This window comes from Dendropsophus ebraccatus, chromosome 1 (genome assembly GCF_027789765.1).
Source record: "Dendropsophus ebraccatus isolate aDenEbr1 chromosome 1, aDenEbr1.pat, whole genome shotgun sequence".
NCBI lineage: Eukaryota > Metazoa > Chordata > Amphibia > Anura > Hylidae > Dendropsophus > Dendropsophus ebraccatus.
The window spans coordinates 146380167-146505653 of NC_091454.1; the positions used below are offsets into that span (position 1 = coordinate 146380167).

The 125487-nt window shown below is 42.6% G+C and overlaps 1 protein-coding gene and 1 long non-coding RNA gene across 2 annotated transcripts; one reads left to right on the top strand and one right to left on the bottom strand.

The window, feature by feature from the left end:
* Window positions 1–42054: 42054 nt before the first annotated feature.
* LOC138778298 (uncharacterized) lies at window positions 42055–93871 on the bottom strand. Its single transcript, XR_011360887.1, has 3 exons — window positions 93782–93871; window positions 85863–85911; window positions 42055–42260 (listed from the first exon to the last, which is right to left on the bottom strand). It is a non-coding gene; the product is annotated as an uncharacterized lncRNA (long non-coding RNA).
* A 9081-nt stretch (window positions 93872–102952) lies between these two features.
* CYP1A1 (cytochrome P450 family 1 subfamily A member 1) lies at window positions 102953–110475 on the top strand. The gene is made up of 7 exons (XM_069981503.1): window positions 102953–103036; window positions 105642–106483; window positions 106698–106824; window positions 107870–107959; window positions 108320–108443; window positions 108672–108758; window positions 109190–110475. The coding sequence occupies exons 2-7, from the start codon at window positions 105647–105649 to the stop codon at window positions 109491–109493; spliced, it is 1569 nt and encodes a 522-aa protein (XP_069837604.1). The 5' UTR covers window positions 102953–103036; window positions 105642–105646; the 3' UTR covers window positions 109494–110475.
* Window positions 110476–125487: the final 15012 nt, after the last annotated feature.

The window sequence follows — 125487 nt, forward strand, 5'->3', positions numbered from 1 at the left end:
TCCTAGCGGTATCCGTATCTATGGAGCGGCTCGGGATGGAACCCGTTGCAGGCTCGGAGGAGAGGGCAGGCCTCTGTTCAGTTGTCTCTGCAGACGCGGCCCTGACAGAGGAAACGGTGCCAGATCCGACCACCGTACCGCGCCTGCGCGGCCAGAGCAGGGGCGCAGGGCGTGAACCGCCCCTCCTTTCTCCGCCACATTGTGGATGGCAAGGCCGCCCTAACGTCTGGTTGGAGGAGTGACGCAGTCAGAAGGCGACGCAGCTAGAAGGTCTAGTGACAACAAAGCAAGCGCTGAGTGATGGCTGGGGCCGCTATAACATCCTGTGTTGTGCAGACCGGTACTTGGAGTGTGTTGGGCCTTACCAGCCCTCAGTGTAGCGCCAATTTCATATAGAGATTATTGTTTTGCATCATGTCAGATCAGGCACTGTATGAATGAAGCTTCCCTCTAAGGGGCATATAGTTTTCTGATATATAGTTTGTCTAATTAGAGATAAGCAAACCTCGAACATGCTGGTGTCTGGCCGAACCCAAGTGTGGGGCGTTTGATTATCGGTGGGCGCAAACGTTGGATGCAGCCCTAAAGGGGTTATCCAGCGCTACAAAACATGGCCACTTTCCCCCTACTGTTGTCTCCAGTTTGGGCGGGGTTTTGAAACTCAGTTCCATTGAAGTAAATGGAGCTTAATTGCAAACTGCACCTGAACTGGAGACAACAGTAGGGGGAAAAGTGGCCATGTTTTTGTAGCACTGGATAACCCCTTAAAGGGGTATTCCCCCCAAAATTATTTTTGCATTAAGCCCACCCATAGCTTTCCATCTTTCCAATATACAGTTATTATGGATTCTGCACAGTTTTGCTGTTATCCAGCTGCATTCACCTCCACAGATTGCAGAGAATCATCAGACCTCAGTCCAACCCGACACGCTCCCTGCTCCTGGCCCCCACCCTCCGTGTCGGCATCACGTGTCCTCAGTCCCAGCACACTGCACAGTGAAGTGACTGAGAACACTGATGGGGTGGCTGCTGTTAGAGAGGGAGACAGTGATCAGCGCAGCTGTGACTGCATCCCTCTCTAACAGCAGCCACCCGGTCACCCCCAGCCCAGAGCTCACCCCCTGTGTCCAGAGCCTCCCGCAGCACACAGCCCCCCGCACCACAACCAACCGCCCCACCATCGCCCGTGGCATCGCCGCTGCACTCACCCGCGGCACCACGCCCCCATTGCCCGTGGCAAGCTCCGCCCCCCCACCAATCGTCCGCGGCTCTGCTACACCGTCCCCCCCCAACTCAGCTCTGCTACGCCGTCCCCCCCAACTCAGCTCTGCTACGCCGTCACCGCCAACTCAGCTCCGCTACGCCGTCACCGCCAACTCAGCTCCGCTACGCCGTCACCGCCAACTCAGCTCCGCTACGCCGTCACCCCCAAATCAGCTCCGCTACGCCGTCACCCCCAAATCAGCTCTGCTACATTGTCATCCCCAACTCAGCTCTGCTACATTGTCATCCCCAACTCAGCTCTGCTACAATGTCACCCCCAACTCAGCTCTGCTACAATGTCACTTTCAACTCAGCTCTGCTTACAACATCTCTTCCAACTCAGCTTTGCTACACCGACATCTCAGCTCTGCTACTCCGTCATCATCTCCTTCATTGTCTCAGCTCAGCTACTTCACCATCATCAGGCAGAAGCATTGCATGATGGGAAATGTAGTTTCCTATCTTGGATATAGATCGGCTTTTAGAAAAACTTGTAACTCAGGAACGGCAGCAGTTAGAAAGATGGGAGATGGCTCAAAATACTCAGGGGGACTTGGTGAGTAAGACCAGCTAGGTTTGGGAGCATTTCATTTTTTTTAGCTCTTGGGGGGAATACCCCCTTAAGTGTGTATCCATAGTTATGGAGAGAACTTAAGACTGGTGTATTTCAGTTGTCCGGCACGGATCACTATCTTCAATGCAGTGTTATGTAAATTGTGGAGCTCTACAGATGGACATCTATAGTGTGGTTCGCAATTACGGGCCGAACTACGTGTCATTGAGGGTCCAACCTCTTCAGCCCCCGGAAAAGTCACGTGGCGAGGTTCAAGATTTGTTCATCTCTACTTATAATACATAAAACGTGTGCACTCATTGTTTTTAGTGTGATACCACAGTAATTGTGTCACAGTGATGTCATTAATAAGGCTAGGTGATGTGATTTAACCTGCTTCCACCGTGACCTGTGGGACTACATATCTATAAAGATATATATATTAGAAGATGATCAGAATGTGACAAAAAGATGGTCTGGAAGGAAGAAAGGAAAGTGAACTCTCGCTCACAATGATATTTTGCAGGAACTCTGATGCATATGTTACATTTGCAATACTCGAATACACTGTGCATGAGTAATAACGCCCCATATTTTGTCTGTGAAAGCTAAAGGTGCGTTTACACGTAACGATTATCGTGCTAATTTGCGCGATAACGAATTCGAACAATAATCGTACATGTAAACGCAGCGAACGATCAAACGAGAAACGAGAAATCGTTCATTTTGATCTTTCAACATGTTCTCAAATCGTCGTTCACAAAAAATTAGCAGATCGTTCCGTGCAAACAGTCGTTCGCCGATTTAACCAATGTGTGAGATAGGCTTAAGCGATCGCAAAATGATTTTCCGTACGATATAATGTTGATCGTTATGAAAAAAAAAATCATTACTCCGACATCGTTAATCGTACGATTGGGCCAATTATCGTTTCGTGTAAACGCACCTTAACACAAAACAATAAAGGGGGCACTTCCCAAACTTATGTTACTGATACATACTGTCTGTGTGTGTCATTTTAAGTTGTAAGCAGAACTGCAGCTGCTAACTCTCAATTAGGAACCATCCTATCCAGGGGAAAGTCTGATTTTATATTAAAGTCAGTCAAAAGCAAAAGATAACCTTATCAGTCATCATCCTGAGTGTATCCCTCAAGCGTGTGCATTTGGGATGCAGAGTGCTAAGACAATTCATTGGTTGCATCTAAAAATGTATGAGGTGAAAGGGTGCAGTAGAAATCCATTGCTACCTTTGGAATTTTATGGCACTAAGGATAAACTTAGGAAAAATATGCCATCTGAACTTACCCTTAGAAGCATTGCTAAATGAGCAAATCTCAAGCACACTTGCATTCGTCTGAACCCAAACATTTGTATTTGATTGGGGGAAGAAATTGGATGCAGCCCTAGGGAGTCCTTGAAAACATAGATAAAGCCTACGGCTATGTTTTCCAGGTAGCCTTAGAGCTGCATCCAACTTCTTCAGCCACGAGTAATCAAATGCAGAGTGTTCAGGCTTGGATGAACCCCATCATGCTCGAGATTAGCTCATGCCAAGAACCTAATGCCATTGCATAGCACATCATTGTTATCTGCGGTCTTCCCCTACAGATCATTGTTATCTGCGGTCTTCCCATAGAGTCTGCTTGAGGCAGACTCTTTTAGAAGATCACCGATCAGACCACAGGGAGGTAGGTATTTTATCTCCAGCAGTCAGGGAAAACAATCGGGACCTCCACAGTCACCCTGACAGAGACATGATGCCTGAACTAACTGCTTTTCATGATGAGCCGGTACGTCATTTTGTGGCAAGGGATAAAGACACATCATGCTTACTTCTCTCTACTATTTGAAGAAGTCTGTCCAGAGGTGCTCTGTCTTCATGGAAGAATTGCAGCCAAAAAGCCATATCTTCGACAGGGATACTTGCACATAAACATAGGAACTGGGGAGAACAAAATTGGCAGCAGGTGCTCTGGATTAAAGAAGCCTAGTAAAACAAAAAAATTAACAGGCAGGATCGGGGAGGGGGGGACAATAAAATATACTTCCCCCCCCCCCTTAGGTCCCTCTGACAGCCACCAGATGTCATTTTTGGCCGGCGTCCGGGTATGTCATGTACCCAGCTCCTCCAGCTGCAACATCATGGCGCAGCGGTTTCCCGCCCCAGTCACTGATTGGCTGAGCAGACAATCCATCGGCTGGGTACATGATGTCTCACCTGGAGGAGCTGCAGGAGGCCAGCGGCTGTCACATATATGTAAAGTAGTGCTGCGGGGCTGGGTAAGTATATTTTGTTTATTATCTTCCCGCACCCCTCCTGCCTGTCTGCCTTTGATTTTTTTATTTTCTCAGGACTTCTCCTTTTCTCATAAGTTTGTTTGTCAAGGGGTTACAGTGTGCTACAATATTCAGTGTTTGCTGCCCACAGTGAAGTACGGTGGGGGTGCCATACAAGTCAAGGGCTGCATTTCAGCAAATAATGAGTGGAATTTAGTCAGGGTTAATGGTGTTCTTAATGCTGAGAAATACAGGCAGATACTTTTCGATCATGCAGTACCATCAGGGAGCCATCTGATTGGCTCCACATTTATGCTCCAGCAGGATAGTTACCCAAAAAACATAACCAATGTCTGCAGTGTAATGTAGAACAAGGAGTCCTGATCTAAGACTACATCCACAAAACACCTATGGTTGGTCTCCATGTTGTGTGGAAAAATCAGCAGAGAACATGAATAGGCAATTTATAACATGAGCCTGACAAATTAGGTGGTACAAAACTAATAACATGTACATGAGCTACTTTATTCTTATAATGCATAGAAAATGTTGGAAAAAATATAAAATAGTGACATCTAGTGGTATAAGAATAGTACTGGGTCAAACCAGAAAGAGGGCAAAATTGGTAAATTGATCTTAGACCCAAAGCTAGCTAGCTTGCATGAACCCCAGTCTGCAGTCCAGTGAGAGAGCTGAGCACTCTGTTAGGTGCACATAAAAGCTTACGGGGAGTCTTAAATGTCTAAAGTAAAGACTTTCCTCTGATTTCTTAAAAACATGGCAAAGATTGCATATTCATATCTCCAGCATACAACAGAGTCTCTCTTCACATGATGTACTGCACAAAACAGAAAAAACACTAATAGGTGCACCCACAAATGATCAAATAATGCACATAATGTCGCACCACTAGAGGGAGCTCTTTAGCAACTTGGTACAGTGCCTAAACATTGTAAAATGAAAGCCCAAAGGGATGAAAACATTTCGAAAAGACTTGATACAAAGGATTTCATAGAGAACATCTCAGTTTGGAACAGGACAGCTTACAGGTCGGTGCTAATAACTATAGATGAGATCTGAACAGAGAGAGCTGTCAGAAGCTGCCCCTCCTGTCATTTCACACTGCCATTGGTCCATCTGTAATGACAGACCAATCACTGCAAGATAATTCTAAGGCAGCAGACAACCAAGAACATGTGTAGTGTCCAACCACAGGTGTTGCTATTAGTTACACCCTTCGTAAAAGCCTTTACTTATTGTTAGTAAGTGGTGATGAAGGTAATGATAAAGTTTCGCCACCTGATGTCGCTATATGGAGTATGTGTACTCAGATGCTGCACGGCTGCGTGCATAAAGGGTTATTGTTTATTTGTATGTCACCTGATTCTGTGAACCTATAGGAGTCTTTTCGTCTTCTGTCCTATCATCTCTCTCTTCTTCTAATGCACTCTTCACCCACTCACGGCGCACCTTAGATACGCTGGGAAAGGATAGTCACATGGGTAGAGGAAGTGTGTAAGCTTTTCGTGTTGGACGTTGTAGGGAAAGGACGCACGCTAGAAAGCTCCCTACAGTGGTCCCTCTGGGCCCTGGCCCTCTGCCAGGTCCCCAACCTTGGTCAGCCTTAGTTAGAGCCCTGTATGGGTAGGAAGCAAGACAAGACACAGCTAACAGTTTCTTCTCAGTCTATTCTACACAACACTATGCAGTGTAAGAACCCTTGCAGGAGAGGACAACCTTAAGTCAGAGACAACCCCAACCCACGCCGTGGACAAGGAGAGTCACAGTGCAGGACAGTATCCACAGACAGCAGTAAGCTAGGAACTGATCCGGATAGAGCAAAGTTGGTAAGGTCTATGAACTCTATCGCAGTGCGATTGTCAGCAGGGAATCCTCAGCATTCTGCTCATCCCTGGTAACAAGGTCCGGGCCCTGTGTCACCCTCTAGGACGGGTCCCCCAAATCTAGTGAACATAAGGTGGTGCGAAGACTTAAAGGTCAAAACACGGCACAGGTATTCTCTTCTTCTTTAGTATTCTTCTACATCATCCTCCTACATCCCAGCAGAGCACAGTACTACGTGGGTTGGAACTGTCACGAGATCCTCCTCTCTGCTCCTCTTATTCTTTGTACCTCTTAGCTCGCAGCTTAGTCAGCATGACTGTACTCCTATCACAGAACTGGATCTTATATTGCCAAGTGTCCTACCGTGTATATTATCAAGTGTTCTACTTATCAAGTGTATTATTAAGTGCTTCCTCAAGGAAAACATATCCTGTCAAAGTGAAGTTGTATTACCTGCTGCATACAAGTACTTTTACAGTAAACAACAGATTATTTATGATGAAGAGACTCTGTGATTCTTCGCCCCACACCGACACAGTATACACCATATGCTTGGGACATTTCCCCTTTTTGTGGGTGGCGGTACTGATAGTCCGGGAGGGTCACTACACCACTCTGGTCAACTGTGATCACAGCCCAAGGGACCCTGTAGCAACCCGGCAGGTCACTGTCCACAGGGGAACAAGGTGTAACTGGCCCTTTAAACTAAAAGCAGGTGTGCCACCATACCTGTGTGCCCAGCCGGCACTGGTGTCACAACACAACATCTCAGGGACCAGCTACATCTCGGCCAACCACCACAGAAGTAACGTTACACCTCACCACCTAGCAAGTGACCAGACGATCCTCCGACATAACACCTCAGGGGGTCACCACACTTGGACTGGGATCATCCACTACCTGTCAAGACACCACGAAGGTGGGAAAATGGAAAAGGTCTTTCGAAGTATTGGGGTAACTCTAAGTTCCATGTTGTTATTCTCCCAGTTCTCTTCAGCTGCCATCAGCAAGGAAATCCACATCTTTTCAGATTCGTTTATGGAAGCCATAGCTGTAGTGGTCCATCTGAGGATCTTAGAAGCCAAAATAAGCTATACTGTAGATCGATCCTAGTTTTGCCACACTAACCCCAAAACCTACACATTCCATACCAATTCTTCAACTTTGCACACAATGCTACCAGAAGTCTCAAGAGTTGAAATGGGCATTGTAGTTGACTTATTTACATGCTACACAGACAGTAGTCATGCTTGGTTATATATACAACAACAACAAAAAATGTATGTTAGCAACCAAGTGGATGTTATCTGATGTTTCTCTACCCCTAAATAGTGGTATCACACAAGTCTTCATCCTCTGTTTACCTCTGAGGTACTGTATATAGTCAATCTGTGTAAGAGCAGTGCACCAAGTAAATGATCACCATATATTTCTGAGAGTATGCAGTCATATAGAATCATCTGATCTGTGCTGTAAGGAACAGACCCCATTATCATACAAGGGGGACCGTACATTTATATGTTGCACTGACGTATCTTTTGTCTGCAGTCTCTTTCACAAGTTTTGGATAAAGTAAGTTACTGCTTCAACTGTATAGCATGAATCTTGCAATAAAGGGGTCGTCCAGGCAAATGTTTTTTTCTAATACAGTGTCCTAGAAGGTGATAAGCAAAAAAAAAATCTATACTTTTACTGCCCTGGTCTGTATTGCAGCTGGTTTCTGGATTCAGGCCAGTGATTGCCTGCTCAGCTAATCAGTGACAGGGCGGGACACCACCCCAGTCACTGACTGGCTGAGCGAGCAATCACCCAGCTGGCCCCTGACATTGTAGCTGGAAGATCTGGGTATGTGACATATCGGGACTCCAACCCAAGATGACAGCTGACACTGGAACCCGGGTGTGGCGCAATGGAAGCACAAGGATGGGTAGGTTTACTTTGTTTACTATTTTACCGCACCCGGTCCTGCCTGCCTTGTTTCAGTTAAGACCCCAAACCTGTAAACCTGCTGCAACGGAGACTGTACCTGTATGAGCCCGGTGCTAACGGGGAAGTGGAAGAGGTAAGTGTATGGTTTGTTTTTTACTTACTACTTCTCTAACACTAAATAAAAAAATAAATTTGCCCAGACAACCCCTTTAAGAAATTAACCTTAAAGCCACCCTTGGATTGTTTTATTATTTAATATGAATTTTCTTATAGGGTAGCTTCACACACACTGTATCGCAGTGAATTTTCTGCTGTGATACGCAGCAGATACGCAGAAGATACACAGCAGATTTAATGTAAATAACTGAACACAGCATCAAATCTGCACCATCAAATCTGCTGCAGATCTGCTGCGCATTGGTTGTGTGTGTTATCACCCATACAATCATTTAGCTAATACTCTATATTGCACCATGTATTGTATTTTTTTATTGAGTTGGCTTGAAGAGAACCAGTCACACATTTTTTTCATTTATTTACTTAATTGATTTAAACATTTGTCTTTTTTTCTAAATAAAATTTGATTAATTAGTTTTTTTTGTCTGTTCTTTACACATATGTTGTTTTTTGTTTTGTTTTTCTATGGTCCTGGACTGGCTCTTTTAAAAAAAATCAGCGTGAGATCAGACCTCCCCGGCATGCTGATCGGCATTGGAGCAGCTTCCAGGATCCTTTGCCTGTCACTCTGTCTATACTCCTCCTTCGACACTGAGTGTGCAGGATAAACCCTGCTCATGCACCATCACATGTACATGTACTCAGAAGAGGAGGGGTCTTAGGGTCAACACGCACTGCTGGAATGCAGTGACGAAAAGAAGATTGCAGCACCCGACAGGACAGCACCAGAACAGTGGGATCAGGTAATGTATTAGATGCAGACTGAAAAGGTAGTCTGTGTCTTCGTAAATAGACTGAGGGATAGAGGTAATGTAGGAACCAAGTGAACAGTTCCTGTAATTCCTAAATGGTTAACATAATCTTTTTATAAAACCACTAGAATTAGGGTATGGGATGGCTCGTGCAACATGTCAAATATTTGAGCGGTGGAAGTGGAGGTGCGTGAGCCATCCTATTGACACACTGAGGCAGGCAGGATTCCGCGGCGGGCCCTTAAAGGACAACTCCGGCGCTGATAAAAAAAAAAAACTGAACTGAACCTCCAGTTGGTGTCTTCATTTTTTCTTTACTTCCTGGTTTGGGCTTTCCCATGATGCACTTTGTCTCCTGTGATGTCTAACTGACTCTGTAGAACTGTTAGATGGCTTACATCTTGTTCAGCCAATCAGAGCTGAGCAACCTGTGTAATCTGACAAAGGGAGGCTTGCCTAACAGGGCTTAGACCTGCCTCCCTCTTGATGATGTCATTGTCACAAAATGGCTGCCACAGAGCAGCCAGGGGTCAATAGTCATTAGGTAAGAATGAGTTTACTTCACTTCCTGGTGGGGGGTTGAGTAAGGAAAAGATAGGGAAGGGGGGCAGATAGGTGATTGAAGCATAATACAAAGTTATATAACTTTGTAATGTGTTTCAATTACTGGGAAAAAGATTTTCCCAGAGTATCCCTTTAAAGCTGAAAGTGTTCACTTCAGCTACATACTGATGGCTCTGTCTCTATCTCTATTGTGGTGGTGTAAAAGCTAAATTATGAAAACTGTTACTGTCCAAATACTTGTGGATTCAGATTTATGTGGTGGGAAGTTCTAGATGCCAAACTATCAGTTATACTCTGTTGATGTCATTGTGACCTCTGTGAATATAGAATTGAGGTGCTTACCCTTCACCATTTATAAACTACCAATAAAAGTGATGTTGTGAGACGCAGAGAGGTACCCTGTTCCATGTCTTTTGGGAATGCAAGAGGTTACAACACTACTGGAGGGAGGTAAAAGAGGTGGTCCGAGCTGTACTTGGGACAGACATCCAGTTTGACCCTTCGGTATATCACTTGAACATCCGCCCTAAGACCCTTGGTAAAAACTCCTCTCGGCTTCTGTTGCATATTTTGACTGCAGCTAAGTGTGTCATAGCAGCAGCCTGGAGGTCCATGGCATCCCCCCCCCCACGCCAGACATTTATAAATAAGCTGCTGGATGTCAGGAGAATGGAATACCTCTCTGCTCTCAAAAAAACACGGTCGAGAAATTTAACCAGATCTGGGATCCATGGGATGCTCTGTACACTAGACCCCTCCCCCCCCCCCCCTAATGTGTTACCCCAAGTTTTGGTTTTGTATGTTTGGTTACAGTTTAATGTTCATAGTTGTGGCCTACTCGAGACATGCCTTTTTGATACCATACTATACTTACTGTATGCTAGAACTTGATGTGCAGTCTTCCTACACAATGCCCCGAGTCTCTTCCAGTTTCGATCTTCTTGGAAACACTGAGGAACCCTATCACTGTGGAAGTTTTGCAGGTGGCTGTTTTAAATAGTAGTGAATGTATACTGCTGAATTGTATTGGTAAGTACTCGAGATACCCTGGTTGTCTTGTCATTGTTATAAAAATGGAAAAACCTTATAAATAAACAGTTTACAAAAAAAAAGTGAGGTTGTGCAATAATCAAATTAAAGATATTGTCTGATTTGAACAATGGGGACAATAAATGAACCTTTCACCAATTTTTGGGTATTCTTTGCATTTTTGATCTAACAAATGAAGCCAATTCCCTTATGAGTATGCTGGCAGCCTGCTATATTTCTCCTGCATGTAGCTAACAGCTCGTTTTCACCCTTTATTTGTTGAATGTTTACTTTCTGAGGCAATTTTAAAAACTTATCATGCGACAGTTCTACTCCAAAAAACTGGGTATACTTTTTAAAAATGTATCAGAACCCCCTCTAAAATTGCTAATACATTGCTTTAATAAAGTTATATTACTTTGTAATTTGCAAATAGTGATACATAATAAATAAGGATGGGTGCTGTATAAATATACAAAGTCTAAAGTGATATATATATATAGGGTAAAAAGCTGTAATATGCTTATAGTTATGAAAAGAATGAAAAAAGAATAATATATTACAGGGGGAGGACCTATAAACTGTTAGGAGGACGTCAACATGATAAATGGGGAACTGTGGTAGGTGGCATACTCACATTGTGGCGTTTGAAAAAGTTGCCTATGTAAAAAAAAAAACAAGAAATATTGAAGGATATGAAATGGATAGAACGGTAGCTATGATATGTACAGTGTATGGGCCCTATTAGACCAAGCGATTCCTTTGGTGTATTAGCTCATGCACAATGTCAGCTGAGCATTTCTTTCAACTGGCTGAATAAAAACGATAATGACAGCAACGGCCTGCAGCCTGTCGCTCCGCGCTCTCATCAATGGGCCACCTGGACTAACTAAAGGTAATCTGCACAGCCCCTCCTGCAGCTTCCCGCATTGCCATCTCACCACTCCTCCCGCTCGTTTTCTGGGCGTGTAATAGCACAGACAGCAAGCAGTGAATGAGGAGGAAGTGAGTGCTGAGCTGATAGGTCAGCGCTTGCTTCCTCCTCTTAATCTTGCTGTGTAAGGGTATGTGCACACTGAGGAAAACACGCTGAGGACTTGCTTCAGATTCCGCCACTTGCTTCACTCTCCGCCTGTGCCATAGACTCAATTCAATGGTCAGGCAGATTCCACCCAAAGAATGGACGGGTGCATTCTTTTGGTGGAGGGCAGAATCTGCCTGACCATAGAATCTGCCACAAGTCCTCCGCGTGTTTTCCTCAGTGTGCACATGCCCTAAGGGCCCTATTCCACCGGACGATTATCGTTCAGATTATCGTTAAATCGTTCTAATTTAAGCTATAATCGTTTGGTTGAAATGCAGTTAACGATTAACGACCGAATGAGAAATCATTGATCGCTTTATAAGACCTGGACCTATTTTTATCGTTGCTCGTTCGCAAAACGTTCGCATTGAATAAGACGTCGTTCGCAGTAGATACGAACGCAATAGCGAAGAAAAAACGATCGCAAATACGATCATAAGTAACAATTATCATTCCATGGAAATGAGTGAACGTTTTCAGGTCTTTTGCAATAGCGGTCGTTTGAAATCGTTAACGATTATGCCAATGATAATCGTCCGGTGGAATAGGGCCCTAAGAGATAGCTGACAGGAAGCTAGTATTGGCTAAAAATGAATAGAAGGGACTGGCAGTAGCAAAGAAGACAAAAGACTGCTGTTCTCCATTAATTGTGTGGGCTTACCAATATGTTTGCAATAGAATGGGTCTGAATGGCAGATGGGGCGGTGAGACACTCACTGTTGCTCCGTCTTATGTGGTGTCTGAATCCACCAAAATGAGGCTGTGCATGCACCATGCTGTTATGTGTCTGTGCTTGGACACATCTTGTGTTCTAAAGTGAATTTACGTACATGCACTGTGGGGCTCAGGTGTGGATGTTATACAGTATGTTAAAGCAGCCACATGAGGGCAGTGTGTATTAATGTGCTAAACTAATGTGTTAGAAATAGTTAACTCATAAAGAACAGAGTGGATTTTGGCCTTAATGACCGCGCTAATTTTCATAGTATTTTTAATTTTTCCTCCTCACCTTCTAAGAGCCATAGCGCTTTTGTTTTTCAACTTACATGGCTTATTGGGGGTCCTTTTTTTGCACCACGATCTTTAGTTTTTATTGATGTCATATTTATATAAATGGGACATTTTGTTCACTCTTTATACATTTTTTTCTGCTTTAAAAAAAAATCAGCAATCCTGTAACTTTTCCGTTCATGCCGTTCACCAAGCGGGAATAATATTGGTATATTTTAAACGGGTAGTGCGGCGTTTAACATTTATTTACTAAATAACACACATAACAAAGTTATACAACTTTGTAATGTGTGTTATTTAAGTGAATGGCCCCCTTCCCTGTGTTACCCCCCACCCCGGAAGTGTGATGCGGTGTACTTATTATTATTAGCGGTCGACCCTGGCCGCCATCTTGGGTCGACTACGTCATCATCGGGAGGCCGGACGGAACGCTCCAGACGTCCCTCATGCCCTCTTTTTTTTTACATTTTTTTTTTCTTCAAGGGGACTATTACTTGCAATCACTAGGCTGCATATACTGCTCAAAGCTATGCCGTTGCATAGCATTGATCAGTATTATTTGCAATCTTCACATAGAGCCTGCCTGTGGCAGACTCTATGTGAAGATTGCTGAGCTGACTGCACAGAGATAAGTGTTACTCCTCCAGCAGTCAGGGAGAACGATCGGCAACTGTGGGAGCCCCTATCAGACAGTGACAGGAGCACAGCTTCTATCACTGTCACTTAAATGCTTTGATCGGCGGCATTGAAGGAGTAAAGGGGTACTCTGGACAGGGCCGTTTCTACCATGAGGCGGAATGAGTATTCCGCCTCAGGCGGCAGATTCTGCGCCCCTGCAGGGGGCGGCAGACAGCAGCCCTGCAGCCGCTCACCTGTCCTGCGGCAGCCGTCCGTTCCCGTCACCAACGCTCACCGCTGTCCTCCGCCGCGCTCCCGCGCTGTCAAGTCAGCAGCTTTCATGGTCCTCCAGCAAGACGTGAGTGGCCGGGGTAGGCAGGGGCCGCAATGAGCCGGTTATCGTTGGTGGCGGGATGGCGGCGATGACAGTCGCTGACTGACAGCACGGGAGCGCGGCGGGGGACAGCGGTGAGCGTTGGTGGCGGGAGTCCTGCGGCAGGACAGGTGAGCGGCTGCACGGCTGGAGCGCACGGGGTTGGTGTTTGTATACGGGGGGGGGGGGGTGCCGGGTACGCGTTGTGGTCCGGGGGGGGGGGGGGGGGTGCTAGTGAGGGGGCGGCCGCCTGCGGTTTGCCTCAGGCGGCGGAGACCCCTGAATCGGCCCTGACTCTGGACAGGAGTGCTTTTTCCGCTATAGCCGGGGAGGAGGTGGATTAAGGCAACACTTACCTCCCCTCTTCCAGTGCTGGGTTCCACATCACACTGCTCCGGTCTGTGGTTCCTGGCTGCTTCCTGGTCTATTATGTAGCTTGAAACATGCCATTTAGCGGGATCCCACATCTGCCATTGAATGGCTGAGTGGGCTGGAATTATCACATCCCACGATGCAGGACCCAGCGCTGGAACCGGGGAGTTAAATGGACATCGTGGCCTTCATCCACACCCTCCTCAGCCATAGCGAAAAAACTCCTGCCTGTAGTACCCCTTTAATGACAGACAACAGCACAATCACTGCGGGACATCATTAATGATGAGGATAGCAGCCTGTCCTCACCTATATGAAGCAAGCTCAGCTCCTGAGCTCGCATCATAGAGCCCCTGGACCTTCTGGCATACGGGTACCTCATGGGTCACTAAGGGGTTAAATTGTGAAAGTAAGAGTGGGAAAAGAATTACAAGGGGAAATAAGGGTCCTGTCCCCCCTTACTGCTGCTAGTCAAAGGAGGTGAATATGTAATAAAAAAAATATATATTTACAAAGTAATATAACTTTATTAAAGCAGTGTGAAGGGTTGCTGGGATTTTTAGGGCATCACATTGAATTGTAAGATGATCAGGTCTTGTACGACTTTTTGATCCAGAAGTCACCACAGTTTTTATTTTTTTTCACAACAATTTTAATTTTTTCCCCAAATATCTTTTTTGTGTGAATATCCTGGAAATAACAACACGGAGAAGCATTCATGAAAGTTCCTGTCATCAGACAATATTGTGTCATAATCTATATAGTAGAAGATTATATTTTATATATGAAATCAACAAACTATTTCCTTACAAGAAGAGAGTGATGGATTTCTCCTGTCCTCCAGGACAGTTGAACAATTCATCTACCACACAGGATCAGTGAAAGGTGTCGTCCACAAGAGGGCAGTGTTGCTTGCAGAATATATCTAATTCCAGTGTCTCTTGTATTAGAAAAACTGTTCAAATCCAAACTTTCTGCATAAAATATAATTAATGGTTGGCATTACATGATTTATTTTTGTTAAATGTCTGCTATAAACATAGGTCCCTGTAGCATCTAATATTTATGTAGGAGTTGGTTCAAAATGGAATTTATTGGAATAGCTAAAATGTTTCTATCAGTGGTTTTTATTTAATAGAAAAAAAATACAATGGATAAGAAGCAGGGCTTTAAATGGTATTCCCATTTAAAAAAAAATATTGCCTATGCATACAGTATCCCATAACTGTCTGATCCTATCTCTGGGAGCTTCACTTATCTTAAGAACAAGTTCACTCCTGTCCATTTGGACCAAAAATGCGAATTGCTAACATGTCCTGTGTTGTACTATGTATATACCTAATAAAAAGCTTTTGGGGGAAAAAAAGAACAAGTGCACTCCAGTCCAGTCTGGTCCGCCTGTGGTAACTGAAGGTGGTTGAAATGCCAAAAACAGCCAAGTGGGAAGTTTTAAACAACTTTAATAACTCCCACAGATGTTATTAGAAGTTTATAAAACAGTGTAGCATCTTGAGTAGAGTAAATTTACAGTAAAAATGAAGCATACTTTTAAGACCTCAATTACAAAAACTGTTGTTTAAACCACTGCAGACTATGTGTGATATAGTTATATAGAACAGTTCATTGCTGCTTAAATATATTTATTTTAGATTTAAAGGGGTTATTCAGTGCTACAAAAACATGGCCACTTTCCCCCTACTGTTGTCTCCAGTTTGGGTGGGGTTTTGAAACTCAGTTCCATTGAAGTAAATGAGCTTAATTGTAAACCACACCTGAACTGGAGACAACAGTAGGGGGAAAAGTGGCCATGTTTTGTAGCACTGGATAACCGCTTTAATAATATTTCAAAGCTCCACACTCAAAATTCAAAGCAATGAGTAATAAGCAAAGTTTTGGTTAATTCATTTTTAGTTTATTTTGAGTAGATTCCTGGGGTTATCAGTAAAATCAGCAAGGTATCTACAATATGAACAACAATCCATGGGGTCAGACAGCAGTAATCTATACAGATGGATGCTTACTGTAGATTGAACTTACCCTCCTTGCTCCTGGCTGTATTGTCCAGCTTCCTCCTCCATCTTTCTCTGTTCTACAGCCTCTAGTGACCATCACATGATTACGCCTGGATGCAGCCCCTTCACCTCCTTGCACGTCCTTTGTTACACTGTAGTACAACATTGGCTATCCAGAGTTTAACAATTTTTTAGACATTGCTGCATTCTTGGTAAACATCATAAACATCTTATGCTTACCTCTCCACGCTCCCCTAGTGTTCCGAAGTCTCAGGAATGACAGTCCACTCAGCCAATCACGGGCTGAGACAGAACAGCACTGCGGCCAATTATTGGCTAACACTCCAGAGACAAGTTTTTCTCAGCAGTAGCAAAGCTGCAGTCAGCGGAAGACACTGAAGAGGCCGCATTGGGACACTGGGGGAGCGTGGAGAGGTAAGCAATATATAAAAACTTTTTAAATGCTGGATAATCCCTTTTATCGTATATAAAACAACTCAGGAAGTTTTTTTTCTTGCAAAAAGTAATATTTATTAGAAAGTTTATAGGTTAACAAACGTGCGTAACAAATGATAAATAAAAAGATCCATGGATATTTGGATAATAATCAGTAACATTTTCAAGATTCCAATGAATCCACTCTAAACAATAGTAGACTACAAAGGAATGTGCTAAAATTGTCAGATGAAGATATATTTAGAAAACAACACCAGTATCTTGTATAGAAAAAAGTAAATAATAAATGTTTAGGGCTAAAGATAGCAGAGAGATGGTATGTCAGTAAGTTGGTATCATCAACAGTTATTGTGTCAACCTTCAATGTGCATAGAAGGAATAGTCTTTCTGGTAATAGTATGGGTAATACTAAAGACTACAGTGAATGTATACATAACACTAAACCACTACGCAAAAGAGTGGGCTCAAGTAATATTATATTAAATTGGGGTGCTGTAGTTCATGTCAAAATACCATACAGAGCAAAAGGAAAAGAGTACAGTAAAAAATGTTGCGCATATCCCAAATCATACAAAAATTTACATTTTTATTAAACAAAAAATCCCCCAAAAAACCAGCAGTGTGCAAACTTCATTTGCAGTTCTTTAATGGTGTGTCGTATGATCTATAAATAGCGAGGCGAATCGCTTGATAATGCCTCTACCGGTTACTGTAATGCCTTGCCTCAATAAGTGATTTGCTGAATGGGCTGTCACTGCCAAGACAGGTCCATCTAGAAAGAAGAACAACTGACAGGGAGCTAGGAAACATCATGAAGGTAGGGTAGTATTTCATTTTTTTTAATTATTATTATTATTATTTTATTTATTTTTATTTATTTATCATTTTCCCCAGTGGCCCCAGCAATGTATTAAAAATGTATGTATCTGCAATACCCTTTTAACCCAAGTAATTGTGTTTTAGCTAAATACATATACCCTCTATGTATTACATTTTTAACATAATTATCATTCATTCAGTTATTGTCATTGTTTCTATAGTAAAAATTATTACATTTTTGTATTAAAGGGGTTATCTGGGTAAGAAAAACAATATTCTAAACAATCCCCCATCCCAATACTACCCTCCCTCTAATATACATGTATAACCTATCCTACGCCCTTTCCATTTTTTTCCTCATACTTACTCGCTCTGGACAACTAAAATCTTCTTCTCTGCATCCACTCTGACAACCTGCCGCTCCGTCTTCCCTCCTCCCTTTGTAGACAGAGTCCATGTGATCTCCTATCTGGGGGCTGGGTTAGCTGTCTATTGACTTGGTGACCCAGATGACAGCCTGTCACCTCCCTCCTGCACACCCCCAGTGTACATAGAGATGATAGAGCTTAAGAGCCTGTCATCTCCCTCCTGCATGTATCCCCCCCCCGCCATACACTTAGATGACAGCACTCCGGAGCCTGTCATCACCTTCCTGTGCTCCCGCTCATCTCTCCCAGGGCCGTTTCTAGTGGTGGGCGGGCGACCGCACGGGGGCGCCAACAGCTATGGGGCGCAGGTGGCACATCCACCCCTCTGGACCTCACCTAACGGTGCTCTCCCCCTCCTCGGCCACCCACCCCATCACCTGCCCAGATTGCTGCCCCCACGCTCGGTAGGGTCGGGTTGGGCCGGGGGGCGTGCGCCCCCGGGCCGGTCCCTCCAGGGGCGTTAAGAGGCTGCCGGATGTCTGGCAGGTACAGTGAGCTTCCGGCACAGGCAATCTGACACACCAGCCGACGCTGGGCGCCGCGGGGCTACAGCGGTGAGGCTAGGCTATACTTTGGGGGTCTACACAGGGGAGGGCATTACTATGGGGGGGGCTACACAGGGGGTCTATACTATGGGGGCTACACTATGGGGGGCTAGGCTATATTTTGGGGGTCTACACAGGGGAGGGCATTACTATGGGGGGCTACACAGGGGGTCTATACTATGGGGGGCTACACGGGGAGGGCTACACTATGGGGGGCTAGGCTATACTTTGGGGGTCTACACCAGGGGAAGGCATTATTATGGGGGGCTACACAGGGGGTCTATTTTATGGGGGGGCTACACGGGGGGAGGGCTATCCTATATAGGGATATTACTATCTGGACTAATACTATGGGGGGGGAAGCACAGGGGGATTATTACTATTGAGACTGCACGGGGGATTATAACTATGGGGGGAGCAAAGGAGGGATAATTACTTTGGGAACAGAGCACAGGGGGATTATTACTATGGGGACGAGCACAGGAGGATTATTACTATGGGGACAACACGGGGAATATTACTATGGGGACAGCACAGGGGGATTATTACTATGGGGACAGCACAGGGGGATTATTACTATGGGAACTGTACAGGGAGGATTATTACTATGGGGACAAAGCACAGGGGGATTATTACTATGGGAAGGAGCACAGGTGGGGTTATTATGGAGTGGAGCACAGAAGGATTATTACTATGAGGAGAGCACAGGGGGATTATTGCTATGGGAGGGAGCACAGGTGGGATATTACTATGGGGACGAGCACAGGGGGATTATTACTATGGGGGGAGCACAGGGGGATTATTACTATGGGGGGAGCACAGGGGGATTATTACTATAGAGTGGAGTACAGGGGGATTATTACTATGGGGACAGAGCACAGGGGGATTATTACTATAGAGTGGAGTACAGGTGGATTATTACTACGGGGACAGAGCACAGGGGGATTATTACTATATGGGGGCACAGAAGGGGATCCTATACACAGGGGGTAACCCACATACCTACTGACTTCACTGCACATGACTCAAAAAAGGGGAAGTTGTTGTAAAAGTGCGGAGCCTAAGATGTTTGGCAGGTTCTAAGGAGATGAATTGTACCTAGAAGAAATCATCATGGAGGTCTGGGCCAGAAGGAGAGGAAAAGGAAATTGACGCCTCAGATCAAAGAAGACGTCACCTGTAAGTCACTGAATTCCTTTATTTTTTTTTGGGGGGGGGGGCACTTTTAGCAAGATTCGCCCTGTATTCCAAATTACCTAGAAACGGCCCTGATCTCTCCTGTGCAGCCCCCCTGCACCTGCCGTACACAGATGACAGCACTCTGGAGCCTGTAATCTCCCTCACACGCTGCAAATCACAGCACCTGCTTGTCCACCCACATCCCCCCCATGTGATATACTGGTTCCCTCCTGACCCTCTACCTAGACTACACCCCAAACAAATTACCACTCCAGCTCCCTCCCTCACACACAACCTGCCGCACCCCCCACCCCCGCATCAGCTCTGCTGCATCATATAAATGCATCATATATATACAGCCCCTAATGCTGTGCATCCCCCATATTATATATATATATATATATATATATATACAGCCCCTAGTGCTGCGCATCCCATATATATATATATATATATATATATATATATATATATAAATATATTATATATTATATATATGGGGGATGTACAGCACTAGGGGCTGTATATATATATATATATATATATATATATATATATAATATGGGGGATGCACAGCACTAGGGGCTGTATATATATATATATATATATATATATATATATATATATGGGATGCACAGCACAGCACTAGGGGCTGTATATATATGGGGGATGCACAGCACTAGGGGCTGTATGTATATATATATATATATATAGAGAGAGAGAGAGAGAGAGAGAGGATGCACAGCACTAGGGGCTGTATATATATATATATATATATATATATATATATATATGGGGGATGCACAATACTGGGGGCTGTATATATATATGGGGGAGGCACAGCACTGGGGGTTGTATATATATATGGGAGAGACACAGCACTGGGGGCTATATATATGGGGAGGGACAGCACTGGGGGCTATATATATGGGGGAGGCACAGCACTGGGGGCTGTATATATATATGGGGGATGCACAATACTGGGGGCTGTATATATATGGGGAGGCACAGCACTGGGGGCTATATATATGGGGGAGGCACAGCACTGGGGGCTATATATATGGGGGAGGCACAGCACTGGGAGCTAGATATATGGGGGAGGCACAGCACTGGGGGCAATATATATGGGGGAGGCACAGCACTGGGGGTTATATATATGGGGGAGGAACAACACTGGGGGCTATATGGGGGAGGATCAACACTGGGGGCTGCATATATGGGGGAGGCACAACACTGGGGGCTATATATATATGGGGAGGCACAACACTTGGGGCTATATATATATATATATGGGGGAGGGACAACACTTGGGGCTATATATATGGGGGAGGGAAAACACTGGGGGCTATATATATGGGGAGGGACAACACTGGGGGCCATTTGTAAGGGGAACAACACAGGGGGCAATCTATAAGGAGGACGTCACAGAGGAGGCATCTATAAGGGTAACTACACTGCGGGATGTATATAATAGGGCATGCGCAGAGGGGGGGAGGTATTTATTTTAGTGGACTAAACAGAGGGGTCATCTATAAGGGGACTACACAGAGGGGGCCATATACTACAGGGCAGGGATAGGGAACCTTGGCTCTCCAGCTGTTTAAAAACTACAGCTTTAGCTTTGACTGTCTACACATGATGGGAGTTGTAGTTTTGCAACAGCTGGAGAGCCGAGGTTCCCTACCCCTGGTATAGGGGATGCACAGAGGTTGTCATGTACTATAAACACAGAGGGGCTCTCTACTATAGTAGATGCACACAGGGCCATCTATGTGGAAGACTGAACAAGGGACTATCTATAAGGAGCCAGGGCTACCCACTGAAAGAGGGCTTAAAGGGGCCAAAACAGATGTGCAGTGTGTATAGAGATGAGGATGGTGCCAGAGTGAGGAGACTAATATGTCTGTCTGGCAGATTCTGTGCATTCGTGGCTCAGAGAAGTTCTCATAATGGCCCAGGACAGATGGAGAAGAAGATGAAAAGGGAAGAACTCCGATCAGAGAAGACGTCCCCTGTGAGTCACTAAATATATTTGCACTGTAATTTATATGTAGTACAGACCCTGTGTAGAGCTGGGTGTGTTGACGGTGTGGTGGTCGGTTGAGGGGGGGGGGGCCCAATTAAAAGTTTGCTATGGGGCCCAGCCATTTCTAGTTACGCCCCTGATCAGCTCTGCTACATCATCAGCTAGTATGGAATACATATTGGGGTGATGTGATGTAAAGTCAGTGAAAACAACAGTCCTGTGTTTACTGTGCAATAGTAATGAGAGCTTTCTTCTCTGCCTGCTGCCAAGGGGACGGGTATGCAAATGGACCAATCAATGGGAAGCATTGCATGATAGGAAATGTAGTTTCCTGGCCATCACCATCTTGGATATAAACCAGCTTTAGAAAAAGTTGTAACGTCAGCGGCTAGAAAGACAGGAGATGGCTCAAAGTACTCAGGGGGACTTGGTGAGTGAGACATTTAGGTTTGGGAGGATTTAATTTTTTAGCCCTTTAACACTATGGGCGACATGTATCATCCGACGTACGGATAATTTTTGGCGGAAAGTGGCGATTTGCATATTTTTTTATTCGCAAATGGCCGATTTGCGAATAAAATATTCGCATATCGGCACTTCACGCCGAGTACGCCGGGGGGGAGAGTCCGCGCGATTTATCATTTTTTCTGCGCAAAGATACGCCGAAAACCTACTCCACCTTTCAGGGTGCGTAGGTTTTCGGCTGTGCGCACCGACGCGCACGGGATTTATGTAGAGGCGCTCCGCCTCTACATAAATCTCAGTAGCGCCGGAGATGCGGGGACATTTATAAGTCTGGCGTAAAAAACGCAGGACTTCATAAATGTCCCCCTATGGGTCAATAATATAACTGTGTGAGCTCAAGGAGCATGCTTTGGTTGGCGTAGCACTATATGCACCAATTTAGCAAGTTCAAAAAAAGTACTGGGGTTTTTTTGTGCAAACCCCTGCCAGCCCCAGCCACCTTTAAATATGTTAAAGGACTAAATATGTGTTTTTAATAACACAAGGATTAGGGGGCAAAATCTGAGATTGGGGGAAAAATCAAAAGCAACATGAGGAAATATTACTTTACAAAAAAAAGAGTAGTACATGCTTAGAACAAACTTCCCGCAGATGTGGTTGGTAAATCTACAATAACAGAATTTAACCCTTAGGCGACCCTGGACGTACCCGTACGTCCAGGGCTGCCCACAGGTGTTCAGAGCGGGGCCGCGCTCTGAACCGCCCCGGTCCCAGGCGCCGCATGTAGCCCGGGACCGCGGTTATTAGCGGCATGGTCCGATCGCCGTGCCCGCTAATTAGATAATCGGATGCAGCTGTCAAAGATGACAGCTGCATCCGATTACCTGATGCAGCCGTTCCGCGGTGTCTAGTGGCGGAGATCGCCCCTCCCCCCTCGGGAGTTTGTCCCGGAGGAGTGATCTCTGTGTCTGTTACCTGCCGGGGTCTCCTCCAAAATAACGCTGATCCCGGCTCGCCATTCGGTTGCTTCCGGCTGCAGCAGCCGGAAGCAATCGAGTGCCTATCTCATCGATCTGTATGAGAGATCAGTGTGTATATATTAGGAGTCTCCCAGGGTGGCTTCTAGTATAAGTGTAAAAGTAAAAAAAAGTGTTATTATTAGTAAAAAGCCCCCTCCCCTAATAAAAGTGTGAATCACCCCCCTTTTCCCATGTTATAAATAAAAATAAATAAATAAATAAAAATGTTTGGGATCGCCGCGTGCGTAATCGCCCCAACTATTAATTAATCATATTCCCAATCTCGTACGGTAAACCGCGTCAGCCCCAAAAAAATCCCAAAGTGCAAAATTGCACATTTTTGGTCGCATTAAATCCAGGAAAAATTGTAATAAAAAGCGATCAAAAAGTCGCATATGCGCAGTCAAGGTACCGATAGAAAGAACAGATCATGGCGCAAAAAATGACACCTCAGACAGCTCCATAGACCAAAGGATAAAAGCGCTATAAGCCTGGGAATGGAGCGATTTTAAGGAACATATATTTGTTAACAATGGTTTGAATTTTTTACAGGCCATCACATAATATAAAAGTTATACATGTTACATATTGTTGTAATCGTAACTTGAGGAACATATGTAACATGTCAGTTTTACCCCAGGGCAAATGGCATAAAAAAAAAATACCCTCCAAATAAAAGAAATGCGTTGTGTTTTTTTTTCAATTTCACCACACATTGAATTTTTTTCTGGTTTCGCAGTGTACTTTATGAAATAATTCAGCCTGTCATTGCAAAGTACAATTAGTGGCGCAAAAAATAAGGGCTCATGTGGGTTTCTATGTGAAAAATGCAAGTGCTATGGCCTTTTAAGCACAAGGAGGAAAAAACGAAAACGCTAAAATTTTTCTTGGCCCCGTCCTCTAAGGGTTAAACATGCCTGGGATAAACATATATCTATCCTAAGATAATAATAATAAGGCAAGTACTAAAAGGGCTGACTAGATGGACAATCTTCTGTGTTTTTATGATACCCCTCCCCTCTCCCTTCTAATAATTAGTAATCAGATCTTGTTCTGGAGGCAGAAATACATTTGACTTAACTTTAGCAAAGTTTTTTCCATATTTGCTGTAGTCTGTAATCAGTGTTTTTACATTTATTTATACAATTTTCTTTTAGCCCTTTATAGTCAGTGATGCAACCTGGGGATAGACAATTTTTACATGGCACACACTTCAGCTCTTGACATTTGGCCAAATGATGAATGATAAGATAAGTAAATTATATTTTCAAGATTGCGGTAGATGTATTCTAAGCAATGGTAGAAGGACAGAGGAATGTGCTAAAATTCTCAGATCAAGATGTTATTAGAAGTGAACACCAGCATCTTCTATGGGTAAAAGGTAAATATTGAATGTTTCAAGCTAAAGATAGCAGGGAGATGGTATGTCAGTAAGCTGGTATCATCAACAGTTATTATTGTGTCAACCTTCAAAATGAGTTCAGAAGGATATCACTTTAAAAGAGAAGTCCGGCGAAAATTTTTATTTAAGTATTGTATTGCCCCCCAGAAGTTATACAAATTACCAATATACACTTATTACGGGAAATGCTTATAAAGTGCTTTTTTTCCCTGCACTTTGTACTGCATCAAGGCTTCACTTCCTGGATAACATGGTGATGTCACTTCCTGGATAACATGGTGATGTCACTTCCTGGATAAAATGGTGATGTCACGACCCGACTCCCAGAGCTGTGCGTGCTGTGACTGCTGGAGAGGATGATGGCGCACTGGAGGTTTGCTCCTCTGTAAACTCCTCAAGTTTTATCCGTTTGCTTTATTTGAAAAACACATAATCATATCCTGTTCTGATGTTAAAGAGTCACTCTGGTTTTGTTTTTTTTTTGCAGAAATCAATAGTCCAGGCGATTTTAAGAAACTTTGTATTTGGGTTTATTAAGCAAATATGCCATTATCTGCATTCAAAAAGACTTCTCCCAGGTTCCCCCCTCCCTCCTCCTTTCCATTGACTGCAAAATATCAGGAAATTGTGACTTTTTGCATCAGACACAGCCCTGTCTGTTCTATAGAGAGGGGAGGGGGGAGGAGGGAGTTAGTCGGCAGCAGAGAGCAGAGAACAAAGGATTACACAACACAGAGGTGGGTGACAGCATATTCAGAGGCCTGGGAGGTAAGTGCTGACTGTCAGAGGAGATAGCCGGGTGATTAACTGTAAATTAACTCTTTGTTGTCCTGTTTTGGTGCCTCACCTCTCTTCACCCCTCCCCTCTCCATAAGCAAGCCATGAAGACAGGGGAAAGAGCTTCAAACTGTTTTTTCATGATAAAAATGCATTTTCCGGCTAATAAACTCAATGACAAAGTTTCTTCAAATTGCCTGTACTATTGATTTCTGGGGGGAAAAAATTAAACGACAGTGACACTTTAACTATTGCTGGAAAAACCATTTCCTATTTACCTGTTTGTGTCTGATGTGAACTTACCATAAGAAAAGGCATGTACTTCTAGAAGTACAAGCGGGGAGAAGGGAGGTTTAAGTTTCCCTCCAAGCACTTGTCAAGCTGCCATACAGGAGAGCAGTTTGGTGAGTCTTCTAACAACATTTAGCATGACGAGTTTATTAATTTGATCACATGGGAACACATCATAAATCTGAACACATTTGAGGGTTGTTTAAACTTGCTTCTTCCTCTCATTTGGGCAGCAATCGAGATCATGTAAACCTTCTATAGTGTAGGTGCTTTTACCTAGGATGCTATGCTGTGCGTGCAGATAGCAGCCACTAATATAAATTGTGTGAGCTTGAGGCTGTTCTAGTGATTTACAGTTCAATTACATGCACAGTTAGAGGAAGAGGAATGGTACAAAGAAGGGACAGGCACAACTTCTCTTGACTTGGCCGCAAGCTCTTCTCTTTGGAGGTTTGCGTGCAGGGAGGTTTGATCTGTCTGCAAAATTTCTTCTTTTATCCTGAGGACAGACTCCAGACAGATGTACGAACTTGTTCTTTTCCTTGTTAGAAAGCTGTAACTATTTTTGTTATCCTAATAGATAACATTAACAGACCATGTGCCAAACTTGGAAGCTAACACATTCAATGTGCTGTACTCTTTTTATTAGTCTGTGTATACTCCTATTTTATTGGTAAAAGAAATGAAAACAAGATGGGAGTTTGCATATATTAGAAAATAAGACAATGGAAGCATTAACTGACTGTACCAGAATATACATAATACATTTGAAACATGTAATAATAGATATGACTATGGACCAATATGATACTGTGAATGATGCAGACATAAAAACACATCTGTCACCCTACTGCTAAAATTTCAGGGAAGGAAGGAAGGAAGGAAGGAAGGAAGGAAGGAAGGAAGGAAGGAAGGAAGGAAGGAAGGAAGGAAGGAAGGAAGGAAGGAAGGAAGGAAGGAAGGAAGGAAGGAAGGAAGGAAGGAAGGAAGGAAGGAAGGAAGGAAGGAAGGAAGGAAGGAAGGAAGGAAGGAAGGAAGGAAGGAAGGAAGGAAGGAAGGAAGGAAGGAAGGAAGGAAGGAAGGAAGGAAGGAAGGAAGGAAGGAAGGAAGGAAGGAAGGAAGGAAGGAAGGAAGGAAGGAAGGAAGGAAGGAAGGAAGGAAGGAAGGAAGGAAGGAAGGAAGGAAGGAAGGAAGGAAGGAAGGAAGGAAGGAAGGAAGGAAGGAAGGAAGGAAGGAAGGAAGGAAGGAAGGAAGGAAGGAAGGAAGGAAGGAAGGAAGGAAGGAAGGAAGGAAGGAAGGAAGGAAGGAAGGAAGGAAGGAAGGAAGGAAGGAAGGAAGGAAGGAAGGAAGGAAGGAAGGAAGTAAGGAAGGAAGGAAGGAAGGAAGGAAGGAAGGAAGGAAGGAAGGAAGGAAGGAAGGAAGGAAGGAAGGAAGGAAGGAAGGAAGGAAGGAAGGTTACTTTTTATTAAAAAGTACATTGAAAGTTATATAGCTGTCTCTATACAATGTATTACCATATCTGTGCGGTTCTGCCACACTGGTAGTTGATTGACATCGAGAAAGTGAAGAAAACTGGCCTCTGTGCAATCCACTCTGTCTCCTGCTCCCACTGCTCTCCCCCCACAGGAGATGAAGATCATGTGACCTCCATCTCACATTGCGTTTGTTTGCTGAGTGAGAATGCAGACATGACAGGGGAAGGAGTGTGAGCGGGGTCGATTGAGCAGAAAGGGGCATGTGTGAGGGTGCAGGGTTATGGGTGGGAGAAGCAGGACGTTCTGAGCGTCTATCAGACTACTGGCAGATGTCTAATAGCAGTGCACAGGAACAGCAACAGTTAGAGAGATGGAGCAGGCAGAAAACTGCAGGACTACTGTACAACCACTTGAAGAGTGGTTAGGTAAGAACCTTGCACTATCTGTCTTTTTTTTAACAAGGCTACTTGGAGTTCCCCTTTAACAAAACAAACAAAAAAAAAAAACACTTTCTGGTCTAACCAAATATAAGTTAACCTCTGAATGTGGCCAAAGGGATATACCCTTCCCCAAGATTGGGGAATGTACAGGACAGCGTACATCTTTACATAATAGGGTGAACTAAAACGAGAACTTTATCCATCAGGCTCATCAATGGTTGACCTCAATGTGACTAAAAGGATATACCCTTTCCCCAGAATTGAGATATACAGATCAATGTGGCAACTGCATGCATAGGCTGCAACACCCATGTATCAAGCAAATGCTCACCACAAGATATTAAGAACAGCATTCCTCTTGGCATAATGTCAGGGTGAATCTGGAACATTCAACAAGCTTATCAGCAGTTGACCTCAATGATTCCAACCCCTTGCAGTCTGGCGGCGAAGGCAGAAAAGACCAGTCCGGTAGATGTTCTGGTAGACCCAAGACTGATATGGGCCCCATGCGTATGAGATGTACAACACTTCCGAAAGAGGTTGAATATGCAGCGATGAGAGAGCGTATATCTTGAAAGATCTTACAGTAGCATTAAAGAAATGCCATCAAGGTCAATAGTGGTTTCTGACCTTTCCTTGTACGTAACTTCCTCTTTTTATGGAATAATAATGCAGACTGGATATCACATCCCTTGGTCTGTCAGGGTCTGGATTAGGTGGACCCAGATCCCTTTGAACCCTATCTATTTCAAACTATGCAGAAATAGGGCATTGTAGAACTGAAGATCTCCTGCAATGTAGGAATTAGATCAGAGGTTTTGGTACTTCCTGTTTCACCTGCTTCTGTGTTCCTCATCATTGTGCAGACAATACAGCTGAGGGAGGTGGGACTCGAGAGTGTCCATTTTCATAGTTAAGTTTTCCACTTTAGCAGAAATGTCCATTTCTTCTATTCTAGTCTTGGTTATTTGCATCACAGCTTTAACCCCATAACAATCACAGCCGTAAATATACGCCTTGAGGTCGTTAAGGGAGTTTAGAGGGGCACCACGCGGCAACCCCGCTCTGAACCGCTGCGATTCCGGGTGCTTTCTGCACGTTCCGATCGCCGTGCCGGTAATTAGATTTTAAAATGCAGCTGTCAAAGTTGACAGCTGCATTTAAAAAGCTGTTTCTCCAATACCTGGTGGTCAAGTGGGGGGGGAATCGCCCCTACGCGAGTGGTCGCAGAGGAACGATCCCTACATCTGAGCCGGGCCAGGGTCTGCGCCGTAATGGTGCTGATCCCAGCTCGGCATTCTATTGCTTTCGGCTGCAGCAGCCAAAAGCAATAGAACACTGATCTCGTTGATCTATGCAGTATAGCTGTGCTGCATAGATCTCAATGAGAGATCAGTGTGGCTATACTAAAAGTCCCCCAGGGGGGCTTCTAGTATGTGTGTAAAAAAAAGAAAATGTTTTATTATTAATAAATAATCCCCTCCCCTAATAAAAGTTATAATCACCCCACTTTTCCCATTTAATAAATAAAAATAAATAAACATGTTTGATATCGCCGCGTGCGTAAACACCCAAACTATTAATTTATTAAATTCCTGATCTCGCACGGTAAATGGCATAAAGGCAAAAAAATTCCAAAGTGCAAAATTGCGCATTTTAGGTTGCATCAAATCCAGAAAAATTGTAATAAAAAGTGATCACATATATGCAAACAAGGCACCGATAGAAATTACAGATCATGGCGCAAAAAATGACACCTCACATGGCCCCATAGACCAAAGGATAAAAGCGCTATAAGCATGGTAATAGAGCAATTTTAAGGAACATGTATTTTTTTTAAAAAGGGTTTATTTTTTTAAAATCCATCAAATAAAATAAAAGTTACATATCATTGTAACCATAATAACTTGAACATATATACCAAGTCAGTTTTACCCTAGGGCAAACGGCAAACATGAAACCTCCCCAAATTTAAAGGACAACTCCGGCGGGACCCCCCCCCCCCCCCCGAAAAAAAAAACACAGACACACACAGACACCATACTCACCATCCCTCCGGTGACAATCGCCACTCTATTCGCCCGCCGTCTGCCGTCCAGCGATCTCTCTGACTTCCGGGTCCTGGGGATGGAAAAGGCTGCCAGTGCGCTTGCGCACCAGCAGCCTTTTCATTGGCTGGAGCGCATCACATGGCTTCCAGCAACCTCAGCCAATCAGGGCTGAGCAAGCTCGAAGCCATGTGATGCGCTCCAGCCAATGAAAAGGCTGCTGTTGCACATGTGCACCAGCAGCCTTTTCCGTCCCATTCACTCTCCATGAATACGCTGAGGAGGAAGAAGACCCGGACCGCCCCCCGTCTCTGACGTTGTCGTCACCAGATGCCGCCCGGGAGAAGAGGACCGTGACGACCGTAATAGGTAATGTATACATTCTTTAACTTCCGGGCGGTCGGGGGTCCGAAAGTGGGGGAAGGGGGCCAGACCGGGTATTTAACCACATTACAAAGTTATATAACTTTGTAATGTGTGTTAAATAAGCTAAAAAAAAATTTCGTCAGAGTTGTGTGTTTTTTCACCACACGTTTAATTTTTTTCTGGTTTCTCAGTGTACTTTATGCAAAAATTAAGCCTGTCATTGCAAAGTACAGTTAGTGGTGCAATAATAAGGGCTCATGTAGGTTTCTAGGTGAAAAAATGCAAGTGCTATGGCCTTTTAAAGTGACACTGTCACTTCCTTTTTGCATTCTGACATCTCTACACAGCTGTAAGGGTAAATTTAGCAGTTTTCATACCTTATTTCATATCACATGTCATGGTGCTTGTTCAAGTAAAAAGTCATCTTTTATCAACTGCAGATTGTGTGAAGTGGGCGGGGCCTCGCGGCATTAGTGCCACTTAGCCCCACCCACAACTCCACAGTTGGCCACGCCCCTCGCCGGCCATTGGAACAGGCTGGCCGAAAGGTCTAGACCCCACCCCTTTACGTTGACCAACCAATGGGTGGCAAGGGGCGGGGCCAACAGTACCGTTGTGGGTGGGGCTAAGTGGCGCTAATGTCACGAGGCCACGCCCACTTAATACAATCTGCAGTTGATAAAAGGACACTTTTTACTTGAACAAACACCATGATGTATGATATGAAATAAGGTATGAAAAATGCTAAATTTACCCTTTACACCTGTGTAGAGATGTCAGAATGCACAAAGGGGGTGACAGTGTCACTTTAAGGACAAGGAGGAAAAAACGAAAGCGCTAAACTAGAAATTGGCCCGGTCTTTAAGGGGTTAATGGAGTTCAGCTCCTGCTTATATGAGCTTTGTAGCCGTTACATGAAGCTTTCCATTTCCTGTCTTGTGGGTAGAGGTTCTCCTGCCAGACACAGTTTTGAGATACGTCCCTGTATACACTACGGCCATGGTTCTCTGCAGCCGCACAAAATAAGTGACTGTTCTATTTTGTGAGGCCGCTATTCAGTGAACAGTGGCTGCACAAGATAGCCTGTGCACACAATGTAACATACGGCTCCCGGACGTTCTTTTCACTGTGTGCTATGGCAAAGTGGAGTGTGGGCACACCCGAATGTTCCTGCATTCCAATTAAAATAAATTATTGTTATGTGAACATGTCCGATATCGGCAGTTATTTGACCTGGCAGGATCAAACAATGGCCCATGTTCATACATTGTGTGAACATGGCCTTAAGGGGTATTTGAGTATTTCTGACTCATTTAAAGGAATTTACTCCAACGTTATTAAAAAAAAAAAAACTATAGATTTTAAACTGCATTGTTCCCCAAACAACTGGAATATACTGGAAAATATGTGTAATAAATACTAAGAAAAGGCAAACTCCAGCATTCCAGAAATACAATGAGCTCAAATGTTTTTTAAGGCCATGTTTACACAATAAATATTGGCCGATGTCAGAGATGTTCAGTATCGGCCGGATGAACATCACTTTATTTTATTTGGAATGCGGGCACATTCGGGTGTGCCTGCACTCCAATTAACCATAGTACACAATGTAAAGTACAGCCGGGAGCTGAATCACTAAATAGCGGCCACACAAAATAGACCTGTCGATTATTTTGTGCTGGTGCAGAGAACCCCAGCCTTAGTGTATACAGGGTGTATGCACTACGGCCGTGGTTCCATAGACTGCTAAACAATTAAGCAGTGCTGTTAAACAGTGTCCGTTGTTGCACTCTACAACAATGGTCATTGTTTAGCGGCCAAACACAGTGTGTGAACGTGGCCTAAGACTAATAATATATTATGGCTCACGAAATTTACACTTTTCAAACTGGATTAATAGAAAGCAAAGGAATTAAGAAGAGCCCATGCACTACCTACTGCATTAACAAAACACATGAGAAAGTGCCTCAAACCAGGTACATGCCTATTATTTTCATGTCCTAGAAAGTGTGAATATTTTACTCGAAAAAATATAGTCCTAAATTCTTACGTAATGCTTCATGTTTCCCCTTTTTTGTCCTGTGCGTGTGTTCAGTGTTGGGACAGCAAAGCTTGTTTAGTTAATAAGTTAATGAACTACGGAGTGTCCTTGCAGATAGACAGGTTGATTAGGGAATTTCAGGAGGATAGCGTGCGGAGTCGGGGTGGTGAGGGGAGTGTAAACTTGGCAAACCTTTACTTACTGCATAATAATAGAACTGAATAATAGAGTAAAGGAATTAAGCAGAAAAGTTTAAAATACCATACATGATATTTATATTAGTATTTTATAGATATTAGGATAATTTCACATGTAGCATATTTGCAGCAGATTTTGTGTGCTGCAGAATATGGAAGCTATAAAGTGGATGTGAGGCTAAATCTCATCTACATGCAGCTTAAATTCTTTACATGGAAATCTATTTGTAGTGCAATTTTTTCAATCTACAGTGTATCAAATTAGATCATAGATTCGTTCTGGATTTTCCTCACTTCGTATTATGTGGTCACATGACTGCGGCGGCCGGTCACAGGCTGCAGCGGTCACATATGATGAAATGTCACAGCTGGAGGCCGGGTGTGCAGAGATTAAGCGATGGGCCAGGAGCACTGGGTTTTGTTTAGTAACAGAAGTTTTCTGCAGCAGAAGATGCCTGCACAATCCACACCAACATCAGCAGGATATGGTATGGATTTTTTGGAACCTTTCTCCATGGAATTATCCTTAGCAAATCCAAGCCACCATCATATGGCAGTATATGGGTTAGCATTTTACACTTGTATTTGTAAGCCAAGAATAGGAGTGGAAGCGACACAGAGAAAAAAAAAACAGGAGTGCAAAGCTTTTTATCTTTTCTGTGTTTAAGACCAATTTCTAGTTTTGGCTTACACATACTGATGTAAAATACCGCCATGTATAACTGGACTAGGCTTAAAGGAGAAGTCAGGCAAAAAATTTTATTAAAGTATTGTACTGCCCCCAAAAAGTTATACAAATCCCCAAAATACATTTATTACAGGAAGTGCTTGTAAAGTGCTTTTTTCCCTGCACTTACTACTGCATCAAGGCTTCACTTCCTGGATAAAATGGTGATGTCACAACCTGACTCCCAGAGCTGTGCGGGCTGTGGCTGCTGGAGAGGATGATGGCAGAGGGCACTGGAGGGACACAGGGCACTGGAGGGACACTGAGCATCCCTCTGCCATCATCCTCTTCAGCAGCCACGGCCCGCACAGCTCTGTCAGTCGGGTCGTGACATCACCATTTTATCCAGGAAGTGAAGCCTTGATGCAGTAGTAAGTGCAGGGAAAAAAGCACTTTATAAGCATTTCCCGTAATAAGTGTATATTGGTGATTTGTATAACTTTTGGGGGGCAATACAATACTTTAATAAAACTTTTCGCCAGACTTCTCCTTTAACATTGGGTGAATATAATGGGCACACAGAATAATAAATATGAAATAGCTTTAAATACTGCATATGAGATGCATATTTCAAAATGGGTCATATGTAGGGTCCTATGGTAAAAATACATATACTGATATACATTTTTAAGGGATCTAGCTCAGTTGCATGGTGCGGTGGTCCACGCCATTCCATCCAAAATGTTGGATATTGGTGGTGGGGGTCTGTTAAACACGCTGCTAAGCGCAGTGTGAAAAGAGGCCAATTGCTGCCAGCTTGTTTGACTGGAGTCATTTTGAAGTGATTTTTAAGTTACCTAATCCATTCCTATTGACAGTGATTTTTGTAGCAGTGAAATATAAACAGTCTAGGTGCAGATGTAGTCTAAACAGATAAAATAGAATTATCCCATGCTCTGGGGCACAGATGTGCTACACAGCTCCTGTCGTATGCCTGGACAAGTGGTTCTAATTGTAGAAGAGTCACCGCTTACATGTAAATAAATGACAGGCTGTCTGCTTCTGTTCTACAACTCAGCTCACTATCTACTATGACACATTGGTTCACATAAAAGAGTTAATACTTTGAACCTGATTGATTCGTGCACTTCACACCCTTAGCGTGATGCTGATACTACTATGTAGCACGCGTGTGACCTCCGACACTTCATCTGCATGTGTGTGTATGTGTGTGTGAGTGTGACAGGCATAGCGTGCGAGTCTGTGGATATCAGAGAATCTGCAACCAGAAAAAGGGTGGAGCAAGGTTTAGGAAAACATGATCTTGCTACACCCTGAAAAACAGCTTTCTGTCATTCACAGCTCCTTGCATGCAAGGAGGGACACTAAGATAAACAGCTGGGAAATCACACACTTCCGACACAACGGCTGTTCCTGTGCTAAAGTGTCACATAGCTGCTGCTGTCTACCAAATTGTTTAGCATTACAGGTGGCAGACTGGTCACAGAGGGTCATCAAGGCCTTTCTAAGCTAACCAAAGGGGAAATCTGCTCATTGGACATGTTTCAGTTGACTGCAACTTTTGCTCAATGCAACCCTTTGGTATTGAAACTTTGCTATATAGTAGACAATGGAAATTGACACAGTCACACAGTAGTAGAGTGGTAGAAAGGCTTCAGAGCTACAACACTACTGCATGGTCAAAACTTTATGCCAATACAACTGGGTTTGATCACAATACAGAGTCATTTATTTATTTATTTATTTTTTCATTCATAAATGGTTCAAGGAAATATCCCTATTGATGTTTTACACGTTTTATGCCATTTTCTGCCCAATGACATCATTTAAAGGGACTAAGGGAACTAGCGATAGTCCATGAAATGTTAGATTTTGTCTGGCCTATTCCAGTCTCTATTGACTGGATGAGGTAATCTGGATGACCCCCCCCAAAAAAAGACCTTCTGATACTGCTGGTCATTAGTGGTCCCAGCAATACCTAGAATAGGGTTGGACTACACGGCCAAAAAGGTTAGGCGGACACAACCAAAAATCCCCATGTTGCACTACATGACTCCTGCTGCATTGCAGTAAATGTGAGTAATTACTGATTAATTGTGACCGAACAATAAGCAGAAATCTGTCCAGGATGTATTTCTGGTTATGGCCACCTGTAGGTTTCAATGTAAACCCTTTGGGAGACATTTATTATGGTGCGGAGTTGCCATTTTTTTGGCATAGAGGGGCCAGATGTGAATAAAGTTATTTGCACACTCTTGTTCTGCGAATACATTTTTGCATTTGACCCCTCTATGCCGTTGCCCCAGAGGGGTCCGCTCAACTTAACATTTTTCATACTGAAAATGTTAAAGAAACCTACGCCAGCTCTGAACTGGTGTAGGTTTTACTATGTGCGCACACTGGTATTGGAATTTATGTAGAGGCATTGCGCCTCTACATGAATATGTGGAGCATCGGAGCTGCGGGGACATTTTTAGGCTATGTCTACACAGTGTAAAAGTACTGCCGTTATTGCCATCGGCAACAACGGATGTTCTTTGTGCGCTGTGAGACACTGCCTTATTTCCTATGGGATCCCGGCCGGAGCATATACACATGGTATACGCTCTGGCTGGGATCCCATGCGACGCCGCAAAGAACTGACATGTCACTTTTCTGTGGCCCCAATTCAGTGAATTGCGGCCGTAGAAACCCATGTCAGGGATGATCTTTGCAGAGACCGGGCGTTCCGTGAACCGGCCGGGTCACGGAACGGCTGGTCCAATACGTAGTGTGAACATAGCCTTAATCCCTGCGCAATTCTAAAGGGGCCATTAAGCCCTAGCCTAAAACCTGCATGATGTCAAAAGAGCAACAGTATGGAGAAGGCTGCTTTTGTTGGAAAAGACCTAGGTTGGCTTGTCCACTAGGTGAAGTTTTTGCATGTATGAAGCCTTAAGGCCCTTTTAGTCAGGCCGATATAGGGCTGTCTACAGAAGCAAACGAGTGACAATCAACATTTACATTGTACAAACAATCGAGTGACTGGGTCGCACAAACTATCTCTGTATCGTTCGTGCTGTTATTTAAATACATTGCTATAGGCCTAAAATCCCCTGTTTATAAAAGGAAATGTGCGGCCGCTATACAATGATTTATAGGCCTGCACAAAAGATGCGATCAACTGACCAGCAGGCGTTTTTCAGCTCCTTGGCACACCACAATACTGACTGAAATATACGTAGTGTGAACCCAGCCTGAGGGTCCATTTACACGGAAAGATTATCTGACAGATTATCTGCCAAAAATTTGAAGCAAAAGCCAGAAACAGACTATAAACAGAGATCAGGTCATAAATGAAAGCCTGAGATTTTTCCTCTTTTCAAATCCGTTTCTGGCTTTGGCTTCAAATCTTTGGCAGATAATCTGTCAGATAATCTTTCTGTGTAAATGGACTCTTATGCTAAGTTTAATCGAGGCGATTATTGGCCCGATCGTACGATTAACGATTTCAAAGTAACGATTTTTTTATAATGATCAGCGTTTAGACGGTACGATATATTGTACAGAAAAATCGTTTTGCGATTGTTTTGCGATCGCGCGCCAGCAGCCCAGCCCGCTCCCCCGCAGCCCCCTGCGCCGCCCCGATCGCCACCCCGGCCGCTCCGATCGCCCCCCGCCGCTGCTCCGATCGCCCCCCCCCCCGGCCGCCACTACGATGGGCCCCCCCCCCCCCGCCGCCGCTCCGATCGCCCATTTGAAATTCCTGGCTCATCTCTTCAGCCAATCAATGCGCTGAAGAGGGGAGCCGGGGATGTCGGAAGACCTGCTGCACGGAGCAGGTAATGTATGCTCTTGGACGCGGCAGTGGGGGCGATTGGAGCAACGGCGGCGATCGGAGCGCGGGGGGGGGGGCGGCGATCGGAGCGGCGGCGGTGGGGGTGCGATCAGAGCGGCGGCGGGGGGGGGGGGGCGATCGGAGCGGTGGCCGGGGGGCCATTGGAGCAGCGGGGGTGGCGATCGGAGCGGCGGGGGTGTTGATTGGGGCGGCGCAGGGGGCTGCGGTTGAGCGGGCTGCGGGCGGGCCGGGCTGCGGGCGCGTGATCGCAAAACGATCTCAAAACGATTTTTCCGTACGATATATCGTACCGTCTAAACGCTGATCGTTATAAAAAAAAATCGTTACTTCGAAATTGTTAATCGTACGATTGGGCCAATAATCGCCTTGTGTAAACTTAGCATTAGGGCCCTTTTACACGGAAAAATTATCTGACAGATTATCTGCCAAAGATTTAAAGCCAAAGCCAGGAATGGACTATAAACAGAGATCAGGTAATAAAGGAAAGCCTGAGATTTCTCCTCTTTTCAAATCCATTCCTGGTTTTGGCTTCAAATCTTTGGCAGATAATCTGTCAAATAATCTTTCCGTGTAAAAGGGCCCTTATGGTGCGTTTACACAGACAGATTTATCTGACAGATCTTTGAAGCCAAAACCAGGAACAGACTATAAACAGGGATCAGGTCATAAAGGAAAGACTGGGATCTATCCTCTTTTCAAATCCATTCCTGGCTTTGGCTTCCAAAATCTGTCAGATAAATCTTTCTGTGTAAACGCACCCTTACACAGACCAATTATCCAATTATTATTGTTGCCGGTAATTGGCCTGAGTACAAGGGCCCACACTTTATATCTGTTAGGAACCATCCCTGATTTTGCAAAGACTGCATGACAACTACACTTTTTTTGCATTGTAATCCACCGGAACATTCAGTTATTTAGAAGTGGAGGCACAGATAAGATTATTTGTTTTGTTTTATTACATCTCAAATACTGAACTTGATTGACTTAATTGTGTCAGATTATCTGATCATTTTATTTACCCTTTCATTTCCCTGTTAGCAGTTTGTGGCATCTTAGTTCATCTATATAGGTAATATGCAGGGGCTGGCTGGCAAATTTTAGCCTGGGGGCAAGCACACAGCACTGGCCCATGAGTAGCCGGCTAGCGGCCCATCCTTCAAGGACCACTCTAGGCCCTCACTTATTACGCTCCCCACATCAGTGCAGGGAAGGTAGATGCCACCCACTCCAATACTTTCTCCAGTAGCACTGTTTTCACACTTCGGATAACACATTCAGCCCTTCCAGTCATTTGTAAACAGGGAATTCCTACTGCCCGATGTGACGGGGTCGGGAATCTCTTTACTGTATAATTATATGGGACGGCTCAGCGCTGACACAAAACCATCCCATAGACTCACATTGACAAGGTGACTTCTGGCCCCTTCACACAGAGCAGTAGGAATTCCCTGTCACAAATGACCAGAAGGGAAGAAGACGTTACCCGAACTGTTTGAACATCGACGCTGGCAGAAGTACAGGTCTGGGGTGCCATCTACCGTCCCTGCACTGATGTGGGGAGGGTAATAATAAGTAAGGGCTGGAGTGCTCCTTAAAGGGAACCAATTAGCACAATTGTGATGATATGGTTTTCAGCTGCACAGTATAGATATACTATGCAGCTCCCCGAGGCTACCAGCCACTGATTATAAGATGGTGGGAAAGCTGGATGACCATAATATACTGAGCATAAAATGGTGGGAAAGCTGGGTGACCATAATATACTGAGTATAAAATGGTGGGAAAGCTGGGTGACCATAATATACTGAGTATAAAATGGTGGGAAAGCTGGCTGACCATAATATACTGAGTATAAAATGGTGGGAAAGCTGGGTGACCATATTATACTGAGTGAAAGATATTGGGGAAGCTGGGTGACCTCCATTTTACTGACTACAAGATGCTGGGAAAGCTGGGTGACCTCCAACATACTGACAACTATACAATATGCTCCAAAATACCCTACAAAATGTGTATATTGTTCTGTATGAGTGCGTATTGTTCTGTATGGGTGTATATTGCACTGTATGGTTCTGTATGGGTGTATATTGTTCTGTATGGGTGTATATTGTTCTGTATGGGTGCGTATTGTTCTGTATGTTTGTATATTGCACTGTATGGTTCTGTATGGGTGTATATTGTTCTGTATGGGTGTATATTGTTCTGTATGGGTGCGTATTGTTCTGTATAGTTCTGTATGGGTGTATATTTTTCTGTATGGGTGTATATTGTTCTGTATGGTTCTGTATGGGTGTATATTGCACTGTATTGTTCTGTATGGGTGCGTATTGTTCTGTATGGGTGTATATTGTTCTGTATGGGTGTATATTGTTCTGTATGGGTGTATATTGTTCTGTATGGGTGCGTGTTGTTCTGTATGGGTGTATATTGTTCTGTATGGGTGTATATTGCACTGTATGGTTCTGTATGGGTGTATATTTTTCTGTATGGGTGTATATTGTTCTGTATGGGTGCGTATTGTTCTGTATGTTTGTATATTGCACTGTATGGTTCTGTATGGGTGTATATTGTACTGTATGGTTCTGTATGGGTGTATATTGTTCTGTATGGGTGCGTATTGTTCTGTATAGTTCTGTATGGGTGTATATTTTTCTGTATGGGTGTATATTGTTCTGTATGGTTCTGTATGGGTGTATATTGCACTGTATTGTTCTGTATGGGTGCGTATTGTTCTGTATGGGTGTATATTGTTCTGTATGGGTGTATATTGTTCTGTATGGGTGTATATTGTTCTGTATGGGTGCGTGTTGTTCTGTATGGGTGTATATTGTTCTGTATGGGTGTATATTGCACTGTATGGTTCTGTATGGGTGTATATTTTTCTGTATGGGTGTATATTGTTCTGTATGGGTGCGTGTTGTTCTGTATGGGTGTATATTGCACTGTATGGTTCTGTATGGGTGTATATTGTTCTGTATGGGTGTATATTGTTCTGTATGGGTGCGTGTTGTTCTGTATGGGTGTATATTGTTCTGTATGGGTGCGTTTTGTTCTGTATGGTTCTGTATGACCATATATTGTTCTCTATGAGTGTGTATCATTCTGTGTGGGGGCACAGCAGTCTGAAGTGTGTGTGTGTGTGTGGGGGGGGGGGTCAAAGCAGCCTGAAGGGGGGGGGACCGCAGCCTGAAGGGGGGGCACAGCAGCCTGAAAGGGGGGGGGGAGAGGCAAAGCAGCCTGAAGGGGAGAACACAGCAGTCTGGGGGTAAGGCTCACACAGCAGCCTTAAGAGGTACATATCAACTACAGGTGCAGAGGGGCAATGCAGCATGTGGAAGAGGGTGCAGCTATAGGGGGTAAAGGGCAGCAGCTACAAGGGGTTGGGGGAACAGATGCTAGTGTGTGTTTGCCTCTGTCAGCCCAGCTCAGCAGACAGCCCTCTCCTCTCTGTCCCTACATCCCTCCTATCTACAACCGGAAGTACCTGCATTTATAGCTGCTGAGCAGAGAGCAGGACACGAGGGGGATGGTCAGGAAGCAGGAGCCTGTAGCTGGAGGTTAGCAGCCAGCCTCCTCCTCTCCACACTGTGTAATACAGGAAGTCCCGGGCCAGGAGGAACATGGGACGATCCACAGGGGGCGGGGCTTAACGGGGGCGGGGAGCAGCTTCAGCTGCCACTGGCATCACAGACCGGCCCTGCAGCACAGGCAGAGATGAGAGCGCTGGGGCGGTAAGCAGCCTCTGCACGGCCCTGTAATGTACTGGGGAAGGCCGGCCCGGGGGGCAGATGCCACCCTGCCCCCCGGCCCAGCCTGCCCCTGGTAATATGGCATGTCTACCATTTGGCTTCTGCATTTAAACAAGTTATATATGTATAGAAGACTATTGATACCTTGTAATATGCAAAACATTTTCTCCATTTTAATTAGAAAAAATTTTGCTTTTGATTTTTGTATATCTCTTCATCAAGGAAATGATTTAGAGGTCACTTTTTCCACTAGAAAACTAGATGCTGTTTTACTCCACTCTCATGGCTTTTCCGGATGTATTACCATGCATGCCAGATTTATGTAGAGACGCAATGCCTCAATATAAATCCCATGTGCACTGGAGCCCCACCGCGTGTGCACGCAGTGAAACCTACGCCAGCTCAACAATTTTCAGCTGGAAAAATTAAATGGGGTAAACACACCCCCATTATGCCCCTCTGGCACCACATAATAAATGGAAGTGTTCTTTTCTGGCACTGTAATGCCCAACTGAGTACTATCCACTATATGTGATGAAATTGCAGTTTTGTAAAATTGAAGTTTTGTATAAACAAATTGTGGCAGCACACAGGGGTCTATATACTACTGGGGGCAGCACACGGGTCTATATACTACTGGAGGAGCTCACAGGGGTCTTCTACTGTGGGTAGCACACAGAGGACACATATAAAACTGGGGGAGCACACAGTGGACATATATACAACTTGGGGTAGGACACAGAAGATACATATACAACCGGCGGCCGCACACGGGGTCTATATACTACTGAGAGCAGCACACAAGGGTCTATATAATACTGGGGGAGCACACAAAGGGGTCTATATACTAATGGGGAGCACACAGAGGTCTATATACTACTGGGGGCAGCACACAAGGGGTGTATATACTACTGGGGAAGCACACAGTGGTCTATATACTACTTAGGGCAGCACACAGGGGTCTATACTACATAGGGACTGCACAGAGGGGCCTTATTACTATACTGGGCACAGAGCATATCTAATTATTAAGTGGGGGCACAGGGACACCTTAAAACTATGGGGGACACAGAGTGGTGTAACTACTATATAGGGGTACAGGGGACCTAGCTACTGTATGTGTTGGAGCCTAAAATGTTTGCAGATTCTGGAGAGAAGATTCACAGCCGGGGGAGACTTCAAGGTGGCCCACGCTGGATGGAGAGAAAGAGAAAAAGTGATAGACTCTGATCACAGAAGATGCCACCTGTGAGCAACTAGATGTAACTGCACTCTGTTATAGGGTTGTAGTGATAGTGGTCATGGTGTGGCGGTATTATTCAATGGTATCATTGGTGATATTTTTCGGTTAGGCAATATGTAATCACTGTATGGTGGTAAGAATTTATAAGATAACTACCGACTGTACTGGGGCTCGTAATACAGTGTGGGGGCATATTCAGGGCATTATACTGTCTATGGAGCACCGATTCTGATAACAATGGGTTTGGGGGGGGGGGGGGAGCATTTGCCTTCTCTGCCTAGGCCACCAAAACTCCTTGAATGCCACTCATTTTAAACCCTGTGTCCCTAAAGTATCTAAAATGCATAATAAATGTGGAGAAATGTCCTGTGGGCTACATTTTGAACATAATTCTGGCAGAGATACACTAGTACAACTACGCAATTAAATGTTCTTGGGCATCCTGAATAATTCATTGTCCGGTACTCTTATTCTACAGGGGAGTCTGGCTTTGACTCCCACTTCACATACTTTTTAGGGGTAAAATCAGCACCACTAACTAGTGTCCATATTGCTGTAGAAAGAGAATGAAGCTAACTAGCGGATACCTCTATTGCACACTTGTAATTGTATGTTGCAAAGTATTTATTAGGTATTTATAGAATAGTTAAACAGTCCTTATTAAATTCCTACTAATAAAGCTATGTTGTAAAGCCTATATCATACAGCGGGAATATAATAGTAATGCTGGTGCTGTGACCTGGTTACCGCTCTAGCTATCAGACTGCTTGTCTACTGAAACCACAGCCATGAGTTTCATGCTTTCAGGCCAAGAAACTGTTTCTGGCGGTCGCCATAGAGACCAGTAAATGATGTACTGCCACATGTCAATCATCTAATCCACATCTCCGGCCATCAGTTGTCGCTGTAACAAAAGAATTGTCATTATGAGGATTTAAAGGCTGGAGAAGTATGCAGTATGAAATGTACACGCTTCTAGGAAAGTATTCACAACTAAACCTCCCTGGTAGAACCACTCTTTATGCACACACGTAAGCGTTTTTATCTGAACATCACGTACAGCTATAAGACAAGCTCACAGAGTTGCCAAAACTTAAGAGCATTTCTTAAGGAAGAAGACAAAAACGAATATAAGCAAGCTGTCATCTGGGCCATTAATTACTAACATTTATAGACCACTAGGCCTGCTGGGTATATAGACTTCATGTGCAGAAAGGAAGTGGGAGTATGAAGGGAAACAAGTCATTTCCTCTTTAGAGGTAGAAAAAAAAATGTCAAAAAAGAATACAGATTTGTAAATTACTTCTGTTTTAAAAAAAATCTTCCAGTACTTATGAGCTGCAGTATATCCTGCAGAAAGTGGTGTCTTCTTTTCAGTCTGACACTGTGCTCTCTTCTGCCATCTGTGGCCATGACAGGAACTATCCAGAGCAGTAACCAATCCCCATAAAAAAACCTCTACTGCTAACTCTTCCAAATCCCCCACCCCTACCCCTTTACAGGCCTACTTTTATTTGTAAACTCAATGTGTAAAAGTAACATAGTTGAGTATTTATATTTTTTTAATATTTGACGTATATTTATGTTACAATTTTGTATTTTCATTTTCGATCTATCTTACAACATCTTCTATTGTTATAACACAAAAAATTAAATATTTTAAAAAAGAAAGAAAACTTCTACTGCTCTGGACAGTTCCTGACATGGACAGAGGTAGCAGCAGAGAGTACCATGTCAAACTGGGAAGAGTACATCACTTACTACAGGACATACAGCAGCTGATAAGTAATAAACGACTGGCGAATCACGGCACTTGTGGTGGATGGCCAACTATCACTGACATTCAGGCCCTCCTGCGGATGACACATCCAACTGCAGGAACGCTATGCAGATTTGGACGTGCCAGTACGTCCATATGCAGAAAAGGGGTTAAACACTTTCTTTTACCTCTTAGGGACATATGCCATACCCGTACATCATATGTCCCCAAGAGGTTTTCAGAGGGGGGCCGCGCCGCAACCCCGCTCTGAACTGCCGCGATCCTGACTGCTATCTGAAGCATGGGACCGCGGCTATTAGCGGGAGCAGCCGATCGCCACTCCCACTAATTAACAATGTTAAATGCAACTGTCAAACATGACAGCTGCATCTAACAGTGTTAAATGCAGCCCATCCCTGGTGTCTAGTGGCGGGATTTCCCCCCCGCGATGCGATCGCAGAGGGGGGATCCCTTGGTCTTACCAGGCTGGGCCTCAGTGACATAATGACGCTGATCCCAACTCAGTACTCTATTAAAATGACACCTCAATCAGCCCCATAGACCAAAGGATAAAAGGGCTATAAGCCTGGGAATGGAGCGATTTTAGGGAAGGTTTTTTTGCTGTAGAAGGTTAAATCTTTTAAAAGCCATCAAATAATATAAAAGTTATGCAAGTCGCATATCATTTTAATTGTACCGACTTGAGGAACATATATAACATGTTAGTTTTTCCATAGGACAAACGCTGTAAAAATGAAAAAAAAAAAACAAAGAAAAAGAATTGCATTTTTTTATTCACTGCGCATATAATATTTTTCTGGTTTCGCAGCATAATTTATGCAAAAATTAGGCCAGCCATTGGAAAGTTCAATTAGTAACACAAAAAATAAGAGCTCATGTGGGTTTCTAGGTGAAAAAATGCAAGTGCTATGGCCTTTTAAACACAAGAAGGAAAAAACGAAAATTGGCTCCGTCCTTAAGATGTTAAACTTTACATATAGTTTTTTTAATATGATTATTTGGATCAACCTGACACATCTGTTATGCATAATGCTGGTTTCACACTGCATTGTTCCATCCATTTTACTGTTTCCATATCAGTTTGTGTAATTTTTGTGTATGTAAAAAGAAATTGATCCCTTTTTTTTTTATAATGTACAGTAAGTCAATGGAAAATGGATTCTGCAGTATGGCATATGGATTCTGCATCCGTTTTTACCATATGTTTTGGCATACATTTTTTTCCTGTTAACCTATATGGTAAATACAATGTGAACCAAGCCTAAAATGAAATGTAACCACTGATACTAGATGATATTTCACACACTACAGCCATAGATCCATTCGAACATCAGCTGTGTAGTAAAATGGATTAAGGGAGAAGGGTTCTCTTATTGTAATTAACTGCTATGGAATCATAAAGGAGTGGGTGGATCCTCTGGGTGCAGAGAGAAGCCTTCAAAAATATCTGCGCTTATTATGGCTTATTATTATCACAGTCCCTGAACCTCATGTTCATCAACCTCTATCCTGTAACTTATTGTACATATTTTGTAGGAATTTGGTGGAAACTGTTTTACTGCTTCAAAAGCACAGCAACCCATTGGTTTAGAAACAAAGGAAAATAATGTTCTCTTTATAAAAATTAAATATTAATTAGGAGAAACTTTATAGCTCCCATGCAGCAACCGAAGTAAAGCAGGTGGGGACAACAAAAGGGTGAATTTAGTTTCCTTATTTTCCTGAGCCAATGGCTGTAGTCCCACCTGTCCGCCTCTGATGGCAGCCTGGTCTTAGCTGGTCTTAGCTTAGCAGGTCTTAGCTGAGCAGGTAAGAAATTAGCCCTATGAAAAGCAAAGGAACAGATTTAAAAAACTGTCTTTGTTGCCCACAGTAACTTTCTAAGGTTGCTAAGAGTGAGGGCTTTTTTTTCTTTTCATAGATCTATTTGTGACAACAGGGGGATAAGGCAGCTGCATCCTTATTAGTTACATAGTGTGGTTGAAAAAAAGACAGTATGGTTGAAAATGTCCATCAAATGTAACCAAGGAAGGGATAGATGAGGGGAAGGGAGACGGTTCTATACATAAGCATTAATGTTATTTTGGTCTAAGAACTTGTCTAAGCCTGTTTTGAAGTGCTTCATTGTTTTTGCAGATCCTGTGGTAGACTGCTCCACAGATTCACAGCTCTCATGGTAAAGAAGACTTGTCGCCTCCGGAGATTGAACCTTTTTTTCTCCAGGTGGAGGCAATGCCCCCTTGTCCTATGGGGGGTTTTACCTGGAACATCTTTTCCCCATATTTCTTGTAGGGGTCATTTATATATTAAAATAAATAAATCATAGCTCCCCTTAAACGTCCCTTCTCCAGACTAAACAAAAGTAATTATTTTAATGTATCCTCATAACTAATGCTGCGTTTACACGGAACGATTATCGTTCAAAATGTCGCAATTAACGATTGAATTTGAGCGATAATCGTACCGTGTAATCACAGCAAACGATCAAGCGACGAGTGAGAAATCGTTCATGGAAGGGGTTCAGCTCAGAATTTCCACCCTGAAGACCTACAGAAAGGACACCTATTAAAGTACCACAGCCTTAAAAGTTCTTAAAAATAAAGTGTCTCATTCAACCCAAAATTACAGAAGCTGCCTTGTGTTCTTAAAAAAAAAAACTAAAGTAGAAAAAGTATGGAATTTAAAACACAAGAAAAGTTTACTTTACTGAAAGAGTAGTAGATGCTTGTAACAAACTTCCAGCTGATGTGGTTGGTAAATCTACAATAACAGAAAGTAGACAGTTCTTGCATAAACATATATCTATCCTAAAATAATAAGAAGGGTTATACTAAAAGGGCAGACTGGAGGGACCCAGTGGTCTTTTTCTGTCTCTGATCTTATATGTTTCTATGAAAATTGAGAGAAGAAATGCACATAGATTTAGAATAGTCAGGTTTAATTGTGATAATGTATGCTTATATATAGTGAGTAATAATAAACTTTATTGGAGAATAATAACAGTGCAGATTAGATATAGTATTATATGTGACAGTGTGTAATAAAAGAATGATCTGTTGCAGAACTGGATTCATAAGAGTCATTTTGTATTCCTTGGAATTTTCCTGGATGAGAGTTGTCACGCTACTTAAGACGATGTCTTCCCTTCCTGATACCTCTAGAAGTATATGGAATAATAGATGCCAAATAAGTCAGCTTAAGACTATGTTCACACTCGATTTCGATTGAACGGCTGTCATTTAATGATAAATAATGGCCATTATTTTATAACAATGGACGTTATTATACGGCCAGTGTTATAAAATAACAGCTGTTGATGTTGTTAAATAATGGCTGTCTATTTAAAACAGGCATCATTTTGATGGTGTGTGGACATAGCCTAAAGGGAAAGTGTCATGAGAATATGACCTATTGTTTAAACCCTAAATTTGGATGATCACTGGTGGAGGGGGTATGGGGTGGCTGCAGCATTTAGTCTATAGCCATTATTAGTGGGTCTCAGCAGAGATGGGCATGTGGTGGTCAGGGGGTTAGGGCCTCTGCTGAGACCCCCTCATAATGACAGTAGACTAAATGCCAGGGCCTTTGGTTGCTGCTCAGTGAGTTGTTACTTTATTATTTTCTTTACTTTACAGATATCACAAGTTCATTGAATCATTCTCATGTTTCATTTACAGTTTTTTTTACTTACTATATATAGTATTTAGTATATAGAACAGTATCGAGAAAATCAATTGCCTATCCCTGCCCTATACCCTGTCAATACCCTACCAGGAAAAGAGTATGATGACAGGATCAGAATTCAAATAGTTTGTAGAGTTAAAGCTATAATGGTGGTCAGAAAAAATGTATTAGGCAGAAAAGATGAATTTTTGTAGTTGTCTTTTCTTATGTGGATTTTATCTGACTAGGTTTTTTTTACATCAGACAAAAACAGCAGTGCACTGATAAAACGTTTGGCACTTCAATTGGGTTTAAATTTCCTTTAACAAAAAAATCAATTAAAATAAAAAAAATCCACAATAGGTTTTTCTACCTATACATTCCTGTTGGATTTTCCACTTTAAGGCCTCATTCACACGTTCGGTGATTTTTCAGATTTGCAATAGGTCCGCTATTTTTACTCAGTGATCCATGAGAAATGGTTCGTAATTGCATCCGTAGTGCATCTGCTAAACTTGTACATTTCTAGTTAATAACGTTAAACTGGTAAAAGAAAAAAATTAACTAGCTTGCCCATATTTGATTCGCATTTTTCAGGAATGTCAAGGATGTGACATCTGTGATGTCCACAAAAAAACATGGATCCCACAGACTTCGGATCCATGCGGATCTGTAAAATAGCTGAAAGTGTGAGTAGCACAATAAAAATCAATCGCCACGAAGTTGATGCGTGATTGTGGTTCCACAATCACGGACAACTTTGCGGACGTTTTTCACAAGCCAACACTTAACCGTTGAGATGGCAAATATCATTTGAGCCCATCAAATTGATCCAACGGTCATTTACATATGGCATTTTATTTAGTTAACCCCTTAACGACCGCGGGCGTAAGTGTACGCCCCCAAAACCCGTGCCTTAACGCAAATGGGCTTACATTTACGCCCGCGGTTTCCCCGATCGCTGCGTGTACACACGCAGCGATCGGGGAAGATGGCCTGCTATAATGTATAGCAGGCCATCCCTGCTTGTCGGCACGGGGGGTGATTAACCCTTCCCGTGCTGACGATCGCCGTTATTGGCTGATCAATTCAGATCAGCCAATGGCGGCGATCTGCAGTTTTCTGGGTCATCGGTGACCCGATGGCCCGGAAAGCAATGGCGGTCGGTGCTGTCCGAGGACGGCACCGACCGCCATTACTGTTAAAAGTAATGGTGGCCCGGCCAGCCGATCACGGCGATATAAGTACCCCATGAAAGGGTTAAATACCTGCTGTGAACACCTCAGCTAGGTAGCTGAGGTGTCCAGAGCAGGTATTGACCCATACTCACCGGATCCAGCGTCCCGATCGCGTCTTCCGGGTTCTGATCGCGTCCTCGTCTTCGTCTGCGTCTTTTTCCGGCGGTCCCCATCGGCAATCATCGGCTCCAGCGTCGTCAAACTTCAGCTTTTTCCGGAATTTGCGTTCTACTGCCCCCTAGCGGCTGATAAGTGTATATAATACACATATCAGTAGCTATAGGGTTGAAGAGAGGTTTTTGGGTTTTTTTCCGCACCCTATCGCCGCTGAGTGCTGATCAGCATCGCACGTAAGTGCGCCACTGATCAGCAACTCCTCCTTTTTGGCATAGGGTGTTTTTTTCCTATATCCTACAGCCACGATCTGCTTATAAGTGCGGCATTTATCGGCAACTCCTTTCTTGCCGTAGTTTTTTTTTTATACTTAATGTTAAAAAAACAAGTAAAAAACACCATTACACTACACGGAATAAAGTTTTACACTACACCACTACACATTTACATACCCCATATACCATTTCCCGTATAAAGATGGCCCCCAGGGTGTTTTCGGTGTCGGACGCATACGTTATTATTGCCTCCGACACCGAAACAGCCAGTGAGGATGAATGGGGGGATCCTTCTTTCCTCCATTCATCCTCATCATCCAGTGACGTGTCTGGGGGTAGCGTAGCGTACGCTGCACCCCAGACACGTCTTTTCCGCCAGTACTGTCCCAATAAGAGATGACGGTATGCCGTGAAATTCTACAAACTCTGTGAGAGTACCTCAGGGTACACTTACAGATTTAGGGTACGTGCACACTGCGGAATGGCGAAGGTTAACCCTTTGTGCATTCCGCAGCTGGCACCCACCGGCGGGCTGATGCAGGCGAGTGTCTCCACCCGTGTCATAGACTCCATTCTATGCATGGGCGGATTCCATCGTCCGTCTAAAGAATGAATACGTTGGACGGAGAGCGGAATCCGCCCGTGCATAGAATGGAGTCTATGACACGGACGGAGACGCGCGCCCGCATCAGTCCGCCGGTGGGTGCCAGCTGCAGAATGCACAAAGGGTTATCCTTCGCCATTCCGCAGTGTGCACGTACCCTTAGAGTGTATGAAGGAAGGGACACCCGAATCCAGCCCTCAGATGCCCCCCCCCCCCATCCTCGGAGTTAGTGGGAAGATCGTTCGGGAACTGATCTTCCCACTGCTGGATAAAGGTTACCACCTGTAAGGGGATAACTTTTATACCAGCACCCCCCTCTCCCGGTCCCTCGCTGCCCGAGCTACTGTAGCTTGCGGCACGATCCGAACATATCAGAAGCAGTAATACCAGCCCTAATATTTAGCAGCCATGGAGCGGACCCAGCGCTTCTGGATATGAGGGACCCCGTATTGCACCAGGAAAACATTCTCCAGGTGACGTCCCGCACACTGGAAAACAGGAGACCCCAGAAGAAGTGCAGAGTGTGGCGTAAAAGGGGGATCAGGAAGGACGCCATATTCCAGTGTGACGCCTGTCCTGATCACCCCGGCCTCTGCATACTGGATCGCTTCAAGGCGTACCACACGTCATTGGGGTTCTACATTTTCTAAAGTCTGTCCCTTATTCATATTTCAGGGGTCACGTTGAATCCGGGGATTATTCTGATCGCCATTATGGAGTCGGGAAGGAATTTTTTCCCAGTGATGAGGCTACTGTCGTCTGCCTTACAAGAGTTTTTTGCCTTCCTCTGGATCAACACAGGTTGAATTGGATGGACACCTGTCATTTTCAACCTTATAAACTAATAATTGGCCTAATACCCCCAAATAAATTAATAATTGTCCCTTTTCCTCAGCTAAATAGACATGGCCGCCATTCCCATTAGAGGATGCCATGATGCAATTACAAAGCCTCTGTGCGGCCAGGACAGTAGAAACCCCCCACAAGTGACCCCATTCTGGAAACTACACCCCATAAGGAATCTAACAAGGGGGGCAGCGGGGATATGGCCCCCTGGTGACGGCCACATTTTGGACGTGAAAATGAAAAAAAATGGTATTTTTTATTTTCACGGCACATGTTCTACATATGTGCCTGTTACCAGTGGGGTCCATATGCTCACTGCACCCCTTGTTAGATTCCTTATGGGGTGTAGTTTCCAGAATGGGGCACTTGTGGGGGGTTTCTACTGTCTTGGCAGAACAGGAGCTTTGTAATTGCTCCATTCCAGCCTCTAAATGGCGTTCTGTCCCTCTGGTGGCTTGCCCTGTGCCCATATGGCACATTATGTCCACATGTGGGGTATTTTCGTACTCAGGGGAAATTACCCTACACGCTTTGCGTTTATTTTCTTTTTTAACCCCTTGTGGAAATGGAAAAAAAATCAAGGCTAGACCAACATTTAGTGTAATTTGTTTTAAATTTTTACTCTAAATCATTGATCTTGTCTTGATTTTTTCATTTTCACAAGGGGCTAAAAAATAAAAAAAACACAAAATTTGTAGAGCAATTTCCCCTGAGTACGGAAATACCCCACATGTGGACATAAAGCGCCATGTGGGTGCAGGGTAAGCCTCCAAAGGGAAGGAGAGCCATCTGGTTTTTTGAGGCTGGATTTGGCTGGAATGGATTTCGAGGGGCCATGTTGCATTTAAAAGGCCCCTGTGTTGCCAAGACAGTTGAAACCCCCCACAAGAGACCCCATTATGGAAACTACACCCCTCAGGGAATGTAACAAGGGGTGTAGTGAGCTTATGGACCCCACTGGTGACGGGCACAAATGTGGAACAATGTGGCGTGAAAAGGGGTTAAAAGAGAAAAAAACACACAAAATGTTTAGAGCAATTTCCCCCGAGTCTGTAAATACCCCACATATGGACATAAAGCGCCATGTGGGTGCTGGGCAAGCCTTTCAAGGGAAGGAGCGCCATTTGGATTTTGGAGGTTGGATTTGGCTAGAGTGGATGATGAACGCCATGTCGCATTTACAGAGCCCTCGTGCTGCCAAGACAGTGGAAACCCACCACAAGTGACCCCATTCTGGAAAATACACCCTTTAAGGAATCTAACAAGGGGTGCAATGAGGATATGGACCCCTTGATGACGGGCACATTTGTGCCGTGAAAGTGAAAAAATGAAATTTTTCACTTTCACGTCACATTGTTCCACATTTGTGCCCGTCACCAGTGGGGTCCATATGCTCACTGCACCCCTTGTTAGATTCCTTGAGGGGTGTAGTTTCCAGAATGGGGTCACTTGTGGGGGGTTTCCAGTGTTTTGGCAGCACGAGGGCTCTGTAAATGCGACGTGGCCCTTGAAATCCATTCCAGTGAAATCCAGCTTCCAAAAGCCAATTGGCGCTCCTTCCCTTTGGAGGCTCGTGCTGCTCCCGCTTGGCACTTTATGTCCACATGTGGGGTATTTCAGTACTCGAGAGAAACTGCGCTACACATTTTGTGTTTTTTTTTTTCCTTTTATCCCTTTGTGAAAATGAAAAATTGCAGTCTAGAACAACGTTTTAGTGTAAAAAATACTTTTTACACGCCATATTGTTGGGACAATCTGTGAAGCACCTGTGGGGTCCAGATGCTCACAGCACCCCTAGTTACATTCCTTGAGGGGTGTAGTTTTCTGAATGGTGTCCCTTTAGTGGTGTTTTTTAGGTTTTGGCACCCCAGAGCCTCTGCCAAGCTGAAGTGGTACAGTCAGAAATGACCAAATATAACGGAGCCATTGAAATGCACTAGGCGCTCCTTTATATCTGAGGCTTGTGGTTGCGTCAAATAGCGCAATAGGGCCACATATGGGGTATTTTTATAAACTGCAGAAACGGGGCAATCAATATTGGGGTGCATTTCTCTGCTAATAGGTTTATAATTATGAAAAATATTGGATTACAATAAAATCTCTGCACAGAAAATTAAAATTTTCTAATTTCTTACACACTTAGCTTTTATTTCTGTGACTCCCCTAAAGGGTTGAAAAACTTTCTGGGTGTGCTTTTGCAGAGTTTGGGGGGTGCAGTTTCTGAAATGGGGTGCTTTGTGGGGCTTTCTAACATACAGTCCCCTCAAATACACTAAACCTGAACAGGTCCCTAAAAATATCTGATTTTGAAATTTTACAGAAAATTTGGAAATTTGCTGCTAATGTTTTACGCTTTCTATTGTCTAAAAAAAATGAAATATAGTTTAATAAATGCCACCAACATAAAGTAGACATGTTGCTAATGCTATTTAATATATAATTTATGTGGCGTAACCATTTTCTGTATAAGCAGAAAAGTTTTAAAGTTGGAAAAAATGCATTTTTTTACAATTGTTCACGTTATTTTGTTTTTTTTCATAAAGATTCGTTATAAGTATCGACTCCAATTTACAAGAAATGTAAAGTACAATATGTCACGAGAAAACAATCTCTGAATCAGCCGGATAGGTAAAAGCATCCCGAAGTTATTAATGAATAAAGTGACACAGGTCATATTCATAAAATTTGCTCCGGTCCTTAAGGCCATTTTAGGCCCGCTCCTTAGGGGTTAATGTCGGCAAGATGAGTAAACATTGTGTTTCTCTACCATATTCAATGTGTGCCCATCCCACCTCGTGGCCAGCAGTTCTCAGTGTACTATTTTTAAAGCCAGAGGTGTAGTCTCTCTTTGAGTATAACATGCTTTTAATATTTATAAGTAGCTGCAGGGAAAGTCCCAGTTCTCTATACATCCCAAAGATGTGTTTTTCTCTCACGCACATCTTAAATAAATCTCCGTCCCCTCCGGCTCTCCGCTATATGAGTTTTTGGAGGTGTGTCTGCTAAACTTACCAATATACCTGAAAAACGAGTTTGATTTGTATAATCCACTACTCTGACATTTTTTTTTTATCTTAATTCTTTGTAAAAATGTTTTAGAACTTTCAATACACTAAATAAGGACATAAAATATATCAAGAGCAGATTTTACTGGCTTTTGTATGCATATTGTTTAGATAACCATGGTTATCCTGTCCCAAACAATTTATAAATATAAAAGGCAGCCTGACGATTTTACGCCTTGCTTTGTAGATGTAGAAACTGAAAGTTACATTATACTTTTCCTGTATCATAACATTCCTGTACAGTGAAGTTTGTGATGAACATTTCCAGATAGAAGCGATTTGATTTACTTTGTGTCCCCTCATCTTTCTAGATATAATTGCATAGATTGGTTGTAAGGATCAAGTTATAAAGAAAGGGGCTACAACCAAGGAGCTGTAAGGGGGGAGATGCGTCCTTAAAACATGAAACATTAGGGTATCCATGTTTGAGAAATGGCACTGGCCTTATGGCCATCTGTCTCATAGACTGCTCCCCATGTTTCTCCCCAGAATCCTTTTCATGCCCTCTTTATCACTTTGTATCTCATACCCTCCCCTCACAAAACTTTTCCACATGTCCCCTCTCTGAGTCAGACTGCTCCCTATCCCTACCTCTCTCTCATAGACTGCTGTCCATGTTCCTTTTTTCTTAAAGTGACTGTACCACCAGGCCCAGGCTGAAACACTGGAGGCGGGCCAACCCACCCTTAGTGGGAGGAAACCCTAGCCCCTCTATGATAGGGTTCCATTGATTCTAATGGAGTCATGTCATGGAGGGGCTGGAGTTTCTTCCCACTAAGGGTGGGTCGGCCCGCCTCCAGTGCTTCAGCCTGGGCCTGGTGGTATAGTCACTTTAAAGATAGAGACTGCTCCCCATGTCCCCTCATTTATGTAGACTGTTCGACATGCCTCCAATTCTCACTCAGATTCCTGTTTCCTCTCACTTAAACCATTCCCTCTTCCATCTCTCACAGGGTGTCCCCAGCAGGGGCAGCCATAGTAGCATCTTCAGAGCCCATGGCATCCAGGGACCTAGGCCACCTGCCAGGCCTTGTAATGTGCTGGTGTGAGGGAAGTCACTTTCATCTCTATGCACATTGTGCTGAAAGATTTAAAACAGCAAAGAGCAAACGATTCCTCACCCCATCAGTCTTGTAGTCTGCTCTGTGCAGCTTATGTGGTGTCATGCACAGCTCAAGACCCCTGTGTCCTGGTGCATGATTCCTTCATTGCATCAACCTGCTTTAGAGCAAGGTGGAGCAAGGTGCTGCTTGGGAGCAGAGATAAGGGAAACATGATTTTTTTTAAATGTTGGCACAAATGATGGGGGAAGGCATCATAAATGGGTATAAGGGGCTACCTACCAAGGGCCCCACATCCTCAAAAGACCTACCCAATGGCATACCTCCCAACCGTCCAGGATCCAGCGGGACAGTCCCGATTTCGGGGTCCTGTCCCGCTGTCCCGGAACAGGCCCCAAGTGTCCCGCTTCCCAAAACATACCTGTCCCTTTAACTGCGATTGCTCTTGGTGAGCGCTCGCAGATGCTGGGCTGTGCACTGGTCGCTCTAGTGGCCGGAAGCTGCATTCTGCTTCCGGTCACAAGAGGACTCTCTCATCCCCTGCGTTCCGGCGCGGAGCAGGAGAGTGACGTCACCAGCAGAGCCGAGAGGAAGGAGACGTTGCCGGAGGGCTGAAGAACAGAACTGCAGTGAGTACGTCCTTATTCCAGGGATGGTGGGGGGAGGCTAGCTGACAGGGAAGGGGTTGGATATAGTGAGGGGTCCCTGGGGGGTGCCGCAGTTACATGTGGGAGGGGGTGCCGCTGCTGCCACACACTGACCACTGACTGACACTGAAGGCCATCTGACACTCAGCAGCTGCGGCCTTCAGTATCAGTCAGTGGCCACTGACAGGTCACATTCTCTGTCCCTTTCTACGTCCTGAGCAGGCAGCTCACATACCGCACAGCCCCCGAAGCTCTTATCTCCAGCCCCGCGGCACTGGCATTCATCTTCTCCCCTGCTTATCATCTCCTTGCTGCTGATGAGGTCACATGTCCGGGACAAGCAGGAGAGAAGAGAGTGCAGGGGCCGCGGGACTGGACATAGGAGCTGCGGGGGCTGGGAGTTGTGTGTGAGGTGTGCATATAGCCACTACTGGGGAGAAAGCCACTGCTGTGCTGCCATGTGAGTATGCTTTTCTATTTTTCTGGTACACAGGGGGGCTTTACTTAGGTAGGTAGATAGATAGACTATCTATCTACCTATCTATCTATCTCCTATCTATCTATCTATCTATCTATCTATCTCCTATCTATCTATCTATCTATCTATCTCCTATCTATCTATCTATCTATCTCCTATCTATCTCCTATCTATCTATCTATCTCCTATCTATCTATCTATCTATCTATCTATCTATCTATCTATCTATCTATCTCCTATCTATCTATCTATCTATCTATCTCCTATCTATCTATCTATCTATCTAATGCAATACTGAGCAGCACACTTAATCAGGTAGATGGTGCCAGCGGATGATCCCGACCAAGGATACAGGCAGCTAGTTCAATAGAATATATCCGCAGCACACAGAGTAAAGTGCAAAAAAACTGGTGTGTTTATTCCATAAGTGTTAAAACAAAACACAGCATATGGCAAGACGCGACGTTTCGATGAACTCCATCATCTTTTGAGTTCATCATCAGCACGCTTGAAAAAGATGATGGAGTTCATCGAAACGTCGCGTCTTGCCATATGCTGTGTTTTGTTTTAACACTTATGGAATAAACACACCAGTTTTTTTGCACTTTACTCTGTGTGCTGCGGATATATTCTATTGAACTATCTATCTATCTCCTATCTATCTCCTATCTATCTATCTATCTATCTATCTATCTATCTATCTATCTCCTATCTATCTATCTCCTATCTATCTATCTATCTATCTATCTATCTATCTATCTATCTATCTCCTATCTATCTATCTCCTATCTATCTATCTATCTATCTATCTATCTCCTATCTATCTCCTATCTATCTATCTATCTATCTATCTCCTATCTATCTATCTATCTATCTCCCATCTATCTATCTATCTATCTATCTATCTATCTATCTATCTATCTATCTTCTATCTATCTCCTATCTATCTATCTATCTACCTATCTATCTATCTATCTATCTATCTCCTATCTATCTATCTCCTATCTATTATCTATCTATCTCCTATCTATCTATCTATCTATCTATCTATCTATCTCCTATCTATCTATCTATCTATCTATCTCCTATCTATCTATCTATCTATCTATCTCCTATCTATCTATCTCCTATCTATCTATCTCCTATCTATTATCTATCTCCTATCTATCTATCTATCTATCTATCTATCTCCTATCTATCTATCTCCTATCTATCTATCTCCTATCTATTATCTATCTATCTCCTATCTATCTATCTATCTATCTATCTATCTATCTATCTATCTATCTATCTCCTATCTATCTATCTATCTATCTATCTCCTATCTATCTATCTATCTATCTATCTATCTATCTCCTATCTATCTATCTATCTATCTATCTCCTATCTATCTATCTATCTATCTGTCTGTCTGTCTGTCTATCTATCCATCTATCTATCTCCTATCTGTCTGTCTGTCTATCTCTATAGATAGGAGATAGATAGATAGACAGACAGACAGGACATAGATAATAGACAGACAGACAGATAGGTAGGAGATAGATAGATAGATAGGTAGATAGGAGATAGATAGATAGATAGATAGATAGATAGATAGATAGATAGGAGATAGATAGATAGATAGATAGATAGGAGATAGATAGATAGATAGAAAGATATATAGATAGATAGATAGGAGATAGATAGATAGGAGATAGATAGGAGATAGATAGACAGACAGACAGATAGGTAGGAGATAGATAGATAGATAGATAGATAGATAGATAGGAGATAGATAGATAGATAGATAGATAGATAAAGAAGTGTTTATTCCATCAACATGCAAAGCATTAACAAATAGTGCAGCACAGCAAACAGTCACAAACGCTACGTTTCGGCGAGTCAATCACCATGTTGAAGTGTGAAAATGGCGATCGACTCGCCAAAACGTTGCGTTTATGACTGATTTAGGGGCGTGTCTTTGGGTGGGTTAGGGGTGTGTCTTTGGGTGGGTTAGGGGCGTGTCTTTCCGTGGGTTAGGGGCGTGTCCATGTCCCTCTTTCCTCTCACCTAAAGTTGGGAGGTATGCAATGGGGAGGGGTAACCTGCCTACCTGCCGGCGTGCCATTCTTACTTACTTAGGAACTAACTAGAAGAGAACCTACTTATGTGGGAACCTAACTACTAGGACATACCTATCCCATACCTATCCTAACCACGCTTACTGTGTTGGGCACAAGAGGTTACCCTTTCATATACAGTTGGTCTCCTGACCCCTAATTTCTCACTCTCTATGTTTCCTGTTTTACCTTCCATCGCACTGTCAATTCTCCTCTCTGTGGGGCAGTGAAAGACCTTTGACATGACATTGGAGGCTTGCACCTCTGCTGGTTGCACTGATTTGTACACAAATATAGCCTTATAGTCTTGGGTATGGGTGGCATACAGTCACTCATGAGGAGTTTGTTCTGTCACATAAATGGATTATTGACATGGTATACTCATTGTACACGATTAAACCTTTAGTAAAAAAAAAACTGCTAAGAATTCTCACATTAGAAAAAAATTTTTTTGAGGACACCCATTTAATATGCACTGTATCATGACAGGACTTGCATGTACCCTAACTAGGTAGGACATCATCAAGGTTATTATGCATAAAGACATCAGTTATACTAAACCAGATCTAGAAACACTGCTTTCAGTTCATATTAGAGTCTTAGGGGGAGGATTTATGAAAGGGTGTAAATATACACCTGGTGTAAACTGCCCACAGCAACCAATCACTGCTCCTCTTATATTTTACCAGAGCTGAAAGCTGAGCTGTGATTGGTTGCTGTGGGCAGTTTACACCAGGTGTATATTTACACCCTTTCATAAATCCCCCCCTCAGAGTTTGTTTAATAAGTCATCTTATGAATCCAGCCCATTCATATAGCCAGAATCATAAGACAACCCCTTTAATTACCTTAGGAAAGTCTCTGCAGACAGCCAGATGAGTGCTTGCTGTTTTTCATTCATTTTTACATTTCAGAGTCCTATTAAACTGCTTAACAATCAGTTCTCTACAATGTACAATGTGAGTGATTCCCACATCTGTGCAGTAGATCTCTTTGGCATATTTTCCCACCCATCAGTTCTGCATCAGACTTCACCTGCTGCATGCGGAGAGAAAGCGGCACGTGAAATACTTCCTGTTTAATTAGTTTTTGGCTGGTGGGCTAACAACATAAGTGCACTGTCACTCTGGAATCTTTTCATCCCAGATGCACAAACTTCAAACACTTTCAGGACCAAAGACAGCAGCTTCATCAGACAGAAAGAGACCATGGAGCCAGGAGCCTGGAGCCTGTAATCCGTTTGGTTTTATTTAACATGCACCCCTCAGGCTGAAGCATTAAAAAATCCCCAGATCATCACTTTCTAGAAGGCAACCTTTTTATCTTCCAATCCATTGGCTTTCGGAAGTAGCTATTCACTATGAATCCCCTCCAGAGAGGGTTGCCTATTCCATGCCTTTTTGAGCATTAAAGTGAACCTATTAGGGAAAAGTAATAATCACATATGGCCTATACTTTGTATAGTGGGAAAGAAATTAAATACTTCAAATAATTACAATAATTACAAATAATATATAAACTAGATCCATTAGGAAATAAAACCCCTACGATCTGTACAGATATAAGAGGTAAATGAATAAGGATGGCCATAAACATATGACAGCTAACTTCCCAGACTCTCCCATTAATTTGCCTCTTAGACTGAGCCAAATAGGGCATCATATTTCCATAGAGGAACAAATCTGGCAACACTTATCTCTAGGGGAAGTAAAAACAGGTTACTCAAACTGACTGTTATATACTGTAAACCACTCTTCAGTGTATTTTTTTTTACAGGTCCTTCAAATTTCAACCTGATCGGATAACAATCTTATGTAATACCAGAACAACTTTCTCTGCAGGGGAAATGTAGCTTTACAGGAAAATGTCTCAGGAACAGTATAATGCTTGGGCAGGAAGAAGAGGAATTGATCTTACAAAGTCTTACAAAGAACAGGTTTTTTTTTTGTTTTGTTTTTCTTTTTGAGACAACCCCTTTAAATGTATCAGACATTTGCTTGATGGATAATTAATAATGGTCTAATATCATTTTGGGGAAGAGTTGTGTATTCCATTTCAGCAGCCTTTAATCTTTCTTTTATTGTGATCTCTGCAAATGTTCAAAAAATGTGGGCTTTGTGCCTTTCACCCATTTTTGGTCTAACTTCTATTTATGAACCATTATAAATGGGCAAATATTTTTTAGATGCAACTTTTTTATCTGCTTGTTTTCAGTATCCACCCAAAATTTGCATAATCTGGGATTTGCACCCAATTTATCATTTGCGACTTTTTAAAAAGTTGCACAAACAGGTGCAGGCCTCTGTCTGGTCAGTACCAGGTGAATTTGTTTGAGCAAGTTTTGGGAAAAATTCTGAGCCAGGCTGCGGGGGTCCCGGTCACTTGTACCAACAGGCGGGGTGGGGGGGAGGTGTAAGCCACTTACTTCTGACCTGTCAGATGGGCGATCTGTGCATAGAATCTGCTCTCAGGCAGATTCTATGTACAGGTTGCCAATAGTACTGATCTGTGTTATGCAATAGCATAGCATAGATCAGTATATCCAATCTAATGATTGCATGTTTACCAGTAAAATAAAAGTGTAAAAAAAAGTGTGATTAACCCTTAGGCGACCCTGGACGTACCCGTACGTCCAGGGCCGCCTCCCCGCGTTCAGAGCGGGGCCGCGTGGCGGCCGCGCTCTGAACCGCCGCGATCCCGGGTGCCGCATGTAGCGTGGGATCGCGGCTATTAGCGGGCACAGTCCGATCGCCATGCCTGCTTATCAGGTAATCGGAGGCAGCTGTCAAAGATGCCGATTACCGGCTGCAGCACTTCCCTGGTGTCTAGTGGGTGAGATCGCTCCTCCGGGATGTTGTCCCGGAGGAGCGATGTGTACCTGATGCCGGCCGAGGACCTCTCCAAGATGGCGCCGTCCCCTGCTCGGCACTCGTTTGTTTTGGGCTGCAGCAGCCGAAAGCAAATGAGTGCCGATCTCATTGATCTTTGCTGTATATCTATACAGCAAAGATCTCAATGAGAGATCTGAGTGCATATACTAGAAGTCCCCCAGGGGGGCTTCTAGTATATGTGTAAAAGTAAAAATAAAAGTAATGTTATAAGTAAAAAGCCCCCTCCCCTAATAAAAGTCAGAATCACCCCCCTTTTCACAGGTTATAAATAAAAATAAACGAATAAATAAATAAACATGTTTGCTATCGCCGCATCCGTAATCGCCCGAACTATTAAAGTGCAAAATTGCGCATTTTTGGTCGCATCAAATCCAGAAAAATTGTAATAAAAAGTGATCAAAAAGTCGCATATGCGCAATAGATACCGATAGAAAGAACACATCATGGCGCAAAAAATGACACCTCCCACAGCCCCATAGACAAAGGGATAAAAGCGTTATAAGCCTGGGAATGGAGTGATTTTAAGTGACATATATTTGTTAACAATGGTTTGAATTTTTTACAGGCCATCAGATAAAAGAAAAGTTATACATGTAACATATCGTTTTAATCATAACGACTTGAGGAACATGTAAAACAAGTCAGTTTTACCCCAGGGCGAACAGCGTAAAAACACAAACCCCCCAAATAAAAGAAATGCGTTTTTTTTTTTTCAATTTCACCACACTTTGAATTTTTTTCTGGTTTTGCAGTGTACTTTATGCAAAAATTCAGCCTGTCATTGCAAAGTACAATTAGTTGCACAAAAAAATAAAGGCTCATGTGGGTTTCTAGGTGAAAAAATGCAAAGGAGGAAAAAACGAAAATGCTAAAATTTAAATTGGCCGGGTCCTCTAAGGGTTAAAAAGGAAGTTTTTAAAAGTATTATAACTCCCCAATAAAAATTTAAAATACCTCCTTGCCCATTATAAAAATAAAAATATGCAAAATAAATAAACATATTATATATCATCTTGTGCAGAATTGTCTGATCTATTAAAATATAACAATATTCTACCCGCACGGTGAGCAGCATAAACAAAAAAAAAACACAAGGATTTATGATTTTATAGAAGGCAAGGAGGAACATTGCATTAATTTGACCCGGACATCTGGGCATCAATGATCTTGGCCATAAAGGGTTAAGAATCTTTGGTGATGATTTTTGTAGTTTTTCATTTTACTATCTATAGTATAAAATAATCCCCAAATCGTGCCTATTTCATTCTGTACAAATCACTTTCCTCCTTATCATCACACAGAGGAGTACAGTGAAAGATAACACCAATAGATAGATAAGACATCAATTCACAATATCTGTTGCTCAAAGCTCTCCCCCTTCCCCTTTAGAATGACTTCTGCATCAGTCACATTGCAAAATTTTAAATTTTTGTATTTCCATTTTTTCCTGCTATGCTTTAAAGGGACATAACTATTATTTTTTATCTACTGAGTTACATGAGGGCTTGTTTTCTGCAGCACCAATTGTACTTTGTAACAAAAAAACTGAAAAATATTTTGTGAGGAACTGAAAAAATGCAATCTGGCAAATTACACCCAATGTATTTATTAAGTCGGTACAATTACAATGATTCCAAATTTGTATAGTTTTCATTAGGTTTTACTACTCTAAAATATATAAAATTTTATTTATCACTTTTTTATGACCCCTGGATTTTCCTGTATATAAAGTTGTAGGAGGCTAATTTTTGCAAGATAACCTGCAGTTTTTAAGTGCCCATTGGGGACAATAAGCAACCATGCAATTGCTTGTTCAGTTCAATGTTATACTATTGGATTTCATTGAATTGATTTATCAGCAATCTGCTTGTACAGCCAGGGCTGTATTTGTCATTAGGGCCTGTGCCCAGGGCATCAGTATTACTTAGATACTTTTGATATAGCTGCTGCCACCTTGCTGTGGCCTGCAAAAAAAAGAAATCAACATTTCCATTTGTTGACTATACATGGATAAGAACTGAAGCAAAATTTACCTGCAGCTTTGCAATCTCAGCCTCTCATGTTGTGGATGTATGATTGATTTCACTACTTTCTGTGTAAGGTAATGAGATCTATGGTGAATCTGCCAAAAAATCCACACGTAACTCATGCTGCATGCTGCATATTTGTGAGATCTGCATGAGAGTTTGCATAGCATTGATGAGTGTAATCTTCAATCTTTCATAGAGTCTGCCTGAGGCATAACAGGCTCCCATGATGACTGGTACATCATGGGTCCTTAAGGGGTTAATCACTAAAGAAAAATTTCAGTAATACATTTACTTTAAGCTAAGCCATAAATATAAGATCTATGAGGGTCCATCTATTATTGGCCCATAAGGGTCTTCTTACATGAGAAGTGCAGTGCTTTTAGAAGGCATGAATAATCGCATGGCTGGGCCATGCAAATGATCACTATATTGTTTGTGTGGCCATTTAAAAGTATTGCTATCAGCCGAATATCCCATGTTTAGATGTGTGGCCGATAGCTATACATTTTGAAAAAAATGCCATCAGCTGACGTGCAGACATTTTCCCGCTCCTCGACTAAATGCTGACACTTTTACACAGGCTGAGTAAAGCCTTTCCAGCAATGCTCCTTAAGCGATAATTGTTCTGTATAAAAGGGGATTAACCCTCTCTGTTATCAACCAGTCAGGATATCGAAACACCTGATTATTACTACTATTCCTTTATCTTACATTAACATAATGTTCATTTCTGAAAACCCACAGAAATATTATGTGCTGTACCTAGATGGCTAGATGTGTGTGACTCAAGCAACTGTTTTATTTTACTAACTTATCTTTTGTGCTTTAAAGGGAACCAACTTGTAGCACTGTATAGATTTACTGTGCAGCTCCATGAGGCTACCAGCCGCGTCTGAAGAAGTAGTTTTATAAAGGTGAAAAAGATGTTTTATTATGTTGCGCGAGGCCAGGAGAGAGACAGAAACTAGTCATCTGGGCAGGGAGCCACCCGTGACTAGTCATGGTTCTCTGTCTGTCAACACACTTAGCAGGGGTGATTGACAGACAGAGAGGCCACTAATGGGTCTGTCTGTCTGCCTGTCAATCATCCCTGCACTGCACGCTTACAGACAGATAACTTGATGCTGCCCCTCTCCTAGCCTCATGTGGCTACTGCTACAGCCGTGGCTGGTATGTTCCACGAGCTGCATAGTAGATCTCTACTGTGCTGCAGGGAACCTTATCAGTAGAATTGTGCTGATTGGTTCCCTTTAAGTTTTCAATTGAAATGTAATTTTTATGTGTATAACATTTTTTACTCTCTGTTTCTTCCCGAAGACCATATACAAAAGTATTCTTTTGCCTATGCGCTTCCTTGTTAACATGGTCCTGTCCATTACAGGAAAATTGAAAGACTGCAGCAACACAAGACAAAGACCAAAGAGAATATAAAGGTCAATGTTTCAGTCCTTGGCCTTTTTGTCTAGAGAACTCCCCTGCTGTGTTTACTTTTTGCTCTTTTGTGCTTTTTCAGTGTGAAACAGAGAACCCTTTGTCAGAAGTCTTGGAATCTGAAAGGTTGAGATATGATCTTTTAGTCCTGTAAGTCCTTGCTGTTAAGGCCCTATTACACAAAGCAATTATCGGCCACATTTGGCCGATTAGCGGCCAATACAACCGATAATTGCTTCATGTAGTAAAAGCCAACGATCAGCTGACATGCACGATGTCGATTAATCGTTGTCTTTCGTTGTCTTTCAACATGTTGAAAGACAAATGATTAGGTTAGCAACAATCTGGTGCCGTTGTTCCATGGAATAGGAGCAGCGGCAGCAAACTCCCGCTATATCCATTGGGCTCCCCGGTCACAGCTCCCCACGGTGCCTTGCGTGCCGGCAGCGAGCAGGGAACACGGAGCAAACGAGCACTATTCTGACAGGTCAGTGCTCGCTTACTCACAGAGATCGCCCTGTGTAATAGGGGCTTTACTGTCCATCATAGACTTTAATGTTTAGTTTTATCTCTGATGAACATAAAAATAAAAAAAAAAAACATGGGTTGTACCACATTAGAGCATGTGTGCGCTAGAGATGAGCGGACTTTTCAGATTTCTGGTTCATGAGAACCAGAACAATAGGCGTCGGATTCCCACTGTCTGCTCGCTCCGTGCAGCGGGTGGATACCTCCTAAGAAACGCCTGGAAAACTGGGATACAGCCAATGCCAATGAGCCAGTGGCATATTATCCTGAAAGTCAGCAATCAGCCTATAAACTAGCTCATCTGCTGATCACTGGCTCTATTACCCTGGAAGTTACAGTATCTGCCTGGTTTGGCAGATAATCTCTCCTTGTAATAGGCCCTTTATCCTAAAGGGATTATCTAGAATTAGAAAAAGATGGCTCTATCAAATGCTCAATGTAAATCCATTTTGTTATTCGTTTTTGATTCATTTTTGTTCAATTTTTTTTGTTACCCATTGTTTTGCTGGTTTTGGTAAAACTGATTAAATATAAATAATAATAAAAAGAAAAAAAAAAAAAAAGAACAAGTTTTAAATTCAACCCACTAACATTTATGGGCTAAAAATGGTCACAATGCAGATCCAAATAAAAAAAAATTATATATATATATAATTAAAAAAGAGTAAACAGAATGTACTTTTTTTTTTAAATAATAAAAAAATCTGTTACTAATGTGGATCTTAAATACCGAAGGTTGAATGAGTTGCAGAATTGCATATAAAGCAGGAGTTGGAAGTTCACAGCCAGCATATCTTGGTGTGTCAGTCAACCCTGGACCTCACAAGCTGACATCACAAGTTCACAGTACTTGTTCCTACTCTGTATTGTTCATCTGCACGCCAACCCTAACAATGCAGGCCAACACACGAACATATCAGTGGGCTCAGGGTCACAGCTATTGTAGGCAGTTTTCTCAGTCTAACATGTGTTTAACTCAACATTCAACTACTGAGGGAAGTCAGTGACACTTTAAACACAGTAAAATAAAGCAAAATACAGCTGTAAAATAAGTTTTAAAAAATGGAGCTGTATCGTTGTCTTAAAAGGTACTGCGTTAAAGGTAACCTGTGACGCAGGAGACTGGCACAGAACCCACCCTACCCCTTAAAGGAGAAGTCTGGCTCAGACCTTTTTTCAAAACAGCCGGGGAGCAGGTTGGTGAACATAACAACATGCACTTACCTCCCCTGGGTCCTCTGTCCTTCTTTCTGGCTCCCGATCCTGGACGCTTCTAGGTCTGAGTGGGGATCTGGGATGTGACGGGTCAGGCCTGCTCAGCCAGTCAGCAGCCAAAGTGAAACCCTGATGACAGAGGACCCCAATGCTAGACGGGGATGTAAGTGCATGTTGTTATGTTCACTTCCTTCCTGGCTGTTTTGAAAAAAAAAAAAATTGACTTCTCCTTTAATAGGCTTCAAATACTTACCCTGTCCTTCTGATGATGCCTTAAATGCCGGTTCCATTGTGCCGGCCCCTTTGCACTATGGACGTTGTCATTTCCTATGGACATCGGACTCCTGTCCTTAGCTTAAAGAGCGCAAAGACGATTTCTCGGCAATGGGACTGGGGTCCAGAGCATCACCAGGAGGGCAGTAAGTATAAGAAGCTTTATTAAGGGGTAGGGTGGGTTCTGCCCCTTAAAAGCCTATGGAAACATGTCTGTATGTGTAAAAACAAAGATTTCCTGTCTAATGTAGCAAATTACTAGATAAGGAAAACAAATGAATTTTGTCCTTAATTTTGCTGCATTTTACATCTATTTATGGTGTGCGAACATACTCTTATTCTACTACATAATAGTTTGCAAATATAATATTTGTGTAATTTGACAACAGGTCTTTATGACAGTGAAAATTCTCCTTCTCAAAAACATAAGGATGTATTCATTTGATACACTGTTGGAAAATGTATCCAAAAAGTTTGGAAATTTGATCATTGTATTTAAAGGATAAACAATTGTATTGGGCAGGATTGCATCTTTTTTGAGAGGGTGAAATTAACTCACCTGAAAATCTATGATTGGGAAACTTGGGGTTGTGTTTATGGCTTTTTTATTACTTCGGCAGTATTAGTTTTTGTGTTGATCTTTGGTCTGATAAAGGGTTATAAACAAAACCTATTTGCAAATACCTTCTGTCTAAACATTGCTTTTTAGAACCTAGACTAATAGGGCATTACACAGATGACTCACTGTTTTAAGGAAACCTGTGTAATTGTACTGTGCAATGGTGCGTTTACACAGGCAGATTTATATGACCAATTTTGGAAACCAAAGTCAGGAATGTTCCTGGCTTTGGCTTCAAAAATCTGTCAGATAAATCTCTCTGTGTAAATGCACCATTACCCAGTAGTGGCACTGTAAGAGAATTAAACACTTGTTGACTATCAGCTTAGCATGCAGAGGCCAATATGACTTAAAACTTTGTTTATATTATGAGTAGGGTGTTTTAAAATTACTAAACTGTTCCTATATTAAAGAGGGTATCCAGTATTACAAAAAACTGCCTGCTTTCTTCCAAAAACAGCACCACACAAGTCCACCAATTATGTGTAGTATTGCAACTCAACTGCATTGAAGTGAATTTTAAGGGTGAGTCTAAGGGTTCTATTAGACAAATCAATATTTTAGAATTAACAATAAACGATCGCAAACAAGATTGTTTATCGTTAACCTGAAATCGTTCACCGTATGACGCAGAACGATAGTCGTTTGTAACGATTGTTACTACGAACGTTTACTCCATCTTAAGAAAGAACAATTTGGAATTACACTGAAAGATTAGTGAACAATTGTGGAATTACAACAAACGATTAGTGAACGATTAACAATGATTTTAGGGTCAGGTCTAAATGAACGATCAACGACACACAAATGACGAATAACAATTTTCAATCTTTGCGGCGCTTACACCAGAAGATTTTCACTTAAATTTAAACGGTTTAACAATTTTTTGCCTGTGTTAAAGGCCCTTAAATTGCAATACCCCACACAACCTGAAGACAGATGTCGCGCTATTTTTGGAAGGAAGCAGACACGTTTTTCAAATCCTGGACAAGCCCTTTAACATAAGCATATTCACAACAGTGTATAGTATTATGAGAGAATTCCAAGTAGCGGTCACAATATATGGCTATGTTCACACAACGGCTTTTTATTTGCCATTTCACAGGCTTTTTTTTTTGGACAGCTGTCATTTCAGCGCCAAAACATGAACCTTTATGCAAATTACGGCCATAATTTGCATTAACCCCCTGTCAGCCAAAAAACTGCTGTGAAATGGGAAAAATGTGTAAACATAGCCTTGAGCTGTACCCACAACATCTTTTTTTCAGCGAAAAAACATCCGTTGTTTGATAATGATGGCCATTATGATCATCTCTTACGGCCCAATAATAAAATATTTTTTTTTCTTTTTGTATTTCTTCCCCATACATAAAAAAAAATAATTAGGTGACACATTCCCTTTAAGTAAATTAATATGTTCTTGTGTGATCTTTCCCCCAACTTACTGTACAGAAGGCAATAAATAAATGTATAGTACCCAGTTTAGAAAACTAACATAGTGATGTTGAATCTTTAAAATATGTATATCACTATTTAGATGGACAGAGGTCCAGGTCTTTAAGATGTTGAGTCATTGGGAATCAAGCAAATAAATTACCTTTTCCTCTCCTGGGTCTAATCATTGTCAAAAATGATTTTCCAAATCAGAAGATATCTTGTTGGCTGCTGTAAGTATTCATATTTTCCTCCATTTTTTTTTTAGGTATGACTGCTGATCCATAGCACAGATGTTATATGAATGCAGTATGCAACTGTACCATGTGGCTTTTTTCTTTTTTTTTCTTCCAAGCATCACCAAGTTCGGCTGGTAGAATACAACCGTTACACAGCACCAAATGTATATTGAAAATAAATTGCAGTGTAGTGTTGAATAATTATATCTCGCCCATATATATATATATATATATATATATATATATATATATATATTTATACAAACATATATTATTGGGTAGGAAAAGGGCTGAACATTTCATGATACATTTCCTTATTCGTGTCGTTCTCTTAACAGATCTTTTTGACATTTTTATTTGTGTATAAGGTAGTGCAGGAGGTAAATTCCGCCTGTAATTTTAGCTTTGACAATGGGATATTTACTCGTATTTCCCAGTTTACCACTATAGTTAATCATCTAGCCCCCAGTGGTATATCCTTCTGGAGTCAGAGTGGGCCTTAGTCAGGGGAAGGCAATCTATGACATTGCAAAATAATGGGGGCTGTAATTACCAACATCTGGATAGCCTACATCTGACCTGTTTTTCGTAGATATTACTGCTTCAGATACACTGAAAAAAGCTGTACTTCTTTATCTGTGTATATATACAAAACTTAAATATAATGAATCATGAAAAGATAATTGAGTGCTGCTGTAGACCTCCCATTTGCTTGAAGCAAATGACACCCCCCTCTTCATGTACATGAGATCTAGTCACGCAAAGTCTTCATCAGTAAAACTCCTAATCGCAGCACATCCCCCAGTGTATCATTAACCTTAAACCTGAAGATCAGTCACTTCTGGCAGCTAGTAGTGAGAGAAGACACTAAACACTAGCCATTGTTTACTATGTCACCGTAGACACCCACCTAAGGGCTGAATTTTCTACTAAGCAAGAATCAGATTACAAAACAGAAGCACATAAGGTTAGATATGAACATTACTTCTCTGCTTTAAAATTCAAGACTTTAAACTTTAATTTTGCTTAAGTTAGACTAAAATCCCACTCGTCACGTGGATTTCCTTAAATATAGTATTTTATATGTATTACTCAATTATTCAGTTTATGATGACAAATCCTTTCATACATGAACATTAAGGCTATGTTCCCACACAATAAAATAAAAGCAAATCTACAGCTGTAAAATAGGTATGAAAAGCGATCATATTTTTAATCCTGTAATGTGATGCATTAAAGGGAAATGGACAGCATAGATAGACATATATCTGTGCTACCAGTTTCCAATTGCCGATCACAGGAGCAGTGCATACTCACCGCCCGCGCTGCTCTGTGATCCGTCATCTTAATGAAAATTGATCTTTAACTTGGGCTGTGTCTGTGATACTGTCTGTGCCTGCCCGGCACGGCCTCAGCCCACCCATGTCCCCATCCGATGTAGCTTCAAGCCGCCACCTGGCTCCTCCGGAATGATTGACAGCCAGATGAGGCGGGCAGGGGCCTGAGACGTGCAGGGCAAGTACAGACAATGTCACAGACTCACCACTATGAGTCTGGGAAAAAATATTGTTTTTCATGAAGACGCTGGATCACAGAGCAGCATGGACATCATGCACTGCTCCTGTGATGGGCAATGGGAAACAGGCAGCATAAATATTCATATCTGTGCTGTCAGTTTCCCTTTAAAGTCTATGAAAAAAAGCCTTCCGTGCACATATTGTGAAAAATCTCCTAGGGGGAATAATGCACTGTAAAAATAACTTTAAAGCACACCTGTCACGGTGCTGAGGTTGTAATGTTTGCATGCAGACAGAGCTGATGCCGGACATTTGGGTTGCCATGGAAATGTCCCACACCCTGGTGAGTTTCATTCATGAGGCCTATTAAGTTAAAATAGGGCTTGAGCATAGATCTCACCACGAAATGTTTGCATGGCAACCTGAACTTCTAACGTCAGCAGGTTTATGGTGTTCTATCTAAGGGTAGCATAAACTACTGACACAGAAGCCATACAGTGGTGCCTTGGATTACGAGCATAATTTGTTCCGGGACCGTGCTTGTAATCCAAATCCACTCTTAAACCAAAGCAAATTTTCCCATAAGAAATCATTCAAATGCAAACAATTGGTTCAACACCCCAAAAATAATGATTTATTATTCTGAATAACATGTAAAATAAATGAAACAAACATTCAGAAACAGCAGAATCTGTGATATTATAAGTTACTGTACAGTAATGGAGAGGATGGAAAACACAAGGGCTGACAGAGACTGCAGGGAGCATGAAGGAATGAGCAGGACATATGTGGGCACATACATGCAGCACTCTATGTCCAGGGAGAGAGGGGTTACAGCTATGAAGAGATTACCTCCACAGTCCTGTCCCCTGATGCAAGCCCCAGCCTGAAGTTGATCTGTTATGATTTGGAAGGTGAGGGAGACTTCCTGGGTCAGAGTACAGGGTTGTAGACCCCGCTATGCAGGCCATGCCCCTCCTCCATGCGCGCTCCCACCCAGTACAGGGAGCTCTTAAACCAAAGCAATGCTCCTAAACCAAGTCACAATTTTGAAAAACTGGGAGCTCTTAAACCAAAACGCTCTTAAACCAAGTTACTCTTAAACCAAGGTACCACTGTACTTACATTGTTTTGTGCAGCTGATTTGGAGATATCCTCCTGAATAACATGAACAATAAGCTTCACTCCTGTGGCTATCCGATTGGACCCCCCTCTATCTGACTGCTGGAGGTCTCTTACTTTGCTTCCGGGAGTCAGCTTGGCAATCAGTGTATAGAGTCTGCTACAGGCAGACTCTATGCAATGATCACATATAAGGGTGCGTTTACACAGGCAGATTTATCTGACAGATTTTGAAAGCCAAAGCCAGGAGTGGATTTGAAAAGAGGAGAAATCTCAGTCTTTCCTTTATGACCCATTCCATGTTTATGGTCTGTTCCTGGCTTTGGCTTCAAAAATCTGTTAGATAAATCTGCCTGTGTAAACGCACCATAACACTGATCAATGCTATGCTATGTCATGTAATCAAATGTAAAAATGTTAAAGTCCTCTAGGAGGACTTATAAAGTGTAAAATAAAAATCTTAATTTTTTTTAAAATGACATAGCCCCTCCCCCAATAAAAATTGAAATAACCCGAGCTTTCCCATTTTATAAATAAAGCATATAGAAATAATAAAACAAATAAACATAATATATACCGTAGCATGTGTAATTGTCCAATCTATTAAAATAAAATAATATTGTTTCTGCACAGTGAATGGCGTAAACAAAAAGCAGTAAAAAAAAAAAAAAAAAAGGCGGGATTAATGATTTTTTACATTTTATATAAAAAAAAATAATAAAAAGTGATCAATATGTCCAATTTACACAAATAGGTTATTACTAAAAATTTTAGATCCTGGTGCAAAAAATGACTTCCCATACAGCCCCGTAGGTAAAAAAAAAAATACTGTTAAAAAAATAGTAAAAGATTACAAAAGCTATATAAACTTCACATCTCTGTATTCAGACTGACCTATAGAATAAAGATATCAAGTTTTACCGTAAAGTGCATTGCGTAAACATGGAAATGTATTTTTTTTAATTATTCCCTTTTTACTTTCCTGTGTCGCGCCCGCTCTTTTCAAAAGAGCCAACGCGAGACAGGAAACTCCCGTCATGCAGAGCAGCAGCAAAGCTGAGCGCCGCCATCTTGATGACGTCATTTGCGTTTAACCGCTGGAACGCAAGTGACTAAATCAAGATGGCGGCGCCGGCCTTGCTGCACCGAACAAGAGGATTGGGTAAAGTAAAAGATACAGACTGCAAAGGCAGTCTGTATCTTCATAAATAGACAAAATGAAGATACAGACTGCCTTTGCAGTCTGTATCTTATATTTTACCTAATCCTGACGTCACTTGCGTTCCAGCGGTGTGTTCCAACGTGACGTCATCAAGATGGCAGCGGCCGGCATTACTGTACTGAAGAAAAGGACAGTGAGTTTTAGGTGATTGGTTCCCTTTAAAGAGAACCTATCACGCCGAAATTCCCCCCATTAATCACGCAGCACGCTTCCCAAACATCCCCCTGTACCCTCTGTCCCCTCCTTTATTACCCCGCAATCTTACATTTGTGAAGTCCCGCGCCGTATGCTAATCAGCCCCAAGTAGTCACGGTGGGCTGAACTAGTCATGGTCCTGGGCGTAGTTATCCGGGTCCTGGGGCGGCCTCCAGCGCTGTAATCATGCCCAGAGGGGCGTGATTCAAAGACCTGAGCTCCGCCAACGTCATCTTTGGCTTGCGTTCCACGGCGGCGGCGCTTGCATTCCACGGCGGCGGCGCACCGACGTCTTCCGCATGCTGCACACGTGCAGTACTTCAGCATCTTCTCCCGCTGTATTGTGCATGCGCGGCGTGCGAAAGACGCAACGTGCCGCCATCGTGGAGCGCAAGCCAGAGATGACGTTGGCGGAGCTCAGGTCTTTGAATCATGCCCCTCTGTGATGTTAGATGTTATGCTTATCTGCATATGGTGTCCTCCTGCCATGTCTCAGGGTACCCAGCTGACCGCAGCCAACACTGCAGATGAACTCATCTCTGCAGTGACAGCCCACTCAACCAATCACTGACTGTGGCGCTTTTCCATCTCAGTCAGTGATTGGCTGAGTTTGTTGTCACTGTAGAGAAAGGTAAGTCTGCAGAAGAGATGGTGGCTGACGTCAGCGGGGGACCCAGAACTAGGGATGAGCGAACCGAACTGTAACGAACCAGATTTGTTATGAACTTTACAAAAATCACAGAATAAACCAGGATACAAGGGATTATTACTCCTATAATTCCTCGTATCCTGGTTTTCTGTGAAAATCAAGATGTGTGACGTCACCCCTGTTAGGGTGAGACCTTTAATTAGTCTTCTCAGATATACCTGGGTGCTGCCTAATCAAAAATGTAATGTGACAGCTGTCTGTGAGTATCAACCCAGACACATGAAAGCAACTTCAGTGTTCAAGCTGATTTAATTTATTAAGTGAAAATCTCAGTTTATATTTTTACAATAAAGCTTTAAAAAAAAATAATAGGAGAACCCCTTTTAGCCGCAACCAAAAAAGTTAAAAAAAAAAAAACTGTAAAAAAAAAAAAGTCCCATCACTGTCCCAGAGAAAGAAAAAAAGTCCCATCAGCTGTTCCATCACTGCACAGTTGTGTAGAAAAATGTTGGCGACTCATTGGGATTCTTGGTGTCCAAGACCGTGCACCCCAGTGCTAATGTCTGGTCCTTTAATTATGGGCAAGGGCAGTACATGTCTGTTACTGCCCATTGGGTCAACATCCTCCCAGAAGACCATCAGAAAGTTAGCCCATTCTTGCCACTGTCACCTCCCCGGTGCTTTAGGGGGCCAGTTTGCACAAGTTCTGCCTCCACCACCTTGCAACCATCCACCGCTTTGACTGCAGTCCAACCTGCCCCGGTGTCTTACCAACGATGTCAGGCCCTGCGCTCTCAGGATGTCCTCCATTTTGTGAGCCTGGGTCAATGGAGCCACAGTGGGCAGGAGCTCCTTCAGACCATCAGGTAGGAGATATATGAATGGCTGACCCAAGGTCAACTAACGGTGGGAAGTGTTGTAGCCGACAATGGGAGGAACATTGACTCTGCAGTGCAGCAGGGAGGGCTGAGTCATACACCTTGTATGGCACATGTGATAAACCTCACAGTGCACAGGTTTCTTCGAACATGTCCTGCCAATTGTTGATCCCTTTTGAGGATGTGACTCTGTGAGCAGGCATGACTATGGGATCAATGACATTATCCCACTCGTCCGTGTTCTGGAAAGTGCGATGAACAACATCATCAGCGAGGATTTCCAAGCCATTACTCCAAGGCTGAACATCCTCCTCCTCCGTCAATAGTCTGTTCTCAACCATACTGGCCTGGGTGCAATCATGTGGTGCCACCTCCTCCAATAGTCTCTTCTCAACCATATTGGCCTGGGTGCAATCAAGTGCTGCTGCCTCCTCCTCCGTCAATTGTCTGTTCTCAACCATACTAGGTCTAATACAGTACTATTACTGCTGCTAGTTCCACTGTCAAATGTCTGTTTTCCACCCTACTGGGTCCAAGGAACTTTGTGTCCTATGTCCCTTGTAATCACTTACACCTTGGCTAATTTTTTTTCACTATTTTTGCACTTTGTTTTTTTCCACTTTTTTCATTGTAATAGCAACTGCAACTAAACAAAACTATACCCTATCAGACTCCCACTATTGTAGCTGTAATTATTCAGCCGTTATAGCAAAGTTCGTTTTAGGTTCGGTTCGAACTAATCCGAACTTCACAAAAGTTCGCCGGATCGAACCAAACAGAACTTTTCAAAAGTTTGCTCATTCCTACCCCAAATGATGGCAGGAGCATAATAGTGCCAACTTCCTCCTGACACATTATTTGACATTCTGAACTTTGGAGTTCATTTCTGAACCAAGCAGGGGAGGCTGCCCGATTGATAGCTGATCGTCCGGGCAGCCCATAGGATACAGCAGCGTCTGCTGCCGATGCTCCTATTCAACGGAGCAACGGCAGCAGATCGCTGCTATATCAGTCGCTTGTTTTTCAACATGTTGAAAAACAAGCGACTGCAACGATCAGCCGACATGAACGATGTTGGCTGATCATTGCACTCTATTCCACTGAAGATTATCGTCTGTAGCGGCCGATATCGGCCGAATACGGACGATAATCGTTCCGTGGAATAGGGCCTTATTAGTTTATGTATCCTTGTAGTAGACATGTACTGCATTGATCTATATGAGCAATCAAGGTATTACTCATATAAGACCCCTAAAGGGACTACAAAAGTGTACTTAAATTTCATTTCATTTCAATTTAATTTCATGATGAAACCACAATGGCTAGATTCCATCCACTCAGCTAAAACAGAAAGTTAGAGCTGAAGCCTTCATAGAAGAAATGTGAAAAATACCAACCTTAGTATCCATGTTATTTTATCCTACACGCATTTCTAGCCCCTTTCTCATTCCTGCTTTGTTGACTAGATGTTTTCTTCTTGTTCCCTTTATTGCTTTACTTATTTCTCAGTAAGAGTACATTACCTTCTGGACTGTTTATTCACGGAAACTATTCAGCAGGTTTGCAGATTTATTATGTTACAACGCTCAGGGACATAATCTATTGACTTAATTGTTCGAGCAAAACCATGGTTCTTTTTAGATGTCATGCGACTGCCAAATACAGTGGGAAATTTAGAACAGAAACTGTAAATACAATTACACTTAAAATGAAAACCAAGTGCTGGAACCCAGCCTCTTCTCACAGTCAGTGAGTCTATACAGTATGTCTTCATCCTGTGTCTTACAAAAACTAGAAATGTGAACTCCTTCAACCATGTGGGTCAATTGCTCTGCTGAAAAGTTGTCAGTTTTGGCCAGCGGCCAAGGAGCCCACACATCAGGAAGCCGCACACTTATGAAAACATGGCTTTATATAATATTATAGAAGCAGTGAGAAGCCTGGATTATCTACAGCATAATACCACAGAATACAGATAAATTGTTAAATAGGTAACAATAACAAAAAACACGCCTGAATAAAAGATAAACATCAGCCTGGATGTGACCATTATCCATAGGAGAAGGCCAGAGTCAATCGTGGGCTGCCTCAGATCTCATGTAGATGGGTCATATCATGTAACAAGATCATAATTTACTTTAATGCACCCCGCTGATGGTTTAAATGCTTATATAAATAATTACATTAACTTAAAGGGGTAGCCACTTAGTTCAGTGTACAGTATAAGCTGGGTTCACACACTGTATACTTCAGGCAGTATTTGGTCCTCAAGTCAGGTCCTCATAGCAACCAAAACCAGGAGTGGATTGAAAACACAGAAAGGCTCTGTTCACACAATGTTGAAATTGAGTGGATGGCCGTCATATAACGGTAAATAACTGCCATTATTTCAATATAACAGCCGTTGTTTTAAAATAACAGCAAAAATTTGCCATTAAATGACGGCCATCCACTCAATTACAACATTATGTGAACATAGCCTTTCTGTGTTTTCAATCCACTCCTGGTTTTGGTTGCTATACAGCCTCACAAATACAGCCTCAAATATACATAGTGTGAACCCAGCCTAAGGCTGCGTTTATACTAGGTATATTTCAGTCAGTATTGTGGTCCTCATATTGCAACCAAAACCAGGAGTGGATTAAAAACACAGAAAGGATCTGTTCACACAATGTTGAAATTGAGTAGATGGCCGCCATTTAACAGTAAATAACGGCCATTATTTCAATATAACAGCCGTTGTTTTAAAATAACAGCAAATATTTGCCATTAAATGGCGGCCATCCACTCAATTTCAACATTGTGTGAACAGATCCTTTCTCTGTTTTTAATCCACTCCTGGTTTTGGTTGCAATACTGACTGAAATATACTGACTAAAATATACATATACTGACTGAAATATACGTAGTGTGAACGCAGCCTTAGTAAGTGTACTCACTGTATATACTGACAGCAGCTCCCTGTGTACCTCATAGAGCTAAAATCAGACCCCCCTCCTCCAGGCTGTGCTGTCCTGCTCTGTGGTGTTTCTTCCATAAGATGGCCAACATAGAGGAGCATGTGACCATGCCCCCCCCCCCTGTCCACCACTGAAACTGTACATTTCTATGGTGGACACTTGGGGGCGGGGCATGGTCACATCCTCCTCCATATCGGCCATCTTATGGACAGACACCCCACAGAGCAGGACAGCACAGCCTGGAGGAAGGGAGTCTGATTTTAGCTCTATGAGGTACACAGAGAGCTGCTGTCAGTATATACAGTGAGTACACTTACTAATACTGTACTCTGAGAAATTTTACTATAAAGTGGCCAAGCCTTTTAAAGTACCTAACTCAAAATTTTACCCTGTTAAATCCCCACCCATAATCTAAGCTTGCTTGTAATAAGTTTCTATTACCTGAATTGGGCAATTTGTCTGCAGCACATCCTGAGTCACACCCTGAAGCTGCTCCTCTGTCCTTCCCCTCCATTCTGAGACCTAAGTCACATGATCTTTCTCTTCTATTGCCAGGCAAGCTGTAACACCTCACCCCTAACCCCACCCATCACTGACATCACACCAATCAGTGGGAGCATGAAAACAACAGCCTCCAGAGCAGTACAGGGGAAATTAAAGAGTTGTTTCATCTCTCTCTATTTAATCTATTTATGCAGGTGGATATGTGGCCCAGGGTACGCTTGGCTATCACTGTCAAAAGTTAAATAATTACCTCTGTCTGGCAGTGAGAGAATAGCAGCAGTGCCAGCAAACAACATTGCTAGTTGCCCAGCAGTGAGGGAAAGCTTCTGTGTGTGAGGTAGAAACAGTGACAGAGGAAGCCAGATTTGTGTGAAAACAGCAGCCAGATATATATAGGCAGGCACCACACAAAATAAATCCAGAGTGCTAGTCCTATCCAGACCCCCAAAAAACATACATGTGACACAACAAAGAAATGGTATGTAAAAACAAGGTCTACGCCTCCATAATGTAATCAATATCCTTTATTTAAATCAAATCAAAGACAAAAAGAGTTAAAAACCATTTAAAAACACAAATGTTCCTGCCACATGCCAAGATAAAGCACAATGAAAAACTGGTTCACCCCATATAATGATATAGAGATAGCAGAAATCAAGATATGTAAAAATAGTGCAAAATACAAAATGTATGTAATTTATCTGACCCTATCATTAAGTGCCACAAAGTGCAAGTGCATATGATGTGAAAAATTAGAACAAACAAAATCCTGAAACAGAAATAAAAAAACCTACAACAAACGTTAAAGGGGTTTACCACTTTATAGTAGAATTTCCCAGTGTACAGTATTAGTAAGTGTACTCACTGTATATACTGACAGCAGCTCCCTGTGTACCTCATAGAGCTAATATCAGACTCCCCTCCTCCAGGCTGTGCTGTCCTGCTCTGTGGTGTTTCTGTCCATAAAATGGCTGACATAGGCACATACAGGCTCAGTGGTGGACACTGGGGGGCGGGGCCTGGTCTCATGCTCCTCCATGTCAGCCACCTCATGGAAAGAAACACCACAGAGCAGGACAGCACAGCCTGGAGGAGGAGAGTCTGATATTAGCTCTATGAGGTACACAGGGAGCTGCTGTCAGTATATACAGTGAGTACAGTTACTAATACTGTACACTGAGAAATTTTACTATAAAGTGGCCAACCCCTTTAATAAGTGCAAAAGAAAAAATACAGTAGTAATCATGAAGAAATCACAAATGCTGTTTCATGGACGGACCAGGCAGATTAACCTCACGCGTTCCGTTACTAGGACTTTATCAGGGGTAAATGCCTTGTGTCATGGTAGTAGTATATATAGTACATATAAAGTCTTAATCCAATCAAAACATGGATACACTACCCACTATTCTATACACAGAACGGTTCCACATTCCTGTCGGCCACATCTCACATAAGACCTGGGAAACAACTGCACCATAACAACCTGTTAGGTCGCCTCTCTAGCACCCACAGCCCGCACAGCTCTGGGAGTCGGGTCGTGACATCACCATTTTATCCAGGAAGTGAAGCCTTGATGCAGTAGTACTGTAAGTGCAGGGAAAAAAGCACTTTATTAGCATTTCCCGTAATAAATGTATATTGGTAATTTGTATAACTTTTGGGGGACAATACAATACTTTAATGAAAATTTAGCTGGACTTCTCCTTTAACTTTATGAGGTGTGCTATAGAGAGGATACACTTAAGGGCACTCCCCCCCTCCCCAATTCCCTCAGAATCTAAAAGAACTTACAATACCCCACACAGCCATAACTTGGCTGTGGCTGTGCATAACAGACAGATTGATAGATATTTTGTTTACACTGTAAGGGCCCTATTACACGGGACGATTATTGTGCAAAAAATCGTTCGTATTTAAACGATAATCGTTCTGTGTAATTGCAGGCAACAATCGAAAAATCGTTCGTATGTCATTAATCGTTGATTTAGATCTGAACCTAAAACTATTGTTAACCGTTCGCTAATCGTTCACTGTAATTCCACATTCATTCGCTCAAATTCCGCATTTTTTTACTAATCGTTCAGTGTAATTGCCCATTGTTTTGCTGGGATCAGAAGGAATAAACGATCACAGTAACAATCGCAATAACGATCGTAGTAATGATCGTAACTAACTATTATCGTTCTGTGTAATATGGTGAACGATTTCAGGTTAACAATAAACAATCTCGTTTGCAATAGTTTATCGTTAGTCGTTAATCGTTAAAAATCGTTCCATTTAATAGGACCCTAAGGGTAGCTTCACATGTACCGTATCGCAGCTCATTTCTGCTGCGTATCCGCAGCAGATTTGACTAAATGAATGAACACAGCATCAAATCTGCACCATCAAATCTGCTGGGCCAGTGCCCAGGAATAGACCAGCGATGTGCGCGGGAATCGGGTTGCGGTTCTGGAAAAGGACTGCGGCACCAGAATCCATGTGCCGGTGCCAGTCTATTGATATAAAAAGGGCTTTATCACTAAAATGAGTGATGATATAATACTAGCACATGGTCCTAGTTCCAATCGGCAGTGATCCAATTTACTGAAATGGCGGTGTTATACAGTTCTCTGCATAGTCATCTTTGTGCCATGAAAAAGGGCATCTCCATGCCCATTAATTCTCTTAACTAGCAGGGGTCCCAGAAGTCAGATTCGTACAGTCAAAATGTTATGGCCTATTCTAGCACTACGCCAGGCTAGTGCATACTAAAGCAAAAGCATCAACCCTAATGAACATATTATAATATGAGCAATGGATAAATGTTATTTTGATTTGCTTCTTTTAATAAGGTTTGTTAAATATCATAGATAGTTGAATATAATTATGGGCTATATATATATAAAGGCTGGGACTATAATTTAAAAAATTAGCAAAACTAACAAAATGTGGCAACATGTACAATAGGGTAACTATGTTTCTTACTGCCATAGTGCTGTGCAGGAGAAATGTATATATACGTTTCTGCTGTGAAGGGTTTTAATGTGTACAGAGCTGCTTCAATGTGATTAGCCCCACACACATTAGTGGCCATGGAGCCACAAAGAATGGCAGGCAGCTGCAAGATCATATCTGGCAGATTATCTGCCAAAGATTTGAAGCCAAAGCCAGGAACAGACTATAAACAGAGATCAGGTCATAAAGGGAAGACTGAGATTTCTCCTCTTTCAAAATACATTCCTGGCTTTGGCTTCAAATCTTTGGCAGATAATCTGTCAGATAATCGTTCTGTGTAAATGGACCCTTAAATGCCACAATCTACAGCAAATGCAGCAATCACAGCATTTAAAGGGGCTATCCGGAGTTACAAAAACATTTACACTTTTGCACCACTCTTGTCTCCAGTTGAGGTGTGGTTTGTAATTAAGCTCCATTTACTTCAATGAAACTGAGTTTTAAAACCCCACCCAAACTGGAGACAAGAGTGGGGCAAAAGTGGCCATGTTTTTGTAGTGCTGGATAACCCATTTAAAGAAATAAGTGATAGGATAAGTAGCTGTCACTGACTGATCAGAACCCCCGTAGCATGACTATGGGGGTCCCGTTCTCTTTCCCTGACAGGTGGAGCAGAGATACTTATCTCCATCCTGTTAGATCAGTGCTTCTCAATTCCAGTCCTCAGGCCTCACCAACAGGTCATGTTTTGAGGATATCCCATACAAAGGACACCTGTGATAATACCTGATGCACTGAGTATAATTATCTCCCCTGTGACATACTAAGGAAATCCTCAAAACATGACCTGTTGGTGAGGCCTGAGGTCTGGAATTGAGAAGCACTGTGTTAGATCAGTGATCTTCTCATAGAGTCTGCCCTCAGGCAGAGCTCCAATAATAGTGATCAATGCTATGCAATGGCATAGAATCAATCAGTATATGCAATCTAATGATTGCTTATATAAGTTCCCTCAGTTACTGATATGAAAGAAAATACAAATCAAAAAAATAAACATATTTGGTATCACAACTTGCAGAATTATCCCATCTAGTAAGCATTGACAGTATTATTCCTGCAAAGTGAACAGCATGAAAAGAAAAAAAAAACACCAGGAATTCTGATTTTTTTTAATTATTATTATATATTAAGAAAATAATTAATATAAAGCAATAAAATTTCTTTCACACCAACAACAGTAAATTGAAAAAATGTTCAGCAGCACTAGAAAAACATATATGTGCGGGTGCACGTCTCACCAAACCGGACCCAGGTTCGTATAGAATATCCAAAGAGAAGATGGAGACCGCACTTCCAAAGAAGAATTCACACTTTATTCACACCAGATGCAACGTTTCGGCTCAATGTGCAGCCTTTCTCAAGCAGTGATACAAAATGCTCCAAGAGCTCAGTATATATACATGTGTACATGATTGTGGTTCATCAAACAATTAATTCATAGAGACATAAGTAAAGTAAAATAAAAGTGATCTAGTATCATGTGAAATTCAAAAATCAAAATGATAAACAGGTCTTTTCACTTTGCCTGTTTATCATTTTGATTTTTGAATTTCACATGATACTAGATCACTTTTATTTTACTTTACTTATGTCTCTATGAATTAATTGTTTGATGAACCACAATCATGTACACATGTATATATACTGAGCTCTTGGAGCATTTTGTATCACTGCTTGAGAAAGGCTGCACATTGAGCCGAAACGTTGCATCTGGTGTGAATAAAGTGTGAATTCTTCTTTGGAAGTGCGGTCTCCATCTTCTCTTTGGATTTTCACACCAACAAGATACCAATAAAAATGATAGATCATGATGCAAAAAATGATGCCCCTAACCAACCCTGTATGTGGAAAAAGAAAAGTGTTATGGCTTTTAGAAGGCAAGGAGGAACACTGCTTCAGTGTGACCTGGACATCTTTACATCAGTGACCTTTTGTCATGAAGGAGTTAAAGAGAAACATTACCTCCTCAACACCACAACGGGGGCTTCTTTACTAGCCAGTGAATACTCTACTCTGTAAGAACTTCAAAACTGGTGTCTACTGATGGGCAACATTTTTGAAAGATATTCTGACGTGGCTAATAATCTCCAATCATATTTTAATGCTCTTTAATGTGCTGACCATCAACCTGCAGAGACACTACCTCCAATAGCTGCCACCAGAGAGCTCTCTTTCCTCCGGAGAAGAAATACCTTGCACATATTTGTGCTCAGTTGGATTTCACTGGCGGATTTCAGAGGTAAGTCACAGCCAGATGAGTCTACTAGCTTTCACCGCCTTTTCCTCCACTGATAACACATACATGCCAAAAACTGGTATATACACTTACCGGCCACTTTATTAGGTACACCATGCTAGTAACGGGTGGTCTTCTGCTGCTGTAGCCCATCTGCCTCAAAGGTCGACGTACTGTGCGTTCAGAGATGCTCTTCTGCCTACCTTGGTTGTAACGGTTGGCTATTTGAGTCACTGTTGCCTTTCTATCAGCTTGAACCAGTCTGCCCATTCTCCTCTGACCTCTGGCATCAACAAGGCATTTCCGCCCACAGAACTGCCGCTCACTGGATGTTTTTTCTTTTTCGGACCATTCTCTGTAAACACTAGAGATGGTTGTGCGTGAAAATCCCAGTAGATCAGCAGTTTCTGAAATACTCAGACCAGCCTTTCTGGCACCAACAACCATGCCACGTTCAAAGGCACTCAAATTGCCTTTCTTCCCCATACTGATGCTCGGTTTGAACTGCAGGAGATTGTCTTGACCATGTCTACATGCCTAAATGCACTGAGTTGCCGCCATGTGATTGGCTGATTAGAAATGAAGTGGTAACGTGCAGTTGGACAGGTGTACCTAATAAAGTGGCCGGTGAGTGTATATTGTGTGCTATACTTATTTTATATATTCTACACCTAATTTTTTCAGCTTTGTTTTAATAAAAATTTCAATTTGACACTATTTTTTAGGATCTCTGCTTACTGACAGTGTTTACATCCATAGAGTCACAATTTGTATAGTCCGAGCCTGAACTCCAGGCTTATATAACATAGTCTGCAGCACATTATAATAAGGCTGGGTTCACACTACGTTTTTGCAAAACGTGAAAAAACTGATCCGTTAAACGGATTGTAAAAACGTAGTGTGAACCCAGCCTAAGTAACACACAAAAAGTAAAATGGTAAATAAAAGCAAATGAACAAACGATTACCAAAAAGGAGAGATCTCACTGCCCATAAGATATTACAATTGTGCAACAGCTTACAATACAATTGAAACAGTGACACCAAAAGTGTAGATACCCAGGGGGCAAGGGGGGTAGCTGGTCTCAGGCCCCCATCCTTGGGCCCTCATGGTTGTGCAGCATTCTCAGCTGCAGGGCCCTGTCAGGAATCTAGGACACATGTCCCAGATTCCCAGGCAAACATAGCGGTCAACTGTGTGTGCGTTCTTAAGACACACACACAATTGGAAGGACAGAGGCTGCTGTGCGACGGAGTAAAGAGGATCAAAGTGGCATGTCATGAGGACATAGAGGAGCTGCAGGGGAGAGATAAGTATATTTATTTTTATTTTCCATTCTTTCCAGCCTGCTTTTAATACAAGTGATCGGAGCAGGACCTGTCCGCTCAGCCAATCGCTGGCCACAGCAGAGTCAAGTCGTGGCCAGTTATTGACTAAGCAGGCAAGTCCTGCTCTGACCTCTTATCCTGGAACCAGGAAAAACAGAGGAACAGTGGGGAACCAGAAAAAAGAGGCCACAACAAAAGCTGCAGGAGAACTGCAGGGTAGGCAAGTATTATTAATACTATTTTTATTTTTTTCACTTGCCCTTGTTATACAGCAATGATTTTACTTTTAATAAAATAAATGGCAAAATGTTTCATTACTAAGTGATTTAAGGCCCGTTTCACTATGCCATACTATAACATATGCCTGTCATAAAGAGGAGTCCCCTGCTTATCATTAAAAAAAAAGCAAAAAAAAAAAACATGATTTGCATTTCTTCCATTTCATTGGGATAGATTGTATTGATTTTTACAGCTCTGTATATCATACTCAGCTTTAGTAAGACAGTACTATTCTCTGTTCTTGAAAGCCAAAAATATCATTGCAGAGCTTGATAAAGGCTTTCCTGGGAAATATCTGTGTGCTGCTTTCCAATGTGTCCGTCCTGCAATGATAAGGTCCTTGCGTGTCAAGCAGTGAGTTGTGTCACTGCCCCTATCACATAGCATGCTGCAGTGTCATTTTAAAAGGTGCGTGTGTATGTGTGCGTTCTGAGGATAATAGTATCCTTGTCAACAGGATATTATTTAATCTTATTGCCTGTAAAATGTATCCACCCTAGTCTTTTGATTTACAGCTTCTTCTTCATTGTGTCTGTAAGGTTCCTTCTTAACCCTTTAATTAACTACTACGCTAGTCTTGACCATCCGCCTATCAAATATCAAGGACATAGTTTGTATGTTATACAAGAAATAACAGATTTGCACTTGATGTTACTTCTATTAAAAAAAATCTCCAGTCGTCCAGTATTTATCAGCTGCTGTATGTCCTGCAGGAAAAAAAATTGTGAACTAACCCTTTAACAGCTGAGACTGGTGGAGTGCTCTAATAATGTGGATGGACATTTAACTTGGGCTTGTCTAATGGTCTGTTTACACAGATTGTGATATTTTTGAAGCCAAAGCCAGGAACAGACTATAAACAGGGAAAAAGTCATAAAGGAAAGACTGAGTGTTGGCCCAGTTCATCCTTTCATGGCAGCTGTTAACCCTATGACAGAGATATTTAAAAAAAAAAAAATTCAAAAAGACACCATAGCACTCCTATTAGTCTCTACCAGACTCACAGCATGTAAAAGAGTCTCTCAATAAATAGGGATGAAACAAAGTTACCAATCCTGTAGTCCAGCAGGATAAAGTCCATGTAAAAATATACAAAAGGTAACAGCATCCAGACGTTGTAAAGTGCAAAAAATAAAGTGCTTTATTCCATCATGGCAGTAACATAGCAGCAACGTTTCGACCTATAGGCTTGAGAAAGACCCCATAGGTCGAAACGTTGCTGCTATGTTACTGCCATGATGGAATAAAGCACTTTATTTTTTGCACTTTACAACGCCTGGATGCTGTTACCTTTTGTATATATATATATATAGAGAGATATTTTTTTTAGCAGAACAATGCACTATGTCAAAAGAGTCGTATAGCCATGCAATGGTTCCAAAACCATAGAAGCAAGTTTTCCGTGCTTAGCTAGTCTTTAAAGCAGAGTATATTTCTGTGGAGCACCACTAGAATAGGCTGTCTGCATCGGGAAATATTCCTGCAAAACAATCAAGTCTTAACACTTGAGGGCCAGTTCACAGTGAACAAGATTGTCGGAAATCCTCAGCGGAGATTTCTGCTGCGGAATCCCGCCACCCTCAGTGTGCTGCTGTAAGTGAATGAAGAGGGAGCGGACGAGCGCGCGCCGTCTTCATTCACTTACAGCAGCACACAGAGCGGCGGGATTCCGCGGCGGAAATCTCTGTCACGGAATTCAACTGATCTTGCTCTGTGTGAACTAGCCCTTAGGCTGCGTTTACACAGAGAAATTTATCTGACATTATTAAAGCCAAAGCCAGGAATGAATTTGAAGGGAGGAGAACTCTAAGGCTTTCCTTTATAATGTGTTCTCTGTTTATAGTCCATTCCTGGCTTTTGCTTCAAAAATCTGTCAGATAAATCTCTCTGTGTAAACGCACCATTAGTGGAATCTATGGCACAATGAAGTGTTGTAGTTCCAAAGGAGCTCCAACCATCTACTAGATGGATTTCTCTAACAATATAGGCATTCAGTTTATATAAAATGTATTTATCTTTTAAGCCATGTATAAAATGATTCTGGTAGTTAACACACATGGTAATAATTGAAACTTTACTCACACACCATTTAAAGGGTCCTCAGGTTACAAACAATTTGAGTTCCTTGAGTTGATCTAGAAGAAAAATGCATAAGGATAATTGCAAGCAGCACAAGCTTATACGTCCAAACATACTGAATATTTTTGCCTCATTGTAGATAAGTGGTGATCTGAAGCTTGAAATGGATCAAACATGGCTGTTCTGTAGTAGCAAATAGTCAAAAGACTCAACTAGCCACATTTACAGCAGGATTACATTTGGCTAATCCATTCCATGCATCTGAAAAAATGTACTTATAATGCACCAGCAAGGATACCCCCAGGCAAAGATGTGAAAGCAGACTGGGGTTTAAAGGTGGCTGTGCAAGCTCTTTAGAAGAAGCAAGAAATGGTCAATATTAAGAATGCTAGATATTGTGGTCAGCCAAGGAAAACTGGTGCGGCAGATCATAGACACATCATACTTACTTCCCTTTGAAATCAGAAGTCCAGCAGTGCCATCAGCTCAGTACTAGGGGAAGCCAGTGTGTCCCAGTTACACACAGCTACTGTTTAGGTAGGGTTCAATATCTTGGCACCCTGTCACAATCAGGTGTTGATGTATGTGAGCACGTAGTTTCCTGCTCTTATACAAGTTTTTACTCAAAAGCATGGCGTATATGTTATCAAAGTAGCTCTTGTATGTTTCAGCCACTGCCGAAATAACTAAAAAAAAGTGTGTTTTATTCATGTTTAAAACATGTCAGTGCCACTGGCCTGCTCCGCTATGTAATGTTTCTCCTTCTCCCCCCAGCCTTCCTGATTGACAAGCCCTTCTGCAATTACCATGAATGCGTTGTGTATTACAATGGCATATATAGTGTGTTTTGTGTTATTTATAGATTGTATAGACATAGCTGTATAGTGATCTTGACAGATTCCCAAGCAGTTTAAGGCTATGTTCACACAACGTGAACATCCGGCCATTCCGTGACCCCGGCCGGGTCAAGGAATGGCCAGTCTCTGCCCGGACCATTGCGGTCGGTACTTAAGTACCGGCTGGATGATCTGTCCAGCCGCAGAGCTCTGATGTGGGTGCATCAGCGCGGGCCCATATCAGAGCTTCCCCCTGCACACTATGGAGCGAGCGGCCGGAGCTGCTCGCTTCATAGTGTGAACTGACAGGGTTTCCTACGGCCGCAATTCATTGAATTGTGGCCGCAGAAAACTAACATGTCAGTTATTTGCAGGGCCGCACGCAACTAAACGCATCAGTTTGCAGCAGGTCCTGTATGTGTGGATGCATCCTTGAATTAAAAAGTATAGAAATGTCTGTAAAATTTTCCTAGACTGAACCACAAGTGTCCCTCTTTGTTCATCCAAAAAGTATACGTTCAGTAGTGGTGCACACATACTGCCATTGTAACACACAGCATGGGAAAGCACGGCCGGGGCTCATTGTATGGTATGATGCAGAAGGAGGGGCAACACAGGGCAGGCTAGTGGCACTGACACACCTTCTTGGCACCTAAAGCACAAACAATACACAAAAATCTTAATATTGCAGCAGCAGCCATAGGTACTTTTGCAATATATGCGCCATGTAACTTCTGGGGGTGAATTTGAGTTTTGAACATTATATTTCCTAAAATGACAGCATAAAATCTGCAGCGTGAAATCCACAGCATACTAAGTAGATGTGCAGCCACCTAAAACCTTTGCACAGTACTGCACATAACAAGGTACATTCATAATCAAGTGCAATTCTAAACAAACGTACAAAGTAATTTTTCAATGCAAACCACTGTCTAAGATTTTACTGGAGTAAAAGTTTACAAGATAAAATAATGTATACTCTACGGAAAACGCAGTTACATGGTCATATACTGCATCTTTATATCATTGTGTTTATAAAGTGTTTACATATATCGTATAACTGTGCTTGTATCGAAATACCTTCTCACCTAAAGGGGTTTTCTCCTGTTAATATTTATGGCATATCCACATACCCTAAAATCAATAATCACCAATAACAAATCACATCCATGTGTTTATATGATGGCATCATCTCAGAGCAGATCAATATACATGTACATAGCACTTGAATGGTAAACAAAGAATGAGCAGAGATTTAAATGAATAAATGAGAAGTTGAACCTTTCTAACAAAATGGATGCACATTGGACAGACTTTCTACAATATATTCTTCATTATGGAATCTTAAATTCATCTGCATGCCCCCTTTTTAGATAGAGCTGCAAAAAGGCCAAGGAGGAGAGAAAAACGCCAAAGGCTATGTTCACACAACGTTTTTTCAGCTCAGTTTAACCCCTTAACGACATCGGGCGTAAATTTACGCCCTCGCAGCCTGGTACTTAACGAACCAGGGCGTAAATTTACGCCCGATGTTTACCCGACCGCTGCACGTAAACACGCGGCGATCGGGTAATGATGACAGCAGACGACCATAGCTTGTCGGCACGGGGGGTGATTAACCCCCCCCCCCCGTGCTGCCGATCGCCGCTATTGGCTGATCAATTCAGATCATTCAATAGCGGCGATCTACAGCTTTCCGGGTCATCGGTGAAAAAAATGGCGGTCGGTGCTGTCCGAGGACGGCACCGACCGCCATTACTGATAAAAGTAATGGTGGCCCGGTGCCACGGTCCCGATCGCCGTGATCAGCCGTCCGGGACTGACCGGCCGATCACGGCAATATAAGTGCCCCAAAGGTGTAAAATACCTGCTCTGGACCGCTCAGCTAGGTAGCTGAGGGGTCCAGAGCAGGTATTTGGGCCATACTCACCGAATCCGGGGTCCCGATCGGAGTCTTCCGGGTCTGCGGCGTCCTCTTCTCGCGTCGTCCTCTTCGGCTATTTCCGGCGCTCCCATTCGGCTTTTTTCGGGTCCCTCGTCGTCTAACTTCGTCTTTTTCCGGAATACTGCCCCCTATTATACACTTCACACGTCCGAAAATAATGATCATGTTCATTATTTTGACGTCCGCGGCAAAAACGTCCGTTATTCAATACACTGTGTGCATTGGACGTTTGTCTTCCCCTAAACTTCAATGCATTGCCATTGCATACACTGTGTGCATTGCAATGCCTTTATAACATTTTTGACGTTGTATGAACATACCCAAACAGTAAAATGATGGACGTCATTTTCTCTTTTCAAAAACAGAGCGAAAGAAACTTTGTGGAAACATAGCTTATACCTTGAAAAGTCCAGTCAGTATTTCAGTCAGATAAAACCATATTTTATATTTATAGTCAATAAAATTGACAGAAACAATTATGCAAACTAATATCAACAGCATCAGTTTAGAATAGTTGCAAAAATATAGAAAAAGTAGCATAAACCAATGGATGATATCTCAGGAGTTAACACTGTTGCCCTGCAATGTTAAACTTGAATGTGAACTTGTGTGGAGTATTTTTATGTTTGTGTGTGTTTTTCCTAGGTACTCGTTTCCACCCACATTCCTACAACATAAAACATACACACATGAAATTTAGATTGTGAACCACAATAGGGGTACGGACTAAGGCTACTATAACACGGAACGATAATCGGCCGTATTGGCCCAATTTAGCCGATTATCGTTCCGTGTAATAAATGCAACGATAAGCCGATGACAACGATCATCGGCTGATCGTTGATATAGGTTAGAACCTATTTTTGTCGGGCGCCGACCGCGCACCGCTGCATGTAATAGCGGTGCACGGGTGGCGACTAACGATATACATTACCCATCCACGTTCCAGGGCTGCTCCTGCCGTCTGCTTCTCCCGGGGTCCCGCGCGCGCTCTAGCTTCACAACGGCCTGTCAGCTGATAGGCCGCTCAGCCAATCACAGGCCACGGTGGTCCCGGCCTGTGATTGGCTGAGCAGCCCATCAGCTGACAGGCCGCTGTGAAGCTAGAGCGCGCGCGGGACCCGGGGAGAAGCGGACGGCAGGAGCAGCCCTGGAACGTGGATGGGTAATGTATGCCAGTTTAGCAAGGGCTGCAAGGACATCGGTAACGATGTCCTTGCAGCTCTTGTTAAACGATTATCTGGCCGTGTAATAGCCCCAGTAAACGAGCACCAATCTAGCAGATCGGCGCTCGTTTACAGGTATTATCGGGCCCCCATCGGCCCGTGTAATACCACCCTAAGGAATCTGTGTACATCGCTGCCAAATAAGGTGGTGCTATAATAAAACAAATGTGTCCAGTGTCTGCAGTTTGCTGCCATTTAAATGATGACTAGTATATGCTGAGTAAACATACTATGAACTGTAAGGGAAATTTCACAATTGACATATTTGCAACAGATTATTTGCAACTAAGGGCTCTATTAAACAGAGCGATAATCTGCAGAATCAGGGCAATTCAGTAGATTATTGCTCTGTGTACTAAAGACAATAATCAGTTGCAGAGGCAAACATCAGCTGCAGGACAACGGGGAAGAGTAGGTACGTATAAAATTTATTTTTCATGTAAAATTAAGGGCTGCACGGACATCGCTATGGATGTCTGTGCAGCCCTTGCTGCAAGATAATCGAGCCATGTGTAGGCTTGGTGAGTGAGCGCCAATCTAGCAGATCAGCACTTACACTGCAGGGTCTGGCTGTGAGTGGATGGAAAATCTGCAGCACAACTTGACTTGTGGTTCAGATATTAAAGGGAAACTGAAAGCAGGTTAGATGACTAACCTGCTGTTAGGCTCCCATAGCGCATAGAACGCTGAAAATGAATTAAATTTTCTTATCCTCAGTGCCATTTTAGCTAAATCCTAACTTAAGAACGGGGCCAATTTTCATTTTTGCACTTTTGGTTTTTCCTCTTTGTGTTTAAAAGGCCATATCGCTTGCACTTTTTCACCTACAGACCCACACGAGCCCTTCTGCAACACTGTACTTCACAATGATACACAGACAATACTTACACTGTATTGGGGGGGTTGGTCATGTTTATATAACTTTTATTTAATCTCTATTAGACAAAAAGAAAAGAAAAACTTTTTCAAATTGCTCTAGTACCATCCTTATATCTCTTTTATTTTTTGGTCTGTGTGAGATGTCATTTTTTGCACCATGATTTGTAGTTTCTATCGGTAGTTTACTTTCATATCTGCGACTTTTTGATAACTTTTTATTACAATTTTTCAGGATTTGATGTGACCAAAAATTGAAAATTTTGTACTTTTGTACACATTTACCGTATGAGATTAGGAATGTGATCATTTAATAGTTCTGGTGATTCCCCACGTGGCAATCGCAGGCATGTTCATTTATTTATTTTTATTCATAAAATAGGGAAAAGGGCGTGATGTAAACTTTTATTATGGGATGGGAGTTTTTTATTAATGATTTTTTTTTTCAGTAATTTGTAGTCAGAGATCAGTGCAGTATATATGTACTGCAATGATCTATGAGATCAGTGCTCGATTACTATGGGCTGCTGGAGCCCATAATAATCAAGTGCCAAGCTGGGGGTCAGTGTCAGTGTGGTGCTAACTGCTGGCCCAGCAGAGTGTGTGTGTGGGGGGGGGGGAGGGGAACTCTGTGCACTATGGGAACATAATAGCAGGTTATTGTCTTCAAACCTGCTGTTGGTTTTCCTTAAAATCTACAACATTAAATTAAATTGGTACGCTGGATCCATTGTGGATTTATTGACGAATCTCCCCATTGACTTTATTAAGAAAGTCAAAATCCACAATAAATCTACAGGCAGATTGCTGTTAATTTAATTTAAATTAAAATACATTAAATTTTTTATAACTAATAAATGTTTACTTTTTTTAACAAATAAAAATGATCATTTTACTTGCTAGTTTTAGTCTTCAGCACAAAATGCACAAAAATATGTGACACTTAATTTAAAGGGGTACTTCAGGCAAACCTAAATAGGTTGGCCACTTTATAGTAAAATAGTTCACTGAACAGTATTAGTAAGTGTACTGACTGCACTTACTGACAGCAGCTCCCTGTGTACCTCATAGAGCTAATATCAGACTCCCCTTCTCCAGGCTTTGCTGCCCTGCTCTGTGGTGATTCTGTCCATAAGATGGCCGACATGGAGAAGCATGTGAACGTCCCCAGTGTCCACCACTAAACCTGTATGAAGAACACTGGGGGCAGGGCATGGTCACATGCTCCTCCATATCAGCCATCTTATGGATAGAATCCCCACAGAACAGGGTATTACAGCCTGGAGGAGGGGAGTCTGATATTAGCTCTATGAGGTACACAGGGAGCTGCTGTCAGTAAATGCAGTGAGTACACTTACAAAGGCTATGTTTACACACTGTAAGAGACCGGCCGTTCAGCGACACGCATCATCAGCTGCTCAGCCGCGATTGGCTGAGCACGGTTATGCTCAGCCAATCGCGGCTGAGTAGCTGATGATGCGGCAGAGGGCGTCCAGCACTAGGCACGGTTAGAGCGGTTCGGCCATCCGTCCAAAGATGACATCATTGGCACAAGATGGCGGACGGGGGTCGGCAAGAGGCAGGTATGTATAGAGCACTGAAAAAAAAGGAAAAAATTGGTCAGCTCTCCTAGGACACTGTTCACACTAGGCAGGAGCACGTTGCCATGGCTGAAATTGCAAACACACAAAAACACAGAAAAATGCAACAGCTCACCGCAACAGCAAGATACAGACCCACCATAGACATGAAAATAATTAAAAGCAGCCCCCCAACTGCCCAAAAAATTCCCACAAAAATAATGAGTCTCTTGGTTACTATTTGCAAACAGCGTAAACTGCCTCACCATGATAAGGTGGACTCATATCGAGGCAGACCCTACACTGTATGTACACTATGGCCTCTCCATGGCGTATAATACGCCTATGCTCTGGGCATGCAAGATCCGTCTAATACCTGCTGTATAGAGCACTACACTTCCGGGTCTGGTGTGGGTGGGGGGAAACACGGGGAAGGGGGCCATTCACTAACATAACATACATTACAAAGTTGTATAATGTTGTAATGTGTGTTATTTAGTGAATAATTGTTTAGCGCCGCACTACCCCTTTAAGGGTGCTTTATAAATTAATAATAAGTATGACTTGATTCTTATGTTACCAACACATCTTGCCCATACTGTTTTCTTGTCTTTGCCTAGAGTACCCTTATAAAGTCCATACTTTGCATATTTGTTGTATAAATTACTGCAAATGTGACACTAACATATGCAGAAATCCATGCACACAATACATAAACCAAATTCAGGCGTATAAACCAGATTCCCAGCCACAGAAATTTCTGCAACATGTCTTTGTGTAGTCATTTGCTGATTTTCTTAAGTTTCCGTGCTTTAATTTTTTTGTGGCGTGATGCTACAACATGTTTTACTTGTGATTTGGCTGGGCTCAAAAGAGAAAATGTGAAATATAGTAAAACAATGTGATCTAAAACATAATAGTAAAACATGTCCCTGGAATTATTTCTCATTGTGTGCAGTAAAATAACATCTAAATAGCAATGAGTGCAGTAGTAGTAATAGTAGCAAAAAGACAATAATAAACAATGACAAATTTGTAGAATTTGAAGTATACAAAAGATGTTGACACATTTAGTAAAGACTAAAATAAATATTAAGGACAACACTCTCTGACAAACCTGCTGGTTTATGCAACTGATCGGATCAGCTGCACAATAAATAAAGAATATAAAGCAGAAAAAAAAGTTGTGCTCCTAGTTTGTGTTATGAACATATTGTAGTTATTTTATACATAATTCCAGTATAAAACATGTATTCAGTATACCTATTTGTATATGCTGTATTTTAAACTGTAACAAACGACTTTTATTTACAACATGATTCAGTATTATTGTGAAAATTCTGTCAATAACGATAATAACTTTCCGGATTTCCATGGAGCTTTATTATTATCATTATTTAGAAGTGTAACAGCAATAAGCCCTAGTCAACATGGCATAATACAGTATACCTATGTCAATTTACCTCGATCCTTTTTATGGATTGCCATCATTTTAAAGTGATACTACACAGTAAAAAGCAGGACTCATAGCCGACACCACCACCGGGTTCCATACCACCTTAACAGTTAAGGTGGAGTTCGCTGTGCAAAAAGTTGTAATCTCCTCCTTTGCTGCACTGTCTCTTTAAGTCCGCCCATTGCGTGACTGACCCAGGAAAGTTTGGCAAGTTTTGTCCTGAGAGTTAAACCATCTCCCAGTCCCCTTGTCACGCAATGCCCCAAACAGTGTGACCTCTCCCCTCTCTCCCTGCCAGCACCTGGAGGGAGCCCTCTCCCATCCCCCATCTAATGCAATGCAGAGGCACAGCTGCCGGCACGGGGGCTTCCTATACACTCACACACATACACATATATTCAGAATAAAATACATCTATGTTACCTATTAGTAACAGAATCCCCCCACATCAGCTAGTACAACGCTACACAGTGTTCACAAGCAGACAAGGAGGCTGTAGAGTCAATGCAGACTCCAATAGGACTGAAAGAATTATAGCCATCATAGCCCCCCAGAATACACAATACCTTATGATGATCATGTATTCTACTACCACTTCTTATTTATTTATTGTTGCTATTATCATCACCATCATCTTCTTCTTCTTCTTCTTCTTCTTCTTCATATAATGGTGCACTGTTAAGGGGTGGCAATGGGTATCACATAAAGTCACAGAATTTGTCAATGAATAAAGTTGTAGATATAGATATAGATATTACAGTGTTCCACATGTGAGGCTGGCTGGAAGTGCCACTCAGGAGTAACAGATAAGAAGTGCCTATGCCTGGCAATGTGTGAGATGTGCCATACAGTCCACCTGGCAGCTCCCATCAATGCCCAGTCTGTTACATTAACTCCTTTCACCTTTGGTAAGCTCCCCTCCCCTATGTTGCTCCCCTGGATGCCCCCTCCCCATGTTAGGACACCAGACCCTTATCAGGGCTTGTCTTGGCACTGCTACACCCTCAGCTAAGTGTCCCCGGAGCTGTCACGCACATTGGCCAATCTTTAACCAGTCTGTGTAGGCTAAACGTTAACCAGTGTTGTTGATGGTGGCTGACAGTGACATATACTATCCTAGCCCACCTATTGTCCGGACCCCAACAGCCACTGGGACTACTACAACCTGCAACACTGAGGATCAGCAGCCAGTGCTCAGAGCACTGTACATAGGGCAGGAATAGAGCACTGTACATAGGGCAGGAATAGAGCACTGTACATAGGGCAGGAATAGAGCACTGTACATAGGGCAGGAATAGAGCACTGTACATAGGGCAGGAATAGAGCACTGTACATAGGGCAGGAATAGAGCACTGTACATAAGGCAGGAATAGAGAGCTGTACATAGGGCAGGAATAGAGCACTGTACATAGAGCAGGAATAGAGCACTGTACATAGGGCAGGAATAGAGCACTGTACATAGGGCAGGAATAGAGCACTGTACATAGGGCAGGAATAGAGCACTGTACATAAGGCAGGAATAGAGCACTGTACATAAGGCAGGAATAGAGAGCTGTACATAGGGCAGGAATAGAGCACTGTACATAGGGCAGGAATAGAGCACTGTACATAGAGCAGGAATAGAGCGCTGTACATAGGGCAGGAATAGAGCACTGTACATAGGGCAGGAATAGAGCACTGTACATAGGGCAGGAATAGAGCACTGTACATAAGGCAGGAATAGAGCACTGTACATAGGGCAAGAATAGAGCACTGTACATAAGGCAGGAATAGAGAGCTGTACATAGGGCAGGAATAGAGCACTGTACATAGGGCAGGAATAGAGCACTGTACATAAGGCAGGAATAGAGCACTGTACATAAGGCAGGAATAGAGCACTGCACATAAGGCAGGAATAGAGCACTGTATATAAGGCAGGAATAGAGCGCTGCACATAAGGCAGGAATAGAGTGCTGTACATAGAGCAGGAATAGAGCACTGTACATGAGGCAGGAATAGAGCACTGTACATAAGGCAGGAATAGAGCACTGCACATAGGGCAGGAATAGAGCACTGCACATAGAGCAGGAATAGAGCACTGTACATAAGGCAGGAATAGAGCACTGTACATGAGGCAGGAACAGAGCACTGTACATGAGACAGGAACAGAGCACTGTACATGAGGCAGGAACAGAGCACTGTATATAAGGCAGGAATAGAGCACTGTATATAAGGCAGGAATAGAGCACTGTATATAAGGCAGGAATAGAGCGCTGCACATAAGGCAGGAATAGAGTGCTGTACATAGAGCAGGAATAGAGCACTGTACATGAGGCAGGAATAGAGCACTGTACATAAGGCAGGAATAGAGCACTGCACATAGGGCAGGAATAGAGCACTGCACATAGGGCAGGAATAGAGCACTGTACATAAGGCAGGAATAGAGCACTGTACATGAGGCAGGAACAGAGCACTGTACATGAGACAGGAACAGAGCACTGTATATAAGGCAGGAATAGAGCACTGTATATAAGGCAGGAATAGAGCGCTGCACATAAGGCAGGAATAGAGCACTGTATATAAGGCAGGAATAGAGCACTGCACATAGGGCAGGAATAGAGCACTGTACATGAGGCAGGAATAGAGTACTGTATATAAGGCAGGAATAGAGCACTGTACATGAGGCAGGAATAGAGCACTGTATATAAGGCAGGAATAGAGCACTGCACATAGGGCAGGAATAGAGCACTGTACATGAGGCAGGAATAGAGTACTGTATATAAGGCAGGAATAGAGCACTGTACATGAGGCAGGAATAGAGCACTGTATATAAGGCAGGAATAGAGCACTGCACATAGGGCAGGAATAGAGCACTGTACATGAGGCAGGAATAGAGCACTGTACATGAGGCAGGAATAGAGCACTGCACATAGGGCAGGAATAGAGCACTGTATATAAGGCAGGAATAGAGCACTGCGCATAGGGCAGGAATAGAGCACTGTACATGAGGCAGGAACAGAGCACTGTACATGAGGCAGGAACAGAGCACTGTATATAAGGCAGGAATAGAGCACTGTATATAAGGCAGGAATAGAGCACTGTACATGAGGCAGGAATAGAGCACTGTATATAAGGCAGGAATAGAGCACTGCGCATAGGGCAGGAATAGAGCACTGTATATAAGGCAGGAATAGAGCACTGTACATAGGGCAGGAATAGAGCACTGCACATAGGGCAGGAATAGAGCACTGTACACGAGGCAGGAATAGAGCACTGTACACGAGGCAGGAATAGAGCACTGTACATAGGGCAGGAATAGAGCACTGAACATAGGGCAGGAATAGAGCACTGTATATAAGGCAGGAATAGAGCACTGTACATGAGGCAGGAATAGAGCACTGCACATAGGGCAGGAATAGAGCACTGTATATAAGGCAGGAATAGAGCACTGCGCATAGGGCAGGAATAGAGCACTGTACATGAGGCAGGAACAGAGCACTGTACATGAGGCAGGAACAGAGCACTGTATATAAGGCAGGAATAGAGCACTGTATATAAGGCAGGAATAGAGCACTGTACATGAGGCAGGAATAGAGCACTGTATATAAGGCAGGAATAGAGCACTGCGCATAGGGCAGGAATAGAGCACTGTATATAAGGCAGGAATAGAGCACTGTACATAGGGCAGGAATAGAGCACTGCACATAGGGCAGGAATAGAGCACTGTACATGAGGCAGGAATAGAGCACTGTACACGAGGCAGGAATAGAGCACTGTACATAGGGCAGGAATAGAGCACTGAACATAGGGCAGGAATAGAGCACTGTACATGAGGCAGGAATAGAGCACTGTACATGAGGCAGGAATAGAGCACTGTACACGAGGCAGGAATAGAGCACTGTACATAGGGCAGGAATAGAGCACTGAACATAGGGCAGGAATAGAGCACTGTATATAAGGCAGGAATAGAGCACTGTACATGAGGCAGGAATAGAGCACTGCACATAGGGCAGGAATAGAGCACTGTATATAAGGCAGGAATAGAGCACTGCGCATAGGGCAGGAATAGAGCACTGTACATGAGGCAGGAACAGAGCACTGTACATGAGGCAGGAACAGAGCACTGTATATAAGGCAGGAATAGAGCACTGTATATAAGGCAGGAATAGAGCACTGTACATGAGGCAGGAATAGAGCACTGTATATAAGGCAGGAATAGAGCACTGCGCATAGGGCAGGAATAGAGCACTGTATATAAGGCAGGAATAGAGCACTGTACATAGGGCAGGAATAGAGCACTGCACATAGGGCAGGAATAGAGCACTGTACACGAGGCAGGAATAGAGCACTGTACACGAGGCAGGAATAGAGCACTGTACATAGGGCAGGAATAGAGCACTGAACATAGGGCAGGAATAGAGCACTGTACATGAGGCAGGAATAGAGCACTGTACATGAGGCAGGAATAGAGCACTGTACACGAGGCAGGAATAGAGCACTGTACATAGGGCAGGAATAGAGCACTGAACATAGGGCAGGAATAGAGCACTGTATATAAGGCAGGAATAGAGCACTGTACATGAGGCAGGAATAGAGCACTGCACATAGGGCAGGAATAGAGCACTGTATATAAGGCAGGAATAGAGCACTGCGCATAGGGCAGGAATAGAGCACTGTACATGAGGCAGGAACAGAGCACTGTACATGAGGCAGGAACAGAGCACTGTATATAAGGCAGGAATAGAGCACTGTATATAAGGCAGGAATAGAGCACTGTACATGAGGCAGGAATAGAGCACTGTATATAAGGCAGGAATAGAGCACTGCACATAGGGCAGGAATAGAGCACTGTACATGAGGCAGGAATAGAGCACTGTATATAAGGCAGGAATAGAGCACTGCGCATAGGGCAGGAATAGAGCACTGTATATAAGGCAGGAATAGAGCACTGTACATAGGGCAGGAATAGAGCACTGCACATAGGGCAGGAATAGAGCACTGTACACGAGGCAGGAATAGAGCACTGTACACGAGGCAGGAATAGAGCACTGTACATAGGGCAGGAATAGAGCACTGAACATAGGGCAGGAATAGAGCACTGTACATGAGGCAGGAATAGAGCACTGTACATGAGGCAGGAATAGAGCACTGTACATGAGGCATGTAGCACCACAAGTGCACAGCAACACGTCCTGAAGCAGAGGAGCTGGGGATTCCTCAAATAGTTCCCAATATTTCAGCACTAAAGGCAGAAATGAAAGGGAAGAAGTAGGAACTAAGATGCCTCCCTATCCAATGATCCTTATTCCCTATCACTGGAGTTTAGTTGTACAGTTAGGGGGAGATTTATCAAACATGGTAAAACTGGCTCAGTTGCCCCTAGCAACCAATCAGATTCCACCTTTCATTTTTCAAAGCATCTGTAAGAAATGAAAAGTGGAATCAGATTGGTTGCTAGGGGCAACTGAGCCAGTTTCACTTTACACCATGTTTGATAAATCTCCCCCAATATTTATTAAGCAACATTATAGTATACAGTACAGTACAGTAGCAGAACAGTACAATTTATTATATGGTATAATATAGTATACGACAGCATAGTATTTGGTAGTACTGTATGGTATCGCAGGTAAGTATAATAACAGGGGGCTAGCACAATATGTAGTGCAGTGTATATCGGTGTAGCAGTAAAGTATGATATAGTGAGAGTGTGATATAGGTTAGTATATTGCACTGTACAGTAGAGTACAGAGTATGATTAAGCATAATATACTATGTATAGTAGTTGTATATAATAGTCAAGCATGGTATAGTAGAGGGGTATTGCAGCACAGTAAGGTATAATATAGTTTAATATAGCATAGTATATTATAATGCATGGTAGCTTTGTATAGCACAGTATAGTATATAATTAGCATATTCTAACCAAAAGTATATGTTAATAGTGTACAATATATCTGTATTACTGCAGCTGTTTAGTATAAGGAAGTGCAGTATAGCAGCTGTTATGTCGGTGTAGCTTATATATTGTTTTCCATAATCACAACATTTAGCCAATAATCATTTCATTTATATAGCTTTCCTGGGTGTAGTTTATTTATAAGAAATTACAGTGATTGAGAAGCAGATACATATTAATTGTGACAACACTATCTGTCTATCTATCTATTATCTATCTATCTATCTATCTATCTATCTATCTATCTATCTATCTGTTATCTATCTATCTCCTATCTATCTATCTATCTATCTATCTCCTATCTATCTCCTATTTATCTGTTATCTATCTATCTATCTATCTATCTATCTATCATAAACCGAATTATTCGTTGCTGCTGCTATTCCCCGGTGCATGGGGGTCAGTATCTGTGACTACAGGCTTATTCGTTAGAATACAATATGCCTGGTGTCATGTATGACAGATTATTAGCGGTAATTGTTGGTAAATCCCACCAGAAACCTACATGATACAACACGTCACAAACTCTTATCCCGATCTGGAACGAATTCATATAAGTAATTCAATGGAATCCAATATTAGTTGCTATTAATCCGCTTTATATTCGGTTACGATCATTAAAGAACAATAGGAGACCTAATAGAAAGCAGCTGTTAGTTTTCCCGGTAAATAAATGGCATCTAGAGGATTATGGTGGAGAATGTATTGTGTTACCTTATGGGAACACTGGTGGGATGGGAGAATGGTAACAACATGGATACAACACGAAGCACCGAAATGCCGAGGTCTGGAAACGCTATTCTATCATAGGGAACAATGCTCCATTCTATGGAATAATAGATCTTATTGCATTACATTACATATACTATATTCAGGGACTGTAACGAATCGCAAAGTATTCTTTCCTGTACTAAAAGTGAATGCTGGTAGCAGCACCTTTCATGATCTTCCATGGCATCCTTTATATTCCACATTATCTCATCTTTTATTATGTAAATATGTGCAGACTATATATACTATATACTGGTGCTATTACAATTGGTGCTCTTACTATTTCCGACTATTAGGCACAGCAGCGATGCAGTGGGCTCCATCACCCATAGCTAGTGATATAGTAGAGCTGCATAGTAGTCAGCAACATATCATATGATCAGGGATATAGGGATGGCAGCAGGGTATATGCTTGCTGATGGGACACACCTGCTGGGATCTAGGATTACCATGTCCTATGATCAGGGATATAGAGATGGCAGCAGGGTATATGCTTGCTGATGGGACACACCTGCTGGGATCTAGGATTACCATGTCCTATGATCAGGGATATAGGGATGGCAGCAGGGTATATGCTTGCTGATGGGACACACCTGCTGGGATCTAGGATTACCATGTCCTATGATCAGGGATATAGGGATGGCAGCAGGGGACATGCTTGCTGATGGGACACACCTGCTGGGATCTGTTCTGTACCATGTCCTATGATCAGGGATATAGGGATGGCAGCAGGGTATATGCTTGCTGATGGGACACACCTGCTGGGATCTAGGATTACCATGTCCTATGATCAGGGATATAGGGATGGCAGCAGGGGACATGCTTGCTGATGGGACACACCTGCTGGGATCTGTTCTGTACCATGTCCTATGATCAGGGATATAGGGATGGCAGCAGGGTATATGCTTGCTGATGGGACACACCTGCTGGGATCTAGGATTACCATGTCCTATGATCAGGGATATAGGGATGGCAGCAGGGTATATGCTTGCTGATGGGACACACCTGCTGGGATCTAGTATTACCATGTCCTATGATCAGGGATATAGGGATGGCAGCAGGGGACATGATTGCTGATGGGACACACCTGCTGGGATCTGTTCTGTACCCTGTGCTGCTAAGTAGTATAGTTATAAAAGTTTTCTTACTATCCAGCAGAATAAGTGCTGATATTCCATAACCTCACATGTCCATGTCACCAGCACTATATTCTAATATTATAGATTATTAGATTGGATATATCTAGGGAATACATTATAGAAATGATAGGACTTCTCCCAATGTATCTATATAAAAGTTATAGATGACACAAATTACTGCTTCTTCTTTGCAATTATACAATAACTATATTATTATTTCTGACACTGGAATAGGTGTCTTCTAAACGCTACAGACCTAGTCAGGACCTTCTTGTGCTTCCCATAGAGAATGCTTTTCTCTGGTGGGTCTGACCAGCTGTGGAGGTGCAGGACATGATGAGAGCAGTAGTCCGGTGTCTCACAATACATGTGACTGCAGGGTTCTTCATATACTATACAAAGTGTATCTCCAGTAGCAAAGCTAGATAGGAGATAGATAGATACATACATAGGAGATAGATACTATAGATAGATAGATGATGCATGATAGATAGATACGATAGATAGATAGATGATGCATGATAGATAGATACGATAGATAGATAGATGATGCATGATAGATAGATAGATAGATAGATAGATAGATAGATAGATAGATAGATGATGCATGATAGATAGGAGATAGATAATAGATGATAGATAGATAGATAGATAGATAGATAGATAGATAGATAGAGAGATAGATAGATAGATAGATAGATAGATAGATAGATAGATAGATAGATAGATAGATAGATGATGCATGATAGATAGGAGATAGATAATAGATGATAGATAGATAGATAGATAGATAGATAGATAGATAGGAGATAGATAGATAGATAGATAGATAGATAGATAGATAGATAATAGATAGATACTAGCTAGCTGTCCTCCAGTGTAACCCAGGAGCAGTAGACATGGGCATACCCCGGTCCCGGCAGTGGTGTGTGCAGCAGGTGGATACTATCATGAGGAGTACTAATAATACTGCTGCAGATAGTAGATAATCCATGTAGCTGAGTCCGGGGCTGGCGCTCCCCGCACGATATTACATTGATAAGCCCGGCCTGTAATACACTCTGTGGGAGAAGTGACTAGGTGCGTGCCTGTCGGCTGCCCGTGAGCTGGCTGTCACTAGCTGGCAGCCTGCACATATTATCTGCTATTCCATCTCCTCTGGGATTAGCCGGCTCCTAGGAGGCTCCAGGTTCTTCACGCAACCCTCTGTACTGATGCCAGGAGTTTGGGTGAGTGCAGGCAGCTCTCCTGTACTGTGGTCACGTGGGGTGGAGCTCTGGCCAATGAGGAGGCAGGCAGGAGTATATAAGAGAGTGCAGGCAGCTCACATATTATGGTACTCCTGTGGGTACTCTCTAGCAGTAAGCCCAGCTTCTACACAAGAACCTCAGCTCATACAAGGAATACACTCAAGGTATGTACTCAATGCTTCTATTCATCACTTTGTGCTAGGAATCTGTGAGACATTCACTATGCTTAGCTACTTTACAAGTGTCTATGTCTTGGCTTGTTCTGATGTATGTATTACTGACAAGAATATATATATATATATATATATATATATATATATATATATATATATATGAATAAGCATATTCATGACTTGGAATTAGGAAGCCACTGTCAAGAAGACATTTCTGTTGTAAGTCATTGATATTGGTGTTTGCTCTATTTGCTGTATTACAGATCCTACCATGGGACATTAGTGGACATTGGTTGGTGGCTAAATGATTCATACCATGCTGTTGATACATTATGTAAATGAACCTATCACTAACACATCTACATAGATCTGGCAAGGAATAGGTTTTAAGCACCATCCCACCTGTAAACAGAAGTAATCTTAATGTTTCATATGCTGGTATGGTTGGGTTAGGCTGAAGTTGAAATTTAGGAGGTCAGGGGGATCCTTTGCCCCATTACTCCATAACCCTGCAGAGAAGAACACTTGTGAACACCAGCTCTAGCAGGAACCTTGCCAGTCATCAGCTTTAACTTCTCTTTCTAAAGCTATATGGGTCTTACCTGGTGGGTCGAGTGGCCTCAGCAGTGTGCTTATTAGGTTACTATGCATCTTTTTCTCATTGCGAATATAGTTCCAGCTCCACAGTAAGCATGTGCAAACGTAATACAGTACACTAGAAGAAGCACTGTCTCATCTTTTATAGTGACTGCAATATTAATTAGACTGGTTGTTATTATTCTTGTACATATTTCATAAATATTATATACAACGGTAGATTATATTTAGATTTTTCTTATCACATGTAACCTATTAACTAATAGTCCAAAATGTATTCTACTCAGTTAGTAATATTAATGGAGATCATTATAAACACATAGTCACATAAGCTTGGTTTGACAGTGTCATGTCTATAGCATCTACATAATCTAAAGTATATGATGGTCTGGAGTCGGGTTATAGTCAATAGCGATCAGTGCAGAATGACCTCTGTGCTGGCAACTATCCACTCTTTACTGGTTGGTTTAAAAAGATTTTCACTAGTGTCAAACTGTATGGGTTCGGCAATGTTCCCCGAACCCAGACACTCAGCGTTTGATTCCCTATGACTGCAAAAGTTTGAAGAACCCCCGGGGACGCCAGGAAAACATGGATATAGCCTATAGCTGTATCCATGATTCCCCGGACTCCCTCGGGCTGCATCCAACTTATGCAGCCATGGGGAATCAAACAGAGTGTTTGGGTTCCGTCGCTGAACCTGAACAGTTTGACAGGTCTGCTCAATACTAGTTATCACATAAATCTGGATAGCTAGGCAGTCTTGGGCTATCTTCGCACAAGGTATATCTGTCAGTCTTTTTCTCAACCAAAACCAGTAGTAGAACTGACAGGGCAACATTATAATGGAAAGATTTTCACAGTTATCAACTCACTCTTGGTTTTCTTTGAAAAAAGAGTAACCAAAATACTGACGGAAATACTGTGTGTGAATATAGCCTTGCTTCTTTTAAGAGAACCCATCAGGTAAGTTATACTGCTGTTGATAGGACAATATTGACAGTGCCAACAACTTCAGCTTTGAAGTAGGTGCACAAGTGATCAATATGTTAAAGGGAACCTGTCAGGTGCGTTATGCCCTCACTGGAAAAAAATAATGTAAAAAACAGCGCAGCATGCAGTACAATATTTTAAAAGTAATATGACTGACCCCATTATAAGGGTGGTATGGTCTATAAAGAAGCTTTGTTGCCCATCATGTAACCGGTCCATCACAGTTTGAATTCAGAATGCAGATGTAAAACTTGCTGCACGGAAAAGTGATAGTGTCCCCCTTTTTGTAAAGCATGGCACATAATCTGTACTCCATATTTACCGTTTCTCGGCAAATTTTACAATCCTAAATTTTTTTCCAACTAGCAAAGACACATATTACCTAATATCTTACTTCAGATGATATATGTGAGTAGTCAGTAAAGAACTGCTCATTACATGAAATAACATAATTTTTAGAGCCATCAAAGGACAGAAGAGTTATTATTGCAATTTGGCTTGGTAATGGGCTTCACTCTACTTTATGGGATTTCACTTTAATTCCAGGCTTTGAAGATACTACTACTCCTGTCTTCACAACTCTAAAGTCTTATGAAATTAAAGTAAAATATATGAAATGTTTAGCATCTAGAGCCTTGAACAAGCCACCTCAACCAGTTACAAAGAAAAACGCAATACAATAAACTAAGAATGAAACTACTAGCATTTGTCTCAATGACTTTGATATAACTTACATTGTGAAAAAGTGTACGTTCATCATTATCACACATGCTTTTGAAATTACATTGCCAATTTGATTTCATACAAACCCCAGGCTATTATTTCTACATAGAGTATGTCATCATCAAAATAATTGAATTGACTGATGGTTTCATGTTTAACACTACATTATAGTAGCACAATACACTATTGTATAACACATATTTTATGAACCAAAATCATATTGTTTCCCCTATGTGTAACTATCTGTCCTAATATTGGGTCCTTATGTTTTTTTTTTCCTTAGTCAACATGATTAATCTGATCAGCTCCTTTGGCGGGATATCTGCCACAAAGGTTCTTATTACGTCTGTGGTTGTCTCAATCCTGTACCTGCTTATTAAGAACTACAGGAAAAATGTCCCAAAAGGAACAATGCCAGTGCCAGGGCCAGTGCCTTTGCCACTGATTGGAAATTTACTCTCACTAGGCAAAAATCCCCACCTTAGCCTAACCAAGATGAGTGAGACCTATGGAGATGTGCTCCAAATTCAGATGGGTACAAAACCTGTTTTAGTGCTAAGTGGACTGGAAACACTCCGACAAGCCCTGCTAAAGCAGGGTGATGTGTTTTCTGCACGACCAGATCTTTTCACCTTTCGTCTGGTTGGTGATGGACAGAGTCTGACATTCAGTCAAGACTCTGGTGAAGTATGGCGAGCACGTCGTAGACTGGCACACAATGCTCTCAAGACCTTTGCCATATCTCCTTCCATGACAAGTTCAGGCACAACACTAGTGGAAGACCACATATCCAAAGAAGCTGAGTATCTAGTGAGGAAATTTCAAAAGCTAATAGAAGAGAAAGGTGAATTTGATCCATTTAGATATGTGGTTGTTTCTGTGGCTAATGTAATCTGTGCAATGTGCTTTGGAAAACGATACAGCCACGAAGACCAAGAGTTTCTGGACATAGTTAACCTAAATGATGAGTTTGGAGCAGCTGCTGCATCAGGAAACCCAGCCGATTTTATCCCTATTCTTCAATATCTACCAAATCGCACTATGAAGAACTTTATTGACATCAATAAAAAGTTTTCAGCTTTTACACAGAAAATTGTTAATGAACACTACAGAACCTTGGATAAGGTAAGTACTTGCTTTAAGTACCAGTGTTCTGTGTGAAGTAACATTTTATTTTTATTCAGTACTCGTAGTAACGTGTAGTTTCACAAGTTCTACCAAAGTAGATTTGTTTACCAAAATAGCATAGATGACTTAATAGACAGTAGGTGCAGTAAACTAGACAACAGTAAACAGAACCTTCTCTTTTCTTATTAAATACGCTTTTTCTTTATTTCAGAACTCCATCAGAGATATTACAGACTCCCTCATCCACCATTCTCAAGAAAAAAAATTAGATGAGAACTCCAATGTCCAGCTATCAGAGCAGAAGATTGTGAACATTGTAAATGACCTTTTTGGAGCTGGTGAGTGTACAGCATAGTATGTCAACACATTTACCATTAAATCATTAATTGTTACTGACCTCACTGAACTAAGTGTAATCTAATTGATACTAGAGATATATGTGTTATAGGGGAGATTTATCAGGCAAGCTGGGGTTACAGCTGGTGTACACCAGGAGAAAGGTGCAGAACCTTACCTTCTCCCTGGTGTACACCAGTTGTAACCCCAGCTCGCTTGAGGTGCGGACGGGAGGGGGGGGGGGGTAGGGTCTCCTCCTGCACCTAATTTATCATGATTTATGCCTGTTTGCCTCTTAGTAAACCCGGGCTGGGAAAAGGGGACAGGGCTTTAAGACTGACGTACTCATACACCAGTATTAATAAATGCCCCCCCCCCTTATGTATACAGTGAAACCTCTTTGAGATGACCACCCAAAATTGCAAGAAAAAGTGGTCTTCTCAAAGAAAATGCTATTTGCATAGTGTATGTTGGCCTGAAAGTCTATCACACTATAAAGGCCCTATTACATGGCATGATTTTGAGGAGGAAGCAAGCGCCGACCTGTCAGGTCAGCGCTTGCTTTCTCCTCATTCCCGTCTCGCTCTCTCCCAGCAAAGACCATGATCATCTGACATCGTGCATGCATGTCGGCTGATCGTGGTCTTTTAACATAAGCTATTACACCAAACGATTATCGGCCGGAATGGTCGGTAATCAGGCAAGTACGGCTGATAATCATTTGGTGTAATAGTGCCCTAAGTTGTGCCCTAGTTTTCTGAAGAGGTTTCATTTTTAAACTTAATACTGTGAGGAGTGTTCTTGCTTTTCACATATTCCTACACTTTTATATCTACAATGATATATATCTTCTTTGAAAGGGATGGTTTGTATAGTGAATTAAATGTACGCCCAATTTCGCCTAATAAATTGTCCCCATTTGTACTACAGAGGTACTTGATCTTCTTAAAATATGGTTTATTGGTTTATATTAACAATTATCCTAAGAGGTATTTTACCTACACAAACTCAGATTTTTAAGACTGCTACCTTTTATTTTTTTCTTAGGATTTGATACCATTTCAACTGCCTTGTCATGGTGCCTTATGTACCTAGTGGTCAACCCAGAAATGCAAGAAAGGATCCAGAAAGAACTTGGTAAGTTTTTCTCATCCAAAAGACTTGTGTTAATCAATCAGAAAAAGAAAACAATGTAAAAAAAATTATTACATGCAGTAGTAATAGACAAACATATTCTAGTAAAAAAAAGTTAAATAAAAAAGCCAGAAGTATATTCCCATTATTTTTCACTGTTGGCTTTGGCTTGAAAGCCTGCATTGAAAACTGCAGTGTCTCTTTTCCCTAAAATGCTGAGTGTAAAACCAGCCTTACCAAACTATATTTTATGATTGCCCACATTGTCCCTATTCTCTATGCACCTCTAACAGATAATAGAAAATCTGAGCAGGTAATATACTACAATATAATAATAGCTAAGATATTGTTATTGTGTTACAGATCAGGTCATTGGTAGAGAAAGAAGGCCAAAGGCATCAGACAGGACTCAGCTGCCTTACACAGAAGCTTTCATCTTAGAGATGTACCGCCATTCTTCTTTCCTTCCCTTCACAATTCCACACTGGTAAGTGCCGATATCTATGTACATTTTAGAAAAATGATTATACTTCAATATAAATTACACTGACATTTACAATGTATACACTATTAATTTACTGTTCTGATTTGTGGATTACAAAAGAGCTTACATTTGGCTGTAAAATTTATATAGAAGATTGATTGGGTTATGTAATTCATCGGATGGGCACTGTTTTCCACTTTACCAGAGTAATATATCTGTCTTGTGTTACAGCACAACCTCTGATACCGTACTGAATGGTTACTTCATCCCCAAGGGCATATGTGTGCTGATCAACCAGTGGCAAGTGAACCATGACCCGTAAGTAGTTGAATATTATGATCATGTACTTATAAAATTCCCTTTGAGAATATGGTTGCATTTACTTTAAGTCTCTGACAACCTTCTAAGCAAAGGGCCATTCATATCAATAGCTGCCTACTGCTGGGTCAAAGGTGTGCAGCTGACGAAACGCTGATACAGTGTGGATGTTCCATAAAAGATTACAGATTTCATGGTGTGATCTACTCACACAATATGCTACTTAATATTATACAATTTGGGTAGATTCCCTATTGTAAGACATTGAGATTTCATTAAATACAGATATACCACCTACCGGATTATAGCATGCATTTGGCAAACACATACTGTAACTAAGCTACCCCTGTATGATGGCAAAGATGCCATTTTAGGTTTTATGGTGTAAAGTTTGGTTCTTAGCAGAATTTAAGTGAAATTTTTAATTCCAGGACCCAGTGGAAAGACCCATTCAGTTTCTGCCCAGAACGTTTCCTGAATGAAGATGGCTCATCAATAAACAAAATAGAATCTGAAAAAGTCATGATTTTTGGTCTTGGCAAGAGAAGATGTCTGGGTGAGGCCATTGGAAGAATGGAGGTGTTCCTATTCCTCACTATTTTGCTTCAGCAGATGCAGTTCTCCAAACAAGAGGGAGATAAGCTGGACATGTCACCACAGTATGGGCTGACTATGAAACATAAGCGGTATCAACTTACTGCCAAACTCCGTTTCCCTATGATGGCTTCTAATTAGAAATTTTATTGCTGTCTACCTAAACAGGCTGAGAATGGTATTTACTGGAGTGTCCCCAAATATGAACATTTTCTTTACTATGACTTGGATTTAAAGTCTACTGCATGGGCACAACTTTCAAGCTATAGTCTCTGGGCACAGACACACAGACAAAATCTCACTGCATTTTACTGATACATGAAACATGCGTGTGACCTTACAGAACTGAACATAAGCTTTCTTATATTGCAGATAGGGAGAATATTCTGAGAAACAAAGCTTAAGCTATATGACATGTATGAAGGAACCTGTATATCTGAGCAATCCATTTTTTATGTTAAGCTAAATAATGCACTTAGATATTATTGCATATTAACTAAATCTTAATACAGTATTTTCCTGTGTTGTAAAACATTCCTAGAAAAGTTTTAACTTTAACTTTAAAAGTTTTAACTTTATGTATTTACCTGAAAACCAGCTACATATTTAGTAATGTAGCCAACCAAGTCAAGCACTGGACTCCCTTTCACTGCTGACTGCATGGAAGGCACAGGGGCAACTCAACATTGCTTACTATAGAACCTGGTGTCCATGCAATATATTTTTTTAGATAGATTATGCATGTAAAATACCATTAACAGAAGTTGTAAATTTTAGGGTCTCAAGTAAATGCATATTAAACATTATGTATGAAACCAATGCCAAATCTTGCCATACAAGCTTAAGATATATAGTAAACCATATCTGGACTTATATACTCACAGATTCAATTTTGTTAATTTTATATGTTTCTTAGTAGAAACCGCCAGACTTTAAGCATAAGAAAAACATACCATAATTAGCAATTTTAGTTAATTGTTTGTTTTGTCCTTCTGATAAAATATTGAGAAAGATATATTATGTAAATGGTATACTCTTTTAATGATATAATGAAATACCTTGTGAATATCTGTATACTTTTATGATCTCTGTGAGATAATAAAACAGATATATAATGCTGAAAGTTGTTTCTTTTTTTTTTTTAACATACTACAATTAACATTGTAATGATGACCACTGGTACATTATTCTAGGTTAGGTTCAAGAAGGCCCCTTTGGGTGTGGCTAATTTTAAAATGTCCATTTAATTTAATCGAAAGGATGGTGAAAAAAAAGTGCTAACAACAAATAATAGCCACATATTAACATGAACAGTTTCTGTTATTCATTGCATTGTGTGAACTAATGGCCATGGTTTCCATAGACTTGGATTGATGACTAAAAACAAAAAGACTGAAAATAACGGCCGTTATTTTAAATTAAAATGGCAGCCTTTCTTTTACTAATAAAAGACAGCGTGTGAACATGGCCTTGCTCTGCCTTTTAAGATTAATTTATGAATAATCAGAAGCTAAATAAATACATTACTTTCAGTAGCGGACTACAATAGGGGCGTTAAGGGCAGCAGCCCGGGGCCCTGAGCTCCTGGGGGGCCCATGACCACCCAAAAAGACTTATACTTTCAGTGGTGTACTGTCTCCTGGCTACACTTCTGCCATGATTTGCAAAAAATCACAGTTTTTTTATGGCAATTTTGCACAAATCAGGACATCATGACATTATCTATACTGTACTATGAACACCAGGCTAGTGCCGCCATAGTTACAGTGGGGTGGGGGGCCCAGGCTAGGTGAACAGCCCGGGGCCTATGGTAAAGTTAATCCGCCCCTGATTACTTTAAATTTACTGATTGGCTGGGCGGGAGAGAGGACGCCGGGACCTGGTGCAGCAAGGAGACAGGTAATGTATATACAGACAGTGGAGAGGGAGCAGAAGGGGTTAAGGGGGCAGCTGCATTACATACTCACAGTGGTCTTTCAGGTTGTGCCATCCTAATGCATAGTCACTCTAGGCCACGGCCGTTTCACACAGGGCTGCAAGTTTAAAGGTTGTTTTTTAGGACAATAACTGCATCACCTGCCGAACAGACCCCAGGACAGATCTTGGATTAAAAGCAGCTATCCGAAGGTACAAGCTGTTTGGGGGGGGGGGGGGGGGGGGGTCAGATTGTGAGTACAGAGTCGCTTTATGTCTTTCCTGAAATGTTTTATACCTGACCACCCTCTACCATTTTTGTAGCCTGTCTTTGGACATGTTCTATTTTATCAATATCCTTTTTTAGTTGAGGTCTCCAGAAGTGGACACAGTATTCCAGATGTTGTTTCATTAGAACTTTATACAGCGGGACCACAATCTCCCTCTTCCTACTGGTTATACCTCCAGCTATACAGCTCAGCATACGATTTGCCTCCTCACTGCCTGGTTGCTCTTGTGACTTATTTTAAGGGTGTCAGAAATCACTACCCCTAAGTCCAGAATAGCCTTGGGAAGGGCCGCGAAAGTGAGTATCATTAAAATGGTTTTGGAATAATGGAGATAGAGCAACCGGAACTACTCAGACTTGGGCACTCAAACAGTTAAACGGATGGATGGAGCTGCTCTCGGGTACAGTGTAAAAACCCAATGATCATGGTGCACAAACTAAGAAGCAATATGCATGAATACATGAGCAAAAAGAGTCCAACACTCACCGTACCTGCTAATTAGCTATTTACATGCAGCTGTCAATGCTGACAGTTGCATTTAAATAGCTATTGTCCCCAATCTGTGGTGGTCTAGTGGTTGAATCGCCCCTGCCCCCCACCCCCGCAGAGGGGCGATCATTTTAACTTACCCCGCTGAGCCTCAACGTCAGAATGACAGATCTGGTCTGCAGTAGATCAGAGTAATGGTGCGTTTACACAGGCAGATTTATCTGACAGATTTTGGAAGCCAAAACCAGGAATGGATTTGAAAAAAGGCGAAATCTCAGTCTTTCCTTTATGACCCGTTGCCCGTTTATGGTCTGTTCCTGGCATTGGCTTCAAAAATCTGTGAGATAAATCTGCCTGTGTAAACGCACCATAATACAGCCCTGATCTAATCAATTAGTGTTGTATTATATACACAGCATAGATCTCTATGGGAGATCAGTGCTGTGTATATAGATGTCCCCCAGGAGGACTTCTAATTACTGTGTGTAAAAAAAAAGAAGAGGTTTTTCATTAATAAAAAGTCCCCTCCCCTAATAAAAATTTAAAGGGGTAGTGCAGCGCTAAACAATTATTCACAAAATAACACACATTATGTCACGACCAGTCACACCAAACACAAAGAGACAGTGAGCCCTGAGCTCAGCCCCACCCACTGTCCCTACCTAATTGCCGCAATCTGCCCTAAAATGGCAGCGGACAACTTGGAGGCGATCCCTGGCCTGGATACGTGAAACAATAGACAAGACAAAACGAACAAACACAATAAGAATAGTCAGCAATCCGGGTCACAACAGTCTGGCAGCAAAGGTACAAAATCAGGATCCAAAAGAGTAGTCAAATAGCAGGTAATATGGTAGGGGGCAGGCGGTAAGCAAGAGAGGTCAAAAGATACAAGGCAGAAATCAGGAGAAGCAAAGAAACAGAACACACAAGCAGGCAGAGACTAAGTCAATAACCGGCAAGGCACAGGCAGAAACAGAAATCTTAAATAGGACACCAGGAACCAAGTCCAGAAGATGATTGGAGGGACCAGCTGTCAATCACTGAGGCAAGGCAGGTTAACTGTTACATAACCAGAGGAAACTTTGCAGCACAGACACGGGTGGGGCAGGGAAAACAATTAGCAGACCAGAAGAAATAAGACACAGTTCAGACAGGGCAAAAACAAGGCAAACAAAACACAGAATAAATGGAAGATTATGGCCAAAATCGCAGTCTCGGTCGTACCTTACGCTCCGAGGACTGCGCCAAAGTTCCATTCATGACACATTACAAAGTTAGCCAAAAAAAACACTGTCGGGTGCCTGTTAAAGTGTTCAATACAGTGAAATCCTAGATGCATTGCCCTTCTGGGAAACATCAATATGCAAAAAAATCTGCAGAGCCAGTTACGAGTCTCAAAACATGGGACTAGCCAGATATTTCTCCAGGGAAGGACCTATCAAAGGGATGTCTCCAGTATGGAGACCACCAAAACCACCATAATAATTGACCCGCACAGTCAATATCCAACCCAATTGGATGGAGTAGGATTCTGGCTAGGTGGGAGCAATGCCTAGCAGACCAATACGGCAAACAGATCACTGATCTCAGGGAGATCAGCCAAAGAAAACACTGTCGGTTGCTTGTTAAGGCCAGGTTCAGACTATGTAACTGTGCGGCTGTATTTGCGGCTGTAATTGTGCGGCGGTATTTTTGGTGGTTCATGCGTACGCTGGAAAGTATAGGATATACGGCTGCACAGTGCACACTATGTATGAATCTACGGCCCGATCGTAAACGGACCCGTAAAAAATGAACAAGACCATTGTTTGCGGCTGGACATGCGGCCGAGGATTGACAGGCGGTCCGTAAGGAGTACTTCAAAAATAGCCGGCAATGATGCCGAATGCCGATGTCTCTAATAGTTAATATATTAAATTAATAAAACACATTCTCTTTGTAATAAAGTCCCTTTTGTTGTTCAATAATTTAATTCTAACGAATCCATCATTTTGCAATTAAATATACTGTTAAAATAAATAGATATATAAATAAATGTATATTTATATATATATTTATTTCCGACAGTATATTTAATTGCACAATGATGGATTCGTTAGAATTAAATTATTGACCAACGAAACTGAATTTATTTCAACGAAAATGTGTTTTATTAATTAAATATTAATTAGTACAGGAAGCTCCATAAGCCGTTAATTCATATGCCGGCAATAGAGCTTTCTGTACTAATCATCACTTTACTTTAATGAAAACATCAAATGTTTCTTCTAATTATGTTATCACAATAGCATTATTAGAAGAAACATTTAGAATTATATGTGCGCTCAGCTGATTGGCTGATCGGCTGAGCGCACATATAATGAGCCGGTCCGCAGCACAGTGACTTCATTGTGCTGCGGACCAGCGAAGAGGACACATCGGGGTGAGTATAGAGCTCTCCCCACCCCCTCCCCAGCACTGCACCCCTCCCAGCAAGGAAGGGGGGGTCAGTTAACCCCTTCCTTGCTGGGATGGGTGCAGTCTGACATCAGTCTGGCCCCCAAGGGGTTAAGGGGGATGCAATACATCCTCCCTTAACCCCTTGGGGGCCAGACTGTAAGCAGCGATCTGTAAAGATGCTGCATACTGTAAAGAGCACAACACCGCTCACAATGATGGGTGTTGTGCTCCTGTTTGTGTGTTTTTTGTGTGTTTCTCCCTTTTTGTTTTTCAGATATCGGTATCCTGTGGATTACGTCGGATTCCGTGGACTACGTCGATGACTAGCGTTTTTTTAATGTTTTTTTTTTATAAAATGGTCAATGAGGGGTGTGGGGGTGTTTTTATTTGAATAAAATTTTTTTTTAACTTGTGTCTTGTCTTTATTTCTTTACTTTATAGACTTAGTAGTGGAAGCCGTCTAATAGACGGAATCCATTACTAAGTTGGGGCCTAGTGTTAGCCGGTATAAAATGGCTAACACTAACCCCCTATTATTACCCCAGTACCCAATGCCACCAGGGGTACTGGGAAGAGCCGGGTGCCAGTGGTCCCGGAGCGTCAAAATTGGCGCTCCTGGACCGGGCGGCAGCAGGCTGGTAAGATTTAGGCTGGGGAGGGCCTAAACCAATGGCTCTTCCCACCCTGGTGTTACCAGGCTGCTGTCGTTTGTTTTTTAACCCGGCTGGTTATAAAAATAGGGGGGACCCTATGCGGTTTTTTTTAATTATTTATTTATTTAAAAAAAACCCGCATAGGGTCCCCCCTATTTTTATAACCAGCCGGGTTAAAAACCAAACGACAGCAGCCTGGTAACACCAGGGTGGGAAGAGCCATTGGTTTAGGCCCTCCCCAGCCTAAATCTTACCAGCCTGCTGCCGCCCGGTCCAGGAGCGCCAATTTTGACGCTTCGGGACCACTGGCACCCGGCTCTTCCCAGTACCCCTGGTGGCATTGGGTACTGGGGTAATAATAGGGGGTTAGTGTTAGCCATTTTATACCGGCTAACACTAGGCCCCAACTTAGTAATGGATTCCGTCTATTAGACGGCTTCCACTACTAAGTCTATAAAGTTAAGAAATAAAGACAAAACACAAGTTTAAATTTTTTTTTATTCAAATAAAAACACCCCTACACCCCTCATTGACCATTTTATTAAAAAAAAACATTAAAAAAACGCTGGTCATCGACGTAGTCCACGGAATCCGACGTAATCCACAGGATACCGATATCTGAAAAACAAAAAGTGAGAAACACACAAAAAACACACAAACAGGAGCACAACACCCATCATTGTGAGCGGTGTTGTGCTCCTTACAGTATGCAGCATCTTTACAGATCGCTGCTTACAGTCTGGCCCCCAAGGGGTTAAGGGAGGATGTATTGCATCCCCCTTAACCCCTTGGGGGCCAGACTGATGTCAGACTGCACCCATCCCAGCAAGGAAGGGGTTAACTGACCCCCCTTCCTTGCTGGGAGGGGTGCAGTGCTGGGGAGGGGGTGGGGAGAGCTCTATACTCAACCCGATGTGTCCTCTTCGCTGGTCCGCAGCACAATCAAGTCACTGTGCTGCGGACCGGCTCATTATATGTGCGCTCAGCCGATCAGCCAATCAGCTGAGCGCACATATAATTCTAAATGTTTCTTCTAATAATGCTATTGTGATAACATAATTAGAAGAAACATTTGATGTTTTCATTAAAGTAAAGTGATGATTAGTACAGAAAGCTCTATTGCCGGCATATGAATTAACGGCTTATGGAGCTTCCTGTACTAATTAATATTTAATTAATAAAACACATTTTCGTTGAAATAAATTCAGTTTCGTTGGTCAATTTAATTCTAACGAATCCATCATTGTGCAATTAAATATACTGTCAAAAAATAGATATATATATAAATATACATTTATTTATATATCTATTTATTTTAACAGTATATTTAATTGCAAAATGATGGATTAGTTTAAATTTAATTATTGAACAACGAAAGGCACTTTATTACAAAGAGAATGTGTTTTATTATTTCAATAGATTAACCGTGAGAGACATCGGCATACTGCAGAGGATCGCAAACCCCGGTAATAGCAATTCATGTAAACTGTTTCCCTGCTTTCCCAGATGCATCCAGAGGTGTTTGCATCACTTTCTTAAGATTTTATTTGTTATTTTTAGTTGAACCAGATTTCCAAGTAAATGACCGTATGTTTTGAGCCGCATGTCTATTTTTTCCCACGGCCGGAGTTTCATCCGCACATTTACAGCCGCATAAAAAATACAGCCGCACAGTTACATAGTGTGAACCTAGCCTAAAGGGAATATATCACCTAAATTTTCTATTAGGCTGGGTTTACATATATCAGTTGGCATCAGTTGCGTTTTTTGCCTAAAAACTGACCACAACTGATGTCACAACTGATGCCAAAAATGCATCAGTTGTCATCAGTTTTTCTATCCGTCTTTTCATTAAAAACCATCAGTTGCCATCAGTTTCCATCAGTTGTCATCAGTTGTCACAAGTTGCGCTCATCAGTTGACATTTTTTTCCCCAGTATGTTTTCCTGTCATTTTCAATGGGATTTGCGGGGGAGCGCACGGGGGCTATATACTAATTGGGGGAGCTCACAGGGGGGCTATATACTACAAGGGGAGAGCACACAGGGGGGCTATATGGGAGGGGGAGAGCGCACAGGGGGGCTATATGGGAGGGGGAGAGCGCACAGGGGGGCTATATGGGAGGGGGAGAGCGCACATGGGGGGCTGTATACTAATTGGGGGAGAGCACACAGGGAAGCTAAATATTACTGGGGGGGCAACAGGGGGGCTATATACTACTGGAGGAGAAACAGGGGGGGGGGTGATATACTACTGGGGGACCAAGGGGGGACTATAGGGGAGGGGGAGAGCACACAGGGGGAGATATATGTTTATTTTGTGTACTATTTGCCTGAACGCCGGATGCCAGAGCCGAACGGCATGCGTCCTGCCCGGCGAGGCATCCGGCGCTCTATTCGATTGTATTGGTGCGGCGCCGCATCACCGGAGCGGCGGTCCGCCAGGACGCTGCAAGATGCGTCCTAACGCACCGACGGTCCGGCGATGCGGCGGCCACTATTTCCCGCCGCACATTTTGAACGATCCCATTGAAAACAATGGGATCAGTTCAAAGATGCGTTTCCCTCCGGCGCTTTTCTCCTGCGCCGGATGGAAACGCCGCCGCACCGCCGGACATATGTAAACCCGGCCTTACTGATTAAAGTCAGATTCTAAAACGTGTTCTTTTATTCTATCTGTTTGTATTTTCTGACTGTATCTTTTTTTTTATTTAACTTTTTGTACACTGTTAAGGGGGCTGACACCTTTTCTGAGGTGTTTTAAACAGCATTTAGTGACATGCTTTACAGCACGACTTTACAGCATGGACATAGACAACAATAGATAGATTATGTATCCTTGAGATGAATGTAAAACATCACTGAGCGTGCTCTGTGACCTGTGAAGAGGTCATTCCATGAGGAGCTGCTATTGTCTCCTCTATCTACTGGTTTCGCTAAAATGCTGTACAGATCCCTTTACAGCAGCCTCCTCTTATCACCACAGACACATAATATAGATAGTAACATGAAAGATTAGAAAAATTGTCAAAAAAATGCTTAAAAAATGTTACACGTAAAAACATTTAAACAATAGGTAATTCTCTAATGACACTGCCCCTTAAAGTGACACCGTCATTCCCTTTTTGCATTATGACATCTCTACACAGGTGTAAAGGGTAAATTTTGCAGTTTTCATATCTTATTTTATAGCATACGTCATGGTGCTTGTTCAGTAAAAAGTGATCTTTTATAATCTACGGATTGCACTACCTGGGGGAGGCTTTACTTAGCCCCACCAACTTGGCCACTGTAGGCCCCACCCCTCCGTAACGTCATCTGCGCATAGGCCCCGCACCCTCAGCGGACATTGGTGTGGGCTGATCTAGAGGGGATGGGGCCTAGACCTTTAGGCCCATGCATGATGATGGGGCCTATGGTTGTGATGTGGGCGGGGCTAAGTGGCGCTGCTCAGGTAGCACAATTAGCAGATGATAAAAGATCCCTTTTTACTGGAACAAGCACCATGACATATGATTTAAAATAAGGTATAAAAACTGCAAAATTTAGCCTTTACACCTGTGTAGGGAAGTCAAAATGCAAAAAAGGGGTGACAGTGTCACTTTTAAGTGCTCAATACAGTGAAATTGTAGGTGAATTGCCCCCTGGAAAATATCAATATTCAAAAAAGTCTGCAGATTTCTGCATATTGATGTTTCCCAGGGGGCAATGCACCTAGGTTTTACTGTATTGAGTGATTTACCCGGCAGTGTTTTCTTTCGCTGGTCTCCTGAGATTAGTGATCTGTACCACTCTGGAGCATGTACTCTCTCCTGCTAGTATGGCTAGCATTGGGGGAGAACCAACTGATCCTGGCATTAAACCCTTTGATCACCATGGCATGTTTGAAGGGCCACGTCACCAAATTTCCTAGTGACATGATTGGGACCAGTAGGGCTAAAAAAAAATAATAATAACTACAACATTTTTTAAAATGACTGCAATCAAATTAGACGTTATTCAGTATAGTTTTTTCATACATTACTGTCAGGACAGGAAAATGCACACAGAGGGAACTCACATAGACAGAATAAGCCCTGACACTGCCCCACACACACTGTCTCTACTTGTCTCAAAACCAACATAAATGATGGCAGACAACTTGGAGCTGTTCCCTGTGCTTGAATAAGGTGGCACATAAGAAAAGAAAAAAGATGGGATAAAGACGAACAAAACACAAAAACACAGAAGCTGCGTCTGTGTCATCCACAGTGGGTCCCAGCTGTCAGTGATAGCCGGGGAACCGCTGCAATTGTCAGCACCGGAGCCGCGCTCTGGTGCTGACAGTTAACCTTATATATACTGTGGTCAGCACAACCGCAGCATCTATAGGGGATCAGACAGAGAATTCTCCCTCTCCAAGGGAGAATTCTCTGCCTGGTAACCATCAGGCTCTGCAATGTGATCGCAGATCCCCAATGGTAGTCATGGAAACCGGAAGCCTCAGGCTTCCGGTTTCCTGGCTACGGAGGGAGGTAAGGTTGGCGGCACATGGCCGTGAGCTCTGCCCCCTCTCCTGCCACTGTTAAAAGCTTCTAACAGCGGCATGGGACAGAGGAGATGGGGCAGAGCTAGGGATTTCAACTTATGGGATCATTATGATCTGCTGAGCCAGTTCTACTTTTGATAAATAACTCCCCTGGTGTCTGATTGGCCATTTATTAAGGAGCTGAAGTTGGAGTTAGAAGTCGCTCCCTGATAAAATTTAGGAGTCGGAGTTGAATCAGTGTGTATTACAATATGTGTATTATAATGAATTTAGGGGCACAGCTCAGTATCATCCTGGGCCAGACTGGCCATAGGCCACTTCTGGCAAATGCCAGAAATGCCGGTGGCCTCCGGGGGGCGGTCCCAAGCTCCTCCTGACCCGGCGACTCCTTTCCCCTACCCTAGGGAAAAGGAGTCACTGGGCCAGGAGGAAGACGGGATCGGCCGGCCCACAATGCTCCAGTCACCCTCGGATGATGTGCGGCTGCCGGGGGTGTCCCGTCCTATCACCGGCAGCGCGTGCATCATAGAGCTGTCTGTGCAGCTATGGCCGGGACTTTCGGTACAGGGAGCACACGTTAGAGGCGCTCCCTGTGCCGGAAGTCCCAGCCCCAGCGCACAGGGAGCTCTATGACACCCACGGCAGCCTCGCATCATCCGGGGACCAGACGGAGGCTGAAGAAGGAGAGAGGATCGACGGGGGAGCGGGTTGTTCGGTGAGCTCTTTTTTTTTTTTTTTATCTGCTGTGCACAGGGGGGTGGGGGCGGGAAGAGAGAAGGGGCCATCTATAAGGGGGGAAGAAGGGGCCATCTATAAGGGAGGGGGGAGAGAAAGGGCTATCTATAAGGGGGGAAGAAGGGGCCATCTATAAGGGGGGGAGAGAAGGGACCATCTATAAGGGGGGGGAGGGGGCCATCTATAAGGGGGGGGGACTTGGGGAGGAGAAGACATTCCCTGTGAGTCACCTGATATAACTGCACTGTAATGTATATGGAGTACAGAACCTTTGTGGAGCTGCGTCCACCTCTATATGACTGGATGAGGTGATAGTGATCTGTATACGATGGACGTTATTTAGTAGCATTAGTAAGTATGCGGTAACATTAGTCAGTATGCGGTGGTATTAGTCAGTATGTGATGGTATTAGTCAGTATGCGGTGACATTGGTCAGTATGCAGTGAATTTTGTCAGTATGTGGTGGTATTAATCAGTATACGGTGGTATTAGTCAGTATGTGGTGGTGGGGTTAAACTCAGCACAGTGACCGGGGCCAGAAGCAGTCTGTCTCTGTACACTGTATAGTGGTGATGACCTGTAACTGCAGCACTGCGACACAGTACAGAGATAAAAGCTTCTGACCCCATTTACTGTGTTATTATCTGTAATTCCAGTCATGGCCGTGATGATACAACATGTAGCCATGCTGCACTCACATCATCGTCTCATAACCTTTCACCCTACAGCGAGTGGGCCTGTGTGCTCGGAAATGCCGGGGCTGATTTTCAGTCCCAGTCCGGCCCTGGTATTATTTCTTCAGCCTGGACAGTGCACAGGGTAATGGTCGCAACTATCCCTTCTATGCAGTGCAGGTTTTTATTGCAATGATGATTTCTATGATCACAACTATCCCTTCTATGCAGTGCAGGTTTTTATTGCAATGATGATTTCTATGATCACAACTATCCTTTCTATAAAGTGCAGGTTTCTATTACACTGGTGATTACTAATATTCCATGGCACAGCAGTAATACTTCGGGCTCCCAATGAAACTTTTAGAAGTCGGCACCCTATAAATTTCACACTGCTTTAGAGTTCTTTGCAGAGGTATATGTTGGGGTCCCTGGCCTGGGATTTTTTTTTTTTTTTTCAGACTCCTGTCCATCTACTTTTCACAAAACATACCTCCCAAGAGTCACTGGAATATTAGAGTCCATGGCACATTTAAACATCACTACTCCTTTTTTTCTCAGCTTCTCCATCTGCGTCATTCCTGGTGTTGAGTCAACTGATGTTCTTGCCTAGAAATTTACTGCAGATTTATTCACAGGTGATTTCTGAGGCACAAATACATCCTGCACCACAGCTTCACCCATTATTTAAAAATTCTCATCAATTCGTTTTGGTGGTTAACAAACTGGGGGAATGTTTCCTTTTGATGCCAGGCAAAAAATCTTTTTTGCAGCATGTCACTAGGATGTGAGAAATACAGTGAAACCTCTTGAGGAGACCACTACTTTGAAGAGACCACCTCCCCTTCCAGACCGTTTTTTTAAACCATTATTTCCATTATTTGGACAATGCCTCTCTTTGAGAAGACCACCATCTGATCCGACCAAAGGCCACTTTTTGTGCAGATTTTGTAGCTGAAGAGCCCTATAAAAAAAGAAGAAGCAGGATTTACATTTTAAGGCTATGTTCACACTGCGTATGAATCCGTCTGTAGTGCAAACCGCGAATATACGCACGTAGTTTTGAGGTTGATGCGTTCGCTTGAAAGTATACGATATACGCCCGCACAATGCGCACTACGTATGAGCTTACGGCCGAATCGTATGCGGCGCCGTGAAAAATGAACAAGACCATTGTTTGAGGACGGAAATGTTGAAACTCACGGCCGTGGATTTCCATGCGGTCCCGTACGAAGTACTTATTTCAGCCAAATTGAACTTGATTTTTCAATCCAAAAGGTTCTGTGTGGCTTACAGGGCTGGGCGAAGATTTCCAAGTAAATGACCTGCCTCAGATCGCTTCGAAACAAGCTAGGGAAGCATAACTGTACTGCGGGCGTATGTTCGCTGTTCGTACGCATCCGGCCGCATGTCGATTTTTCGCACGCCCGTAGTTTCAGCCGCACATGCACGGCAGCGTAAGACCTGCGTACGGATTCGTACGCAATGTGAACATAGCCTAAGGCTGCGTTCACACTACGTATATTTCAGTCAGTATTGTGGTCCTCATGTTGCAACAAAAACCAGGAGTGGATTAAAAACACAGAAAGGATCTGTTCACACAATGTTGAAATTGAGTGGATGGCCGCCATATAACAGTAAATAACTGCCATTATTTCAATATAACAGCCATTGTTTTAAAATAACAGCAAATATTTGCCATTAACCCCTTAGCGCCGCGGGGGGTGTTCAGAGCGGGATCCCGCCGGGACCCCGCTCTGAACTGCGCTGATCCCGGCTGACACGTGCAGCCGGGCAGTGCCTCTGTTAGCCGGCGCGGGTCCCGTTGCCGCGCCGGCTAATTAAGCACTTCAATGCAGCTGTCAAACCTGACAGCTGCATTGAAGTGCTTTATGCACAACATCCCTGGTGTCTAGTGGGTCGGATCTCCCCCCCCCGCGATGCGATCGCGGGGGGGAGATCCGTTCTTCTGGCCATGCCGGGCCTCAGCGTCGGAATGACGCTGATCCCGGCTCGGCAGTAGATTGCTATGGCCTGCAGCACGCCATAGCAATCTATGACCGATCTCATGGATCTTTGCTGTGTATATACACAGCATTGATCTCTATGAGAGATCAGTGCTATGTATATACAAGCCCCCCAGGGGGGCTTCTAGTCCATGTAAAAAAAAAAGTAAAAAAGTGTTTTTATTAATAAAAAATCCCCTCCCCTAATAAAAGTCCAAATCACCCCCCTTTTCCCATTTTATAAATATAAATTAATAAATAAATAAATAAATAAACATATTTAGTATCGCCGCACACGTAATCGCCCGAACTATTAATTAATCACATTCCTGATCTCGCACGGTAAACGGCGTCAGCGCAAAAAAATTCCAAAGTGCAAAATTGCGCATTTTTGGTCGCATCAAATCCAGAAAAAATGTAATAAAAAACGATCAAAAAGTCGTATATGCGCAATCAAGGTACCGATAGAAAGAACACATCATGGCGCAAAAACTGACACCTTAGACAGCCCCATAGACCAAAGGATAAAAGCGCTATAAGCCTGGGAATGGAGCGATTTTAAGGAACGTATATTTGTTAACAATGGTTTGAATTTTTTACAGGCCATCAGATACAATATAAGTTATACATGTTATATATCATAGTAATCGTAACAACTTGAGGAACATGCATAACAAGTCAGTTTTACCATAGGACGGACGGCGTAAATGCAAAACTCCCCGAAATCAAAACAAATTAGTTTTTTTTTCAATTTGACAGCGCAAATGATTTTTTTCCGGTTTCGCAGCATATGTTATGGAAAAATAATGCCGGTCATTGCAAAGTACAATTGGTTTCGCAAAAAATAAGTGCTCATATACGTCTCTAGGTGAAAAAATGCAAGCGCTATGGACTTTTAAACTTAAAATGGAATAAGCAAAAGCGCAAAAACGAAAATAGGCTTTGACCTTAAGGGGTTAAATGGCGACCATCCACTCAATTTAAACATTGTGTAAACAGAGCCTTTCTGTGTTTTTAATCCACTCCTGGTTTTGCTTGCAATACTGACTGAAATATACATATACTGACTGAAATATACGTAGTGTGAATGCAGCCTTAAATTGCAACCTGACAGGGCTATAATGAAGGAGGAGGGAGCGCACGAGCAGGACGACAGAGGCTAGAGGGCGGATGGCGGAGACGTGCCTGAGCTGGGAGGAGAAAGAAGGAGCACCATAGTGTCCAGAAACAGCACCCACAGTGAAGCCATGTGGGGAGCAGCTCCAGCAGCTACTGGAACCCCCCTCCTTTCCTGGTAATTACTGTCCTCTAAATGAGGCAGGTACAGAGAAGCTGTGCCTGTGTCTTCCGTAGAGGGTCCTGGCTTTAAGTGGCACCGGTGAAAGTTAACTAATAATGCATGAGGGGAGCCACTGCCAGACCTCCTAGACTCTGCCAATGTGAGAAGGTAGAGTCACCTGGATGCTAGTCGGACCACTGTCTGCATGCATTATTACTCCCATAGAGCAACTGACTAGTTGGCCCTATATTTGCTGGGACTCAACTTAATAGGTACTTGGCCAGTTTGTTTATTATTTATTGTTACTCCATTTCCTCCTTGCCTTATTGCCTTATCTCCCCGAGGACTTCAGATTACGGTAGAAATGCATCGGAGCCGCAAGTAGGACATAAGTTTGGAGGGGTCGCCCCTTTTTAGGGCAAGTGCTCCATAGACCCTGATTAAGCAGGGGTAGTTCATTACATCATCTTTCCAATAGGGTATAATAGGGTTAATTTGTTGTTGTGCCCTTTTTTTTTTATATCTATCTAGTGTTGATGTGGACAGATCCTGCCAAAAACCACAAGTCTACAAGAACACATCAGAGAGGTACGACATCACGTCTATGATTGTTGTTATATACATGTCATGTGACTCGTATTTGGTGTGATAGGGAGCTCTTAAAGGCAACTGGCTCCTCATTTTGTTTTATATGTCCGATGTTTGTTATGTGGGGACTGTTATTTTAGTGATTGACATTAAAAGTGATGTTTTAATTGTTATGTACCCCCTCCTGTGAATTTGTAACTTGACTATTGGTGGTGCACTTTTTCTGCTGGCCACAAGTTGGCTTGTTTGTTCTGTGAATTGTATAAATGCACAACTGCAACATCCATAGGGCTGCAGAGAGAATTCTCCTCCTGTTCACAAACAGGCTCTATGATGTGATCACGGAGTCTCGGTGGTAGCCATGTACACCGGAAGCCTGAGGCCTCTGCTGTCCTGGCTGCCTACAGAGGCCAACATGGAGAGAGGGAAGGCCGACAAGGATAGAGAGCAGGACAGGGAGAGAGAGGAGGGGTGTCCTGGCTGCTTACAGAGGCTGACAGGGAGAGAGGGGAGGCCGACAAGGATAGAGAGCAGGACA

Excerpts from the sequence above, each read along its gene's own strand:
- CYP1A1 (XM_069981503.1), top strand. The coding sequence starts at position 105,647 with ATGATTAATCTGATCAGCTCCTTTGGCGGGATATCTGCCACAAAGGTT. Across the intron at positions 106,825-107,869 it reads AAATGACCTTTTTGGAGCTG|GATTTGATACCATTTCAACT; the intron begins GTGAGTGTACAG and ends TTTTTTTCTTAG. Across the intron at positions 108,444-108,671 it reads CCCTTCACAATTCCACACTG|CACAACCTCTGATACCGTAC; the intron begins GTAAGTGCCGAT and ends CTTGTGTTACAG.